The sequence below is a fragment of the Phalacrocorax aristotelis genome, chromosome 6 (genome assembly GCF_949628215.1).
Source record: "Phalacrocorax aristotelis chromosome 6, bGulAri2.1, whole genome shotgun sequence".
Taxonomy (NCBI): domain Eukaryota; kingdom Metazoa; phylum Chordata; class Aves; order Suliformes; family Phalacrocoracidae; genus Phalacrocorax; species Phalacrocorax aristotelis.
The window spans coordinates 14,676,163-14,788,807 of NC_134281.1; the positions used below are offsets into that span (position 1 = coordinate 14,676,163).

Sequence of the window (112,645 nt, forward strand, 5' to 3'; positions counted from 1 at the left end):
TTTTCCCCTTCAGAGCGAGTTATCTCCCAGTCAGGTACGAAACAGATGCAAGAACCCAGCCAGGACAGCTTTTGGCTGCTCACAGGACATCTTTAAAAGCTGAACGACAAGCTGTAGAGCAGATGTTCACCTTTGGCAGCAACTACAGCCATGCTGTGGTGTATCGTTTTGCTTTTTCAGCTCTGGCCAAAAAGGATGCACGTTTCCTCCACACTGTGTTATGTAGACGAGACTGAACCTGAAAGTGGTGATATTTTCTAATACACACCAGCAAACTTTCTCCAGTAGGAAACCAAGTGCTTTACTGGCAGTTCTTCAGTGCCCTGAACACCACCACTCTGAATGACTAACACACTGAATCCCAGAAGTGAGACAGTAGTTACCATTACTTTATGGTTCAGGCATCATTTACAAAAGGCTTTTAGAGGAGTGAAAAAACAGATTTCTGGAGAAAGCTAGAAGAGGACAAAAGGGCTGCCTGTGCTTTGCCTAGTACACCCCAGCAGGCTGCAAGCACCAATTTTCACATAGCTTAAAAGAAAAAAAAAAGTAGTGAATAATTTTTGCTAATAAATTACAGTTTGAAATGGAGCAAAGTCAGATTCACAGAGCTGATTTGGCTCAGGATACAACGTCTCTCTTAAATATGCATGCTTGAAGATGAATCACATATGTCTCATAAGGACAGTGTTCCTAATATTTGCTCTCCTGTAACTGTTTAAGGCTCCCATTCTGCAATAAAAGATGATCTCATTATTTATATTAGTAAAGGTAATGGTGCTCAGATGAAATCTAGGAAACCAGCCTCTTCCTTCTTAAAGCTTAGTAACTGTTAACTTTCTTACCAGGTTGGAGAGTGTAAGAACTGGCCAGGGTATAAATAGAAACATAGACAAAAAAGGTGCAGAAGTGACCCAAAACATACACTTAAATCATATTTCTTCTGTTCTTAGAAAATTGGCTAAGTTAAAAGTGATGTAGTTCTCATTGCTCTCACCCTGTCCGTATTAGGGAGATTAAACTTCCGCACAGGAGAGCTGCAACTGAAAAATATTGCCATTATACTAAGCACAAATAGCTTTTTCTTGAACACCGAGCATGCACATGGCTTCCCCTCTCCCCCCCAGCTTACATTTTATGAGATTTTGGACAGTCAGAGAAAACTCTCCTTCCATATGTTGAGGATGTTAAGATTTCAACCTCCTTGCAGCAGGAAAATTAAGTCATCTTCTTTGTAATGCCACAGCACTGAGCACACACACAGCACTCAAACAGTAATGCATGAACTGATCTCTGCCACTGCTGAAAACTGCAGGGATCCCGTAGCAGGTCTTGTTCCTGTCATGTCTGCAGATGCTCTGTTAAGGACTCCAGGGACATAGAGCAATTACTAGGGTTTGTTTCTGCTTTCCAGGAGCAGTTCTGTTTAGGAGAGAATAGAAAGGGATTATTTTTACCTTATAGTTTGGACTTACAGGGTGTGAACTGAATTTTTCTTCCCACAGAGATATATCCTCGTAACAACTAAGTATTACAGTGCCTTGCAATGAGGGTTTCCTTCTGAGCAGTGTACACAATCCCAAGGGCTAAGGAGGGTGAAAAGCAGGGCCCAATTAGCGGCGCAGCCTGGGGCTGCATAGCCAAAAGGACTGCTGCCTTTAGGCCACACACTGAGGGTTGCCTAAAGTTCTTTTCTTTTGTTTTGGGGGCTTTGCTGGTTTGTGGGTTTGTTTTTTTTTGCTTTGAGCCTGCTATACTTGACATCTGCTTCTGGCAAGATTAACAAACTCTCTCATTGTATTTAACATTAAACATAGATTAAAACAGTACTGTGAACTGCATTGTCTGAATCTGTGGGATTGTAGGAAGTATCTATGAAGCATTTTCCACTTGCATGTGTATAGCAAACAAAACATTTAAGTGAAGATAATTTTTTCCATATATATATTACGTATATTATTATATACAAGAGAGAATTAGACAAAACAAAGCTAGAACAAAGATTCTTTGAAGTTTCACAAGAATCTTTGTCTTAGCCATAGGGATGGCTTAAGCAAAGCTCCATAGATGAGGCAATGAATGAGGTGACAGATGCGTCAAAGGCATCTCACTTGTACTACATGGTTTAGCGCCAAAGCAATACTAAGACCAGGCAGAGGATGTGCTGACACCACCATAATTTTTCCTACAGCAGGAAAGGTCCACAGATCTTACCTTCTCCTGATGTAGTCAGGCACAGGTCCACCCTTCATTGTGCCCTACCATAAGTTCTGGCACTTTGACCAGTACAGCTGCTGTTACCAAGGGCTGTGCTCACACCTGCAATGGCTCTGTGCCATCATGGCAGCATGCACATTTGTAGTCTGCAAGGTGATCTCCACCAAATCTCACCCCACAACATTTTCTGCAGCAGTGATTACTGAGACAGAAGTCTTTGCTTCCTGGAGACCTCAGCAACTAGAATGGTGTCTCTAAACCCCCCTGGACGTAACTGGCAGCTACTTTCTTTATTGTTCACCTGCTTAATGCTGCAAGCAAAGCTCCACGTCATCTCCATGTTGTTGCAAAAAGCAGAAGTCATCTGCACTTGGGGAGAGGGAAGCCTGCAGCCCCAGCTCTCACGCAACAGTGGAAGGTGCTGGCCTTGCACAGGCAAGAGGAAGCCTCAGGTCACAGCAGACCCTCAGGTCAATGCCAGGAAAGGGAAAAGAATGGAGCAGGCTTCCCAAGGGTTCAGGCATCAGGCAGGAAGGCAGATATTGTCTGTGAGGCCCCTCGCTTGCACAGTGCATTAAACAGCACCTTCCACCTTGCTGCATCCAAAGCCATGCGGGGCCAGCTCCTCCCTGCACAGGGCAGCTGGTGGCTAGAAGCTATCTACCACCATGCTGGCTGAGGGTAGGAGGCAGCAGGGCAGCAGACAGGAACAGAGAAGATGTGGATGCTCTCTCAAGGCCTGAAAAGTACTTTTCTCCTCTGAGGTAAAACCCAGGAACACCCCCATCCTTCCCAGATCTCCTCACTTTGCCCTTCCCTTCCTGATGTGCCCCTGCCCCATGCCTCTCCTTTGCATTGTGTGGGAACTTTACCCAAACTACACTGTTTTCCCCTCATTTCCTTCCTCTCAAGACACCTGGAACTTCCTTCTGCAGGCCCCTGCCACCCCTTATGGTGACACGGGCCAGGCCACACTTCCCAGGGCAGCAGCTTATTGTCTATGAAACCAAAACAATCACACACAGAGCACAAGGCTGCTGGGGTGACACATTCAGAGGCAACAAAACTACAGATACAAGGGCTTTTACATACCGAAAATGAAAAGTAACTTATTTCAGCAAAAATGACCAGACATATTTGAGCAAAAACAGAAGCAGCAACTACCAGCAAGGACTCCCTCCAGATGCTGTTAAGGGAGGTATTTTCCATCATGAAACCTGTGATGAAATGTATTTGAAATTTGTGTTTTGACATCTCAAGCTGTTAGTAGAAACTCCTTGCTTACGAGAGTCAGTTTTGCATGCAATAAGCAATGCAGCACAGAAACAAAAGAAAAAAAAAATCCTTTCCGGCTTTAATGCCAGTTTAAAAGTTATTGGGAAGCAGCCAATATATTTGGGGAAGTTTTTTAAACTCCCTCTCCCAAACTAAGAGATGCCTCAGCAGAGATCTGCACACACAGTAATGACACACATCTCAACTCCAACTTCACCCTTCCAACATGCTGAATTTTAAAAGCTTGAAATAGTTTTACCTGAACCTATCTTGTTAATACTGTATTGAGAAACACAGCTTCAACCACTAAGACAGACTGTACAGATGAGTTTTATGCAGCGTTCTGCTACACCAACTTGTTTCTGCTATGGTGTTCACTTGATTCAAGAAGCCATGCAAACACACAGCTTACCTGCCTCACTGAATGTGTACTGGTAAACTAGAAGTTGCATAAACACACTTAATGTAAATGCTGGCCTCCAGCTGGAAGCCAGCCCCACAAGACTGTAGTGTACTGAGACACAAGAGAAAAGCACTTTTAACTGATAGGTAAGCGTTCACAATGTGATCACATGGGTACTGCTAACTACTGGGGTTCAGTTCTCCCACTTTGGAAACTTGTATATGCTGGAGCAGGTGTAATCACATTTAATGAAATCAACCCTAGATTCCACTTCTCCAAACCCACATCACAGCAAATCACCTCAGCTTGCGTGACTGCAGAGAAAACCACAGTTATAAGCTATATGCAAACAAGGCCATTATGTCTGCCTGAGTCTGTAGACGGCTGCCACTCAGTGATGGGGCAGCAACAGCTACAACCAGTGGAAAGTGGTCCACTTAACTCCAAGACCTCTATAAATGTAGCACTGAGCTTGAGCTGCTTTTGAATAGGTAAGCCACCTGCATACAAGATTTGGATAGCCACAGATCTCTGAAGGATTGGCTTTCCCTTTTTAAATGTCAATGGTCCTCTCTTTACCTCTTTCCAGCTTCATTAGTCAGAACCAGGAAGGGTGAAGTGGTGGTGGCCCTAATCAGCGTTTACAGGATGTGACTTCACCCTGAGTCATCATCCTCTTTCACCTCAATTGGAGATTGCTTCTCACACCTGGATCACCAGACACCTACGGCTCATCAAGACAGACTGCTTTCCAAGCTTGCTCTTCAGAGGCTGCAGGAAGTAACCTTCACATCAAAATTATAACTTTATATTTTCACAGTATTTTTACAACCAAAAGGGCTAAAGACCTCCAAGATGTGCTCAAAATCTAAAGAAAAATATAGCAGTTTTCTGATGAAGTCTCTGAAGCAGCAGGATCTAGCTGAAGCCCTACTTACAGTCCAAGAAATTAAAAAGTTAACACATACAGCTGCAGAATATTACTAAATACCCAATTATTGTTCTTTATTTTAGAATAAAATAACTTACCATGTTTTAATAATCTCCAGTGAAATGTATTTAATGGGAATTGGAAACCATTTACATTAAATGAACCAAATGAGCACTATTGTTACATGAGTCCGTGTGCATATGAGTAGAACTGAGGTGCCTCAGCTGAGGAAGATCTCTGCCAGTACAGTCGTCACATCTTCCATCTTGATATATATTACATTAAAGGCTTCACTGATGAATTTCCTTACCCTTCTAAGGGCAATCAGTAGCAAAGATGCCCAGCACACCCACATAGCAAGCAGATGCAACATCCTACACATCTGACAACACAATTCTGTTCTCAAAGAAATATCCCAGAAGCACTTGTTCTGCTGGAATTATTCCAGTATTTGCTTCTTAATTACTGGGGGAAGCATCAGGTTGGGGCAAATAATTTTTTTACCACTGTCTCTAGATTTGAAGTGAGAAACACCATGTAAGTCCACAGATTTTTTTTTTTTTTTTTTTTTCTATTTGTCTGCCAAGTCTCCTCCTGAACTGGGGCATGGATGTGCAAAGGAACAAGGAACACCCTTGCTCACTGTGTAAGCAGTCTTCCACATAAAGTAATAAGGGAGATAGTTAATAATTTGTTATTGGCTGGGACATAATTAAGGAATGTATAAACATGATACTACCTAGCAGGTGCACCATGGCAGCAACTTCAAGTTTACTGTTTAAACAGGTGGATGAGAGCCCTTTAAATCTTAAAGTATTGGAAACCGAGGAAGAGTTACAATTCAGAGCAGTCTGCAGAGGAATGACCTACAATTGCTGCAACATGTAGCACAGAGACGCCAACACCTGGCCAAACCAGGTTTTAACTGCAAGTGCAATTAAAAAATCACTGTGAAGCTGCTGCAGGCTACATTTTCACTTACATGCCATTACAATAATTAAGAAGTGGAAAAAACTGGGCAGTAAGCATCTATTACAATGCCCAGCTATGGTTGGATTACAGTCAAGTTCTGCAACAGAAGAACAGACAATCAACTGTGACTGCTACACAAACAACAGAAAAACCAAACACCTTTATTATCACACCTAGCTAGCCTAATATATTGATATTGAATCTTTAAGAATGAGCAAACCTTTTTGCTCACCACTTTTACCTATAGCATTACTCAGAAATAAACTAATTCAGTGTCTGCCTCCTTGGTCTAAGAAAAAGCACTCTGTGCCAGTATTTGGGAGACAGGAATTCAAGATGAAGTTACTGGTAGATGTCAGGTGTGAGCTCTGCTACCAACAGCATCCCATGAAGAGCAGCTAGACAGACATATTTAACACTTTTTTAAAGCTTTTCCTCCCTCCCCCTCCTTCCAAAAACCCCAAACATCTAATGCATCTGGTAGAATGTTTTAATGTTAACTTTGATTTTAACTTTTTGAACAGAGAAACAGAAGACAGACAAGTTACCTAGGTTCTGACACCAGGACTTACAGCCTGGAGCAGAACCACGCTTACTTAAACTACACCCTGGGGCAGATCCAAACCACAGAGCAAACAGGGAGGAGACTTCCCTTCCTCAAACTGCTCAACCTTGCTGAAAACTATGTGACTCGGTAAACTTCCTTCTTGTGAGTCAGCACTGAAGCAGAGCTCCAGAACTGCATCCAATCTACAATGCAGGTTAAAGACTGCATGATTGGTGGTTTTCTTAAAGGATGATCTGTGAATGACACCCTGAGGGTGTCTGGTCACTAGAAAACCTGTAACCCTTGCACAAACCGAGATAACACTCCTACCCTGTGTTCCAGCCCTCTCTCCCTGGGTTTGCATGCATGCAGACCTCTTGTAGTGTTGCTTTACCACATCACACGGAGGAGAAAAGGTGATGTGGCTGTGAACCCCATTTGTATAAAGTGAACAATTTTAAAATACGGTTTAATTTATTTCATTAACTAGTAACTTGTCTTCTATTGCAGTAGAACAGAGTGCAGCAGGTTATTCTGATATTGTGGAGTGCTGGAGTTTAGACTTAGCCTGAATGAAAGACTATGTACAGTACAAATCAGCTTTCTGTTGTGTTGTAAATTTATTCTCATAAATTTAACCATTTATTCATCCCAAAAGATATATTGCATATTTGGAACAGTTTAAAATAAGAGCCACTATATTATTCAAGACAAGTAGTTTTGTCACATCAAAACTGATGACACAGCCAATAAAAATATTTTCTGGAGCAAGAACTCCTTACAAGAAATATAAATAGAATATACACTTCATAAACGATCCAGCGCAAAAAGATTAAAACAGTAAATCCATTCCATACCGAAGGCAGTACCTTATCACTTATACTATATGTGTGTGGTGTTTCTAAAAAAAAAAAAAAAAAAAAAAAAAAAAAATCTTTTTCCTAACAGAGGGTACTGAAACAAATACTAGCTAGCTTTTAGATAAATTTTATTCCAATAGAACAGAATGAATTGATCACTTAACCCTTTTCTCTCAAGTTACCGATTAACATGAACAGGTAGGAAAAAGTTGCTTTTAGTTTAACCCAAGCTTTGGATTTGTTCATCAGATATGATGCAGAGACAATGTGCTTGGAAGCACATGCCCATTTTCAACAGATCACCTGACATAATGTCCTGTTTTCAGCTGCGATGAAGTTAATTTTCTTCCTAGTAGCTGGTACAGTGCTGTGTTTTGGATTTAGTATGAGAATAATGTTGATAACACACTGATGTGTAGTTGTTACTGAGTAGTACTGATCAAGGCGGCTGGAGAAGCTGGGAGGGGGCCCAGGCCAAAGGGATATTCCATACCATATGGCATCATGCTGAGCATATAAACTAGGGAAAGCTGGCTGGGGGGCTGCTGCTCAGGGACTGGTTGGGCATCGGTTAGTAGGTGGTGAGCAACTGCATCGTGCTTTACTGGCTTTGTATATTCTTTTATCATTATTATTACTACTCTTTTACTTTATTTCAATTATTAAACTGTTCTTATCTCAACCCACGAGTTTTCTCACTTTTATTCTCCTGACTGTCTCCCCCATCCCACCAGGGCAGAGTGAGCAAGCAGCTGTGTGGTGCTCAGTCACCAGCTGGGGTTAAACCACGACACACAATAAAAGAATTACATCTCCATACTAACAGCTCCATTCCCATAGTTGAAAATTATTTAATTAAGAATCTCAATTACATCTCCATTCTCAGGGTTGCCAAATGCAAGTAATCACATTCTATCTTACCGCATGCAAGCGGAATCTCAGAACAGCAATTTATGCACACGCACACACACCCTCAGTGTGCTAGAAGTGTTACATTTCCAGCACTGGGAATAATGCTGACCCAAACTGAGTAGACTGACAAATTTATAGTCACATGAATAATTTAGAATTAGAAATGCCTTATAGAGGGAAGTGGCAGTAACAGGCAACATGATGGGGCTGAGGGAAGAGAGTAAAATGTATGATCTTGGGAAAAGGACTGGTTTTACTTCACCTTAAGATCTAAGCAAATCACAGAGTAATCTACAGGAAGCAATCAATAGAGAATTCAAGAATGTAGAATAATTCATGCCTGTCAAAGCATTTTAAAATAAAATGTCACTTTCATAAGTTTTAAAAAAATGCGAATAAGTATTGGTGCTATTAAACCAAGACTTCTGTAAATCATTTGACATTCCAATAAGTGATCACTACACTACTATTACTGTAACTAATAATCCAGATTAAAAACCATCTGACAGATTGCAAAAGCTAAGTGAAGGAATTATTCTATAAATGTTTTCCTTACTGTCCTGCAGGGACCTGGCTTTGGCTCACTACCATTCAACAGTTAATGATCAAAAAAATCTAGAAAACCTTCAGCAGTCACCCTGTTGAAACCCGAAGGTGGAAAAAAAAACCCCACTGATGAAGTGCTGGAGAGTAATGGGAACAGGTTGCTGCCTTGGACTGCTCGCCTACAGCGCTTTCACCAAACAATATTGCAAAGTCAGATACCATGGGGCTGGGGTGATGCAAGGAATGCACAGGTTTGATTCGCAAGATTAAAATCCAAATGCTAGAAGTCAGTGAATCCCCAAAAGGGTTCTGGTAGACAGCCAAATAAGAATAGCAGAGCAGGATATAAATCTTATTATCTATTTGTATGATGTTAGTAAGGTCATTACTGTAAGGCATGTTCTGTTCTGGCATCTACTCTTCAAAAAAGAACACTCAGAAAATTAGAAGTAGTTTAAAAAGCTGACAAAAAAATCCTAGAGGGATGAAGAAAAAAATTAAGAAATTCAATCCATTCATATAAAGTAAGATTGGAAGGTATTTTGATCATGGTACATCAAATCCCTGGATCAGGACAACGTTGGCAGAAGAACATCCTCCAAGAGAGATATCTTGAAATCCAATGGTTGGGAGCCAAAGCGAGATGAACTCAAACACAGGCTGGGTTTTGGGGTTTTTGAGAGGACAGCAGTTGCTCAAGTAACTTATCTACAGAGGTGACTGATTCTACATCTGAAGTTCTTAAAGCAAGACTTCTTTTTTTTCTAAACTACATGCTTATTTTCTTGATGCTATGCTTCTGATGTTGAAATCAGTCAGTGAAGGTTTATGACTGTGATATCCAGAAATGTGATCAGATATAAGTTCCCTCTACCTTTACCAAAAAATAGAATTGTGGGCCTCTGATGGCCCTTACCACTGAAACCTTTGTTTCAATTGTTAATTTGCCTTCTACTTCTGGGGAGCCTTTAGTCCAATACTGGTAGCACCTGCTGTCTTTAAAGCAGTAGCAGGTGCAACCCTCTCTTCAAGCAGAAGAACCTGGCTCTGCAGGCAAACCTTTGCTCACTATTTTGAAGAAATTGGCACAAACTAAAAACACAGGTAGGCAGGAAGAACTGGGAGACCATACTGCAGTCCAATTCCCCACCAGAGGAGAGAGAAAGGAATTCTGTGTCTAGAACTACACGCGAAGAGGGACTGGAATGAGCAAATCAGCTCGATCTGAGGAGTTCAATGCAGCTGTTTGCTGGAAGTAATCAACCTTCAGATAGAGATATACACTTGAAGACAGAGGGAAAGAATATGGCTTCTAATCCTTTCATATGGCCAACTGCTATATTAATGGAGACCCAAAATCTGGAGTCAGTTGCTAATGAAATACTAATGATGGATGAAAAGCCAGAGGGGAAAAAAAAAGGCGCCTAGTGGAAAGCAGCCAGCCCCAGTTGCAGAGCTAGTGCAAACTACAGTGGCTTCCCAAAAGCTGTTGTGGTGACTCAGTGTTTCAAAGCACTTAGATGCTGCTGGTGGAATGAATCTTGGCAGTGGATTTATCATGGAGAAGATTCCAGCTGAAGAAATGGTTCTTGTAAGTGGCAGAACCCTACAGATTAAGGCAGGAGACATTACGTAAAGCACACTGAAAATCTGAACAGGTAACATACTTCAGAAGACTTGATTAGAAAATTAACTTAGGAACATACCCCAAAAATACACGCACAGATGATTACCTTTGCTTCAGCCATCAGTCATTTGAGACTGAATCTCACTAAGACTGTTCTATAACAAAAATTTGCAATATATTGTGCTGGCTCACAATTTTCCATTTAGCACCAAAAAAATCCAGAGATTCCACAAGAAGGATCAGGCTATGACTCTGGAAAAATGCATTTAATTGAGCTACAAGGAACAAGAAAAATACACTGTACTTTTTATATATTGTATATTTATATTGTTAAATAAAAGGCCTGCTGTTGTAGTCCCCAGGTAGGCAGAGTTCTTCTAAAATTTTTTTTTAAAAAAGGTGTCTCAGTCAGGACACCAGGACAAAACTGAAAAAGTGTTCAGATATTTTATTAGATCTTCCAAATTGAACTAGCAACTGATAAAACAGCTCTGAGACCAATTTTTCTAACATGAGGAACCTTTTTAAAACCTTAAACTTCAGTGCAAGCTCAGAACACTTATTTTACAAGTAGACTTGGAGCATCTTACACATTTGTGAAAAGCTGCTCTTGTTACAGTAACTCCAAGGCTTAGCTAATCAAGCCTCACAACTAAAAAGAATCTAAATATGAATGTAAAAGAGCACACACATTTACTATACACAAAAGCAACAAAACCAGGGAGGTTTGTGCGTAGCGTGGTTGCAAAATAACTCCGCTTGCTGCTTCAGTATCAAAGCACTGAAGAACAGCAACTTCCCAATTATTCAATCCTTCTCCAGGGATTCTCACAACAAAAGTGTGAACTGTGCATTTTAGCTCATTCTTGATCATTTTGAACATGCAAATGTCAAGAACTCCTGGGAAAGGTGCTGTATTAGGGAACCACAGGTATACTTGTAAGCACAAACCCCCATGCAATGTGTACTATGCACCTGTGTATACAATATAAATATGCACACATGCACATAACTGAACTAGAAATCTTTCTCCTTTAATACAGCCATGTCAGGTCTCAAATTTCAGCTCTCTGATCCTCTAAAGCTTTCTGAAAACACAACACTTGTCTTTAATACAAGAACAAACTTATATCACAGGCAGCGTTGCTCAGTATGGGGAACCCGCTTGCAGCATGGGCCTGCCCCAAGGTTGGTCTCAGGGAACTCGGCACCTTCCCTGCTGCCAGCCAGGAGGGCCCACTGCTCCACCAGGCTCCACTCCACCTCCTCGCACCATGTCTACGTGCTACCGGTAGGGAGGAGGGAACAGAATCAACTGGAGAAGAAAGAGTAGCTGAAAGTGGGACAAATAAGGAGTTCAAGATGCTACAGAAGAGAGGAGGCAGCATCAGGCTGCCTTCCCCTAGAAGGGCTTTCCACTGTTGCCCCACTGTCTGCAGCCACAGCTCCTCCAACCTCAACCCCTGCCACAGGCACAGTACACCCTTCAGCTGTGAACACTTTTCCTCCTCGCTGTGGCAATAATGCTCCCAAGCCTTTCATTGCTCTCCCCTCCCCCCTTTCTGAAAACCATAGCCAGGAGAGAGATCAGCTAGACCAAAAACTTAAACCAGTGTAAATGTGAAACACAAGGTAAAAAAAGTCTTTTGCTATTACTGGACATGCTGCAGACATTGTGCCTAGTAACTGTGACAATATCTAGCACAAAAGAAACTTAGCATGAATCTTTTGTTTTTAAATGACATTCAACTCAAACATGCATAGGGAGAGTAAAGTTATTTTATTAAATCATGCACATCACGTGTGTTAGTGCAAATAGTTTAATCTGTACTCCAGAAATTCTGTTGTATTTTTATATCTTTACAAAATAGATTTAAAACAATTATTTACTTTAAAAAAATGTAATTCTGAAGTTAAGCATTTCAGAACAATATTTGCAATAACCTATATACAAGAGGTACTAAGTACCACTGGCATACGAGTGTTCTGTGGTTGGGTGGCTTCCTGCAACTGAAAAGGATGAAATGAATGAACTAAAAGACAATATTTATTTTCTACAAGTCACTTGTGGACTATTTTTTCCAACTAATAATCCTCCTATTACAAATCCCATGTAATTTATGAGAGAAACTTTAATTAAAGGACAATGACCCTTAAAACCTCACAAAGTAAATTATATGCTAGATTTCTATTTAAATATTTAAACTGTCGATTGCCGTAACATTTTTAAAGCCAATTAAATTGCTGAGATTATCTCCCTATTTTGAAGTTTCCTTTAGCAGAGCCATTTTACTTTACCATTCTTTAGCATATTAAGTCTTGAATAAACTTTTTTGACAGAACTGTTGAGCTGAACAAGACAACTAGAGTCTACATTTAATTCAGCACTAACTACAGTGATTCCCACCAGAAGTGAGCAAACAGCATTAGTTATAGTAGTTAGATAAGGAAAATAAACTTTGCAATGGGGACCACTGCATCATACTTACAGCCGCCATGTGATGAAGATGCACAAAATTTTACTACCAAATTTAAATCATCTTGACCTGACAATACATCATTAGGTATATGATTCCAATTTTGTAGTATTTTATGTATCTTAGATTTTTTCAGCTAATCACAGACGTAATGTAGCAGTTCTCTTAATAAAGTTACATCAACAAAAGCTTATCTAAAGAGCTTCTCCAGCTCAAGTCAGAATCAAATGACTGAAAAAATAAATTGATACATGTGGTATGTGAGGAAGTATTCATACTTTTAAAGAACGCATCTCTTTAAATATATGAAATTTAATAAATTACATTCAAACTAAAGTTAACGTAAGTTGAATCACTGCACTATGTCCGTCAAATGACCGAGTACTTGCTCCCAGAAATACCTTAGTTCACTCAAGAACACACACATGCTTGCACTCGCACACGCACACACTGAAACTCTAGGCTGGTCTTCACCACCAATATCTCTATCTCTTTAAGGCTGGACATCAATTGTTTATTCCCAAAAATCATTAATAAAACAATCCTTATTAAAGAAAATATGCTTCCTTCAAAAGGCGTGTAAGAGAAGTTTTCTTAAGTCTTGCTCCCAACAGCTCAGTGACCAACAGCAAGTAAAATGGTATACTAGTTTTTTTAAAAAAGAAAAAAAAAACCCCACCATACTGAAAGGCACTGAGCACACTGCATCTGTTTTCCGAGTATCTGCAAGGCTATTTGGCTTGGGTGTCCAAATCAGAAATGGGTTTTTCCTTTTAAATCTGGCAATTAGATTCTAAAGTAAGTGTCCACAACGCTAGCCATTATGAATAACTTGGTACCAAGAAGCCTACTTTAGGCCACCATTATAGTATTCAGAATCCCAACATACTAATTTAAAACTTGCATGAAATTGTAAGCAAAAATATTGCTCACAGTATGATGAATCACAATTTTATTCCCTCTTTATAGACAGATACATTTTATACAGTTTAAAGCAAATGACCCTACTGCTGTTCTCACGCAGAGCTGTGCTGTATTAAGAGGTAAAAAGGAAGAGAATTAATCTGTTTTCCCTCAGTATATGAATGTTGCCAGCTTCTAAAGGGAGGACGGTGTATGGATTCAACAACAGTTCTCATGGAGAAGCTCTGGTTAGGCCTGGGTACAGCACGACGGCTGTTACAGCAACCAAAGCTGCCATCACAGGCATCCAAGGCCATTGTCTCTGTGTGGAGAGAAAAAAAAAATAAATATCATATTTGTTCTAATTCATACTAATCAGTTTACCCCGTGGTTCCTGAAAGTCCTGAGTACCTGTTGATAGGCATCACTAAAATGTTACCCATGAGCCCTACTGCAGGCTAGTCCTGACTTCGAGCATCACAGTAAGCCGTGTTTCTCTAAGCAAAGGGAACTCCGTAACTCTTGAGGACTGAGGATCACCTGGAGAACTTTTGGAAGTTCTGTATTTCCAGCTTCATTACTGTACGCATCTCAAATAAATCTGTTATTAAACATGCGAGGGCTTAAGATGTTTAAAACATTATTTGTGCCAATATTTGCTAGACACAGGTTTATGCAGTACTGACACCCTTAACTTAAGCTTTTGAATGTTTAAATCCAGTTCTATGAAGTTAGTTTGTAGCAGATCCTAACAACATCATTTCAAATGGATTGTCACAACATTTCATGACAACAGCAGCATTTTAAGAGGAGGACACACTGAGAGACATTAGAGAAAATGCAAGCTGAGAGTTCAGAATACAAACCAACCACCTATTTCTCATCTTGTCTTTTTTCTCCATCTTCTTCATAGCAATAGTGAGAAAAAATTAAGTGTTTACAGCCAGAGAGGAATTTCTTAGTCCATAAATAGGAACCAAAGTTGTTGATTTTTATTATTATTTAGAGGCAAACGCTTCATTTTTTCACAGTTAATTAAGCAATTAAGTTTTCTTACAGGCCCTAGCATCGCAGCATCGTGCAAAAGGTAGCCCATTTACTAAAGACAAACTGAGACTGAGTTAGAAGAGGCACATTCAGAACCAGTTAGAACAAAATTCATGGTTAGATTTAACGAAATCACACAGATGTTAAGTGATTAGTTGATTGCTCAGCTCATCAGTACCAACAGAATGGCATATTAAATGAAGGGTTTGCTTCAGGTAAAGAAATACCTGTGAGCATTTCACCATGCACTATTTTATACAGAAATGGCACAAACAGGTGAGAGGGACAAACATACATTGACTGAACAGTAGTGCTTGTACCTTTCGCTACCACAATGGGCCGTAACACCAATACAGGAAAGCCAGGATTAGGCCGATGAATATGGCTGGGACGGGTTGTAATATGGAAGGCTAAAGAAGGGAAGGGATATTAAAAATCACTTTGTGCTATAAATCAAATCAGGTAAAGATGATTTAGAGAGGGGAAAATAAGTCAGTGAGTTTTGTTTTAATTGAAATGTATTAAAGACATCTGACACAATACAGCATTATCTAACCTGGTATACAAAGGTAGTACACCATTCTACTCAAATGAACAGGGATGTTTAAAAATAAAGGGAAGTAAGCAGAAAAATGTCCTAAGAAACCTCTTGTCACAGCTTGGAATTTAATACTTAAAAACAATACAAATCTTAAACTGATTTGCCTGTATCTTATTTATAGCTGGTTTTAGTTTTTCTAAGTGATATGAAATCCCATCTGGATTTCTTAAGACAGAAAGACTCACACCAGATATTGAATTTTTCAGCTACTTCTTCATTCCTTTCAAGTTAGCCTTTCCCATTTTCCATCACCAGCCTCCAAGAAAAACAGTTTTTTTTCTCCATTAGTGAATCAGTTACAACTATGTTCACAGGCAAACCTAGTAGTTCAGACATTTCTGTGAGACTGTAACATGACTGGACAATCAACACTAAGTTACTATAAAGCAGGGAAGTACATCTCTATTAGAGATACCTCAAAGGTCAGCATCTCTGGCAGGTCATCAGCCTTATGACCAAGTGCAATTCTGAAAATCAAATGCTGCAGCTCGGCCAAAGTACCAGCTGGCAAGACTGTAGGGTTTGTTTAGCTTATGGCCTTGTTACAACCATCTACATATTTTCTCAGCTACATTCAGTCAACTGTAAACTACTTTACTTCACATTCTGGATGGACAGCCTCTATCCTTCATACGATAAAATAAAAGAAAAAAGGGCCCAATTTCTTTTTATGCTGTCCTTGGAAGTCATTGCTTTCTCTGCATCCTAGTCTATATATTCGTGCGCACACACAAACACACAGAGGTTAAGTTCAAACCATGCTAAATAATTTCTTAAGAACATTTTTGTGCTGAAGCCACCTTGATTTTGTTGAGTCGAATAACCAAATAATAAATCCATGTTTGAAGACTTTCCAAAACATTGTGATTCATAAATAAAATCTCATTCTGTTATGTATTTGTAGAAGTCACTTAATCATAGAACTTCCAATATGGTTCAAACCAGGAATTTTAGAAGGTATTCTGGTCTCTGCCATTCAATACAATTTTTTTTAATCAAGGCAAATATTTAATAGACAAATTATGTGTAACTATTACAATAATTTTCATGCAGGATTATTGTGTCATTGGTGCCACAAATCAGAGTGCCACCTTCCCACAGAAAGCATGTTGGTAGAAATAATCACAGCAGTGTTCAAAAAAAGTGCAAAAGTTTAAGTCAACCAGAGCAGCTGATGTTCTCAAACCATTCACATAAACAAATCTGTCATATCAAGCACATCAGGAGATAATCAGTGACTACAAGCATGCAAGCACAAGTAGTATACCACACTGCTAAGTGTTTCAGAACACGCCTTTTTTTTTTTTTAAGTAAAAGTATAAAAAATTAATATTTAAATGATATCCCAAATGGAGTACAGAAGCCTTGTCTTTTCTAACATTTGTTAGTTCACTGAACAATTCTATGGACTTATTTTTATTATTGTATTTTTTAAGTTATACAGATTCATGGCATCTTGGCAAAGGAAACAAATGATAAATATCCACCACATTAAATCCAATTGCCTCCAAACGATTAAATCTTCCCCCTCACAAACTTATCAATCTATAACAAATTTCCTCATTGTTCAGGAGCATTTAACTAGGTGTTTCGATAAAAATGTGCACTTTGTATTAGAATATGAAGATATGCAAACTCAGATACAGATGGGCTGCAAAAAGGAACAAATCCCACAGTGGCAAGTCACTTTCTGTGGAACACTCCTTGGAAATGAGGTAGCAGATAATGATTCCAGCATAAGGGGAAAATGGTACATGAAAAATTTGACCTTGAAACTCAGACCAGTGTCCATGATGCTTCAAATAATCCACAAGATAAGTTTTACATCACTGACTGTGAGTAATGCTTGCTTGAACAGCAAGCTTGTTCTGCAAGTCCTTATATGGTTGGATGCTCTTCATCCTACCCTGACCTCCAGATTTCAACTGTCATAACTAACTCCTCTGGAAGCAGATTTTGGCAACTGCTGCGGTTCCTGATTTCATTTAAATACTCAACTCAAATTCTTCTTAAAATTTCCCTTACCTTGCAAGCTTTTCCACTCTCATCAGGTCCTCCAATTCCCTTCACAGTATTTCTTCCCTCTACTATCCCCCTTTTTCCACTGATCATTTTAATCCTGAGATTAATGTTTTTAACAGAGCAGAAAATCTCACATTCACAATTGTTTATTCAGTGTGATCTCTTCTACTAGAATGGGAGTTTTTTCAGTTGTTTGTTTCTGACTTCTGCCTACTTTAGTTACTCAATATTATCTGAGCACTGCAGAAGAATTCTAAACAGGAAGCAGGTTCCAAGAGAATTATAACATCATATTCCTGAAAATATGGCTGAAAAAAAAGAAGTGAGAGGGCTTTGAATTCCTTACATCTTTTACAGCTCTACTGCATTAGAGGTTTACATTCAGTAATTGGCTATGGCAAGAGCACGAACACAAACTTTGGGCATCTAGCAGCCAGCTGACTTTAGAGGATGTTACCTGTAAAACTTTCTTCATAGTCAGAGAAAGAGTTTTCTAAAAGGCTATTACAGAGCATCCATTATCCTCCTGTTTTGTACTGTCCACTACAGGAGTTGTTCAGCCTGCGCTGATCTTAGAGGCAGTACAGGAAGACAATAAGCCATCCATCCCAGGGTAGTAAGGTATCTAAAGTAAGGCTATGATCACCTTATAACATGTCTGCCACATGCTTAACATTTGGAGGATTTCAGAAGTCTTAGTATGAAAAAAAGGTGTCCCTAGCTGTAAACTCGAATCTAATAATACAACCTCTCAAATTAATTGCAACAGAAAATAATATTTTCATTAGTGAATAGAAAGGACAGTTCAACTGCACTGTTTAAAGCATGAGCTGATCAAGGATAACCACTGTTAAGAAGCATAAGCAAGAGTAAGGAGGGAACATCCACTGTAATAAACACTATTAAAATAAAAGCATCTTGTAAAAGATTGCTTAATTCATTTGGATCCAGCTTTCTCAGCTTTTACCCATGTATCATTCCCTGAAATTAAGAAGTTTTGCTTAGTTCTGGTTCACTAGTATTTAAGCCAGATGTTTTGAAGGGAGCAGATATGTAAGGCCACATTTAGAACTGTTACACAACAGTAAATTTAACTTGCATGCATAATTGTAACAGTATAATGACCTGCAAATTTGCACAGGTTGTACCAGAACGGAATTTTGCATATAATGTGTTACACAGCCATTTTTTTTAAGTCTGTCCTTTTCTATTCGACACTTACATACTCCCTCAATCAACAGAATTGCCAGTGTCATAACCCTGCTTCCCCACATATTGTGTACAGACTTACGTTGTTTCCTTTTTCTTGTAGCAGCTTCAGATTTTCTTTACATTGTTTGAGCTCTTCTGTGAGTGACTGATTTTCTTGTTCAGCCATCTCATACTTCGCCTTCAGCTCTGAGAGCACAGTCTGTGTTCTTTCATACTAAAGACAAAGAGAAAATAGTCTGTGGATCCCTGGACACCCAACACATGCTTACATTTGCTTAGTGTACAGCTTCCTTTCCTGTCATAGGCCTAGAGCAACTCGCCTTGGATTAGTACACTCTCTTTTCATAAAAACAGGGTAGAAAAATCTTAGTTTAGATTTTCTGTTTTTCTACATGAAGATTTTGTTCCTGACTTTAAAAGGCTAGGATTACTGAAAAAAAAAAAAAAGGGAATATAAAGTAAATGCTATTAATCTCTCCTACCAAAGAGAGATTAATTAATCTCTCCTACAAAAGAATTACTTATTATCACATTGGGAAGGACTGTAAAAACTGTGAAGACAAAACAAGATACAAGGGAGCAAGGAGTCCTTTATGTTTAAATAGTGGTCTTATATCTAGGCTGTATCTTAAACGCCTACACCAAATAGGTGCAAAAATCAACATTCTGTATGAAGTAAAACAAACGCTCTTCCCACACTGCAAACTCAAACATAAGAGTAAGACAGACATTAAAATATTATACCTTATTAGATCATGCCTTAATACTTGGTGTGGGTCAACTACAAACAATACTGGGTGAATATGTCTCATGTTCCTACAAATGGGCAGCTTCTTTTTCAAACTCACATTCATGTTTTTCTATAGATTACAAGTTTCTTAGTAGTCCTCATGACAGGAATTAGTAAGAACAGAACCAATGACTTTCAGTACTGGCATTTACCACAAATTTAGAAGATTAGGCAACATTACAAATACATGTGATCACAGAAACGCAGACTAACAAGACTGGGTTATTCAAATTCTGAAAATGGTAAGGAATGTGACATGGATGAATTAATGACAAAGCAAGGCAAAGGACTGAAAAGAAACTAAAGGCAGTGACTGGGGGAAACTTCACTCAAAATGCTCATAAGAGAAAGTAAGTAATTATTGGAGCCTATGGCCTTCTTCCAGACATAATCTTTAGAGGCTAGGCAGACAAAATATACGTTTAAAATGCTAGCTTCTCCTTATGCACTTGCTATGCACTGCATCTTCAGCAGCCTAGTGATCCAGTAAGATGAAAGGAGATCTTTGTAAAGAATATGTAGGCCTACTGTCAAATAAAAGACTTTAAATCTAACTAGGAAGATCATACTGACTAAAAAGAATTAATTTTGATCCATAACAGCTAATGAAACTCTATAGCACGATGTTCAGGAAGACTCTGCATAAGGGTTTGCCTGTCTGAACAGCTTAGAAGTAAATTCACTTAGGTAATGCACAAAAGAAAACTTTAGGAAGTTCCCAAAACATACACAAGTAATTTTAGCTGAAATATTCCTTTTTAGATTTAACCTCCAGTTTATATATTGTTAGCTACCATAAAAGTATGAAAAATTTTAATTACTAGAAATCTTATATTTTTCCTTTTCTTTTAGATTAAAGTCAAAGTCACTGGGCATTATATTCTCTCAAAACAGAAATAATGTTTCATGTTACCTCTTTCTGAACATCTTTTGCTTGACTCTCAGCTTCACTGAGTTGGCTTTTTAGACTAGCTGCATCCCGTTGATGTTTTTCTCTCAAAGATCCCATCTGATTTTCAAGTTCCTTTCGAGACATTTCAAGAACACTTATATCGCTGGTTAGGGCTAAACTCTGCTTCTGAGAGCTGAAAAACAAAATCCAATGGATTCCTCATGTATTTTAAATTTAAACAAACAAGAGATCTTGTTTAAAGCACTTTTCATCCTCTAAAACTTCAAACTATTTTTATTTAATATGGAAATAACAGCTTAGAGCAACCACAGAAGTGCAGATCATCATTGTCTGCCTATACAAAGTACTGACAAAAGGCTGGCCATATTCTTGCTTTTAAATATATGTGCACAGATTAGTGTGCATAATTAATCATAATATAGAATTTAAATAATTTATCATTCATAATTTTTAGTTTCTTACTTTACTTTTTATTATTCACTAAGTATTTATTATATACTCCAAAGCATTTTGAAACAAATTTGTAATGAGAAGTCTGTCAAAGGTTGTTAGAAAAGTATTTCACTTATTTGCACACACACTTCTTTGCTTACTCCAGTTGCGTAAGCTAACAGCTAGTATATTCAAGTATTCAGTACAAATGTGTAATAGTCCTAGAAAGCTCTAAATTAAGCCATAACAACCTTCAGTGTAATAACCAAGTATTGTTAATTTGTGCCTGTGCAAGACAAAGAAAAATAAGGGAGATATCTTGCATATCTCCATTATGCAAACCATGTATTTGCTTGTGTGACCTTCCATATGAAAAAAAATGAGTGGAAATCAGGGCATGATGGAACAAAAAAGAAAGGTTGGGTTCCTGTAAAATAACACATTACTTCTAGAAATGTTTTGCTGTGGGAAATATCCATTGTTTTAATAAGATCTTACAAGAGTCAGGAAGCCAGGAGACAGAAAAGGTATCTAAGCATGATGGTAAAAAACTTCAGTTCTATGATAGAAAAAGTTGCTGTCCCATATTTACTTCGTGAATTAAACTCTAATATCCAAAACTGAAAAAACAGCGTAATAATAGCAGATGAAGCCATAACAGGGGAAGTTATCTCTAGGCAGAATATTCAGATAGCCATTAGCAATGTCATATGCTCAAACAGCAAAAGAAATACAGTAAAATACAAATCCTCCTGCACTCTAAAATCCCTCACAAAACGTATTACGGCACTTGCAATAAAAAGATTTGTATTTTTCTGTTAAGCAAAATTGGTATAGAAAACTGTTTCTGCCCATCAATTACTATTTATAATGTAACAGGCTTACATGAGACAGCCATGCTATCTGAGAATAATTTTCCAACCCTGAACACTGAGAAAATTTTAGGTTAGGAAATCTATGCGGTTTATTATCTTTTAAATAGAAGGATAACTTCTAAGACTAAATAATTCTACAATGCACACTTCCAAATCCTTATTAAAAGCAGAAAAATATGTCAGGTTACCTTATGATTATATAACATGACTGATGAGTAAATCAGAAGCGTTTGCAAAATAGAAAAAATAGCTTAGTATAACAATTGGGCATGGAAGTGTGCTCTGCCCAATACTATGATATAAATAAAATTTCAACACATTTATTGAAACGCAATCAGGCATTTAGTACCACTTTGGGGAAGAAAAGACAAGAACAAAAAAAACCTCTTCAGCTCTATGATATCCTCATAGGCAAATCCATTGTCCCCTTACCTAGAAAGCTCCTTCTCTTGTCGCTGAAGTTCAGATGTAAGCAAAGTATTTTCTTTCCTTAGTGTAACACATTCAGCCTCCAGAGTACTCCACTCTGCCTTCAACTTTTCAAGTTCACCTGCAATGAACAGAATTTAATTGAGTAAAATTATTTCACGACTGCTTCAAGTATCATCAGCTAAGATGGAGGAAAAGCTGATATCAGTCATAAATATCTTATTTGATTATAATCATGTCACATGAATTCTCTCACAAGCACCTATAAAACATTTCCGTATCTTCTACTGTTATGAGGTTTGTGAGCCATTAAACAAGCTAGTGTTTTTTTTTTATGCGAGCTTTTTCTAAGGCACAAAGGAGTAGAAAACAGTCTGTTTATGGCTCTACTCTAGTGTTTTAGGAACAGTAGCAGAAAAATGTATTTGAAGAAAATAATTACCCAGACTTGAAAAGAGCAACCAGAATCACTAGATACCATGCCTCTGCTACAAGAACAGAACGTTTAAAGCATTAAGTAAAGGGTGAAAGTGACACCTTTAAAATAAATCAGTCGCTAGTAAAAGAGATAAAAATTGATGTTACACACGTCTTAATAATACAATGATAGACTGGAGTCTGAACTCAAAAAAGGCTTCTCTGGCAACTTCACAAAGATTAAATGATTCAGAATTTAAAGCATATTTTACATATGCCAGTTTCTCTTTGCCATGTACAAAGTTTCAGTATGAGCTTTCAAACCCTACTAGCAGATTCTCCAAGACCTGAAGCTGTAAGCCTGGAGTAGTGGCTCTCAACCAGTCCTCATAAGATGTGGGTGCATTACAGGTAAAGTAAAATGCAAATGAATGAGCCTAAAAGAAGCCCTATGCTGGCTCAGCACAATATATTTGTATAACTCTACATCAAGCATCCAGAATAAAGCTTTAATTTAAAATTTATTTTAACATTTTTATGTTAAAAATGAGATGTATCAACAGTTTTTTTAAGCCGTAAGATACAGTTACTCGTCTTGAGTGAAGCTTTGCTAGAAAAATTAGAAGGTCAGAAGCCACTCATTTACAGGCTTAAATTATACTGAAGTTAGATAAGTCCTTTTGGAAATTGGTGGCACTATCAATCCCTCAAACAGTACAAGTTTCCCATCTTTTCTAATTGGAATTATACTTGGTCTACTTTTCATATCAAAGGGTACCTAAGCTAGTGTAGGCATAATAGACAATTACTATTTAATGAAGTATACAAAACACCTTTTGTAACACTACAAGCCCTGATATACATATATAAATACACACATGTGTATATATAGGCATAGTAAATGACTACAGAGAGACAGTCAAATACTGATTTGAATAACTGACATTCATCAGATTGAGGATGCTACTGTTAGCACTGGTCTGTGACATCCTTTTAAACAAATACCTTTTAAGCGAGTAGCCTCTTCCTTCTGCTGATCCTCACACTGCTGACATCTGAGCTGGAAACTGGCTTGTAGCCTGACAATTTCTTTTTCATAATCTGAGGCATCTTTCCGCCACCGTTCAAGTTCCGCTCGCACTCTTTGCAGCTCGTCTTGCAATGCAGAAATATCTGTATCTCGTTTTGATGCTGCCTTTTCTGCTACTTGTTGAAGGGACAGAATCTCATTTTGAGCACTGACTAGTTCATTTCGAGTGCTTGAAATTTCATTCTCCTTTTCCTCACGAAGATTCTCAATATCTTCTTGTAACCTTCGCAACTGAGCTGGAAAGCATACATTAATGTTAATATTTTTAAAAACTGTATTTACAGAAAATCTAAAAATCTTAACTTGCTTTCTCAACTTGTTGATATTTAATATAACTAAACAATCCTAATGCAACTGAAAAAGATATTAATCTTGCCAAATGCTGTACCCTTAAACAGACATGTATGTATACACAGACATGTATTACAGAGAGTCAAAAGAAACAAGAATTATGGTTGGACAAAGCCTTCTTAGACAGGGTTGTGTTGTGTGTGTGATACTAAAGTTACTCTTCAAAATCTGAAGCAAAGATTTAGATCCAACTTCACTGTAAGCAAAACAAGTATTATAGAACAAGGATATTGTAGAGTTCAGAGACAAGAGGAAAAGCAAGAAAACTTCTGTGACAAGCCAAACAGTTGCAAAGCTACATTGGAAATGCTTGCCTGTTCAGCAGTTAACTTTTGATGTCTATAAATACTTGAGGCACTAAGTCTAATTTCTACTCCAGTTTCAACATGTAGTAAAGGAAATAAAAATTACTTTACTTCTTTGCAACAAGCATTGTTCAAAGCACAGGATTAATTTTGAATTGAAAGGGACAGCTGCACCAAATATACTGAACTGTAAGAAGTCCTTCAGTGTTTACAGTTTACTGTAAACATGCAGCAGTCATATACACACTAGGTTATTTTACATTTCTGCATGAAGCAAATCTTACAAATTATTCCCATTCAAAACTGTTTCATTACTAAAAACATCTTTTCTCTGAGCACAACTATTTTTCATAAACACACATGCAAACAGAATGCAGTGCAGAGTTTAAAAAAAAAAAAGTACAGTACAGAGGAAGGGAAGTATGAAAGAACAAAATTATAGTTAAAACCCTGACCAATGGAAGCAAAGGGTTTAATTTGCTCAGTGTTCTTGTTTTGCTTTTTAAAAACACATAGAGGATCATGTATTTAATTGATTTTTAACATGGGAAAAAGCAATTATTAAATGAAGAATTGCTCTGAGAAGAAAAGTGCAAAGTTCTTAACATCACTTGCAAACCTAATACATGATACTGTAGAGGGTCAGTATTACATGTTTAAAGTTATATGTTTCAGACGCAACAGGCAAAAAAGAACAGTGGAAAGCATGGGGAAGATAACCAAGGCTGAGTAACTTTCACAGATTTCTTATATTTATTTTTGTTCTCTCAATCCATTATAGAAAATGACATGGAGGATGAGTGTGATTTGTGCCATAAACTGATATAGCGTAAAAACTACTCAAGAGAAACTTACACTTTCATGACAACTATATTTGATGTTTTTCAGCAGCTGCACATACCATAATACTGGAAGAATTCATATACAGGTACAACCTAGAAACTTTGCTGTTAGTTGATGTACAGTGTAGAAAAAAAAGCAACTTTTTCCCCCTCCTCTGAACAGGCTCCAGCAAGACATTTAGCTCATTAGATAAACTAAAGAGCCTACAAATTACCCAATTCCACACACTGGAAGAAAAAGATGGTATGGGAAAAAACATGACAGTTAATATATATTGTAGTGCATAAGAGCTATTATAGACAACAGTAAGTTAGATTTCACAGCAATTCTGTGTAAGATGAAACAGTCTATCTGTTCCATTACACAGACATTTGCAGCACAATGGATTTTTAAATATAGGTGAGCAATATGAGGCTTACTACCACCTCATTTGTTTTGAAATAGTTCCTACAGGGTTATACTAAGAGAAAAACAAAGCAGTAGATGAGAACAACCCAACAGTAATACAACACATGACACATTAACACGTGCCTTTCCACGTATCCTTACGTTAGAAGCCTTGAACCTACCAAACCAATACGCTAGGAAAACACTTCTCTAAAACATGAAGAATTACAACTTGATAACACAGCATGTGCCCATTAAAGAGAAAAGGAGTGATTTTTTCCAACCATATCTTCCTGATACTATTTTTTTTATCAAGCCATGCCAAATTCCAGCCTCTCAGTAACGGCAGTATTTCAGGTAAATTTGTTTTTTTTTCTTCTCTCTGCATTGTTGAGGAATAACTCTCCCTTTAAATGTTCAGGTGTGAGAATAAGCATGCTATGACTGATAATCCAAACACGTACTATTGTTTCTAAAGTTTGCTGGAGCTGTAGAAATAACTTACACAGAAAAATTAATACCAAGAATACTGGAATGGTTTCTGAACCACTGGATATAATCTGAAAGGGCAATTAGAAAGAAAACTTCCATTACATCTCTTATTTATGTAATCCATTACCTCATCTAAACTGAACGCTTCACTACTATTTTTTTTTTTTTTTTAAAGTAACGGCAAGTTACTTTGATTTCCTTGCTTTACCTATCTGTTCATCTAAAGAACTTCACACATAGAGACAGGGTTTCAGTTGTTTCTGTGGCTTCTCTTCTCTATGACAAACATATAAAGCTGTATAGCACTGGCTGGCATAAAACATTCATTCCATGAAAATACATGAAACGTTACTGCATGAAGCTGCCAGGGTTTTTTTCTCCACTACATTTTGTAGAGGCTCCAAGAGGTAATCCTGACAACTTTTCCCAAGATGTGAGTGTGTCACACCCTAAAAGTTCAGGGAGCAGCAAGCATACAATGAACATCAGAACGTTTTGAACTACCACAGAGAGAGAAGAGGAGGAAACATAAGCAAGACCTCACTTGAGAAGGGTTCAGGAGACAAAAAGTACTGAATTGACAAGAGGCATCTTGCAGTTAAGTTTGGCTCTGTCAATTTTCTACTCTGAATTTTTTTTTTTTTGGGGGGGTGGGGGGGTGGGGGGGGAGGAGTTATTGTTTATGCCTAGAAGTCTCTATCAAATCCTAACTTTCAACTTTCGCTACAGTACTTTTACTTGGATAATTTTCATTAGTAGCAGGACAAGATTAAAAATTAAATTGCTCCTCTTGTTCTGAAAATAAGCATTGTGTAATTCCTCTTACAGGCACAATGGCAGAAAACAAATATTCTTCACTGACATTCATATTAAACAGTGCTATTATATAAGCTTCTCAGTGTAACTGGTATATGACAAGTACCACATTCCACAACAAACTACTGCCCATAAAGTAATTTGCTAAAACTGTTCTGGCTTCCTAAGAAAGTGAGGATTGTCACTCCATCTGCCTGTCTGCTCATCTGCCTTCCAAACATTTTTAGGTCCAATCCAAATTATATGCTGACAAAGATACCAAGGTATGAAGCTCTTACAAGTTTCATAACAACCAATGGCTGAGTAGAGGTTCCAACTAATGCTTGCTCTAAGGAAGAGTCATAACATAACCCTTATTGATTTTAAGGCTAGACAGCCTCTTGACCAATATGCTCACTCACATGCACAGGCAGACATGATAATGTGGTACAGAATATATGAGACAGAAGTAATGTAAATCATGGGATTCCATTCTTCTATAATTATTTTGGGTCATACTGGTTTTTAAAAACACCAGTGTCTCTGTGGCAGAAATTTTACTGCATGCTCTGAGGTTGGATGCAGATCTGAAATGATTAAAAATTTATTTAAGAAGATTCTACCAATGAAGTGAAGAGACTGAGTAGGACAAAAAAGACCAAACCTTCTGAGTGCTCTGAAGATAAAACAGTTCACAGTAGAAAAGGCTGAATCATTCAAAGCTGAGAAAAAGACTAAAGACAGAGGAAGTGGAAGAGGCATCTATTACAGATTAAGTCTTTTGTATTTTCTAAGTTATGATGATAACCAAGGAACTGACAAAAACCATTTCACAATAAAATCCAAAGATACAGTGAAATACATAAGATTTAAAACATATACTCAATTAACATTTTCCTTTACTAGCACCTATGATGCCACAGAAACAGCCAAAGCTATGATTTTCTCTAAAAGAGTTGGGTGGACAAAACCCAAAGATTCCTACCTTGCAGAACATTTATTTGCTTGTTAGATTCTTCAACTTGCACTCGATATGCTTTTCTTTCTTCTTCTAACAGCGCTATAAATAAAAGTGAAAATGTGCCCAAAGTTTTGTTAGTAAGAAGTATTTCAGCTGCAATGAATTTTAGTTACAATTTCACCTTAACTAAAAAGACTGAAACAATCATATTATTTCCGTAAGTTATCAAAGCTAGTAACTATGTAAGTAGTTTAATAAAAAGTCAATATTAAGACATCATTCCATTATTGTGGTAGTATTACAATTAATTTGAAATTAATATAATCTGTTGCCTGACCAAAAACTCCACATGTGCTAAATGCAAATTGGTATGGGAGGGAAAAAAGCTGTAAATATACCCCATAAAGAACACAGAACAATATACAATTAAACTGGACTAGACTATTTCCTATCAAAAACAACCCACAGGTTGCTAAGGATAACAATACAGCTACGTATCTGAGAGTTCTCTGTTTAGATCATCCTACCACTAAATACATTAAATTATGTGCATTATCTGAATGAAACACAGATTAATCAATACCTGTAGATGAATATATTTTATAAGGATGAAATATATGGAGTTCTAGTATGTATTTAACACTATGAAAATATATTAATCTATCCTGAACCAAAAAGTCAGTCAATCTGACTGCGCTCAATCTGACCGTGTATACAGTTTCGAAAAAAAGCAGAAGTTTCTGACATTTGGTGCAGAAGATGTGAATGCTATGAAAGAAATTTATCTAACAGACAGTCAGGAAAACTGGACCCCCTTTTAAGACTACCTGATAAATACAATTTTAATGGATACCCTATAACCAAGTTGATCTGCGTCTCACCTTGAAGTTCAAAGCATTTTTGTTTACTTGTCCTAGCTAGCTCTTGGGCTTCAATCAGCTCCTTGTGCAGTTGCTGAATTTCTTGCTTAGTCTCAGTCTCTGATTGTGCACCCTGCAATTCATCTGATAAAAGAACATTTTCTTTAAACCATAAATTTGTACAACAGCTTAATTTGCACTGCCATGTGATGACTGGCAACTTTTTATTCAAATCGTCTCAAGTTAAATTAAACTCAAAATTGGATTAGGTAAATATTAGCAAAAATATTAATATACTTTTAAAAGAAGGAAAACATACGCAAACTTCAAAACATTCATTGTACATGACATGCAGTATAAAACAAAAAATCAAACAAGAATGAGAGAGTTTTTAAAAACACTGAATAGATCAGTAAGGAATCCTGAATTGACAAAAATGAAGGAACAACAAGCGTAAGACAATCCTTGGCCGTGTTTACAACCTGTCTAGTTTTAAAAAGGAAGGTACTCTAGCCCTCTCTCCTAGCATGCACTTATCAGCAACAATCCTATGTCCCCCACCTCCCAAGCCCACCCTCCACAGTCCTGCTCCTAACAGCACGTACCAGCCCTCACAGGCAGCATACCAGCACACCCAGCCTTGTATCGAGGCTGGTTAGTGCCAGTCAGCGGCAAGAGATTATGCAAAGAGTTGCTATTAAGTGGTTTGCTAACGCCAATCAGCTTGCTACCATGCAAGGCGTGGCTTCCCCCTCTCCCTCTGTGGGCCATAACTACATGGAAAGGAAAAATTTAGGGAAATTTTCTAAAACAAAATTAAGAAAATTAAGAAAAGTCCACCCTCCTTATTTCATTCAGTGGCCTAGTGAATACTAAGCTGAATTTTGCCCTTAAGATTTTTCACTATGCCTTAAAATACTGGGGTATCTTTAGCACAATTATATATTTGTGCATGTTATTTAAACTCTAAATAAAAACAAGTTCTGTATTAGCTAAAATGCATATTAAATGCCTCTTGTGCTTATAAGAGATGACTTGCAGTTGCAAATTAAATACTTTTAAAGATGAAGTTTTGGGGGAATTTAAAAAGAGGAAAAATAAGTATTTGTAACTATTAGGAGTCTCCTCTAATGGGCACACACTAGAAACTAGATGCAGTAACAAAGAGGAAGACAACGCTCTAGCCTGCAGGTATCTGCAATGCTACAAACCAGATCCAGGAAGCTCTCATTCACTAAATTTTCCTTAAGTAGTATCTGTGCAGAAACAGATCTTTCAATAGGCACAAACAGTACTAACAACCTATATAGGTAGAGGGCTGAAACTTTGTATAAAGCCAGTCTGGTGAGAAAGGTAAAGGAGGGAAACCAGTGAAAAAAGTCCAGCTATTAATCATGGGAGAGGGAGAAGAAAAGGGTAGAAGTGTTACACAGCTAACTGGTTAGTAAACACCTACCACTATAGACCAGATGGATCTAAGATAAAGGCACACTGCTTACAATAAAAACCCCAAAAGATAAATTGCTTTGGCTGTCTGGACCTTTCCCTAATAAGAAAAAAATAAATACAAACTATAATTTAGCTTGTCATCATACTGTTGACATCCATATTTGACTGCACAGGTCACCAATAAAGTAATGATAAAATTTTTTTTTGCCCTTTTCTTCATTAAAATAATTGCTTATCAAATCATGCTAACGTACTCATACTGTATCCCTCTAAGAAAAGAGGTTATGTTTTCCGTGTTCTCACAGTAATGAATTGGTAGGATTATGTAGAGCTGAGGGCACACATGTGCTTCTAGACTTTTTCAGAACAAAATGATGAGAGGAGAAAGAACAAAGAGAACTACATATTTCATCCAAATACTTTGTTTTATAGTTTATTAGAGTTCCCAATCCAAGTTTTCTCTTTACTGAGTGTGATTTGTTCTTAGCTTCTCATGGATAAAGACTTGGGGCAATTAGACTTTCAACCCTCCTTAATGAGACTGTTCAGAAGAAATGGGTGGGGAAGTTGATAAATTATGCACAAATCATGCCTGATAAAGCAGCAGTGTCCCAAATCCAACAACAGACATCCTAAATGAACTTTCTCGTGGACAGTATGTTCCAATCAATGAAAGCACACATTGTAAAAGATAATACTGCTTCAAAGAAGATGAGGAACAACTTATGGGACAACATAATCAGTTTAGCAAAGGCACAATCAAGGTAAAAACTCTTTCCCACTCAAATGACACAGGGGGATTTCCACATGCTTCTAAATCAAAAGCCAAGAAATATAAGCATGAGAAAATAACAGTTGTACCCTGAAACTGAAAATTCCTTTAATGTCTTTTAGTTCAATGCAAACAATTTTTGTGCTAACTCTAGTTTTGAAAAAAAATTCCTTAGTTAGTAGGAGTGCTCTATTTATAAATAATAAAACTAATAAATGTCATCAGGCTTAGAATTAGTTCCTTCAAGAGCAAACTCACATCACAAAAACCTGGTTTGAGAACGAATGTAAAAGGCTGCAATTAAAAAATTATTTGAGCAATTTGCAGAAATAGTCATCATTGGACTAACTGTTCTCAGTGAAGTCTGAGGAATTCTATCATCACTTACAACAACGTGCAAAAAAAAAGGTCTAATACAACAGTTTGAAAACCCTCATTCATTTATTCTAGCTCATGGAAAATTCTAATCTGTGATCAGATCATTTGCTATGTTATAACAAAGGTTCTTAACACCACTTTGTTTCACACACGCACTCTTAAGTTTTCCTTAACATCAACTATACTTAAAAGTGTAGGCTTAAAATTATTTAAAAAAAATAATAATTAGCGCGATCTGTAAAAATCATTCCCAAAGCACATGAAAAATTTTTCTCTTTTAGTCTAGCTGAAAACAATGAGTCTAACCCATGTGTCAGTTTTGGGGGAAAACTACCATTTCAAAATCAAAGAAAGTGATGGTGTGTGAAAAAATATTTTGCAATTTTAGTATCTACAAAATAAAATTTCAGTAAAACCAAAACAAAGCTCAGATTCAATTAATATTTACAAACATGAAGATATTTAACAGACCTCTGCTTATATGTTTGCCTTTTACACTTTTGTTTTGATAACAGAGATGATACAGAACCACACATAGGCTGTGGTCTTAACTGATCCCTTATCTGTGTGTGCCAGGCCTGTGTAAGCAACTTTGTGAGCAGGCTGGTATTTCTACAAGTCTTACAGTAGTTCACTTTCAGAATTTTAAAGAATTTCTCAGGTTATTCAGACAAGTATTTTCAGAGTACTCAGGGGAAGTCACAAAACCAATTAAAACCCTGAGTTTGCTTCAGCTTCATAAGATCCACGTAAAGTAAACTGTATCGTATATTTGAAATAAAGTATTTGGCTATTGCAACATAAAACAATGGTTCCCAAACTTTCTGAATCAACAGACCATTGCTGATTTTCAAAATTTCTTACGTAAATCACCACTATTCAGCAAAACCTCAACTGAAACACTTTTTATTAAGATTCAATAGGTCAGATTTGTAGTGAGTATGAAAATGTAAGTTGTTAAGAAAAAGATAATTAAACTTCCAATGACATTTATTGCTTCTTTCCAGCTGTTTAACATTTAGCTGTTTTTAACCTTGCAATAAGTAATCTAACCTTGCAATAAGTAATCACAAACAGCCTGTCTAAATAGAAGCATCCAGGGAACTGTTATTAAAGGCTAATAAAGTAATTTATCTTGGGGGGGTAAGGGGAAAGGCAGTTGTAATCTGTGACAGCTTTTCCCCTTCCCTTCTTTGCCAGATTCTGCCTTGTAGAGAGTTGAAACAAATCCTGAATACACTCAGAATTTATTGATGGAAAATACACTTGGAGGAAACTAATTAGAAGTCTCATAATTTTTCTTGTTCCATTAATTTTTTTTTTTGTAAATTTGAACAGTTAAACAAAAAGGAACACTGCCTTTTCCAGCAGCCATTTCTACTTTCCAAACAGCTGCTGATCAGAAACGTTCTCACTGTTCCTTAATTATGTGGCTGCATAACAAATCCACTTGAAAGTCTTTCTGTGGCAAGTAAGATCCTTTTTAGGGCAAAGTCAGGCATATGAAATAGCTCTCTGACAAAACCTCAAACAAAACTGCGGGTTTACAGGCTCTTCATGAAAATTACGAGGGCCAATGATTCATTGTACAGATATTTTTTAATGGTTTCATGAGAGCAAACTAGGAATGCCCATAAATAGCCTCAGAGAAAAAGTTATTCCAATTATTTTAGTTATTTAAAATATGTAACTCAATAGCAAAGCAGTCTGTGCAAATAGGTATTTTTCTACTTATCTACTTCGAAGTTCAGTAATGGTTATGGTTTACGTCTTCAGCTGGATAAAGACAGATGGAGCGATGAGAACATCCACATTAACAAAAGACTGCTTCCATGTTACCACAGAAAACTTCATTTTAGTCCTTTACAAATTCAGTTAACCCTCCCTGCTAGTTTAATATACCCTGGACAGAGAAAATATAACTATACCTGACCCTTGCTGTGACATGAGACTGTTCTAATGTAGGAAGCAGCATGCTCACAGCAGTCTTATCTTGGTCTTTGGCTGTTAAATGAACCTTTCTGACAGAATTTCAGAACACTTCACTTGCATATGAGGAGAATTAGGTAATCTGGTTTTTCAGCCTGACGGGTCCATGGAGTACTTTTAATGTGTCTGCAGAAGACTACTAAGAAATCCAGCCAATTATGAGTAGTCTTCACTTGGCTACATGGGAGCATTCACTCTCACTGATTTTATTTTTTTTTTTGAGAATCCAAAAGGTAGAAAAAAAAATATCACTAAATCAGTAGACCTACCATGATTGCTTGTGTTTTTAGGAAGTGTATAGGTGTTTAAAGTATTTACGCAATTAATTTGATTTAGTAATATACTGTACAAGAAAAGTTATATGCATAGAAGTCAAGTCTGCAGCATAAGACATTTTTCCCCATAGGACAAGCTGTCATATTTGGAGCTGTTGCCTATTCTGAGACTCATTAAAAATTCAATTTATGTGGCTGAAAAGTTAGCCAAGACAAAAGTGTGTCTTAAAACTATAAGAATTAGAATTAAAATGATTTTGATGTGAGCTGGCTGAATTCAGTTTCTCTACTGATCTGTTTACATACAAAGGGTTGTTCCGGCTGTGAATTCTGTGCATGCAACACTACTCACAGGAAACAAACTCCTTAGTGTGTATCTAGACTTAAAGTTCTGATACTTAATGAACATCATAGTTTTAATCCATTTTTCCCCAAAATAAAACCTGCTGCCTACCCCAAATGTATTACCAAAACTAAGAGTATCATAATTGCTATAAACAATGTTACCAGATTCTACCTTCTAACATAGGAAGACACTGAATATACTTGCTATTAATCGCACACATTAGAGCAAAACCCAAATGGAACATGGTCAGTATCTCAAACACTCCTTTTTCAACTGCTTTGCTGAACTGATATCCACTGGAAAAATATCAAGCTCAATTTTACTTTTGCTGTTTGGAAATATACATAATACATGCAATTTTTGGAAGTCCTTCTATCATAAAATTGGAGAAGTGCAAACAATTACAGAAGAAGGCTCTTTTACAGGTCTCCTAAATTTCATTATAGTTTCTTGTCTTTTTGAACCATTAAGAACTGTGACATTCTTTCTACTTGTGATCCCAACATAAGCATCACTTTACAGATCTTATCAAATGTCTAATTGTACATAAAGCATAAAGCTTTCAGTATACTAAATGTAACAACTAATTAATATCCCACAACATTTTTCAGTTCATGAATACGTGCATTTTAGCTTGCTAATTAATTTTTAAGTACAGTCTATCAGTGCAAAGAGCAGTAAAATGATTATTTTTATAGCTATGAAGGTCAAAGCTACGGCTCAACAATCATTCTAAATACAGGTACAACAGGAGATTCAAATCTTGAGTGTGTTAACCAAAAAAATATTTTAGATATTCTTTTTAACCCATCAGGTACAAACTGACAGAAGCATTTCTGACAGTGATGGAAATTCTACAAGTAAAATTTATTAATGCTTAAAATATGTCCATGATGGAACAATCCCTCCTCCCTACATGTATTAGCCCTGACTTAAGTATATGCTGAATCTATTTCTCAATTCTACTTGAAAATATAACGTGTAAATTCCAAGAACAATGTTGATGAGTACAGAAACTAGCTTTAAGCACAAATTATTTCTATACTAACACTCAGAAGTATGCTTTTATATCACATCACCCAAAGGAATAATTACTGACATATAAATGCAACTCTTCTGTACTTCCATGGTTAAAACATCTCAATTTCAGCACTCTATTTCAATGCACATTTGATAAAAAAGGTAGACAAAAAGATACATATACACAGATTATGCATCTGAAGTTACAAACATAAATTTGTTTACCTTTTAGAAGAGCTACTTTAGCAATAGGTTCATTTAGATCTTGGTCATCCATTTGGGCATCTAAAAAAACCAAAAAAAAAAAACCCAAACCCCTCACTTTTCAGAGAGCAGGTAGACTGCAGACAGTTTTCATATACACATTCTTTAAGCAAAGAGAAGCTTTTATGTTTTTCTCACTTTACAACAGTTAATTATGAAGTCACAAAATAGACAATACTGCTCTAAGCTTGTGTCTGGCTCTGCATTATACACACGTTCTCTGCTCTTTTAGAAATTAATTAAATCACTTTAATCATGAGCAAACTGATTAGATGTTACAGAAACCTCAGTTAAATGCTCACCTGTAGTGTCGTCGCTGCTTTTTTCCTTGCTTGGACTAAGTGTGTCTGACAAATCGGTGTCTTTGACTCTTGCTTGATTCTCTGTAAGAGGCAAGGAAAATCACCTTCAATCAGTAAATGCTTTGTTCAGACTCTTTCTATTGCTAAATATCAACAGAAAACAACACAGTTGAAGAAACACAAAAACCTGGTGGTTACTTATTTCTTTGTAGGTCTGGGTTAAAATAGATTCAGCATCGCTGAAGTCATTAATCTAGTCTAGCATCTAATAGGGGATGCAACTGTCTCATGCACAGCTCGAAATTTTGTTAAAGCTGTATTTTCTGCCAGCTGGAACTGTCTGCAAAAGCTGATTCAACCAGGGAACAAATAAGAAAAGAAAACTAGAACAATGCAGATACTGTAACAAGTCAGAAAAAAACTGCTGTTAAGAATAAAACTGTATTTTGGACAAATAAAATAACAACAAGTCTTGTATATACTGTACTGTTAAAAAAAGCACAGTATGAACCAGTAAGAAGTCACAGCAATATAAATTAATACACTAATTTGTAGAAAAATTTTCAGTTCAAATGGTATTAAGAGAAGGTAGCCTATGTCCTTTCCACCAAAAAAATACCTTCATGAAATATCTATTCATACACAACTCGCCACATTATTACATGCAGCTTAGTGAAGCCACAGTTATTTGTTCCACTTGTTTTTTTTTTTCACCAGTTCTAGACTTTTAGTGGAGACCAGACATTTTCAAAAGGTGAGGGGACTTAATTACACTAGTACACCATTTTCCTACACAGAAATATCCCTGACTTGGAGTCTAAATACTTTATGAGGCTGTATTTTTTCTTTTTTAAATAACCATTCCAGTTTAGCTCTGACGGGTCTGTTAAACAAAGGCACACCATCTCTGGTGTAAACAAATCTATTAAGTTGGTCAGCAAGGAACCATGTCACCAATATGCAGGTGAGGTTATACATAATGAAATGTTCCTTGGCTGACTATGCGGAGCCTTGGTTTGACAGCGTCACTGCCCACCCACAGATTAATAGAGGTTTCCTCTCAGTCTCAAGTTCCAGGTAGAGAGAGATATATATAAAAAGGCATCATTACAACATTCCCAGTATACAGACGTTACTTCTACTATACATGCAGGAAAACACAGTAGATATAAATAATTTCTTCACATATAGATACTGTAGATGCTACAAAAAAAATATCAGGACATGGCAAAAAAGATGTACAGTAATAAATAAATCAAGTGTGTTATACTAGTATTAGATGGTTAGTAGATGAAAGTATGTAAAAACCAAAGGAGTAATGAGAAAGCTTGTGTGGATTGTTTTTTCAAATAACAAGAGAACAAACCGAGCTAAACACCCCCAAAATGAAAGGAGTGGAAGCTGAAGCCAACCTGTACACTTACACTGGGAAATTAGCAAGATGACAAAACACAGACAGGTTAATAAAAAAAAGAAAAATTGTTTTCTTCATCTAACATGAGAAGCTTTCTATTCCACTGTGCCAGAATAACATCCACTTGTACATGAAACAGAAGGAGGAAAGTACAAAGCAGCTGATCAAGAGCCAGATTCTTCCTATCTTAATGTAACTGAAATCACTGGTGAGGGAGAAGGAGAAAGCACCAGTACACTTAAAACACATTACAGGTTCAGACATGGCAGCTCTTCCAAACATATTTCATATGACTTCAGCAGGCTTCAAAGCTCATAATGAGACTGGAGTAGCTAAAAACTTGAGGTTTGGGAGTGGTTCTTTGCTAAAACAAAAGAAGTACTTCCCTAGTTTTAGGAATAATTTTTTAAACACATTTCTAAAGATGTTACGATACAAAGCATTTTACATGTACCACACATAATCAAGCTCACAAGACTGCCATTAAAACTGTAATAATTACTAAACCAAGTAATACATTTTCTTAATATGTTAAAAAAAGTATATCCTAAAAGCCTCACCCATGTTGTTTATATTAGTGGCCAATCCAGAAGCCCTAAGTTGAGTAATATCTGTATCCAACTAACTTTACCATATCTGGTCACACATGGAATCACAGCTTTCCTGCTCTGTGCGAAACACGAGGAACAGTGCAAGTTCCAACCGCTGAATTAATTCTCTCTCCCCTCCACCTCCCTCCCATACTCGCCTCCCACCCACCCTTGGGTACACCAGCTTTTTCCTCCCCCTATCCTCCTCTCCCTGAAACAGGGAACAAGATTAAGCACCAGAGGAAAGATGCATCAGTTTCTACATCTGAAACAGCAGAAGTCATAATGAGAAATGGTTTAGAAAGCTGCTTCCTATTCTGGAACCAGAATCACAAGTACAAAACTCTTTCCTGTACTACATTATTTCACAGCAGTTGTTCCTATTTCCCATAATAAAATTGAGCTGAATAAATATAGACAAAATGATGAAGTATATTAAAATGTGTTGACATCATACTTACTTGATGAGTTAGAATATATTAACAAACACTAAAAATAGCTCACTGCTTTGCAAGATAACTGGCATGCAAGTGTTACGTTACAGTTATTGTATGCATTCTTTTGCCAAATATGGCATGTTGTCTATAGCTTACTCATGTACAGAAACAAATTAAAGGTGCAATTTAATTCCAATTTTATACATTACGGTAAGAGAAGATAAATTGAAAAGTCTCTAACATACCAGAACTTTCAATAAGCTAATGTTTATTCAATACAATAACACTTTGCAGAAGGACAAAGGGTAAAGAAATTAGTTTGTATGTCTAGACATTAATAAAAAACTACAAAAGTGGAGGCAGCCTACAAGTCCAAACAGCCTTACATTATTAGACACACAAGAAACATTGATCTACACACTTTCCACCAGTCCTGATTTTGGCACTGCAAAGATAAGGATGACTGTTCCTTGACAACATAAATCTTTTCTAATTAGATCCTTGTATTTCACTTGATTTATACAGAAGAGAAAAGAACTAGAGATGCTCATTTATATTTTACTTGGAAAAGGCACATTTAGGAGGTTAATAGTTATTTTAAAGTTATGAGGGTGTAAGTTAGAAAAAAGTCAAATGAAAATAACACTTTTATTTAAAACTTAAAGTGAGACCAAACATTATTTCTATTTAGTCCTATATTAAAACCCAAAACTTGTTTGAAATTTATGCAGGCACTAAATATTTAAATTAATTTTTAAAAAAATGGCTTTTTTTTTAAATGTACCTTCAGGGAAGAACTCAGTCAAAACTGAGACTAGCATTTTGATGCACTCAATCTTCAAAAATAATTTCCTTTAAATCTTTTTACCCTGCAATAGTATTTGCAGCACAGTTCAGTAAGCAATATACTTCCCCTTAACTAATTTTTTTTCTGAAGTGAGTATTCAACAAAATTCAAACTGCTGGTTTAAGACAGAACATGCACTGAAGTGACATAAAAGACATGCTTCAGAAACAGTTAAATAATCCAGAATTCTAACCTTTCAAAAGCTTTGTTTCTTCCACTTTGGTTAGATGTCCTTCATCTATGATCTTGTCTGCCAAACAAAATAAGTGTTACTTTCCAAGCTCAAATTAAGCAAGCTTTCCCCTGCACACATCTACGTAGACTACATTCCATGACCAAATTAAATGCTGATAATATTACTTCCTACTCAGGCTTGAACAAAAACTTTATTCTGGCACAGAAAAATGAAACAGAGCACACAAGCCTACTGGAACTCTGTGATAATTATTTCTTCTGCAATTTATTAGCTTACATTATTAATGCTTCAGTTCACTAATGAGAATTTAGGAAGATAAATTTTTATGAACTTTTTAAAAAAAATCTGAGAGCAATAAATAATTAATACATTTCTCAAGTTACAGTTATCAAAAAAGGAATTATAAGAGTTGGTTGCCTGAAATAGATATCTACCAGACACATCTAGAAATATGCCTCAGTAAAACAGCAATTGGGAAGCCACCTCCATATCACAACTGCTTTAATAGTGCCTATGAAGGGTACACAGAAATAGCCTGTTTCAGCTTAAAACTTTCAGAGAGCTGCACAAAATTCCAAAAAATTGTGCATGCATCACATTCAGGTTCACAAAAATTGAGTTTACATATAGCATTGACAGAAAGGTCTATTCATGTATGTCAGGTGCATAAAAACCTAAAACATGGAATCTGAGACTAGATTGCTGACTTCATTCTAACTCCTGCTAGGACATGAAGGCAAACAGTAAGACTATGGGGAAAAACAGGTTTGGATTAATCAAAGACACTAAAAGAACCATTGAACCACTAATTAATTTATTTTTCTGAAGATATTTCATTATTTCAAATTCCTTAGCAACTGGCTAGCGATGCCAACATGCAAAATTATCAAGGGTCACATATCTTAGAGATCACATAATCAATTTCTATGCAGTAGATCTTGCAATTTAGACAACACTGAAAGATGTTAACACCTGCTGAAACACCAGGCTTGAAGCTGCCTCTGCCTCTACTCTGCGCTGTCCCTGCCAGATCACTGCCCATCAGGCAGGGAACCCAGTTGGCTGGCTACCCCACGTGCTGTTAACAGGGCACTGAGACCCAGAGAAGACTGGACGAACAGCACATACAGGAGAGTTCAGATTAAGGATGCTGGATGACAGTAAATTATTTCCAAATTTTTAATTTTAAAAAACCCAGCGAGCTTTAGTCAGCATTTCCAGCTTCAAGTAGGTCTGAAGATTAAGAAGCCTTTGGACCCCTCCAAAGGCATGTTGCTGTAACTATGACAGTCTAAGGACAGAGGCAGGACATTTGTATGGAGATCTCTTCTTCTACTCTCCACAGTAGATAAGCTTTCAGACAAAAACCCCTGAGGTCTGAAGAAGGGTTTGCATGACCAAAAGCTTGACCTGTCCTCTTCCCTCCCCCAGAGCCAGATAAACCAGTCTGAAAGAGATATTCCCTCCACCTACTTCTATCTACAAATATTGTCCTGCATTCCTATAATACTTTATGAATACTGCTTCAGAAATACAGTGGACAGTACACTGGATTTTCAGGATTGGCTTCAGGTCATGAGCAACTGCAGGAGATCATTCATCATCCACGTTTAGAACAGTCTCGAGTTCGTCAGAGCTGGAGGGAGTCACTGTGCCTAGACTAAGGAAGGCACTGCAGGGGGAATCAAGTTACTGCAGCCACAAGTGAAGTGTTACCGAGTGATATAATGGGCACTCTTCCAAGTAAAAACAAGTAATTTAAAAAAATCTAAACAAAAGTCTTCATATGTGATTATTCCACAACTCAGCTGAGGCTGGAAGAGGGGTGAGGAGGAAGGCAGCAAGATAGCAGCTGAGGAATTCTGCCCCTATGTCTGAAAAAATTAGCTGAATGCAAAAACCCGTATGCTCAAAGTAGGTATGAAACGCTTCACCTGAAGGGGTAACCTCTCATCTGTGCTAGACTGTTAGCTTAAAATAGGCTTCTAAAATCAGTTTACAGAAGAAAACTTAGCATTTTGAATTCACGGATCTTGGCGTTTTCACAATTCAGTAACTGTTGAAGGCAGAATACTTATATTATGAAACAAAGAAACTAGTTGTCTTGACCCAGTGTTCCAAACTGAATCCTTTGCAGCAGCTCTTTACATTTAAGAATCCTCAATTCCTATGACTAAAGAAATCTGCAGACTTAATTTCTTTTTCATTTTCCATAGTGGCTTACTGTTTTCTGATGTCCATTATGAATGTCAACATTTGTACAGAAGTTTTCTTTCTGGTGCTATTTCTCCAGCAAAGAACTTCAGCAGTGCCACACAGGTCCCCTTGCCCAGTGTGACCCAAAGCTGGTACAGCCAGTTGTTTTCACTTGATGGCTGACATCTCTAACATACAAAACAAGTAAGCATTCTCTGTGTTTTAAGAATGTTAGCATTTATATATTTCAAAGCCAACAAAAAATAGTTTATTTCAGCATGCCTGTGTATATTTAGATAATAAAAAGAAAATTGGATGTTGATATTATTGAACTACATAGAATCTTATTCTGCACTGTTACCACCCTAGTCACTAAAAACGGTAGAATCCAGTCAGAAAGTAAAAGCAGAGGTACCTGTATCTTTAACACTTCCTTTTTTCAGATCTCTGCATCTTTTCATATTACTATTCCAGAAAACTTCATAAACATCATAACAATCCACGTTTTCCCTGAATCAAGATGTGCATTTTTGGCTACCAAAATATAAATTAGGGTGAAGATCCTAACTTTAATTTCTGGTACAAATAATTTTTATCTTTCATGCTATCCAGTCACTACTTTACAGAAAGCAAAGAGCTACTGATATATATAAACAATATTTTTTACTGAAACAATCTGCTTCAAAGTTAAGCTTTCAGTTCGTCTTTAAGATGGTCTATGTTTCTTTCTGTTGATGAATGCAGTTCAAAGGCAGCTTTCCTTTAGGTTTTCAGGCATTTCTTATCTTTTCAATTTAAGAACTCCCTTTTAGATTTAGGTTGCTTATCATTATGTGTAACATAATAGTTAAGCTCTGTTAACATTACAACAATTACTTAAGTATCACACCTGCAATACATTTTATGTTTTTGTGTCAAAGTAGTCTTTGAAGGAGGCCAGTTTTGAAGACCAATGAAAGGAAGCCTGGCCCTCAACACACAAATTTTAAGTTACCTGAAAAAAGTCATATGAATCATGTTTAAATTTACTTGCCACCTGCAGGTCATAAATTCATGGAAAAGTTGAGAATAGCCATTCAATCCATCCAAACACTACTCCATTTTAGATAATTTTTTTTTTAAAAAAGGCAAAAAAATTACTTGCATTTAAAAATAATAAATGCAAAAATCACAAAATGAGGAAAAAATAAGACACAAATAAAGAAGAGTTAGATTGGAGAGAAAGGTAGGAAGCTAGCAGGGCATCCAATATCTCTTTCGTCTATACACCATCACCATTTTTGGTAATAACTCATATCATGTACTAATCAAAAAGAAGCACCATGACTTTCACTATGCCACTGTTTTTCAACAGTGGCAACTGTAAAAAAAAAAAAAATTATGAAATGAGCAACAAGTGAACTGAATGTAATGATCAGAAAGTAACAGACTTCCCAGATCATTCAAAGCAAGATTTCATAACATTCTACAGGTGCTGCAGACCAGGACAGGTTACTGGATGATATCGTGAGCTGTGTTTCTGCTTGAAAAATAAAAATAAATAAAAAGTATCTTTAAAAACCCAACATAAGCCAGCTTTTACAAACAATGCTACCCAAGTTAAGCAGTTGCAATGCCACTTGAATAAAATTTTAGTGTCCTGTTGTTTCTCCTCACCAAAAAAATTCTAGCTTTAGTACCTTGAGAGGTCTTGATTGCTCTTCACTGACAAGCACTTTCAATTACCTTACACCTCTGTAGCAACTGTTTGTAAAGAAAACCAGACTTTGATCATCTTGTTTTCCTTCTTGTGCTATCTTACATACTCTGCTTCCTTGACTCAAGCTGTTTTCCCTCATTTCTCTGCTTGTGCTTTCCCAGTTAAGTGCTTCTTCCCCAGAACTATGGAGATTGTGCACTTTCCCCGCTGTACCAGCACAAGACAGAACCCCTCTTCTGGACAAACTGTATGGTTGTCTCAATTCTCCTTTCTTCTTAGATTGCTCTTGTGATTTGTAGACCCTATAGTTTTACTTCCTATACTTCTACTAGAAAACAGCAAATCCTACATGATGCAACTTCAATTAGTGACTCCTATTTCTGGGATTTTTATCATATTATTAATTTTTAAATAATAAGCCTGCTCCTTTCCCAATACATAAACCTCTGGGCAAAACCCCATAGTATCATATGATGAACTATACATTCTTTGTCAATACTGACAATCTTTATGATACTGCTCTACACTTAAGTATTTGCTGCATGTCTTAAAACTCCAGTTCCTGGCGATCTCTGAAACTCTAATTTTAATCCCCACTAGTTCCCAACCCTCACCACCGCAGAGAGCAAAGAACAGGAGGCCTGAAGGGCAGCACTTAGGTACAAAATGAAAATAATATATCCTGCAGTTTGCAGTTTAACCTCATGATTTTGTGGGGCCTGACTAAACATGTTTGAATTTGGGAAAGGCAAACTTTCAGTCCAGAAAGAAATATATGAGCTGCTGACTTGGAATAATTTTTGTTCTTGATTAGATAGCAAAGATTTCTAATGGCACAAAAAATGCAGAATACTGAACTCTTTGAACTTGTATTAATTCTTTTGAAAATGAGGCAATCGAGGCCTTACAGTGTCTTTAATCTAGCTTTCAATCTCTCAAGAAAGGGGGGGCAGAAGTAAGTTGATCTTTATTTTACACTCTTATTACTACTTCAATTGTAAGTTAGAACCTTTTACTAGATCCTGATCGTCACTTTTGCTTCTCAATAGTAACAAGACTGGTCACATTTAGTTTGCAGAGGTGATACTAATACAAGTGTTGCTAAAATAGGTTAAGCAAACATCCAAACAATGAAAACAGGCAACCAATTTGTATTTGAACATCAGTGTGCTCTTCATTTTCACTCTACACAAAATATATTTTTAGTCAAACATTTAACTTCAATTCATTTTTATGTATTGAATATAGAAGATTCATACAAGTTCTTTGCAAAATTTAGAATTATTTTAAACGTCTGCCTGGCAGAAGACAGCTACCAGTCATTCACTTTTAAAAATATTTTTCAAATAAATAAAGTTTAAATTTTCTTAGACAAACATTGGCAGTACCCTGTCATGCAGTTTATAGCGCTGCAATCCATATTGCAATGAGTAAAGTCAAACAAGTCTGTTACACTTCCTTATTTAATTTAAAAGGGAAAAGAGTCATCCAATGGGCATAACGTCAGAAAGATACTGTCTTTTTTCTGCTTATAAATACTTCTCTCTGCTCAACTTTAGGTATATAATTCCTGTAAATTCTTAAGTCAAAAAAATAATTCTTTATGTTACGAAGTTTTCTTTGAAGTTTAATAACACTTTTCTCTCTTCATCCTAATGATATTTTTCTCTCAGTGGACAAAAAGTATTAACATCTTAAGTTTTTCTTCAATTATAGATATGGTTTGTTTTATTACCCATTTTCAAAAGCCATTTGCTTTGAAAAACATGTTTATCATTCCAGAATAACATATCTTTCTGAAGATTGGTACTGCACATTTATGTTCTATTTTTCTTAAAAGAATCTCTTAGATTTCCACATACAAATTAAGGTATTGTTTTCCTTTTTGTCCTTTGTAACAACTAATTGGAAGAACACGTAAGACAATTATCTCTGTCCTACTGCTGCTTGTGATGTTTGCTTAAATTGACAGGGTTAGGCTTTCAACTTCTTAATTTGTAACAGGTGAAAAATTATACTCAGTTTTAAACAGCATGTGGTGGCAACATTACCACCCTTTTATTGGTCAGAGGACAATAATGGATTAACTGCTAAGAAGAGACAATGTGATCATTCCTTTGCCAGAGCAAAGATACCCTCTCACTATTACAGGCATCTGCTTAATATCTAAGCTTCTATGCTTAGAAAATTTCTGCTACTACTAAAATACTAAACAGTAGTGATAAATTCTGGTTTTTATCCACCTTTCTGGGTTTTTGTGGTTTTTTTAAAGCAAATGTGATGAACACTCTTGTACTCACTCTGACATTCTATGAACTGATGAATAAAAGTGCAGTCCCCTCCACTCTTTGAAAGAAAGTGCTCTAGTAAAGAAAAAAACACTTAAGTTTACATCTTCTTATAATTTTCAAATTGATGCAACAAAAAATTTGAAAGGTATATTAACAAAATTTGTGATTCTGTATTTACAGTGAACTTTTGAAATCTGAGTTAATATGCAAACAGACAAGACGTAATTGAAATTATGTCTGAGTGATATTAGAAAATAGATTACTCTTTTGAACTAATCAGAAGACAGACATACTTTAACTGGATCTTCAAAGGGTACTTTTAAATACTAAAATTTAATTGCAGTTCTTAAGCATAATAAAGAGCCCCATACCTCAATAGAAGCTATTTAAAAAAAACCCAAACCTTTATTTAACAAAATTTAGTAAAAACCGATTGTTAAAAGTGCAAACGTTCTGCATTTGGCATTTGCTGTATTGCTCTTTCAGGTTAGGTGGTGACAAATGAATTCCACTAAATTTCCATTGACAACTTCATATTTTTGGCAAAAGTACTAACACACATAAGTGATTTAAATCACAATAAATTTAGAATACATAAAATGATACACTACTGAAACATGCAACTCCACAAGAATTGCTGCCTCTAGTTCCCCCCAGGCGTTACCTCATAATCAGACATGGGTAATTGCAAATACTAAATCCAAGCACTGAAGAAATAAGAAACATGTATTTAACCTATATTTTTCAGCATTTTATTAGCTTTTAAAGGGCATTTTGAAAGTTTTTCTTTAGTCTTCATGTTTTGTCTTCATATCTAATGTCCTCTTGAAATGAAAAAGATAAGTATGGCTGAACATCTCCCTTTACTTTTTAAACAAAGTTTCATGGCACAGAAACAATTTTTGAAAGGATAGTTCTACAGTAGAGATCCTAAAGCTGGGCTCAATTCCCAGGTTTACCCAAGTCCTCCTATGTGACGTTGTTCAGCTGCCAACTCTATCAGAATCTTGCACCTCTTCAAGTAAAAAGGTGTTAACAGTTTCTTTCTAAATAACTGCAAAAATCCTTTGACCTTAAGAATTTAGAAATCTGAAAAGGCTGCTTTTTAGTACACAAACCAGCAAAATGTGAACAATTTTATTAGAATGTAACAATCATTAGCTTCTGATATCAGAAGCTTAGCTATTAAGATCCAGTATGTAATACTAAGCTTTACTATATTTCAAAGTTACTCTAAAAAGTAAACTTTTTTCTAACCCACAAGACAGGGCTTCTAAAGACAGCACCATGGCTATGCCATTTCTTTTCCATATTTAAACTTTTGGGTTTTTTAGCCTTTTTACACAATCCTCGAAGTGACTGTATACAAATTTCTCATATCTTTCTTAATATATGGCTCACAAAACTTAAATATGAAAGCAAGGTGTGGTGCAACTCACTGAGAACCAGTCATTGAAATAACTCAGTTACACACAACCTTTATCAGTGCCTTGATGCATAAACAAGTTACTCTGTTCTGCACCAGAATTTCCATATGTGCAAGGAGAGAAAATGAATGCCTAACCATCATAATCTTAATATGTTTTGTTATAAAAAGCCTCTAAAGAGGCTATAACGTGAATTGTATACAAACAGAGTAAACTTTTTTTAAATTCCCTTACAGGCCATTTAGCACACAAAAAACCCTAATATCTGACTTCTGCCTTCAACTGTAAAGTCTTTTCTTTATGCAAAGTATCTACAACCTCTTTCACTGCCAAAGTTGCTGAATCTACATTATAAACCCTAAATTCTTAGCTCTCCTAAAATAATGCAAGACTACTCAGAAAAAAAAACCAAAACAAAAAAGAAAACAAACCCACCCAGTAATTGCCTCCTGCTGCTTTCAAGAGAACAAAATCCAAAATCTGGCAGAGAAAATTACTGCCCATCTGCCATTATACTACGGCTACATAAAGGACAGGAAGATACAGAAAGGTACAGACTGTCATGAAGAGAACACAGACCAGCAAGCTGTAAAATGCCACAGAAATGTGGATGGACCAAGTATAGCAGAGATACAGAAGAATGTGGTACAACAGACAGAATAATGAAAGGCTATGCTAAAATATAGAATAGCAAAATAGCATGGTAGATGCATGACAGAAAGAGGTGATAGACTGTATAAACAGACAGAAAGACAACTTGAATGAGCAGTTATATGTTGTCTATAGTCATAAAGAAAAAGAAATTGGCAGACAGCTTCCTAAAACTCCCAGGTTTAAGCACAAGTTCTACTGTTATTCATAGGATGGAGGAATCTATATTTTCATGCATCCATCCAGATGACATTTTGAGTCTTATGCAATCCAAAGTTAGTCAAAAATGGCTTGCTTCAACTTCGACAGAAAAGTGAGTATCAGTGATAAAATGATATTTGTTATATAATAATGAATGCAATTTTGAAATAATATTTCAGACAATTTTTAAACTGAGACATAGCAGTAGGACATTGCTAGCAAAGATTTTAGAAGAAACAAAAAACATGGTTGTTAAAAGATAAAATCATATTTAGGGATATGTTATCAATTATTTCTCTATAAAACAATACGTATTTGCACTCGAAACTTGAAAGCTTTTACTAAATGTTTCAATTTAGCTCTATGCTACTTTTGTTCACAGCATTGCATATTTTTTCTAATAACCTCCAACAACCTAACTTTGAATGTCTCTTTATGGTTTACATGATCAGAAGAACCACAATCCCTATATAGTACCTCGGTTTTGCTTTCTAAAGAAGTTAGCTATTTTCTGGGGTGGCAGATTTAAAAAAAATTCAAAGCAAATTTATTTCTTACCCATACTTTCAAGCATTAAGAATATTACCAACCTAAAATTATGCATCAGCAAGATGATCAATCTATCTAAAAACAAAGTATGGCAGTCCAAAACACTGGGGACAGACATTAAATCTCCTGCTAGCTATGATGAACACTGAGACTAGCAAAGTGCCTAAAATGCTGAGACATTAAGTGATAACTAGTACTTAAAGGGAGGTTTTTGTACAGTTCTTGTCAGCATTGAATAGATCTCTCCTTCTGCTCCAAATAAGAAACAGTTGTGAGGTTGTGCCGCTTATTTTACTATTAGTCTCCCTAGTTAAGAAGCTCTTAATTTATAATTAAAAAAAAGGTAAAAAGCTAAGAATTAGAGCATACAGAGTTTTAAAACTTTGTTTAAAAAATTTGTACAGTAATCCTTAAACACTCTGAATATTAGTTAAAGCCACAAGTTCTCTATACAAGTGCCCCATCCTTCCTAATACCACCACCATTCCTCAGAGCTTTTGCTATCCAGCAAGACACAGCAAGTGCTGAAGAAAGCTACATCAAGGGAAAATTTTAAATTAATGTAAGAGGACAAATATATCTTAGCCAATGGAACAATTTAGTAAATTTAGAATCATAACTGGAATAATCTTGGCTATATGTGATATTGGGCATATCCTTATCAGACAATTTTATTCAAAAAACTTCAAGTGTATGTTAAGATAGTTGAAATACTTAGCATTAACTAATTGGTCTTTAAAACAACCCAGTTAGTTTACTCCATATTCGTTCCTGTTTTACGTAAATACACTGCTGAATTTTAAAAAGTTAGTTTTCATTATTTATACATTTTATATACTCACATTTTTCATATGTTAGTTAGGAAATAAAATGTTTTGCTGACTTTACTTACCATACCCAATTTACTAGAAAAATTATATATGTCTGTGTTGCAAGGGAAAATAAAATCAAGAGGGAAAAAAAAAAATCAATGAATTTTCCAGTTTCTTGTGTCATAAGCTTCACATCATTCAGCAGACACCTACTGATCCCAGTGAGAGCCCATCAAAAATAAGGGGAGGGGGGAAGACGACAACTTCCAAGTTGGCTCATTACGTATTACAGAACTTTCTAAAACCTACCTAGACTGAAAGCCTAAGCAAAAAAATTCCCGGTAAGAGGAGTGGACAAATTAAATTTCATTTTTTAAAAGAATATTATTCAAAGTAAAACTTTAGAGAACATTTTCAATTTCTTCAACTTCAAACATCAACCATAAGACAAGAGGTAGCCTTAAGATACACTACCTTTCTCTGTGCTCCCATTAATTTTAGGTATGAAGTCGTCAACTTGTATGCCTAGGATTAAGAAAGGGTATTATTTCTGGAACCAAATAAGATGTTTTGGGTTTTGTTTCTTTATAAATACAGCATTGTGAAATGCATCTGGCTTTTTATACTACCTCTTCCTTCTAATTACCTAATCTAATCTAACAAAAGAGGCAAAATTTAATGTGTTTTCCTGTACTACAGATCATGTTCCTGTTTGTTCAAACGTGTAAGAGATGACTACCATCCAAAGAATTACTTCCTATTACATACATATACTTGAAAAATCCTTTTTTACATATGTATGTAAAAACCTTCAAAACATTGGAGCCGAGGGGGCACAAACAGAGCTCTAAATTGAGCAATGACCCAGCAGCCTGAACACTCACAACAGCAGTGCCCTCTACTGGCATTCTGTAGTGGCCACATATCTTTCAAAGTTAACAAGTGATAACGAAGAAGAATGTACCACTGGGACAAGTGTAAAACATGATTCTTTTGCCAGACCCCTAGACTACAAGATTATTACAGAAAAAAGTAATTGAACAGAAAATCTGGAAAACAGCTTGAAACAAGAAACTGATGACACCTACCTAAGCTGTTGTGTTCTTTAAGAGTTTTCTCTTGAAGATGTTCTAACCGTACTGTAAACAGAAGTCCAAGAAAAAGATATTTCACAGATTAAAAGAAAAACAAATTATCAAAGTTTCTACCCCACTAGTGACTAACCTTGCAAAGCAGTTAGCCGCTCATTGGTGAAGTCATTATCAGCCTGCAAAGCTTCTATTTTTGCTTGAAGCTCTTGCTCTCTCTCTTCCATTTCATCTATTTTATGCTGCAATTCTTTTTTCTCAGCCAGTCCTTTCTGTTGGATTTCTTCTTGTCTTCCTTCTGCTACCTGCTCAAAAAAAGATTTTTAAAATTTCCCAAACAAATAAAAAATTAACATGTAAAGGAATAGATTTCCTTGATTTTTGTATAACTAAATGTACATAAGTAACTTTCTTTGCTAGTCACAAAGAAAATGGAAACAATGTAAAATTTTTCTACTGTTATTTTCCTACAAATTTCACTTCAAGTACAATAACAGAGAGAAAGAATCTCAGAGTATCTTAATTAACTTTTTGTCTCAGGAACCTAAATTTTACAGGAACAGTACCAGGGCCCAAGAACTACAAAATGCCCAAAGTCTCCCAGCATCTCAAATCAATCAAAACCCAAGTGTCCTTCTGAACTGAATGCACATTGCACAGACCAATCTGATTGAAAGCCACATCTTTTTCCTTGCTGGATGTCATGATAAGAAGTTTCAAAGACTCTCCTCCCTCAAAGCTAGGTAATAAGTTTCAATCTTGATCATTCTGTGTATACTCATCATCATCAGTGATCAACTCATAATTGGGAAACCAATTGCCCTAAGGCCACCAATTTAACATTTTAATTTCGAAAGAAAAAACCTTCTGTCTGAGGTGCTGAACCATGACTTGAAGAACCTACGTTCAAATTCCAGAATTTATCCAAGACAAATGCAACAATTGTCTCAGGTTTACAAAGAGAATGCTACTACCTTCCTCCTCTGCATCTTCTACTTATCTAGATTGAAGACTCTTTGGGAACAGGCTTTATTCTACAGTGATTATTTTGTTCTACACAATAAAGGACCTCTAAATAATAATATACTTAGACGTTTGGTTTAATAACAAACCTGATGGCATACTCCTTCCCCCTGGAAGCTGAGCCATATTAGTACTATGTGGTAGGCTGGTTATGTTTGTCACTGCACGAAGAGGCAACATAAAATATAACTTTGTTTCTAATTCAGTTTTTATTCCCATTAACTCTTGGATGTTTAGGTTGAAAATTATTTCTCTATATAAAAGCAGCTGAATATCAAGCTTTATACCATACATAATTTTCTAATAAAATATACTGCAGCTCCAAAAATACGGTAACTTTCAAAGTGAACCATTCTAGCAATTTATTTAACTGATGACACTTTCAGGTACACGTAAACCAAAAGAATATGTAAAAGTGATATGCATCTTTCCTTCATTTACCTGTTGTTTAAAAATGTTCTTAATCTTTATTTGATTGCTGCATTAGAAATCAAATTGTATTTATTTGTTCCATGCATTATAGCATCATCATGTCCGATGAAGTTCTGTCATTACCTTTAGCTTGTCAGAAAGATCTTTAATTTCATTTACAGCTCCATTGTACTTATTAGCCAATTCTCTTAATTCTTCCTGAGTCCGCTCATTCATTTCTTTCAGGTGAGTACATTCATCTTCTGTATTACTTAAACTACGCTGTAAGATAAAATCATTATGCAATAAATTAAAAAAAAGACACTAATAATCTACCAAACACTGAAGTTGATCTATTTTTTCCCAGCAGCATATGTAACTAATCGTATTTAACTGTTTTATTCCTAATCATTAAGGCTAAACAGATCGAGTCCAGGCAAAAACACTATCTATACAAAGCTTTGTAATTTTCTACTTAAAGAACAGATCATGCAAAAATATATTAGCTTCATGCATATAGAAAAAAAACCTCAAACCAAAAAACCCACAGTAGATTGTACAATTAGTTGTGATTGATAGGAATAAAGACCTGAAACCATCCTCTGAAACCTCATTCTCTTCTGGTTTATGATAAACTGTGAAAGTTTTATAATATTTTGTGATTCAATGTAATCAATAGATTTCATTATATCTTTTATCCAGCAAAAGATGATTTAAAACATTATATAAGCCAAATGGCTCCCAGGAAGTGTTCTACATCTTTTTCTGAACTCCATAATGTGGAAAGACATCTAAAACAAGATCCCCTTACTCAAGAGCCAGCTGGATCTTCAGGAGGCAAGGAACGCTCCAGAAGTTTACATCAGCTGGTGACAGCAGCACAGCTAAAACATGTATAGAATTTCTTCCTCCTAGCTCAAGATTTGTTTCTTCATTCATACTTTTTTTTTTTTTTTGGTAACAAGCTCTGACTTAGTTCTTCACCACCAAAACACCTTTAAAGAAAAGTGCATTCGAAACTACATTATATAATAATTATGGAAGGGCAACTTTCAACCAGGAGCCAAAAATCCTTCTGTGTGGAGAAAAAGTACATGGCAGGAAGCACCCAATCAAATCTTACTGAAGTTATATTAATATTTCTCCCCCAAGAGTCAAAGTAAAGAGAAAAAAGTGTAATAAATAAGTCAGAAGATTAATCTCTCAGTATAGGATTGCAAAGGAGAAGAAAGCTAGAAGTAAACATAAAACTCCAACCATTAACAAACCTGTCAATATAAAAAGGAGTATTTAACTGAAATCTCCTAAGGTTATTTCTTATGGCACTATATGTATCTCATTCTCTAAAACCATGAAGAGGGTGGACACTTTGAGCACTTAAGTCTTATAATATTTCTTGACCTAAGGGAAGATAGCAAATGATAATAAAGAGAAAATAAAGGAAAATATAGCAATGAGAGAAGTTTTAAGGGCAGAAATCTTATTTGAACAAAGTGCCCAACACTTTGTAATCTTAAAAGGTCAAATGTAATTTGTATGAGTGCTTAAGCTTACGTTTCTATAAATTTTACAGTTTAAACAATATCTATCAGCATTTTTTCTAGGGCATGTATGTCATTTTACCCTCACTTATTTCCCATGCATACTAACTTCTCTAAAACAGCTTCATGAATTTTGAAATCTGGCAGAAAAAGGAGGAGGAGTTTAAAGAACAGTTTCTCTAGCTGTTTAACAATCTAAGTATTGTCCAATAGAAGTAAATGCTACTACTTAATACACTGCATGTGCCACAATACAACAAATACTTGGATATTACAGGCAACAAATCAGGGATCTAAGTAGCAGCAGTTGTAACTATTTCAGCATTTCTAGAAGACTAGGCATGAAACTTCAATACCTCCACTTCAGACAGTTTTCTGACCACTTCAATTTTCTCCTGAAGGACCCGCCTCAGGGACTCTTTGGCTGTTGTCTCATAGTTGTGTTTGTCTTCTTGTAATGCTATAAGCTCTTTTCGTATACTGTCTTCTGTTTGATTCTGTATGTATAAGGTAATTCAGATACAAAGATAGAATATAAATTAGTATTTTGCTGATTAAACAGATTACATTGTGATAAAACCTGTTCTACTGCAAAATGTTTTGCAGTTTCTGGAAATGGGAAAAATGTTATGGATGGATCAGTGACGAAAAACTCTTGACACAACTTGGTGTAAACCAGTTTTTTTTTTTCAAGTGTATGCATGGCAGCACACATTCAAGGATCAGCTTTGATTATAGGAAAACTCTGGGGTATTTTTGGACAGTGCTATAACATTGTCAAGCCTTGGAGACTTACAGTTTGACAAATGAGAAACCTATGAGGTCCCACCTGAAAGACCTCAAACAGGACCTGCAAAAAAAGTTCTAATAATGTAGGTAGTTGAGAGGAAACAACAATAAAATAAAAATTTAAGGCAGGCATAGGTGGCCTAAACAATAATCAAGGCAGGGCGTACTTGTTTCTCTGACTCTGAGTATCAGACAGCACATTGATAAAATGCCTTTTTTCAAATCCCTATTTAGAAAGAAACATCCATAGGAAACAGGACAGAATGGTTGCTTCTCACCAACAACGGAAATCCCTTTTCTGCATTTCACTACATACATGTTTCTATGTATATACAAACCAAATCCGTTTAGGCTAAAAAATGCTGAAAAATAGCCATTCATCTAGATTTGAAGTGATTCCATGAAACAGAGAACATATCTACAGTTTTCCTGCAATTCAGATTATCAAAATTGTACAGGTTCATTTCAGAAAGTTTCTGTTCCAACTACTTTCATACAACTAGCTAATTTCAAAACACTTCAAAAGAGCTATCTTTCAGCATTCCTGGTAATCAAATTTAAGTTAACTACTTACCTTTGAACATGCCTGTAATTGATTTCCCATAACTTCTAATCTTGATAGCAGCCTATCTTCATCTATTAAAGCCTAGCAGAAAAAGAAGTTATCACCTCAGTATTTATATGTGCTTTATGTAGATCAAGTAGAATTCTGCTTTAAAGACTTTAATTTTGTTGGAGTACTTACTACTAATAGTTATTTCAAACAGGTACATAATCACTAAATCTATTAAACATTATCTTTTGCACTATAAAGTTTTTATTCTTTCTGACGCTTTTTTCCCCACACTGTTTGTAAATTAAAAGTAAAATGTATATGCCACTGCATACTTCAGTCCATAAAAGAAAAGGATGCCTGCAGATACCTGCCAACTAGTATCTGAAGCCTCCTGTGTGACAGCAAGTAGTCGCTGAAGGGTTGCCAGCTTCTGTTCCAACATTTGTTCCCGATGTAAGGCTTCCTATGAAGAGAACAAAGCACCAGTCAGTTCAGGTAGAACAACTCAGAAAAACAGAAACAATAGAAGACATACCAAAATGCAAGAAAAAAAGGGAAGTGTGCATAGCAAATGTCACATATTAACTATAATAGACCTATTCTATTTTACCCATCCACACATTTATTTGGATATTTTAATTGAAAAATGTTATCCTATAACCTCAGGTTCCTGGAAAACCTTCATTTTTCATGCATATATTGCACATGCTGAGTGTGCATCATGGCAAGTTATTATTTCCAAGACTTAAAAACACTTTTGTAAAAAAATTTTTTTTTTTTTAAATTTTGTCAATAATTAGAGTAACAAAACTGTTAACACCAAAAGGCAGCTTGGCAGCTCCCGTGCCATGAGCTGTTCATCCTCAAATCAGGTCACAAAGGAAAATGGCAAGCAAGAACTACTATTTTTGTTTGATTTTTGTTTTATGACAGCAAGGTAGGAGAGCATCTTTGTTAACAATTCCAGGATACAAAAAGTGAACAGATTGGTTAGCAAGTATGTATTTAGCCTCCCAAGAAAGAGCATCTGCCTGGGCTGCTTCCTGCTATGTCAGCAAATACATCTAAAGTTAGTATTTGTCTCAAAAGCCTCATCATTGATGTGAACAAAAGATCTGCCATTACCACACAAAACCAGGCAAAATAAATCAGTAGAATGCTACATAAATTAAACCTAGATAGAATTTACCAGTAAGAATATTTTCATATCTTTTCCCGAAAGCTGTTTTTATGATCCTTTCTAAAGAGTTTATTTATATGTATTAGCACACATTTTAATATATTGCCATTTTGCAGTCTAATCCTTTTGTGACATGACATCTTAGGAAAAACACACCTATTAAAACTGACACAGAAGCAGGCACAGAAAAGCTGGTGACACCAATGAGGAAGAAGAGCTGCAAGCACTGTCCCCTCCTTTCTACTTTCCAATAGACACAGGGACAGAAATGTTCACACTAAGAAATTACATTCACAGAAACAAACTAGTTCTTGACACATGAAATGACCTCTTGTTTTGCCTTTCTTTTGTTCTGCCAAAACTTCTATACACATACATGGTACATCCATAGCAACAGATGATGTCAAAAATATTGTGAGCGAAAGAAAATTGGGGACAGCGAGGTAGGAGAGGAGAAAGGCCAGGAAAAGCCAGTATATAGCATTCAGGGAGCCTTCTATATAACAGGGAGGGGTTTTTTTGACCTGGACAGGCTGGATCAATGGGCCGAGGCCAACTGTATGAGGTTTAACAAGGCCAAGTGCTGGGTCTTGCACTTGGGTCACAACAACCCCATGCAACTCTACAGGCTTGGGGAGGAGTGGCTGGAAAGCTGCGCAGCAGAGAAGGACCTGGGGGTGTTGACTGACAGCTGGCTGACCATGAGCTGGCAGTGTGCCCAAGTGGCCGAGAAGGCCAACAGCATCCTGGCTTGTATCAGGAATAGTGTGGTCAGCAGGAGCAGGGAAGCGATCGTACGCCTGTACTCAGCACTGGTGAAGTCGCACCTGGAGTACTGTGTTCAGTTTTGGGCCTCTCAGTGCAAGGAGGACTTGGAGGTGCTGGAGCACGTCCAGAGAGGGGCAACGAAGCTGGTGAAGGGTCTGGAGAGCAAGTCTTATGAGGAGAGGTTGAGGGAACTGGGGTTGTTTAGTCTGGAGAAGAGGAGGCTGAGGGGAGACCTTATTGCTCTCTGCAACTACCTGAAAGGAGGTTGTAGCGAGGCGGGTGTTGGTCTCTTCCCCCAAGTTACTAGCAATAGAACAAGAAGAAAAGGCTTCAAGCAGCATCAGGGGAGGTTTAGATTGGATGTTAGGAAAAATTTCTTCACTGAAAGAGTGGTAAGGCATTGGAACAGGCTGCCCAGGGAGGTGGTAGAGTCCCCATCCCTGGAGGTATTTGAAAGACGTGTAGATGTGGCACTTCAGGGCATGGTTTAGGAAGCATGGTAGCATTGGGTAAACGACTGGACTTGATGATCCTAGAGGTCTTTTCCAATCTTAATGATTCTAATGATTCTATGTTTCTTTTGTAAAAGTCATAGTTTATACTGCTCATGCAAAACCTCACAAGTTTACATAGAACTATACTATGTCCAATTGCAACATGTTTTACGTTACTTCACTACAGAAAAGGTAGTTAAATGTTTATGTTCCAGTTCACAAAATGCAAGCAAAACAAAGACATACAGAGCGTAAGATTTGCATTTTGAAAAAAAAACAAAATTAAATATTTAACCAAACCAAATACTGTCAAGAGAAAACCTACCTGTAGATACTGTGAAAGCTGAAACAATTCCTGAGAATACATACTGGGAGTGTTAGCAGCAACCTGAAAATTAAGGGAATTTAAGAATCAAAATTGGTTTGGATTTTTCAATAAACTCAAATAATGCAAAATTCATCATTTAAATCTAGTCATGAAGGTAAACTTAAGATTTTCTAATAATGGCATTTTTCAATCATTTATTGTTCTGCTATTATTTATTCTTTGTTTTATCACAGAACTTCCCAACTCTGAACTGAGGCCACACCGGGCTAATGTCTTTACAAGTTCTTAAACCATCAACAGGTCAAAGAGTTTAAGGCTTTTGTTTCAGCTAAGATTAAACTGACAAAAAAGAAACAAAGTGTGCAAAGGTGAAGCCATTCAACCCAAAGACAAACAAAAATCTATATTCCTGAATCGAAAATAAAGTCTCTCATATTTCAATTTAATGTCATCAGATTGAGGAATACCTGTATTATCTTTAATCATAATTGAAACTATTATGGACTTGGGGAAAGTGGGGCTTGTTTTGTGGGTGTTTTTGAGGGCAAACTTCATTATTTACTAATTCTTGTAGGCTTTTGCTACACTGACATAATTTTGAAACTGTTTTTCACACAGTTTTACCTTCAGCCCCTCCTCAGAATTTCTGCCCTCTCCCTGGATTCAAGTTACATATGGTGTTTTGAAACCTCAACTTAAACACAGCATCTATGAACTCTTCAAGCTGCTGACTTCACAAGTAAGTTTTCTTAGTTTCTCAAAATTTTGTTTTTCACATTTAACACTGATTCAAACCTATTTAAGTTAATTCTTCTTTTTGGAGGCCAGAAAGATCACCAATTCCTGATCACATGTCTCACAAGTATATCTATTATCAGCTTTTCTACAAGTCCCCCACATTAACAAACTTGAGTTTAAAAATTACACTAGACATTACTGACTCCATGACTCTCCAGTGAGCAACTCTGGCTATACAAGGGTAGCAGAGAGGTCTGGTCTCAATCTTTCTTTGGAACGCGCCAGAGCACTTTCCAGCCCGTGCAGTACAGCTTCTCCTCCATAAAAAAAAACCAAGATACAAGTACAACAGACCTCATCCAAACACCAAATCATGAGCTATTCTTGGGTCCCACAGAACAGACAAAGTATCAAATTATGCAATACCCAAGACCTGTTAGTGAGTCAACCTGTACCTGGAAATTTAACCATCTTAACAGCAATGTTTTTTTTTTCCTAAGCCATATTTCAGATGGCATACTGTAAGAAGTCAAACTACCTGAAAATATACACTGTGATACTGCATTACCTTCTTTTCCTTAAATGTTACTTGAAATACTAAACTAGGTAAAAACAGGCAGTGGAAAACATATCTAAACATAACTGGATTTCACAATTTCTTCATCTTTATAAAAAGTCAGAAACAGCATGTGTCTGAATAAGGCAGAAAACAGCAAATACTGAATTACCTTGTCAACAGGACTTGGTAATGGAGCATGGATAACACTGAAAAAAAAAAAGATCGGAAATTTAACAAAGTGCAGAATACCAGTTCAAAAATCTAGACAATCCCTAGTACTGCCCATTTAATCAAGATGTTTTGTATTTTTAAGTTTATTCTTCAGATAAAAATGAAGAATATACAAACGTGCATAACTGGTTATAACTATACTGAGCGATGTTTTCAAAGTTACAGAACTATTTTCAAATTATAAATCCAAGGTCTGTTCTAAAGACTCTCTTTACCAACCTTTATTTCAGTACTTACATAATATTTGATTTTTTAAAAAAAAACTGATTTATTAAGATTTAAACCAATTTACATGCACAAAACAATAGATATGAAAAGACAGTGGATATACTACTACTCTCATTTACAAATTCAACAAACTGTGTAGAATAGTATTTGGTTACTTATATAATTTGGTACATTTTCACTACAGCAAATGTTATACTTGTATATTTTCATCAGAACTAAAAATTTAACACCATACATTTCTACTATTTCTTATTAGGACATGCAAAATTTCCCATAATAATTTATTTTGATTTTTCTTCCCAGAAGCAAAGGCACCCTAAAGCTTCATGCAAATATTTCTGGATACTAATGATAAAAGAATATTTAAATTAAACAATAAAAAACCACATACAATTGCTGAGGATGAAAGGTGATTAAAATTATGTCATTTGTAATTGGCACCGAGTTACTGCCAACAAAATGTTTACATTTTTTGTTTCCACCACTCTGAGATTTTCTCCAAAATGTGCATGTATACACAGAAACCCCTCTCAATATTCATTTGAGTTTCCAAACATTATTCCATCCAACATATTTTATGATTTTGTTTTCTCCCATGCCAGGCAAAGCTTCCTTTCATTGCAACACCAAATAACTGCACCACAAGGACACATTACTTCATTACTTATCTGAAGAATATAAACAGTGTTATGTGCACATGGTACAGACAGAGACACCATTAACCTCACTTTAGTAGAGTCTATGAGCATTTAAAGGAGCAAAAATAATAATCCCAAATAAAAAAGTGGGAAGGAGAATGCTCATTTCCTCTCTTTTGTCCTATATTCTTCTGTTTATAATACCCATTCCAGCAGACTAAACCACAGCCAGTCCGAAAAGCCCAACTTGATAAGAACTTTTTCATTCTTTCATAGCTGTCTTAATTTCTAAAAGCAACAAGCAAATGAGACTTTTTTTTCATGTCTGCAAAAGAACCACACTCAGTTATTTTCTTTGCACGATTACAGGAAAAGAAACTGTGCTGATTTGAAACAATGTCCATCAAATCCTCATTATACAGTAGTTTAATTTTCCTACACATGAATAGATACTTATTCTTACTCTGATCGCAATCGAGCTTCCATTCCATCTGGAAGAAACAGTTTGATTGTGGAGACTATACATCCATGGGTAACTGAAAAGAAACAAATACTAAGTCATCATGATTCATTACTATTTAATTATAAGTTCAATGGTTAATGTTATAGTAACCAAGTGAACTTTCTTAAGAAACTCTGAGGCAGGCAAACAAGAAGAAGCATGAATGCCTTCAAGAACCAGTGCCTGGGTCTGCCTTCTTGGACCTCCTCTGGAGACAGGAAACTTTAACATTAGAAACTTGAAGAGGTTATGCTGTACGCTTAGTCCTGGCTGTGAAGCAGTTACAGCTCCAATTCTTCCACTTGCAGCAATGGCTACAAGATGTCTTTGCTGCAGCAAGTTTAAAAGTTAACTGTATGTTTTGATCACAAAATGAGGAAAAAGGAATGCATCTTACCGGTGCCGGGTAATGGGAATACAGAAATATAAATAAAATAAGGAGCTATCTTTTTGACAGGATTCCTATGAGCATATCCAGGGATTTAAAAAGTAACATTATCCAATCTGTGGTGCCAGACACTCACTTCAACATCTGGAACTTGCCCAGTGATTGTTATTTACAAACACAAAGATCAAAAAGGGAACACAGAGGAAGAATATAAGAACCACAGACAAGTACATCCTCTTGAACACTATGAGCAGCATCATTCAAGACAATACATCTTTATTTTGGTATGCTTGGAGTACAGATCTAACGCACAGCCCTAGACAAGTGGCCTCTCATTTCAGAAGGAGAAAGCTTGCTTCTCCAGGACTAAATTTAAGATTCTTTTAACGCCTAAGGAACAAGAGAAGCAAATGCAATACTTGATTCTCACATCAAGTTCAACATCGCTTCACAATGTTCCCCAAAAGTGTTACTGATACCATTTTCAATGACATTGCAAACAGTCAGATTATGTCTGGGGTTTTCAACTGGTTTGTTTGTGGGTTTGGGGTTTTTTTTTGTTTGTTTGTTGGTTTGGGTTTTTGGGGTGTTTTTGGTTGGGGTCCACCCCCTACCCCCCATATGGTTCTATGATTTGGGAAGTAAAAATTCTCTCCAGTTACATGGAAAGATACACAGATGTTCTTCCCAAAAATACTACTGCAAGCTAGATACAAATAAGTATATGGTCATTTATCATCTACCACTATACCTAAAGCACCCACCAACATACAAAGATGAATAGCTGCTCTACTTTCACAGCTATTAATATCAGCAAAACAGCTAAACTGGCTTTGAAAAAAAAAGGGCAATGGGTGTTTTAGGACAACGGCAGTACTCCAGGGAAACAAGACAGCTCTTTGAGGAAGCTGCCTCAATAGAATCTAAAATTACAGGAGAAATGAACCAACTAAACAGATTTGTTCTTAACCTTTATTCAGTGCTAAAAGCTAATGCTTTGGAGAAGTAGCCTCTTGGCTATAGCACCTCGGCTCTTTTAAAGCTGACCTGGTAAAGTAATAAATTTACATGCCAGGGAAGAACAGTCAGTCTCAAAACAGATTAATCCATGGGTATTGGGGCTTTTTTGGCTTCAGACTTAAACCCCCAGAATTCACAAATCTGTTCTTGCAAAAACATAAAAAAAATACATCAGTAATATTAGCTGTAGCATGTAATACTCACACAGCTTTCATAATGAAGAATCTTTCCTTTAAGGCATAAAGAAGAAATTAGTGATTTCAAGAAAAAAGAATTAGAGTATCTGAAGTTAAAGGCCAACAGACAGCTTTACCTTTGGGTCACATCAGGTGGGTCTACTGTGAGATTATATAATTCTAAAGTTCTTCTGTCAACACTCAGACTGAAAAAGTTCTCCTAAAAGCTGCAGGAGCTTTATTTGCATAACAAATTAAGAGATAAAGAGGATTTAGCAGAGGGTCTCAAACAGACAGTGACTATGAAATGGTACCGAGCATTTTGATAGGCTTATAAAATAATAAAGAAAACCCCTGCATTCTGTCCTTTAGCTATCAGTTCATGATAATTGAAAGAACAATGAGAAATCCTAAGGGAAAGGTAAAGCAACATGTAACACATTATTATAACGATGACCAGACAAGACAGTAGTAATTGTTTAAATTCTAGCCTGTATTATTTCTTTTGGGGAATTTATAAAAAAGGCAGTAAAGCAACCTCTGGTTGCCAAACGGGTTTGAGAAAAGTCGCACCCAAACTCAGGGACGTGCCCCCCTCCCCGGGCCCCGGCGACACGGCGTGCACTCACCTCCCGGGCGGCTGAGGGGCCGCGGAGCGGGGCCGGGGCCCGGACCCCCCGCCGCGGGCCCGGAGCGACGCTGCGGCGCCAGGGCGCGGCGCCAGGGGGCGCCCCAGGCCGGCGGCCGCCCAGCTCCCTCATCCGCCGCTCTCCACAGATGAAGAGGGGAAAAAACAAACAAACAAACAAAAAAAACCACCAAAAACCCTATTCCTCCTCCATTTGCTCTGCGAAACTCCAGTCACACACCTGCTGCATCATTCGGGAACATCTGTCACACGCCTCACCACGCAACTCCAGCAAACTACCGAGAGTTGCCCTGAGCCCTGATAAGGGGTTTATGCTGCAAAGGAGCATAAAAACAGGAATAAGGAAATAATTGTCTCAAAATTTTTGCTTCACAGAGACAAAATTTGCAAATGATGCTCTCATTTTTATTTTCACTTGTTAACGTGGTAACAGCAGCCATGGCAATAATCAAAAAAGCACTAAGAAACTGCCTCTTTTACTCTGCTCTGATCACTCCATGTATTTGACAAGCAGCATGCACTGGGTTTCCTCATCTGCACAGGCTTTTTCAAACACCTCATGAGAGAAAAGATGTATTAAAGAGTCCAAACCTGACTAGAGAAAAAGTGCATAAACTGTATTTGAACTAAATCATCTGCTATTTGATCCTACTTGAAAGCCTGCTGCTCCTTTCCATGCAGGGAAGTCACCACCACTTCACTCCTGGAATGCTCTGGCACTGACTGGGAAATTTAGAAAGTGCTAAAAGAAGATAAACCGCACTAATGCAGAGAAAAGCACAGTAAGATGATTAATAGATAAATACTGTATTAAGAAGAGGGAAATGAGCAGGCCTGTGCACCTGTTATTAATATAACAAGTGGACAAATAAGGAAGCAGGAGGATTGGAAACATTTCTCTCAGGCCTGTTAATGATTTCAGTTCAGCTGCAGAAAGCAGAGGAACTGATGCTCATGTAAGATATCCCAAAAGAAAACACATACTGAATGTGCCATTATTTTAATGAAACAAATCAAGATCATATTTGCAAGGAAGTGACTTACTAAAACACAGCCTGAACAATAAAATAAAATGTATTCTAGCAATATTTTAAAAACTCAGAATTTACATAAGCAAATAAAAATCTACCTACTCTGTCATTACCTTATAATTACACACAGCAAAATGCTGAAATGTCTTGTGAAAGTAAGGCATTATGTAAATACCAGAATGCCAAATGGTTGTAAAGGGAATCACTAACTGAACAACTACTTTCATGTCTGTTTCATTACTACATTAGGTTATCAGTAACATCTAAGATTACTGAAATGAACTGGTGAAAAAAAATATTTTTATATGCATGCCAGTTGCATTCATGGGTAAACACTAACTGTGATGCAGCTGATTCATGCCCCAGCATGATGATACAATCTTCATTCATTGCTTTGGAGAGCATGAGCTGGGAGGAAAGCAATTGTATGCTCTTCCTCATTAGCTAGATCAACACATTCATGAGTAACATGAGTACAGTTCCTATATTCAAAGCTAGAGAAGAGGAAAAGGAAGGCTGCACAACCTGATCACTCATTACACAAATGCCAGGTCACTGGGATCGTGTTTTGTAAAACTAACATAAAACCATTGGGAAGAACTACTACTGGCAAGAATTTGCTTATGATGAACTTTCCACAAACTTTCACATAAACTAATTGCTGATAAAAACAAGTGAACTCCAATTTTTTTTCCAACTACATCTTAAAACAACAACTTGTTTAGGTCTAAATACACATGAAAATTCAGCTTCTTTTAGAGAGGACAGCATCTCATCAAATGAATAGTTCCAGGTTCATTAGATGCAAAGTATTCCTTTGATTTATTCCATGTATAATGCTAGTGTTCATAAATATTTGCAATCACTTCACATGAAATAACGTTTTAAGTGACTCCCAGACAATTCCAACTAGACATCCAGGAGTTATATCTTTGCAATATAATTTTTGAAAAAAGTGAAACAATATATTGTGACCCTGACCACCACAAATCACTCAAAAATACTACAGCTTCAGAAGATCTCCACCACAAAATACTTCACCACCTCCACTGCTTAACAATGTTTTCTTTAAAGAGATATTCGTTAACCTTCCTCGAATACTTCAGACTTTGAGAACTATAAGCTACCTGGCTCAAGAATGGATAGAATTTGAGAGTAACAGATGAAGCAGGCTTCATATTTTTTTTGTTCACTGAATGCGCTTTAAAAATTCTACTGTTGGTACTATGGGTTGGCTTGCTGGGTTTTATTTTTGGGTTGTGGGGGTGGTGTGTGTTTTTTGGGGGGTTTGGGGGTTTTTTTTTGTTTGTTTGGGGTTTTTTGTGTGTGTGCAGGTTTGTGTTTTGTTTTTTTTTTAAGAACTTCACCATCAGCATTTAACTTTAATATTTTTCTTTCATTTAATTCTTTTTCTAATATACCCCTCTTTAAGGATATAAGCTCTATGAAGTTCTTGTTCAGAAAAGTAGTCCAGTGGAAGAGCTGTGGATGACAGATCTGCCATTTTATTGCCAAATCCCTCCGTTAACAGATTAGGATTCTTCAGAACAGAAAGCAGACCGACCCATTAGGTAACTTCAAAAAATCTTGACAACATTGATTACAATCTAGTCATTCACATACAGACCAGTCTTCAGAAAGAAAAGGAAATGGCTCCTGAAACACTGTACATAAATGCAAAAGAAAGATACGGAGGCTGCATTTTTATTGATTAACACAGATACATAGCCATTACCATAATACAGGATCTCTGAGCGTACATACTGGGAAGAGGACACCAAGAAAGATAAACCAAACAAAAACCCCATCACCTCATTTTCAGCTAGTTTTTCTATCCTCATTTTAAAGTACCTGCAGAAACCAAATCAATAGCAGTCACAGAAATAAAAGGTAGGTATCTTGACAAGAATAAAAGTAACCTGTTTCAAACCTATACCCAGTACTTTATCAAGAAATGCAGTTTCATATTTCTGCTGCATTATTAGCTGAAACTTCAGGGTTCACAGGCTTGACAGAAAGGTAGTTACAAAAATAAAATTAAAAAAAAAAAAACAACCACCAAAAAAACACCCAAAAAAACCCACACAGCACTAAGCACACATGCCCATGCTGCACTTCTTAAATTGCTGTAAGTCAATTTAAGTGAGACAATAGCTAAACATGTGGTCCCAGCTGGGCCTCCTTTTCTGGGTCTGCATTTCCACTACACACACTAGCACCCATACAGCCACAGAAGAAGGTGGACTGTGGAAGCAACCCAGTTAAAATCTAGTTGGCGGGTGGGGGGTGTGTAGAGTCAGTGGTTTCAGATCATTTTCTTGACCGATTTGACTGCATGGTCAAAAGACACACTGCCAGCATAAAGGACGGAAGAGGTAACAAAAAAAAAACAACCCACCCAAACTATTTTCTTACAACCGGAATACTGTTTACTCTTGAAGATTAGATCGTAATAAGATGTTCTAAATAAATATACTTGGGGAAAGAAAAAAAGAAAAAGATCCATACCCTTACCTTTCCGCGTGTTCTCCGTCACATCTACACCAAACTGGATGATGTCACCTGACATAATTTCACATGGTGGGCTTTCCTCAGATCCTCTGCTCAGTCTCTGACTATTAATAAAGGTACCATTACTACTTTTAGTGTCTTGAAGATAGAACTGTAAAAACAAACAAAAAGAATACTAAAGTACCTGGAAAAAACCAAAATAAGTATGATGAAACATAAGCTCCAGTAAAATTTTATTTGCTATGAAATATAGCTTGACCTCCCAAAGTAGAGGACAAATGTATCAAACTCAAAACATCCTCCTCAGTATGCAATACCTTCACATTATCAGGAAATATTTGTAATTGACTTTTAGTTGTTTAACATATGATTGAATTCTAGCGCATAGACTATGCAAATAATTGTTACAAAGTGTACTTAACCTACTGCCTGCTAGAAAGGATCAGAAGTTGTTAGCAACAACACTTTTTGCCACACACATGTAAGAATTTATATTTACACTGGTCAACACACAAAAATTCTAACTGCTCATACATTTAAGGTACCAGTGTTCCATAACACAAATGTGCTGTAAGGAAGACTAACACTGAGGGCACAAGGGAAACCTTTGGCAGAAGACAGAATTCCTGAATCTTAATATAAGACCATGGTGAAACTAAGGAAAGAAAATTAGGATACTTTTACCTCTCAGCGATACTAATTCACAGCATTCAGTTAATCTCAAGATCGTTGCATTACCAAGTACCTTTGTAAACATTCATTTGTGGAGTTAATTAAATTTTAATAGCATCTTATTGAATCAGAAACTGCTTATGACAGAAGACTTCTAGTCAGAACTTCTGCATCTGAGAAGAGGTTACAGGTGAGTCACCAGGCAGAAGACTAGAGTCACTGGCTGAGACCTGATCAGCAGACAGCATGAAAGGGGACTGGAATGTTATTAACCAGCCAGTGTAACTACTGAAATGAGTCACTTTCGGTAGTTCAAAATGACAGTAGTTATTACAGGAACCTGACGGGATGGCAGAAATTCCTGCCTTCCTGTACTCATAAGGCATCTATATCATCAAGTCCCAAAGCAAACGTAAGCCTCGAGGAGATAAGTTGCCTTCAGAGAAATTAATGTATTCCCATGTTCTTCCTACAAAAGCAATTGATGATTTTTTTTCAGGATTACGTACAAACTTTTCCATGCTTTTATTTGCCTCTATTATCACACTCAAAAAAAGTTCTATATAGCTCAAAGCAATAGGGTCGAGGGAAAAGGTGGGTTTAAAACGGAGTAAGACACCAGCACTAGGGCTCTTCAGATCGCATACCGGAAATTGACACCAAGCGTCTGTATCTTACATGTTTGACCTGGGTACCACAAAGCAGTGCCCCTAACCTGAGAGCTCTAATGCGACTGGGTCCAGAAGATGCAACTCAACACAGTAATCGGGGGGAATGCCAGCACAGAAAGGCTAAGCTAGGTGTACATAATGACAGAATGAAAAGCAGCACATGGAAGATTTTTCTCCAAGAGATATGCCTTTCGCCTTAAACTGAAGACAAAGAAAATAATAATCAGTCATATGATCACAAAGATAAAGGGTAAGCAGAAAATTATGGATAGATCAAAAAATTATGGCTGCATTCACTGCATTAACAATCAGACCCACCCTACTCTAAATAATAGTCTATATATTATGAAATACTACATATTACTACATAATAATATAACATGATATAACTTTTATAAATTATAATTCCAAAAGCCCATCAAATTAAGTAGCTTGTTAATTTACTAATCTGAAAGTACTGAACCCTCTCATGGTTCAGTGCATTAAAAATAATTACTTTTTAACTTCCTGTTAGTTTTCAGTTAGCCTTCTGCTCCATTTGAAAATCCTTCTGTTACGAAAAAGTGAGTCACAAGCAAGGAGAAACAAACATCCTTGTGCTTATTTGATTTTCCCCACCCTTTTATTTCCTATGCATAATATCTGCCTTTTATCCCTCCAACTTTCTGATTAATCACTGCCCCTTGTAAAGACACTTCTGCATAATCTGCAGATGGGGCACAGATGAGACAGCACAGGGAAATACAAGAGAGGGACCACAGGGAAGGAAGCACAACAGAGCATCACCAATATAAAACTTACAAAATACCAGTAGACTCTCAAAATTCAAACTGTGAAGAAAAAACGTAAACAAATAGCCACAGAAAATACACATTAAAGTTAATATTAAATTGACGTCCATTTAACTGTATGCTACTGAATTTAATTATGTGAATTTTAGAAAAGTGATGCTCTTGAAGTCTTTATAAACAGGATTAAAATGCTCTCCTCTTCCTGCATCTAGTAAAGAACTAAGTAAAACCAGCAACATGTTAATAAGCTGATGTCTAAGCAGAAATGCACTGACTTTAAGAATTAGCAAAAAGGATTCAGTCATCTTTAATGTAGCAGCTGATCAGCAACCCACAGCACTGGTCCATTTCACATGGCAAATTCAAACGTTTCCGTACTGATTTTCACTAGTTCAAATTATATTAAAGGTCTACCCCATCATCACTGTTGTATCATTACTAAAAGTTATCTTTAGAAAACAAAATCAAGCACAAGCCTTGAAAGAAACACGTGTATATGACAACCAGTATTTATGGTAGTATGCTGGTATTTAATATGCTCTTAATTATGCAGTATCCTTGGTGGGTTCTCCAGTTCCTAAAACAATGCCTTTTACACAGCAGCTATGTAACACAGTGCCTTCTGTGAAACCAGCACCATTTGTTCTTCTGCTTTCCAGTGCAACCAACAAACTTCAGCAGCAGTACCAGCTTAAAGAGTAACTATAAATCTTTCCCTTCCCCGATGCCCATTGCTGAGTTGCACCATCACCTCTTTAGCTGTACGGGCTCAAGCATTTGTTTAGTCACTGCAAACCAGTTTTGAGAGCTGATGCAAGTTACATGAGGTGCTGCTTAAGCCAGTACTGCCAGAAAAAAGGGCAGCATATACTGACCTAATTACACTTGCTTTTATAATTCACACTTCCTTTCAGATCAAACTGAAGGCCCAGCCCTTTTGTGCATCCTATTAACAACTAGTCCAATCTGGAGCAGGGAGGATAGTCCATGAACATTCACCTCAGTTTTTGAGGACTGTAAAAGAATTATCGTGTCCTTAATTTAGATCATAACTATATATATGAATGGTTTGAGTGGTGGTTTTTCCTCTTTCTTAAAATACAAGGTAACACATGACTATTTAAGAAACTTACACTCCAGTGTCATAACACCTTCTCAGGTAGAAAAAGAAATCTCAGCCCACATTTCCTCCTTAGTAATTTATGTTCTCATGATAGTTCACATCCTCTCTCATTCATACCCCATTAATAAACTCAGTTAACTGCAGACATCCTTCTATGCTGCTTCCACAAAATTTATGAAGACTTTATTCTAAAGTCAAACTTGCAGTACATCAGTACACTCACTCTTCTCCAGTACAGCCCATCCTCTTTAGAAACTGCATTAAGGAAGTTCCAATAAATTACAAATTTTTGTTTCCATGTTATATAAGGAATTGATTTTACAAATTTAGGATTTATTATCTTTCAAGTTAATATTCAGTTTTGAAAACTGAACAAAAGAACCTCCTCCTATAGTGTATAAAAAAATCTCATTCCATTTAAGTTCCATTGATTTCTAGGTCAACAACTCAGATTATGAGTACCACAGCTTGCTGAATCAGTCTCCATTTTACTTTGATACAGCTATATAGCACTACAATTTTTCCCCCCTGAAAAATTCATAATATTTCCTGATTAATGAAATAGAAAGAATATTCCATAGAGATCCCATATTATAATACATTAAACTTATGCACATAACATATGAATCCTAGCTGATATTAGGAAGTTACAAAATTGCTATGCTCCAGAAGGGCAGATTTTACCTTTACCTATAAAAAACAGATAGACTGTTTCTTCAAAGAAATAAAACCAAACAATAACAAAAAACCCATTCTGCTTAATGATTACTACTCCAACATCTTCCAAGCGGTAAGCAGAAGGTAACTCCTTACTTAGCCTGACAAGTGAGCAAGTCATGAAGTGCTTTGTTTCCCCAGCCATATGCAATTCTGGTATAGGACGAGACACTTCTGAAGGATCTCAGAGAAGACAACAGATGGGCTCAGAGATGCACAGAAAATCTTGAAAAGAAAGCAGCACACTTTTTCATTGATTTAATTACCTGGATTTAATTCCAGTGCAACACAAGGGTAGAAGAAACAACTGGTGAGCTTTTGGTTTAATGTCTTACTACAAGACACTAACTACTAGCACTACCTTTTTCATCTTGACAATATACAGCGTCTCTCAATACACAGCATTATTTCACTGAGGCTCAAGCTAGAAATTTAACATGAAGTTCCAGAATTAGCCTAAAATGTAGCCAAACACATCATCAAAAATGGACTTTTAACTAACTTGCTAGTTCAACATTTTAGCTTTCTGAGAACAAAATTAAAATCTCAAAATAACAGCAGTGTATAAATATCAATCACACACTCAAAAGCCAAAGACAGAGATCTTTCCTTTGCTTAATTGTTCACTACAAGGTGAAGATGAAGAATAAGTGTTCCACATACAGGATGACCAAAAAAACTCCAAATGTTTAAAGACTAAGTCCTCTATTAATGAGTTCTTGATTGTTTTGGAAAAACTCTTATGGCTTAACTATGTACCCCAAGTACAATACAAAGAACAAAAGAACCTCAAGTCGCTTCTAGGGTAGAACTGTACCAGTACTGCAGTACGGCAGTAAATCAAGAATGGCGATCAAGACAGACTCACATAACATTTGCTATCACTATGTATAGCCATCCTTTTCCATTTTAAGAGCACATTACTGCTACTCCACCTAACCCAGATAGCATGATTGTCCTGAACGGCAGTTTCTGAGAATTACAGTGAGGAGAACTACTGGAGAACTGAGACAGTTTGTCTGCAGACACGTGAGATTTACTCCATGAAGAGGAACAAATTCTACATCTAAAAATGCAGACATAGAACACAGCATAGATCTAAACATATTTCAACCGTATTCATTAGCTGAATTAAGTAAATAATAAGCACCAAAATGTAGGCCACTGCCTCTTTTACAGAAAGTAAATCATTAATATATTTTATTTATTAAATATATTTTCATTGCCTAGACAACTAATGTAGAAAGAGAATCCCAATTTCAGGACCACATAGTTTACCATTCTCTTCCTCATGTCTTATTTTCTGTGTGAAAGAAGCACACACAACTCCCTTGCACTTCTGAGCACTGTTATACAGGCTTTGAGGCATTAGTTTAAACCAGAAAGATTTAAATTTTCAAATTCTGAACTATAGCCGCTAAGGAGATGACAACTTCATTTTTGCCCTGTTTACTACCACAAAGGGGCAGCAAGGCTGTCAGCTAGAGCTGTTAAGCCATAAAATGCTGCAGTTAAGATGACATTCTTCCCCTACTCATGCTACAAACTAAATGATCAATCATTAAACAATGCTGGCATTACAAATGCACCCCAAGTACTAAAGCTCATACTCAAATGCAGCAAGTAAATGGGGATCTAAAAATTGGAATATTTGCCCCAGAGTAATACTTCAGTACAAAATTGTACTGAGCAGTACAACTATGTTTGTTTACTTGTTTCACCCTGAGTATTCTACTAGAAGACGAAGTACGCTGGCTTTGCACAATCTGAATTATGCACAAAGATTTTAGAACAATGCATAATGGGGTCAAACCAATATGGCCAACATTTATCACAGTGCAGCCAGAAAGCTTTTACAATTGAAAGATCATTTTATCTTCCTTGAAGTGTTAAAACTGACTACTTTCATTTTGGAAGCAGTGTTTCTGCTAGCAGAGTACACGATGCAAACAACACTAAATTCCAGGTCACTCCTTTGGCTGTATGATAGAGAAGTTCAAATGCTAAATTATCTCCAGATCCAATTGACTGAGTTCCTCATTCTGGTCTGCTTAGACACATCCTAAATTCCTTTCCTCTCTCACTTGCCTAACTCCACCCATCTATCAAGGAAGTAGAACTATTTGTCTCCATAAGCAAGCATAATTCACAGGGTGGGGCACATCAAGCAAAATTGCTTTTCTATTTAGTCTTATATCTCTTAAACACATGGATCTAATAGCTCTTTGCTTGCTAAACACCAGCTCCTTCAACTTAGAAACAAAACTAGTGCATTAACTTCTGAGTTCTTAGCAAATCTCCATTTTAAAATGAGTCTAGCTCTTTGCAGCAGGCACAGGCTGTGAAACTAAGTGACCAGCTGTGAAGGGATTTTCCCCATCAGATTGAACAAACTGAAGGAGTGGCAGACAGCTATTCAGTGACCGTAAGTACAGAAGGTCCCCAGAAAGAACCACAACTTGCTAGCAGCTTTCACTTAACTTCTTTAGAAAATAAACACAATCACTCTTTCTATGCAGTAAATACAAAAAAGGGAAAAGTTAATCTTCGTTGACATAGAACTGGACAAAAAATATTCACCCTAAACTTTGAACTGAAAGTGTAAGCCTAATCTAAATCCAGCTACCCTGACGAGAAAGGTTAAAATCCTCAGCTACCCCCAGGAATTCAGTGCTATCCTTCCAAACCTGCCAGTAGCTCCAAGGGCTAGGAGGGACAGGACAGCACTTCTGCTGACCAAGTTGTTCCATGTCTGCTTACTCCTTGAAGTTCTGGTGACTGTACTGCCAGGACAACCCTGCTCATACTTGTAATCAAGCAAAATAAACTGTGCCAGTAAAAGCAGTTTTGTGCCAGCATAACCGAGTCTGGGTATGAACAGAGTTCAGCCTTTTCCGGATGCATCTGAAGTGCTGTGAAGTATTAAATCCTCTGCTGCTTGCCGTGTTCCAATCATTCAAGTGCTCTGAAGTTCACTACAGGCCCTGTCATTCAGCTTAACTTTTGTCTGAGCTGACTCAGGAGACTTTGCCTGAGAACAACACAGGGGCTGTGACTGGGGAAGGGAAGACGAGCTGGATTTATAGGGGAGCAGGAGGAACAACCACCCTAGGTAGAGGGTCAAACACCAAGAGGCACTAACAGCTTGAACTGTGCACAAAACAACCTTGAGTTACTCTAGTGTGTTCCTCGGTAGCAAAATGTCACCTTCCTCAACAAAACACAGCAAACATTTCCAGGTGTGTTGTACCTGCAAACATTTCAGCACAGACCTTCCTTTTGATATACTACATTGCAATGCTTATTTTAACTGGCAAGTTCTACAGATACTTACACATACCAATTTTAAATTATGGCACATTAAAAGCATTACAGAGGTAATACCATCTCCCACCTGTTGTACCCATTAGGCAAAAGCATTTACTTTCTAAACCACTATTCAAGCCCCACATTTGCTAGTAGTTTTAACTCAACTTACTGGTCTGAAGGTGAAAAGGACTTCAAGGTTCCTATTAGCTCTGGAACTAGGCTCAGGACTCAAGGTTACTATTAGTCAATAGCTGTATACTATTGTTTAATATTTGGAGTTATCCATATAATCTACTTTACATTAGCAAAACCCAGAAACAGGATGTCAGACATTTACTTTAAAAGGATTAAGTCTGTATTAGGAAGTGGTCATTATTTACAGAAAGGCTACTAAAGACTAAACAATACTTTTTAATTATTCAGTTTTAGAACAAGCTATGCAGAGCTTAAAAGCATTCTATTTAAATCCTTTGGGCTATGTATTATCAAACAAAATTCGAGCTGCACTGTTGCATTTTTCAAAGTAATTCACATTAAAATGAGATTGTCAGAAGATGGTTAAAAGTTTAAGTTCAGGACCTCAAACTATACCCCAATCCAAGTTCTCTAGTTATAACAAAAGCAAAACCCCATGATCGCAATTCAAAGCTTGTGGATATATAAAAAAGAATGATGATGATGATCTCTACTACATTTCTCCAAAAGTTTGCTGTAATTAGGCATTGTTGCCCTCAACTTCAAACCATAGTCCCATACATCTTTCACAATCACTATACCATTCAAGACAGGTCAACTCACATGTGGTAATGGATGAAAGAAATGAGGCAGCTGAACCCAACACCATCCTAGTTATCTGCTCCTTACCCATCACAGAAAGCAGCAAAGATGGCTCAATGGCAGGGACAGCTGAACAACTCAGCGTGGTTCCACAATTCCTACCGTTTTCATTTTGCTTAATTTGGTCGGTATATAACAATGACCTGGACTAAAAGTGAGCATACTTCAGAAGCTGGTTCCTAAGCCATATACTCAACACCTCCCACAACTGCAGCAGCATTCAAGATGAGAACAGCAGAGAGCAGGCTGTATTTATGATGTCAACCATCTGATTTCTGTCAGTTGCTATCAGAATCTCAAGACCTTAAAAGTACATTTCACAACTAGAATTTGGGGTTCTCTGTATTAGGAGATAGCTGTCTGAAGCTGGAGTAAACTAAGAAAACCATGATGGCTGCATCATCTTTGCTTTCATAAAGTAAGTAAACAAATTGCATTACAATTTCTGGAACCCCCCAACATCCCAATGATCAGTACAGAACTGTAAGAACATCACTAACCCACTTTCAGATTTCTTTTATTTACTTTAGCTCTAAATTGAGCTATCAACCCTCCAAACAAACACCTAGAACAACAAAACCTCTGGAAAAAAATACAGTAGTGTTAAGGTGATGCTAATCTATACGGAAAAAATTCTTTCATATGAGTTGGTCATCATCGGATACCAACGTTAAAGTAACAGCTTAGACAGAAAACAGTACTTTTGCTCTATGATTGCGCACTCATCCAAAACTTTGCATAAAAGGTGCCCAAGTCCTGTCTTTTTTTTGTTTGGGTTTTGTTGTTTTTTTTTTTGACTAAAAAACCCTGGAACCAACCAACAACAATAGAAACATTAACTGAAAGGATGGTTCCCCTTGCTAACCTATTCATTCTCACCTTCCTCTGGAAGAACTGGTGGCATTCAAGTAACCTCACAAACTATTTTCTAAAAACAACAATCTGTAACCTAACTTGACAGCTGTGAAGTTAACTCCTCCCAATAATCACATTCCATAATTGCAAAATGCAGTAAAACGCCCAGTCATCAATCCAGAAATGCATTCACTGTCAAAAGGAGCAGGATGACAAGATACTCCCCAAAAACCCCAAGATAAAATGCTTTACCACAAAATGTGACAATACCATACAAAAATAGATCTCTCTCCACATCAGTGTCACTAGTTTTGATGCAAAAGGCTATTTTTAAAAAGAAGAGATCTAGAAGAAGAGTTCTAATTAACAAGTAAATTGGTTTATATATAGCCGACTGACTTGCTACAGTAAGACATCTGTCACTGTAGTTACTAATTATTACTCTCTAGAATACCTCTTTTACTTAACTTTTGTCCTCCCAGTTCACAAGAATTCCTGAAAATCAGCCTTCTGCTACAAATGCTGGATGGTTTCAGGACTGCTAGAAAAATTTTATATTTATTCTCTTCACAGCTGAATCGAAGCATGTCCCTTCACATATGCCATGCTTTAAAACTTCCTTTTGTAAGTAAATCACAAAACAGATCAAGGACATTAACGGCCTCAGAAAAGGAGATGCAACTCCATTCAGAATAGCAACAAAGCAGAAAAGTTTCCTACAAAAAAAATTCTCCAAATCAGTACTAATTATATACGATTTTCTTGAGGAAAACAAGAACTTATGAGAATTTTCATGTAGGCCAAAAATTCAAAAGTAAAATTTTTATTCTACGTGAAATTCTCATCCTGAAGATGCTGAGAGATTTTTAAGGTATATTGCTGCCTTAACTGCTAAGCTAAAATACAGTAACAATAAAGTACAAAGGAAAGATTCCTGAAAAATGATTACTCACACATGGTCCCAAAATGCTCAAACTGACTCATTAGAATACAAAAGCAATATAATGAAGAGACTTATTTTGTATTACTCTGTCATAGATGACAATATCTTACACAACATACAGAGACTTAGAAAAAATTTCCTGCTCCATATTAAAAACCTGACAAGTGTAATGGACTCAAAACCAGTAAAAACTAGATAAAAATCAGGTTTCTAGAAGGATATTGTACTTGTTGCAAAGAAGTTGTTCTGCCATATTTCATTAAGGAAGCTCAGTCTCTTGTTACACAAGACATTTATACAGCTATGTATCACATATCACTGTGATACCAGTGATTACTTTGCGTAATTTACATCAACTTCTATCACCACATCAAACATTTACCCTGGGGAAAACATACGGACAAGGTGACTTTCTGAGGTTTCTCTTAATGTTACTGTGTTCTCTATATTAATAAATTATGGAAACATACTGCAACTTAATATGGCTTTAAAATTAAGACATGAAATAAAACACTTCAATAGGCCATTACTCAGAAATCCAGGCTTCTTCAGGATAATCACTTAAGATAATAATTTCTAACCATAAAATATTGCTGAAATACTCATCAGTCCCAATGCCCTTACATGAATACTTTCCTCCAAAACTAGACTGAAAGCTACATCCTATTGCTTACCGTAATAAATTCAATGAGAGTTTGGCAACATGACATACTCAAACTTTGCAATAACAAAAGTAAATGTTATCTTGAAGTGTACAAAGTTCCAAAGACTGTATTTGTAAGATGCGTGTATCCAGATAAAAAGGATTATGAGCTCTATAAAGAGCAGGTTCCTATATATAACTCTAATTTGTCTTCAGCTGTATGTTCCTAAAGGTTGGCAATTTATCATTGCAATTCACTCTTACCTTCAAGTGGCAAAAGCACCTGTATTAAAATTCTGCACTAGGCAAAAATGCTAAGACTATTCAAGTAACTAAGATTTTTATTCTTAAATTCAAAAGAAGTGGTTTAAATTGACGTTACATTCTTTGACTAACTTCATAAAGTGCAAGATCAAAATAAACTGGGGTCTTGTCTCCGACTACAGCAAAGAAAAGTATAACATAAAAAGGGAGATTTGTCATGTTTGGACATAGCTTTGCCTTAATTAAGACTAGAGGTAAGGCATGAATCTCTCCTGGTCTCTAAATTTTAAGATACTTGCTGTTTAAAACCTTGCATAAAAAAAATAAAACCAAAGATATAAAAAACCTACCAAAATAAACACTGAATTGTCTTAGTGGGAAATCATTGGAGTATAGGCAGAATTGACAGAAAAAGTAGAAGATAAATGAAAAGCAACTGTTGAGAAAAAAATGTTTAGGGAAGAAAAAAAGGAAACCTTGACATACTATCAGGACCTGGCACAGTAAATACTTAGAATAAAAAAATCCAACACACTCATTATCCAGTTTGCTTCCTCAAAAATCTTGAATTAACGAGACAATTGATTAGCAAAAGATTAACTGGAATTGAAATTTCCTTAAGAAATTTGCATTACTGAACTTCTAGCAACAAAAAATTGCATTTTCATCTGCAAGCAAATGAAGCCAAGATTACCAGATACTCCACCGGGTGAAGAGGCAAAAGAGATGATCTACTTATACAAAAGCAAAAAGTATGAGGCAGCTCATTAGTGTATCAGGAAACTCCAATTCTCAACCATAATCCCAGACATTTCAAGGCAGGTGCAGTACTGCAAAAGCTGCTTAACAATCTTGCTACACACTGCTAAGGTTCTCCAGTTAGTTAATCATTACCTCAAAGCTCCTCTACTCCTTGCAAAGAAGAATCTCTTCTCACGTGTTCACTTTTCAACTGTATCGAGAATAAAGGGAAAAGCTGTTGAAGCTATTTCAACCTTTCCTCATTCCTACTCTTTCTACAGAAGGTACTGTGTTTACCTACTGTCATTAATTCCATAGCACTGCTGTTTTATGACAGAGAAAACTCCCAGTGATCACACATTCCGATAAAAAAACCCAACACATTGGATTTCACAAACATCTCCAAATGCACAGTGGTTTGGTGTTGTCACAATAACACTACATAAAAATTCTAAAAATATCCTGGAAAATTTATGAAGAAGTTGTCTCCTTTCCTTTTAGCAAGGGACATATTCCATGTGAAAGGACTCTTCTGATGAGACTACAGTATTTTCTTCTTCTAAAACAAACATCTGCAGCAGGCCTAGTTAGTTCATTTCTCCTTCGCACAAAGCAAAGATTTCTTGCTTTCTGACATCTGCTCTTGAATCATTTATTAACAGATGACAGGTGTCACAAGGAAAATAATGTTCAGCATGTTTCTGAACTACAGTTAAAATGACCATACTGAGGATAAGCTTAATGTTATGGTGATATAAATTTCAATGCAGCCAATAAAGGTGCAGAAGTACAAGTCCTAACTCAAAAAAACTACCTAAGTACAAATGACACTATACTAATTTTAATTATGTCAAACTAGCTATTTTTGTAACAGGTCCAAACCACAAATACAACCAAAAATACAGCATAGCGAGAGTTCACTGCACACTTCCTCATACTGAAAACAAGGCGTCACCAGAGCAATATGCTCATCCATGTTTTTCTGAAGACTTCCCTGCATCAAGCAAGGACGAAAACTTTAAGAAATTACTAAATTCACTTAATTTTCATTCTGTGTTTTGAACTTCAGCATTCCATACAGAGTGCAAACGCAATTAACTGGAAACCAAACACCATCAGAGAAGGGTGCGGTTCTGAAGACGGAAAATTCATTTTCCAGCACAGAGAAGAAATTTGACAATTGGGAGTTTAATACTGGTAGTCAAGGCACTGCCAAGTCATACCTCCAACAAAGTGAGAGCGAAAATAGTCTGGGAGGAGGCTGTATTTATTTGCAACTCATTCTTAGGTCCAGACTTTCAAAGCAAGCAGTAATTGAATGCTGGTATTCATGAACAAAGGCGGCCTATCCTGGTGTTCCTTTGAGATCAACAACTTTACAACAAAAATCATTAATTTCTTTTAAGCTTAAGGAAAGAAGTACCTACAGCATGCATCCACATACTGATATGGGTCTGCCAGCAACATGAGAAATTGTATGAGCTGATTTTTTGATAGGCAATCTTAGAGAATATTAGTCAGCCATTTCTTTAGCTGTGTCCTACTGTCTTCAGAAGAAGGGGCAGGTGCTGCAGCCTTCTCACTGGTTTGGAACATCAGAACGACCCCAGCAGACACAGAGGAATGGGCAGAGCATAGATAAGATGTTCAAGGATATGGTAATTACAATTTCAAACACTCATGACTCATACCGGTCTTAGTCGAGGGCAAAAATCACATACCTTGTGAAACCCATGGTACCTTGGGTTTACAGATTAAAAGGTTTGCTAACATGGCAAAACTTGCCAAGGTAATTATTCCAGCACAGCTTTCCACACAGACGAAAGTATTTCAATGTCTTTTTTCTAGCTGTTTTCCATCATCTCCACAAAGTCATCAGGGACATTACACTGATAACACTGTGCCCATGAATTTTATTCTTCAGATAAGCTAAAAAAGCCCACCCCCCCACCCCCCCCAAAAAAACCCCAAAGACTCACAGAAAACTCTCAAACCTGAATGCCTTGTAAAATACCTTTATCAATATAAAAAGTACTTAGAACACATGACAACTGCCCATGACCAATCTGCCAGTGGGCACAAGGAGCAGGGTCAAGGAAATTGCTAAGTACTCCTGGCAATCTCACAGCCTTTCAGCTGTAAAGCCCAAGAGAGTAGTCATCCACAACCCTCAGAAATACATTACCAAGTCTTAAAATGTTTTGGACTAAATGTGCCAGATTTGCCTCTAAAACATAGAAAACATTTTTCAAAGTACAAAAAGAACGTCTTTCTAGCACCAGCGGTTCTAGATTGTCAGACCAAGAAGAAATATCCTCCATCATAAATCCTATAAAGTAAGACTGATGTTTTAATCCTTTACAGCGATCAAGTCATTTTCTAAATGGCCAGTCCTTCCAAGTATGAAAACCATAGACAGCTTCGGCCACCTGTATGCTCACTTCAGGTCACACTGGCCAATTGACAAAACACAGTATAACATTTTTTCTTACCAAGATGATATGCATTTTTAATGGCTAGGAACGCACAGTGATATCTTCCACAGTTAACCTCCTAAAAGCAGCGATATTAAGTTGCAGATACTATGTACATTGAATCACTTCTATCATTCCACACACACCCTTCACCCTTTTTTTTTTTTTTTTTTTTTAAACAAACAGTTAGGATAAGCTTGATGGTTTTTTATTCCAAATTTATTTAATTAAAAAAAGGGACCGGGGATTGAGTTGGGTTGACGGTTGGACTTGATGATCCTAGAGGTCTTTTCCAACCTTAATGATTCTATGAGAGGGAGAGAGAGAGTGGGGAAGATGACAAAAGTACAGATAGTTTCAATCCTGAAAAGCATATGCAAATTTACAGAAAGTCCCTCTGACTACCAAGCTTTTGCATGCAGCTACCAATTCAGGGAGCTTGATCCACTCAATGCAGAAAGCTGGTATAATGTTTGCTATGAATTAAGGGTCATTAAGTGATTTTTCTCATTAACCCAATTGTGATGCTTTAAACTAGACAAAAAAGGGGCAGTTGTAGAGAAAATATGAAGGAAAAGGAAAAAATCCTTCTGCCTCCCAAGAATCACAAAAGAGCAAATTAACGTAGGTGGCTTGAAGGACTTGAATACTTTTTTTAAACATCCACTCACCTGAAAGTTTAATCCAAAGCCTCACCAAAAGGTTACAAGTGCCACTATATTCTTCCCATGTGGTAGCCAAAGGCACATCCCCAAACATTGCAACCAGCACACCCATAAGGCACTAACGATAATCTTGTATGATTAGAAAAAAATTAAATTAGACAATAAATCAATCAAGATTTTTTTATTTCCATCATAATAATTATGGGTTGTATTTCCTGCTACCAAAGTATATAATAGCATATATATAAATATATATATAATAGCGTAATAGCATATTATGTTTTCTCTGTACAATCCTGGTGTTATTCAGTTGCCATGGAAGTTGCATGCTGTTCCACAGACCAATCAACACATTGCTACTGTGAAAAAAAATACAACACACCTAACCATGTGCAGACAAGAATAATTGAATCCCTTCCCTAACCATGAAGATAACTTTCCTTTTTACTATTTAAATCTGAGTTGCAACCACTAGAGGGCAACATAATTATACACACTCTCACCCAGATTTTGTAAAGCAAATCAATAAAAAGTATGCATCAGAAACTAAAGTTGAAGACTGTTTATATTATGAAGGTGGGGAGGGGGTTTATACTGAAATTTCCATGAATTATAGCACGTATACTGTGTGTTGTCTAAATTATTAATCCCATCTTTACAGTCTAGAGCCTCAAACACAAGCTATTTTTAAGGTACAACATCCAAATTAACAATTCTCCTACTTCTCAGATTTTAAAATTAGATTTCTCAAATTCAATGTTCCTGCTACTGAAGTTATGCAAGTTACTGAAATTCTACCCAGAATAAGCAAGCGTGTGTAAAAATCAGAATGCTGTCAGAGCCTTTTCACATTAAAGATAGAAATTTAACTTCCTAATCAGTGGTAGAAATTGGACATATGAATCATAGAACAGAATCACAGAATGGTGTGGGTTGGAAGGGACCTTGAAGATCACCTAATTCCAAACCCCCTGCCACAGGGAGGGACACCTTCCACTAGACCAGGTTGCTCAAAGCCCCATCCAACTTGACCTTGAGCACTTCCAGAGATGGGGCATCCACAACTTCTCTGGGCAACCTGTTCCAGTGCCTCGCCACCCTCACAGTTAAGAATTTCTTCCTTATATCTAATCTAAATCCATCCTCTTTCAGTTTAAAGCCATTACCCCTTGTGCTATTGCTACATGCCCTTGTAAAAAGTTCCTCTCCAGCTTTCCTGTAGGCCCCCTTCAGGTACTGGAAGTCTGCTATAAGGTCTCTCCAGAGCCTTCTCTTCTCCAGGCTGATCAACCCCAACTCTCTCAGCCTGTCTTCAGAGGACAGGTGCCCAGCCTTCTGATCACCTTTGTGGCTCTCCTCTGGACTTGCTCAAACAAGTCCATGCCCTTCTTAATTTGGGGGCCCCAGAGCTGGATGCAATACTCCAGGTGAGTAGAGGGGGAGAATCACCTCCCTTGACCTGCTGGCCAAGCTTCTTTTGATGCAGCCCAAGATATGGTTGGCCTTCTGGGCTGCAAGCACACATTGCCAGGTCATGTTGAGCTTCTCAGTCAACACCCCAAGTCCTTCTCCTCAGGGCTGCTCTCAATCCATTCTCCACCTAGCCTGTGTTTGTGCTTGCAGTTGCCCTGACCCATGTGCAGGACCTTGCACTTGGCCCTGTTGAACTCCAGGAGGTTTGCAGGGGCCCACCTCTCAAGCCTGTCAGGGTCCCTCTGGATGGCATCCCTTCCCTCCAGCTTGGTCACTACACCACACAGCTTGGTGCTGTCAGAAAACTTGCTGAGGGTGCACTCAATCCCACTGTCCCTGTCACCAGCAAAGATGTTTAACAGTGCCAGTCCCCAGGGAGACCCCTGAGTAACGCCATTCATTACTGGGCCCCACTTGGACATCAAGCCTTTGACTGCAACTCTCTGAATGCAACCATCCACCCAATTCCTTATCCACCAAGTGGTCCACTGGCAAATCCACATCTCTCCAATTTAGAGACAAGGATGTCATGCGGGACAGTGTCAAATGCTTTGTACAAGTCCAGGTAGATGAAATTACTTGCTCTTCCCTTATCCACCAACACTGTAACCCTGTTGTAGAAGGCCAAAGTTGTCAGGCATGATTTGCCCTTAGTGAAGCCATGTTGGCTGTCACCAATCATCTCTTCATTTTCTATGTGCCTCAGCAAAGTTTCCAGGAAGATCTGCTCCATGACCTTGCCAGGCACAGAGGCGAAACTGACTGGCTTGTAGTTTCCTGGGTCTTCTTTTATTCCCTTTCTAAAAATGGGGGTCACGTTTCCCCTTTTCCAGTTAGTGGAAACTTCACCAGACTGCCACAACTTCTCAAATATGAGGGATAGTGGCTTAGCATCTTCATCCACCAGCTCCCTCAGGACCTGCAGATGTAGCTCATCAGGTCCCATGGATTGTGCACCTTCAGGTTCCTTAGATGGTCTCGAACCTGATCTTCTCCTACAGTGCGTGATTCTCCCAGTCCCTGCCTTTGCATTCTGCAACTTGGGTGGTATGACTTGAGCACTTGCCAGTGAAGACTGAAGCAAAAAAGTCATTGAGTACCTCAGCATTCTCCATAGGCCAGATAACCAGGTTCCCCCATTTCCTTCCAGAGAGGGCCCACATTTTCCTTACTCTTTCTTTATCACCAACATACCTATAGAAGCTTTCCTCATTGCCCTTAGCATCCCTGGCCAGATTTAATTCTATGAGGGCTTTAGCTTTCCTAACCTGATCCCTGGCTGCTCAGACAATTTCCCTGTATCCTTCCCAGGCTACTTGCCCTTGCTTCCACACTCTGCAGGCATCCTTTCTGTGTTTACATTTGTCCAGGAGCTCCTTGTTCATCCATGCAGGCCTCCTGGCGTTTTTCCCTGACTTCCTCTTTGTTGGGATGCATTGCTTCTGAGTTCGCAGGAGGTGATGCTTGAATATTAACCAGCTTTCTTGGCCCACCCTTCTCTCCAGGGCTTTATCCCATGGTACTCTACCTAGCAGATCCCTGAAGAGGCCAAAGTCTGCTCTCCTGAAGTCCAGGGTAGCGAGCTTGCCTGTGCACCCTCCTCAGTACCCCAAAGATCTTGAACTCCACTGTTTATGGTCACTGCAGCCAAGGTTGCCCTTGAGCTTCACATTCCCCACAAGCCCTGTTGGTGGGAAGAAGGTCCAGAATAGAACCTCTCCTCATTGGCTCCTCTGTCACTTGGAGAAGGAAGTTATCATCAACACATTCTAGGAACCTCTTGGATTGCTTATGTCCTGCTGTGTTATCCCTCCAACAGGTATCAGTGTGGGTGAAGTCCCCCATGAGGGCGAGGGCTTATGAACATGAGGCTGCTCCTATATGTCTATAGAAGGCCTCATCCGCTCAGTCTTCCAGATCAGGTGGCCTGGAGCAAACCCCCACTATAATGTCACCTGTCCCTGCCCTGCCTTTAATCACGACCCATAAGCTCTTGGACAGCTCTTCATCCACCCCCAGGCGGAGCTCCCTGCACTCCAGCTGGTCACCAACATAGGGGTTGACACCCCCTCCTTGTCTCCCCTGCCTGTCCTTCCTAAAGAGCCTGTATCCTTCCATTCCAGCACTCCAGTCATAGGACCCATCCCACCACATCTCTGCATGATGCCAATAAGATCACAGCCCTATAGGCAAGCACATGTCTAACTCTTCTTGTTTATTCCCCATGCTATGGGCATTTGCATAGACGCATTTAAGTTGAACCCACAATGAAGCTGACTTCCTGGCTGGAGTGGCTGGAATTCCTTTTGCTGCTCTTCAGGTGCTCTCTGGCTGACCTGTGATCCTCCCCCAGGCTCTGGGCATCTATTGCTGGCACTGGGATCGAACTGGTAGGAGTGGGATGGGTTGAGATTCCCCTCCCTCAGCAACTTTAGTTTAAAGCCCTCTTCACCAGCTTGGCAAGCCTATGACCAACAATGCTCTTCCCCTTCTCTGACAGATGGACCCCATCAGCCCACACTGATGATGCTAAAGAACTGGAATTAACATGCAGATTTTTAACATGACTAATCCACAGTTCAAAAATATTGCTCTTCTGAGAACAGTTAGGCTTTTTCTGTACAAAGGTAGCACTTTTTTGAAATGTATTCTTGTCATTTAACATATTAAGTTCTGCTACAATTCATAATCTAGGCTCTTAGAAGAACAAAAGAGAAGGTCCAGAAACTAAAGCAAACCAGAAGAATGAGTCATTTACTAAAAGAACAAGAACAAAAACAATTGGCAGAAGGATACGCACTGGTAACTCAAAGCAACATTTAAAGAATTATTTCAAAATCTACAGTCCCTACAGAACAGAGAAGAAAGGTCAGCAAGCTTGGCTTCTCCAGTGATTAAAAATTATAATGACATTTAATAAGAGTGGCAACGCATCAGTACATCAAATCAGTCCCATCTATACTGGCCCATCCACGCTATGAGAAACAAAATCTGTACTGTACATCACCAAAACAGATGAACCCTCAAATTAAGTTCACGTAAAATTCAAACTGCACTCCCAGTACAAACACAGCCTTCCCACAAAAATCATGTTTGCTGTTAAGTAATAAGCTTTGACATACCAAGAGGTTTGTCATCCAAGCTTGAATTTAAAATGGCTGTAGACAAGACTATATTTTGATTAAAAAAAAAATCAGTGAGACTTTCATGCTACCTATAATTAGTCTAGTATTAGTCTGAAGTTTTAATAAACTTTAATTACAATTAGATGCTACCCATAGCTTGTTTCAAAGGAAAATAGGCTGGGCCACTGGGAATTGGCAGCATTAAGAGCAACATAGTTAAACACGAAATCAAGAGAAACGTGTGTTCCCCCACGGCTTTTCTTCTAGAATTTTTCAGAAAAATAGTTATCTGCATCCAAGTAGTATAATGAGGTCCTATGGAAACACCAGGCATATCAAACTCTAAAGATTATGCAGGTTGACAGGAAGTTTCATTGGATTATTACAGCTTTGCATTATTTCAACCCTGTCATAAAAAAAAAACCACAAGCAGGTTTGTGACACTTTTGCAAGAACAATTTTAAAGAAGTGTTTACCACTCGAAACCAGGAAAAAACACTTCAAAGTCTGCCCAGCCAGTCTTAATACAATTAAGATGTTATCGTTATAATAAAAACAGAATACTAAATTTATATAGAGATCAATAACAGCTCTCCTGGTTGCTTATACAGATCCATATGAATATCCACTGAAGCTATATAATTCAGCAGATACAGGTAACAAGTAAAGGGTAAGACCCTCTTACATGAAAGCAGCTTTTCACACTGCTCCTGTTGGTAGGTAGGAATTAGTTTGTCTACCACGGACTTCAAAAGGAGGAAGCAAATCCGTGTCCCACCTGATCTTAAAATTACCTCCTTCTTCTGTTGCCACCTGACAGTAGCTCCTAGGGGCTGAAGAAGCAGCTGTATTTTAAATATTCTTAAATGAAAGACTGTGGCGATTCCTGGAAAGTAACATGCATACAACCTCAGTTTTTACATATCCCGTGGCTTTACTGCATAGCACATTCCTCAACAGCACTCAGTATCTCCCATCTAAGTTTTCAGGGAAGTGTCAGGAGTCAGCTCTATGTATTCATACATAAGAAGCTCTACATATTCTATGTATTCATTCAGAGAGAAGACTGTATTCTCAGTCTTCTCTATGTATTTCAACTATTCTTCATCCTAAAAAGCTTGTTCCTTTGCACCAGATCTATGCTGTGGAGCAGTAACATTTCACAGCACACCCAACTGCAGGGAAGACATTCTGCGCAGTGCACACAGCTGTTCCACTCTCCCAAAAATCTAAGAGTTGCACTGCAGTACATCTCCAGCTTCCTCCCTGTTTATATGCTCTGGTTGCTTTTGGAAAAGAAAAAACCTTGATACATGAAGGAATTGAGCATAGACTGGTCCCCTCCCACCATGCAACTGCAATACATGCAAAGCACACAAGCAACGAGAAGCACACCACAGAATATCCTGTACTGTAGTTTCAATCTTCAACAGAAGGTACCTTAAAAACAGAGGGGTGCTTCATTCCCAGACACAATACAAATAAATTATTTAGTTTTTAATACGTTCTCATTGGACAGAAAAAATGTATTTTTACTGGATTTGTTTATCCCATGGCTTGCTTTTCTGTCTCTTAAAATTAGGCACAAGTCACAGAAAATACACGTTCTGTTAACCAAGGTCCTACCCTTACCTTGTTAAACTGCACTTTTAACACTTACTTCAAACCTGGACAACCTGAGCATCTTACCTACCTGCACAAAGTGCATGGCCTGACAACTTCCAGACTCAACAGCTGAATGCCTCTAGACTTCCAATACCATCCACTCAACCAGCACCAATGAGAAGTAATTCAAAGCATGATACACTATCATCAACCACCACCCAACAGCATTTGCCTTCTCTGTTTCTCAACAGTTTTATAACCTCAGAGTTTCTTAATAGGCGTATCAGGAACGTTGATGTTTTCTTCACTTCCCTTTGAAAGGTTTAGCTTGAAAATTTAACTACTAGATACAGTAAATTGGTAAACAAAAAAAATGTATAAACCACATCAAGAGTTCAGAGTAGCAAAGTAGAGGAGAAAAATCCCAAGACAACTCACACAGATATTATTTTGAAAGAAAAATGGTAGGCATTTCAAACCAAATGAACTTCACCCTTTATTCCCAACTGTTCTACCAATACCTAAATTGTTTTGTATAAAACAATTTACAAAAAAAATATTTATAATTTTAGAAAGTCCCTCTGGATTTTATCAGTCATTCATATATACAATAACCAGTGTGCAAGTTATTAATCCAGTTTTCACTTATTACTTTAAGAGAAGACTATAATCATTTACGCACAGCAAGTCACTCAACAGTAATATTCTATGATAAGTTATAGTAGAAGTATTCTTGCACTGGGCCTTATGATATTATGATAGAATGCAACACATTTACTCCTTTGCTAGTTAGACAATAGTCAATATAAAACTTCACTCAAGAACAACTATCACCTTTTAGTCTTTCATTCCCATCTTTCTAAAGGCTTACCAACTGTGCATGATTTACATTTTGCTCTGCAACCCAGAAAGAAGTGTGCCCATAGTGAGTCAATCAGCTGGAACCTCAATACCACTTAAACTGCAACAGATTACTGCTTATCTTCTCTCAGATTTATGTACAGCTATAATTTCAACTGAAAATTCAATGCGTATTAGAAGAATTCAGTCCCTAAACTATCCCAAGGGAAAAAAAAGGAAAAAATATACCACCTCCCCAAAACCCCCAAACAAACAAACGAAAAATACCACAAAGAGAAACCCACAAACTTGATTCAACCAAATAATGAATTTAATGAAGAGCTTCTAAGACTGTTCATTTTGGAAAACAAAATTTCCTTCCAAGCAATACTTAATCCTCCTTATATGTTAAGAGTCACTCTGCAAATACATAACTATAAAAGCAAATAAAGACTTTGCACTTAAATGACCACATTTTTACTACTCACACTTCACCTGAATTTTTTTCATTGACTTCAGATACTGTATTACAGAGAAGTTCAAATTGTTAGCTGACAAAAATCATCATTTACTGTGACAGGCTCTCAGAAAAAAAAATTATAATTGATTTTTAAGAAAACTACTAGAACTTTTACATTCTGCAGTAACTACAGTGTCAGCTCAAGGATACAAACATTCATCTCTACTTGGTATTGACTACAATACAAACTGAATTACTAGATTTTTTTCATGAAGTAACACATTCAAAACTATATTAAGTATGAAATAAACTATTGTAGCTCTGACAGAACCATGGAAATGAACATAAGTGTTCCATGCTGCTATTTAAAACATAAACCAAAGCCACTGAAGCAAACTCTAACAACCAGTGCCCTCATTAGCAAGTCAAGAGATCAAACTCTTTTCACTAAAATCTTTCATGGTAGATAACCTATCTTCAACTGTATTAGTAGTTCAATGAAAAAAATCTGTCTGATCAAGAAATATTTATTTTACTGTAGAAGCAGCTCATTATAACCACCATTTCTGCACTGCTCATAATGACGGCTCTTTTTAACATGTTAAGAATAATTTGCTAAGACTTAAGAAATCAAGCTGAGAAAAACATGCTTTTTTAAAAATGAAACATTCAAATAGGAGACTTAACTCTGAAAATTTTCAAGGAAAAGCTTTGTTACCTTAAATGATAATTTTAACCTTTGTGGGTTTTTTTGACAGCACAGAACTCTGCTCTTCAAGCACCTATGCTTAATGGTACAAGTAAATTTAAAAAGGAGAAGTGGTAATGCATGTTTCCTGTTGGGTTTTCTCTTTTTTTTTTTTTTTTTTTGTTTAAAGAAACCCAACTTGCAATCTAAAGTGTGTAATCATGACTTCAATTGTTCTTCAGTTTCAGTATTCCCTTTTGCATCACTTCACTCACTTGCAACATCAATCATCTTGTCTCTATCCCATCCTCGTAGAATTTCCAATGCAATCAAAGTCCATGCTATCTTCACTGCTCAGTGATCTTTTCACCTGATTGTTTATCCCTAATACTGAAAAGGGATTTGTGCCTCACTGCTGATATGAAGATCACCTCTACAGTTCTCCAACTTGACACTACAGATCTGCTTCCTGCCCCCATTGTACATAAGCACCTGCAGGTCACTTTTCGATATGGCTAGCAGGCTCAAATCAGAGAAAGTGACCTCAAGATCTGGTTGCTTGTGTTTAGAAGGAAAGAGACACAGAAAGTTTCTTCCAGCCTTTTATCTTGCCCCTCCTTCCCCTAATTTTCCTCTCTCCAGTTCCTAAAAATCACTTATGTCTGGCTTCACCATCACCATGCGACACTTACCTTGAACCCACTTGGAGAAAAGAGAAGAATTAAAGGCACAGCTGAGATTGGATGCTACCACAGATTGTTGGGCATCTGTCTTTGTGACTTTGCAGAAAGGGACAGGAGTAAGAGGAAAGTGGCAGCTAGAATAACAATGACTTTGAGGAAGACAACCTGTCAGAGGAAGACTCCAATGGTGAAGCAGTGCTCAAAAAGAGACAGAGTAGATAAGGTAGCTCTTTTTGAAAGCTTGGAATTCTTTTCCCTTCAACGAGTGGAAAGCAGACCAACAGTATAGAGCATAGTCAAGGGATCTGAAAGTCTACGATCTAGCTGTTTTAAGAGTGGTCCAAGTGCAAGAGTCAGCATGCAGAGGATAGAACGGATGAAGGCCCAGTTATGCAGAAGGGCTTATCTGACATTTGAGGACTGGTTTGGTAAAATTCTGTGCACACACAATCTTTTGTGCCACAGATTTGTTCTAATTTCTTCAGTTTTGTCATATACCTTGCTAACGATCAGTATTTTGCAGAACATCTTATTTTTTACCTTCTCAATAGAAAAAACAAAGGGAAACAATTCCACAACCTGAAGTACCGTATTTTCTAATGGTCATATATACACATTACAAATAAAAGGAGGTTACTCCTCAAAAATCCACAAAAACACACAACACAAAGAGGGACACTCCCTGCTAATGCAGGCTTTAGGTGTCAAGAGGATCAGATAAATGAAACAAGGAACACTCTACTCTGATGTTGTAGTTCATAGTGGTTTTTTGCTGCCTACTCCGTTTCACTCTTCCTGTTAACTTACTAGGTCACTGCTCCAGTGCTGGCAAGAGCATCTTTGCTCTCTAGAGGCATTAGAACATCAGAAACATTGCTGTCAATATGCGTTAATCACCCACATTTTCAGAAATGGGTAGGTTCAGTGACCTTGCATTTGTCTAAAATATTTTCACTGGACAATGCAGAACAAGTTGACAAGATTTTCTTTCATGTTATTAGCTTCAGTTGTTTTGTCAAGGGAACTAGAAAGCACCAATGAACACAGAAATCAACATTGCAAAAGTACCTTTTGAGCTGGAATAAAATCCTGTAAATGAGTAGAATTGGAAACTAGCAAGCATAATTCCTCTGAATTGCAGCACTGAGTTTTGCAGAAAGTAACAAAGACTCCATATTCTACCAGTTTTCATAACGCAATTTCTCATTAGCATTGTGGGAAGATGCAAGACATACAAGCTTCCTGCTATGGGACATTTTAAACACTTTTACCCAAGCGTAATATGAACATGTCTGAATAAAACTGTTAATGTTTTAATTTATAAAGAGCAGTCATCCACGCCTATTTTCCAGAATTTGAAGCTGCAATACTTGACAAAAACAAACCACACAAGTATTTAAAGTAGAATGTTTTCAGAACTTGTGAGTTTGGCTTAACACACTATTAGCATGTTAAACAAATATGTTAATTAATAGAATTCAGACATTTAAATGATAATACCCCTTACTAGCCTCAAGTGTTAGACAGGTATCTCAGTGCTTTACACTTTAAACGAGCTGCACTTTAAGTGACTTCACCACTTCTGATTATATAAAATAAATATACAAACCATTCCTCCCACCATAATTCTTCTTCATGCAGGGTCATACAGTTCTTTCTAAAGGCTTGTTTATCAAAGCAGATAAACTTTCTTCTCTCTCTTTTAAGATGCCAGCAAACAAAGCTCATACTTCAAAGGCTACAGTAAGAAAGTAAGCCCTAGTACAGCTAATACTCTTTCAGTTGCTCATAAATACAACACACCAGGAAAATAAGGAGCTCATCTCCACTAACCTATGTCCACATGGCATCTGTGTAAACTAAAAACAAAACAAAACTCAAAACAACAAAAATCATCACCCAAAACAAAACACACCACCAAACAAACAAAAAAAAACCCCACCAACCAACCATCCAACCTTGCTAAACAGTCAAAAAGGCCCTCAGACCTACTCGTGGACAGAACTAAGGGAATCCACAGTCCTGGCCAGCTGTGTGAGCAAATGTAGTGCATCTGATACCTACCTGATTTTGTGGTAATTTATTACTGGTGTTCTTTTTTTCCCATTGAAATGGGACATTTCATCAAGTATTATAAAAAGCACAAACAGTATGAAACTCTACTGCAGTTTTGTTAACAACTCGTTTAGTATTTGAATGAGTGGAATGAAGATAAAGACCATGAAAGGAATAACAATGGGGAAAAAGAACCCTGCAAGATCAGTAGCAGGTTGGTCCCCTCAATCCACTGCAGCATCTCTAGCTTTGTGGAAAAGAAACCATAATAAAGGTCAAAAATCGTAACAGCAAAGACTGAATTGGCCCATTTTTCATATTTGACTCAGTACGCTCACTGAAATCCTTTTACGTCCCAGCTATTGCACAGCTACTGGTCATATTAAAACCGCAAAAAGCTGGCCCTTCCTGTGTTCCAAAATATTTGTTTGGCTTGTGTGTTCTTTTCACCATGTTATTCATTAGTTCAGACTTCAACCAGAACTTCCCAAAAGTTGCATCTTCTCCTCAGATTGAAAAGACTATTCCTAGAAAGCAGATTTGCCTTTTTTTTCCTTTTGGCTTGTTACTCACATTTCCACTCTCTCACCCATTAAATATAACCAGTTTTAAAATAAAAATGCAAGTTGGCTGTGTCTGTAAATGCGATACTTAAATTCTAAGATGAAAAACATTTTCTCACCTTATATAATCACAGATTGTTATTCTAAAGTAGATCCTGCCGTAGAAGCTTGTTACTCTAATACAATACGCCTCTAAAACAGCATTTACTGTTTTGTTAGTAAATGCTAATAGTACAGCCCCCAGACAGGTTGTGCTGTGATATTACTAATTCTAACCAACAGCTTGGGACTCAGATACGTAATACCTACCTGTGTATGCACCCTTAGCTTTCAGCTACAGACTAAACCAAAGTACTTCGTGCTCGCCATGGACATCAACATTCACACACAGGCAGCTACTGCTGTGCCAAGTCACTGAATCTTTATCAACTCTAAGAATGCTCAGTTCCAGCACTGTCCAGGAACAGAAATTTCAAATGAAAAAATTCAACAGATTTTTTTTTTTTTGTCAGAAAATATTCAGATGGAAATGCCTCAATTCTGGAAGGTCAGTTGTTCCATTTCCTTTTCTTCTTTTTAGTATGCCATCAAGCAGATGTTCATGACACGATTTCTTAGGTTGTATTCAAGCTTAAGAAAAGGCAAAAGAGATTCAGATCACCAAATCTTTACTCTATAATGTAACTAAAATTCTATAATGTAACTTGTAGTTTTAGCACTAATGGAGAAGTTCACAGTTGCATCGTGCCTTGGCAAACAGCTTTAATCCTGATAGCATCAACAAAATATCCTTATTACTGACAAAATGACCTCATTAAACATCATCAGGCAAGAGCTCCCTCTTGGATGCAGATAATGGACCTCTCAATTTTAGATCACTAAAATATTATACAAATTACCAATTTTAAGCACTGCAAACACTTAAACACTATCATGTAGCACAATTAGGACTTGGTCCACAACTACAACTGTCCCACGAAAAAGAATACTTGGGACACCTCAGCATGAGTGCAGCAGCCAAATAAAATTATTACCTTTTCAAAATGTCCGCAAGTATAAAAAAGCACTTATTAGTTCTTAAATCATTCTATTGCCTGAAAAGTTTTGCTGTGTGTAGGAGAGAAGTTCCCATTCAGCTTTGCTCACCTGTATAAAAACTGTCTAAAGCAATATCTAAAGCAAAACTGGGTAACATACCTTCTAGACTTGAGGCAGGACACCAGCAAGCAGATCCAGTTACTGAAGTAGTGTTACAAGATTACAGGTACCCTAACGTTAGACTCAAAACTACACCTTTGTAAAAGGTTTTTACTACAAAGCAATTAGTTTTGTAAACATTTTGGAAATACAAAACTGCAATTAAAGGAAGATGTGTACAGCAAGTTTAAACTATAAAACACAAAGACAATACACCAGTTACAGATCTCAAAAGAAAGGCTAGTCATCAAGATCCTTTAATATTTATAAAATTTACATCATCCACTAAATTCACGCAGTAACACCTACCCTGGGAAGGTGCAGCATAAAGCTATGTGGGAAAAGGAAGAAGAAAACTCAACACATTTTCATTTGATCAGCCAGGGGAGACCAAAAAACCCCACCTGTCTGCATATCTGCATACAAAATTTTTCAACTGCAGGCACATTTACCCCAGGCTGTGAAGCAGGCAAAATCCCCTAACAGGATGACCTAAAGAGCCCACAGGAATGCAATCTGTATGTCCCAGAGTGGCTCAAAGCAAGCACGACAGCTGTGTTGGTGCAGTGGTTTGCCAAACTAACCCTTCCCAAGCCCATTTCTGGAACATGGGGTCAGACCAAGTCAACTGGCAGCTAAAATGTAGATCTGCATTAAATTTATCAGGAGGCAATATTCTGCAGCAGGATGTATGTATAACCTGTACTGATTTCAGTAGGTGAGGTAGCATATGCACACAGATTCCAAAACAAATTTTGGAAGTTGTCCATTTGTGTCAATGCAATGCATTTGTTCAAGTACAAAAACCACTAAAACCATTTTTCCTTCTGTTTACACGGAAGTTAAAAGCTACCAGAACCCAGCATATATACTTTTAACTTTCTAATTAACAGTCAGATTCGTAAATTTAACTAAAAATCAGGATGACACCACAGGTAAAGAGCATTCAAATAGACTTAGATATCCACGCACCTTTCTACATTATAGATAACATATTATTAATATAATAGCAGTCTATTAGTTCTTCCTTAATTACACAGGAAGGCCTCTGTTTGTAAACCAAATCATTGGCTTATAGTCACAGACAATATTTATGTACCTACCAAAATCCGTGCTTAAACACCACAACCAGTAGCTTTTCCTAATGTCAACTAGTTACACAGATTGAACAAATATGCCCTTTCTGTGACAATTTGTACTCCTGGCTTAGTCCTACAACTGCTGGAATAGGCAGTCTAGGAAAAGTTCTTACAGAGGAAGATTGAAAAAACTAATTAATTTCCCCTTTGAGTTCTTAAAAAGGAAGTAGTGGTTGAGAGCTATAAGTGAAAGTGTTGTATTATTTCCACCCTTATGGAATTAGGGGTGGAACTAGGAACATTTTTCATGTGTTTCATTTAGTGCTTCTTTTCCTCCAAGTAAATTTTAAGATAATTTCTACCTGACACATTTTGGTGAGAATTCTAAGTTACACTATAAAAGAAGTACTCCAAGTATTTCATAATAATAAATTCATATATATACACACACAGAGACATGCTGAAAGTTCAGAGCATAACTGAAGACAATAGCAACACAAGCTAGCCTGCCTAACAAAGATGCCTGACCCTAGACTCAGAAGCTTATTTTGGTAGGGATTAATTTTGTACCCAAAATCCTAGCCCAAGTCTGCAAACAACCTAAACTAATTACACCTGCTGTGGAGCAGAGGATAGGACTGGATGACCTCCAGAGGTCCATACCAACCTAACTTATACTCTGACAGTACATCCATGCCATAGAATTCAGCTGTCCCTGTTCACAGTACTGTAACTTCCCTTAAAGTAAATACCACCATAACTATACATAATGACTTACAGTTCTGGAATCCATAGAAACAAAAGAAACTTAATCAAACTTACACTGTCTCTTAATAATATGTGATTATATTGACTCCACATAGCCTTAAAAATCCTCTGGCATTCAGCAGGAAGAGTCACTGTAGTGATAGTAAGAAAACAACTAGGAGTTGCAATTACCTACCAAGATCAAAGACCTGAAAAAATAGTTTGGCTGCAGACGGATTCTTTCACAGCCACAAAGCTTTTTTAAGGAACAAAATTAAAAATGTGAAGAATTACAAATAATTCATTATGCCTCCCAAAAGCGCTCAGATTCTTCAAGCACCTGGAAACACTAAGTGTAAAAAACAGCAACACTAGAATAAAATCTTAAGTAATAATACCACCAAAACTGATTTGTGACGCTGTTGCCCATAACTCCATTCAACTATTATAGCTAACACCAAAAAAGAGAAGAATGACAGTTAATTGTGCCAGGAATTACTGGGTAATGTCGTCAGATATTTAAAAAGCAAGCAGGTAGGCAGGCTAAAAGCCTAGCTTTGCAAAACCAAGAGATCTGTCTTCTATCCTATACAGTTAAGTATTACACTTCAAGAAAAGTAATTACAAAATAGAAAGCAAAGCAAAGTCATCAAAATCTGCTGGGGGGAGGGGTGTTAAAAAAGCAAAAAATCCTCTTACAGAACATTAATAATACTGCATCAAAGACACCAAAGTTTTAGAAAAAAAACCACCTATGTTTAATCTTGCTTAACATGCAGAAAAGGATCAACTCTGAAAAAGCACCAGTTCAGAGCAATAACTGCCATATCAGATAAGACTAATGGCATATGCAAATAGCAGCAGATAGTACCAAATGACTTCCAAATAACCTGCTGTAAAAATATCTATCTGGTCCATACCAGAGCTTTTCTTCTTTTATTTGAAACATAAGCATTTCCATTCCTTCCTTTAAAAAGGTTATTACTCAATACACAGTTACAAGCATCCATAACTCCTATATATTAAGCTCTTGAATTAATTTTATTTTTATGGAAAAACTACTACAACTGTCATTATGAGAATTTACAGCATTAATAACTTGTTCTTAGTTCTATTTTTAATAGTCTCTCAATACAAGAACAAAAGGTCACTTGCCTATTCTTATATAGCTTCTACATCTATCTCAGACCTTGCATGTTTCCTATATTGAAGTCTTTCTGTCAATATTTTCAACACATTTGAAATGCCATATGAAAACCAAAACTGAACAAGATGTTCCAGCTGGGGACAAACTTTAACAGTAGCACAATACCATCAATATTTTTGTATTTAGTTACAAGTTCTCATTATTTTACACCATTAAAACATTTGTGATTGAGCCCATCTCATCATCAATTCTTCAGTCTTTTCAATGGTTACTGTTATCTTATAACCTAAAAATATCTAAAATATCTAAAAATACCTAAGAATAGGACATATTTTCCTCTACTAGGTACCACAGTTCAACCATCAATACTGAAATGTTCCTTAGCTTTGCGAATTATAAATTCCTTAACTATCCTGGACTAATCCTAGTACTTTTTATATTTACCTTTTATATGTTTACAAATTAGAGTCAAACTGCTGCTAGCATTTTCTGCGTTTTTCCATTCAACTACAGTATTACTACAGGATTTGGACTATTATAAGCGTTCTGGAAGTTCATAATTTATACTTTCTCAAGACTGAAATAAACTCTAAGAGATTGCTCAATCACATACATGTGTGTCTGGTACAACATAACACAAAAATTGTATCCGATTAAGTGTCTGGCTCCAGCACAATTATTTTCCTTCTCAAAAAGGAAACTGTTCTGGGTCTCTGGCAGAGAGACATGTCTTCTTGCAGGGGCTTAACATGGTACAGTCCAATCCATCTCTCTGCCTGAGGTTCCCACTCCTAAAGCAGGCTGAAAATACACTTTTCTATACTCAACCAAACCATGACAATACTGCAAGCCTTCTTCCACCAATTTTGCTACAAGCAGAAACATTTCTGGAAAGAAAGATCGTTTGGGAAATGTTAAATCATTGTCACAGCAATATTTAACTGAACTTGGAGTTCTTAGATAATCCAAACCCTCAGCAAGAGAGCAACATTAACAGGAAGCAATTACTGATGTGACTCAAAAGAAAACCCAGAGAAAACAAACAAGAGCCTGTAAAATCACTAGCTTTAGGGATGGAGACAGAATTCTTCCTTCCCTTTCACTTGCCAGGTTCCACAAACAATAATAATTTTCGCTTTATATTAGCTATTAAAAAAATTACAAAAACCAAAACACAACAGATTAGTTGAGTATTTGTCTACACATTTTTCAGTTTTAGCTAGATCAGATTCAAATGAACACAACCAAAGTAGCACACTGACAGTCAGGCACTACTAACCCACATGGCCCTTTACAGCACACACAAATTAAGTTACTTTAATTAGATAACAAAACAACCAAAACTGTTCATATTCCGTAAGAAAAATGAGAGAGCAAAGCCAAAACAAAAATATTTATCCGTTGTAATGTCAATTCACCTGCAAATGATCAATGGATGGCTGCAACTAACACGAAAGAAAGTTAAAGAAAAAGTCAAAAAGAATCTTATATGATGAAGGTGTATTAGGGAAGCAAGGCTTTCAATTTATAAGCATGGGACCAGGAGCAAACCCAGACCATCCTATTAGAGACCTAAGGAAAACATATTTACTAGCCTTCATTACTGCTAAGTAACCTGATTCATTTCAGGTTTGTAAAAATGCATTGCAAATACAAAAGGGATTTTTGTTTGTTTTTAAAACCTAATCAATGTGTTGGTGTTCCTGGCTCTGGATAGATGCATCATGACTGCAGTGGATCAGCTCCAAGAATTACAGTATTAGCTCTGCAGCAGTGGCTCTAGATGGTATCTCTGCAGGGAAATCCTTGTCAGCAGTAACTTACCTCTACTATAAATGGCCGCTAGCACTCCTACACTGGGTTATAAAAGAAGGACAGTGGTGAAGTTTGCCGAAACCAAGAACTCCCTACCCCATACTACTCTTACGATCCTATCAGCATAAAATTAGATAGTTCATTTAGGGTGAAAAGCACTTACATCAAAATATTAACAGGTGTATGTAAGGGCTGGCTGACATCACCCTCTTACCAAAAGCATCTAAGCACTGAAATTTCACCTTAATGTATTATAGCAGATCCCAGGTCAGTCTCCCAGGGCACTTGGAATAGACATTCGATGTTTGGAAGAGGAAGTGTCTCCCCTACAGACATTGCAGACTGTAAGCATACAGCAACATCAAAAGTACTGGAAAAATAAAACATTTGTTCAAGCTCTCAGAGACAACAATCGTAACAGAAAGCTGAAAAGATGGAATAGGGGAAAACTAAGTAACAGACAAGGTGTCTAATGAAAAAAATGCTACTGATACATGAGAAGTTAAACAACCGTTACACAGATCAGCACCAAGTAGCCCAGAGTATCATACAGGAATCTCTATAGGAAGCAGCAGAAAAAAAATCTCCTATTAAAATCCTGCAATCCCAAATACCATTTTTCATATCCCACTGAATTTTTTAAGACAGATTTACTAAAATACTTCTGAACAAACAGGATGTCCAGAAAAGATGTCCTATACTTCTTGAATCTTGCCAAGTTCTTGATCTTCACAGAACATTCTATTAAACGTTAAGTGAACAAAATACTTCCTTTTCACAAATTCTTTCTCTTTCTTTCATGGTCAATATACTTTTATCCCTAGTACAATACAGCAAGAAAAGAGAGCATCTAATCTTTCAAATCCTGTTTATCGATATATTTCTTGCACTGCTGGTCCAAGTTTAGATGCAGTATCCTAGACGCAGTCCAACAAGCTGCAAGGGGTTCTTCTTTTCCAAGCGCAGGACTTAACATTTGTCCTTGTTCAGGCTCCTGAGGTCCATGTCTGCCTGTTCATTCAGGACGGACAGTCCCTCTGGATGGCAGCCCTGCCCTTGAGTGTATCAACTCGTTCTGCACCATAACAACACTCCCAGATTTGGTGTCGTCTTCAAACTTGGCTAGAGTGTACTTCACCATACCCTTCAGGTCACCAATAAAAATGTTAAACGTGACAGGCCATTATATAGACTCCTGCAGTATTCTGCTTGTTACCAGCACCCCGGTAGAAAACCACCTATTAACCACTACCACTGAGCTTGATCCTCAAACCAGTTTTATTTTAATCATCTAGTTCTTTGTACATCCAGACTGTACTGCCCTAATTTAGGCAGACCATCATGGGAAACAGTCAAAAGCCCTGTGAAGGCAAGATAAATAGCATGTGCTGCTCTCCCTTGCCCGCAAATCTAGTCATTTTATCATACAAGGCAATCAGACTCTTCAGACATGATTTATCCCTGCTAAATCCATCCTGACCATTACCAAATCATCATCTTCATGTGCCCAGAAAAAATGTTCCAAAACTTGTTCCATGATTTTCCCAGGGACTCAGACAAAGCTAGCCAGTCTGTAACTCCCTGGCTGTATCTTTGGGGTGGTTGTTCTGGGTTGCTGGGGTTTCTTGGGGGGCAAGCAGAGGGCAGGGTTTGCTTAGTTTTTTTAAAGAGTGTGCTCCCTGCAGGAAGTGTTCTGTAACATTTTTATCTCGCATATTTTAAGCCTAGAAGCCATAAAGCACAGCCTTAATAAATTTCATTTGCTATCCTGTGGACTATTTGGCTTTTGATTTACTAGTTAGCATTTCTACAACCAAGATACTATGAATGTGCTTAATTCAATTTAATGCATTAAATTAAAACACTAGTATTAGCTACCACCCTGACACAGACACTTTTGCCTACGCATTTTTTTTTTCAGCTATTAAAAATGACCAGTTATTTAGAGTTCTTTTGGTCTAAGAAAATACCTCTCTCAGTTTCTCAGCGCCTTTGGTAAACTGGGGCAACAGATTTCTCTATAAAGGTACTTACAATAGCCACTCACAACAATCTATAACACTGAAAAATTCCAGTTTTTGGAAGCTGGGATATCTGTCAGAAACTTCAGGTTTCTACTAAAAGCTTCCACCACATCTGCCAGAAGCATTTCAGCCAGAGAGAAGTCACATGCAAATTCTCAAGGGTTTTTAACTTGCTTATTTTTAAAAACAAGAACACAACACAAAAAAAAAAAACCACTAAGTTTGAGACTATTTCAATTAAGCAGTTTTTACAGTTTCTGCCCCTATGCAGTGATAGAAGCTTAACAAACATATTTAAATTTTCTGAACTATAGCCCACTTTTTCTTTTGCTTTGATTCATACTTTTTGGAACACTCCATGCTCAGCACAACATCCACTTCCTATATATCCAGTGACTCACTTTTTCAGACACCTCAAAAAGATTCATTAACTTGTAATTATTAAAAAAAAAAACCCAACAAATTCTAAGCACAAGCTTCTAACATTACTGCGGTATGAAAAATCCACAAGGAGATATTACACTGATTCTACAAACACAAGTGAAACACAGCATTGCACTGGTTGTCTATAAAATTACTACTAAGCACAGAAAAAGTCTGAGTACAGATATTATTACCACCACCACCTCCTTCCGCCTCTATCTTACACATTCTTAAGCTTACATGTTATGTTAAAAATATTTTCAAAAGCAAATCCAACTTTAAATATCTGCTTTTAATTGCTATTTACTGGTGATCTCGAAGACCCATACTACTTTTATCGTTAATAATGCTGGTGTTACATAGACATTATCTCCTGGAGTCACGTAACTTTTTCGATGCATAATTAAAGTGCCTTTATACAAACTAAACACATCTTTCAACTGCAAGTAACATGTCATCTTCAATGTGGTCTATTTATGCGACACTTCAGCTGAAGCTTACCTCCACCTCAGAAAAAAATTGTATGCTAGTTTCCTTACCACTGCTTACTGATGTTCCCTGTCTTCGGTTTCTACCCATCTTTACAGATTATGCTGATACAATTGTTTACAGACTACATAGTAAACAGGATCACTCATATGATTCACTAACACAAACCAAGCAAAACTCCAAATGCTCAAGAAAAAAAAAAAAAAATTAGAGCATAACTGAAAGGCAGCTCAAGAGGCAGCACAGAGACTGAACTAAGTAACTGGGAATGCCAGAAACTGGTATTGCCGAAGTCCACAACTTACGAAACTGCAGACCCAGATCATTCACTAAATAGTTTGACTTATCTGAAGGTTTCTCTCTGTTACTAAATTAACATTTCAAGATCTTACCTTTCATAAAACCCAGAACTGATAAAAATCCTCTATATAAGCTTCTAAGAAACGTTTACAAATAATGTGGCAAAAAAAAAAACACACAAGTTTAAATATAAGTAATTGAAGGATAATGACATATTCCTAAATGAGATGTACTTATTAGAAGTTCTGTAAGTAATTATAATAAACATTCCTGCATGCAAATGTTCTGGCATAGGTTTACATTTTTGTTTGTACTTTGAAAACACCACAGAACTCTTTAAAGTAGTTTTTGCAATTCAAGATTAAGACCGTATTTACTGACATCTTCTACCTGCCTTTTTACAACAGCATTTTATATCTATTATCTCTAACAATGCATTTTTCCATCTCCTCCAATTGTATCACAATTTACCATTCAGATACTCAACCAGATGAAAACACAGACCATACTGCCAAGAAACAAACACAGAATCCAAAATTCTCCATACCGCTGTATCAATGCTTTAAACCTTTTACAGTACCACAACTTCTAACACGCAAAATGTACAGTAATGTATTCCTATGCATTGTCTTAAACCCCCTCTTCAGTTGATCACTATGGCTACTGATCCAGACACCCATCTGGGCAATTTCCATCAAGACCCCCATCAAATCCTCACATGACGGTATGTCAAGAACTATCACATACCACCCACTTATTTACTACTACCAGGTTGCTATTTTAAATCAGCTAGATAAAAATGAATAAGCATATAATTTTTTGACCTGTATTAGAAAAGACAAAGGTAACTGAAATTTAAAAACAAACAAAAAATGCACAGCTGTCTTTTAAGCTCGTCTATTAGTTAGCAGTCTTGCCCAACACTCAATGCTTTGTCAAATTAACCACCTTTAATATGGCTAGACTATTTGTAACCATGAAAGAGCACATGGGGGTCTTAATCTTTATAAATCATGAAAAATGTTGATAAAAAGCTATCTGCATAATACTATTTATAACAGTACAATGATTTGGAACATTTTACTTTGTTCAGTCAAACAAGAAATATTAAAAACTAAGCTTGAACTGAAAATATTTCATGCACTGAAGTTTTCTAAAGTGTCCAAGAATGCACATCACATATACAACAGAGCCAAAACAACATGCTTAATGAAACACTAATGCAGATAGCAGTTAGCACAATTACGTGCAGGTATCTTGAAAGCCATGCCATAACCAAGCCTTAAGAAATTAAATGCTTGTCTTGTCCTATCATGCCCAGGTGTTGCATAACATAGGATAGTTAACAATGGAAGGTTTAAGAATTTTGACTGCATTGTACTGTTCCTCATGCTGTGTCATACTACTAAAAAATACTGCATTTATTACAAACCATATTATTCTTAAAATCAAAAGCTACACTAACTGCATTTCACGGAAGGACATGCTGCAAAACTAAAAACCAGAGCTGATTTAGAGCATATGAAGTTCTAGAGCATAACATTAATATATTTGGAAAAAAAAATACAGTGCTGAGCAACTGAAATCTGAACTTTTTTCACTTCTTGATGGATATTTAAAATTAACTTGACACTCATTAAGTAAAATAATTTTACTTGTCCCAGTTCAATCCCTAGTGGACAAAACATGCACTACATAACCCCTAAATTTCACTTAACAAGGTAGTTACCCTTTTGAGAGGAACAGTTAAGACAACACAGAATATATTTCAAAGCCATTTTCACCATCAATGATAAAATATCTTGTATGCCATTTTTTACACTCCTGCTGCCAGTAAGAAACCTTCTATCAGACCCAAACAACAAAACACTATAAAATTTCAAAAGGGCAAGTAGGAGAAGTACCAAACAAACCCGGTACTTTTTTTCAAACACATTTTTGACACTCTTCACAACGAGGTTTATTTACATACTCAGCTAAAGTAGTAGTTTTTCAGCATTTGAAAAAACACTATTACATCATTATATTCATACAAGCCTGTGCTTTCAGATTTGTATTACTCACCTCAAAATCAGCCACTTCTAGCAATGAATACATATGCAAATTTTCCAGTACTTATCACCATTTTCAACTGTTAGTTTTATGTACTTTTAATAACATTTAAAGTTTCTGCTCCGTAAGAAATTATCAACTTACCTGAAAGGTAATAATTTTAACTATAACACAAGTCTTACTCCTTCCACATGAAACTGTATTTATTACAGCAAAACCAAAGTGACCTGCAATCGACAGGCACTTGCTAAAACAAAACGAGGAGTTCATTATTTTTAAATAAAGAAAACATCTTACCTTGCCTGTCTTGTGATCAAACCAGACAAGAGCATGGTTCCTGGACAGCACCTTACAGTCGAAAGTTGCATTATTCTGAGCTGGCCGGCAGCGAGCCACTGAGCGGCCGATCTTGACGGGCTCGTCCAGGTAGACATGACGCTCCTGAAACGGATGAGAGTTCGGGCGGCAAGTGAAGATGGCCAAGGCTGAAGGCATCGAGGACAGATTGGGGTTGCCACACCAACCAGAGATGAAGAGAGCCTCTTCTGATGCAGGCTGTCCTCCACAATTTTTAACCCAAACCTCCACAGCAACTTTATATTAAAGCAGGACAAACATTATCACATGAGAGGCCTAACAACTCATTGTTTCAGTGTGTAAACCAATTCTGGCAATAATCCAGTGAAAAAGCCCCATTATGTCTTTTAATAATAACAGCAGTGGCTCAAAAAAAGTCGAAAATGTACAACTTTCAATCCATCCTCCTCTGGAAGAACAGGAACAAGCATCTGATTCCTTCAAAGAGAAGCAAAGGCTCCTTGAAAGAAGGATAGAGTATCTTAAATCCAAGTAGATGAGTCATACAAGTACTTTTGTTTGTAACCTCAACTGCCTTCTTTCCCCCCCCCTTCCGCAAACAACACTGACCAAAATTCTGACCAATGCAACATGGAAGCAAGGAAAGGTTTAGGGAAGGGGGATGAGGGAAAACGATTAGCGTCCTCTCTCAAAGCACAAAGATCAGGAGTTGGAAGATGAATATGAAGCCCTCACTCCACAACAGGGATCTAGTCACTTGACACGGCAATCCGCATTTCACCATCTTCATGTACTAAACTAAAGCAGAATAGGTGGTCCTCGATTTAGGATGGGGTACGAGAGCTACACTGTTTTCCTCCCCTACACCAGATAAAGCTGAACCGGTCTACAGTTTCAGGCTGCCACTCAGATAAGGAACTTGATAAGGCATGGAGAGGTCTTCAAACTCTCCTTCTCTCGGGGACAGAATAACGCGTGGGAAGGGTCCTTCGGGGACGGCCTAGGAGGTACACTGACAGGTTGCTCCCCGGCGGTGCCCGCGGCGGCTCTGGCTGGCAGCGGCGGCCGAGCGTCCCTCGGCGGCGGGTCTGTCCGCGGGCGGCGGGTCCGCGGGCGGTGGGCGGGAGCCGGCGGAGAGGGAGGCGAGCAGGGGTTGCCCCAGGAAGCCTCCGCCAAAGCCCCCGGCGCGGGGAGCGGCGGGCCGGGGGTGGCGGGGAGGCGGCGTCCCCTCCGCTCCGCTCAGCCCCTCCGCAGGTGGCTGTGCATGAGGAAGGTCCGCTCCTCAGCCTCCCCGCGCTCTCCGCCCGCCCAGTGCCGCTCCGCGGGCCCTGCGGCGGCGGGAGAGGCCTGGCGGCCGGGCCCGGACGCCTCCCTGGCTCAGTAGCTCTGCCTCTTAGGCAGCCGCCGACCGCGGAAACTTTCCTCCGACCTGCAGAGCCGAAAACAAACCGGGTCAGACGCACCCCTCGCCCGGCGCGGCCCCACGCCTCCCCCCGGCCTAGCGCCGCCCGGCCCCCGGGGAGACACGGGGCGCACCAGGACTCCGCTCCCTCCCTTACCTTCAGCGCAGCGGCCGCCATAGTGACTTGAAACCTACCCGGTGTGGCAGCCGCGGCGCTGCCGGGGCGGGGCGGGGCGGGGCGGGGTCGGGGGAGGGGGAGGGGGGGCGGGGGGGGGGAGGAGTCGTCCTCAGCGGGGCCTGACCAAAGGGAAGGCGCGGCAGCCGCCTCCAGGCTCCGTGCGGGCGGCTGCGCAGGCGCGGCGGAGGCCTCTGCGCCGGCGCGCGGCGTCCGCTGAAGCTGCGGCAGCGGCAGCAGGCGAAGCCCCGCCTCCTTGGCGCTACCGCTACCTTCCGGGTGCGCGGGGGAGAGGGGCTAGGGTGGGGGGGTTGTGAGGGCTGCGAGAGGTTGTTGGCTGAACCTTGAGGGGCGGTAGGGTCCGGGCGGTAATGCGGGGGCCCGACGGCCTCCTGTGAAGCGGGAAAAGGGGTGAAGGGTTGCTGCGAATGGGTACAGCTAGGACGTGTTAGCGGGTGGGAGCGGGGGCAGGGGCAGGTTTCTGAGGTGAGCGAGCCAGCTAGCCAGCGCCCGGGACCGGGTGCCTTCTCTTTCCACTGCCCTGTTCTCCTCAGCTCTACCCTGGGCGGGGAGGGAGGGAAGGAGCGAGGGGGGCTCGTGCGGGAGCCCTGAGGAGTAGCGGGATCACGTGATACCAGTGGAGCTCTCATGAGAGAAGGCAGGAGTTCCCCCGACATCCTTCTGCCTCCCCCGTGCTCTTCTTGCCGTTTTATGATCCAAGGTTGAGATTTTTGGAAGGCGCAGTGTCATTTGCCATGTCTTGGGGAGGGAGAAATAGTGTTTCGCCGTCTCCAGTTGCAGATTGGCAGCTGGAGCGGGGAGAACCCTTCGGGTGGTAAGCGCAGGCACAGGGCAGGGCAGAGGTGGGTCACTGGCGCAGCGTTGTCCCTCAGTAGGTCTTGAAGCATCATCCAAGGTCATATTTAGCCCCGTTTTCTAGAAGCCAAGGAAGGGTTGTTCCTTTTTCAAGGTCATGCGGTGGACTACTGCAGAACAGGTCTCTCTGGTCCAAATTCATTTTGAAGTCTGTCATTCCCTATAAAGCAAACAAGCGGAGATTGTTTGATATTGAGATAGATGTTGAAGTTGTGCCAGCACTATAATTACCCCGTGACAAGGTGTTAGGATTAGGGATGTGGGAGGGCTGTCTTATGCCAGAAAGGCCAGGCAGCTGAGAAGTGGCAGGCAGTTTTGCCAGCTATATATGACGGAAATAAGCAACAACTGAGGTGAGGCAGTGCAGTGTATGAGGGAAAGCATGATTTCTGTGCTGTTACTTATAGCAGAGTAAAATCTGAGTTGTCTTCATTTTTTTCCTTTCTTTTTGACTGCACTGTGATTTCTGGGGAGTGTGATTCATTACAGCCTAGTTTTCTTCTGTTTTCTTCCAACGATCCAATGAGAAAAAGACAGCAAAACCAGCCTGTAAAGTCTGTGTTTGAAGCAAAGAAATGAATTCTGAGATGAGAGACAAGTCTGATTTTTGAAGACAAAAAAGAAAGACGAAGAGGTGGAAGCTTTAGGACTGGATGTCCATAATTCTCAGTCCTCCTGACAGGAGAAAAACAAATTACCTGGCACTCCTCTTCATGGCTTTCATCAGCTTGTTTATGAGATTATACTACTGTGATAAATATATTCCTATTTTACTCATTTTTGGAAATGGAAATTCAGTATGAATATTGCTTATAGCACACAAGGTGGTGTAAGCAATTAAAAGGGGGAAGGAAAGGGGTATAAAAAGAGGATGGAAAAAAAAGAGGAATAAATTTAAGTCTGTGAAGAGTTAGATTTAAGAGAAAAAGTTCCAAAAGTAGAAATAATGGATAACACTTTGGAATTGCAAAGGCATAAAAAGTGGGACAAAGGGTACTGCAGGTATTGGAATTAAAAGAATATTTATGAGAGCATTTTCTGTATTTTGCTTTGTATGTTTAATGGAAAAAGGATTCTGAAAGTAAAATTAAACATGAAGAACAACAATTTCCATCTATAGGGCCTAAAAGAATCAAGTAAAAAAGATAAGCTGAGCAGTGGGGTGTTTTTCTGATGTTCTTTGTAAGCATTTATAATTTTTAGATACTGCTATTGAGATTCAGCTAAATTTCATACTGTATTGTTTATATTGTATCTTTCTCAAGTCTTCCTGCAACCAGCAGAGCAAACTAACACCCTAAGTATCTGTGTCCTTTAAGCTGTAAGCCACAATGTTGTGGTGTCCTGAACCCTTCTCCGTCTGCTGGAGAAATCCCGTTTTGGTAGTCCCATGGGGGAAGCAATGCTACATGCCAGATGCCTTTCTGATACTTTTTGCCAAGTGGCTTGTGTAACGAGAGTTCTACCTACTTTTCAGTGATGGCATTAATTTGAGCCTTCCTTTTCTGCATGAGTGCCAGCTTTCAGATAAGTTGGATGGGTTTAGTTATCTTTCAGATTTTTTTTTACTCCTTTTTCAAATTGCCTAATGAGTTCAAAAGTTGTTGGGGCAGACTCATTGACTAAGTTAAAAATACAGTAAGTGGTTGCATCCTGAAATGAGGATACAATTATTGTATGGGTATTTTCTGAGGTATTTGATGCTTGCCAGAAGGTGTCCATCTTAGAGCTGTGGAAAGCAACAGGTGGATGAAAAGAGTTCAGTATAAAATGCTCAGCTGCTGTACTGCGCTCAGCAGAAGTAAGGAGGATGTGTATGCTCATGCTTCATTTCTGTGAACCTCTGCCACACAACCGAAAGAAGCAGTGAGCTTTGGCAGCCATGTTAGGTAAGGGCAGTAAGATGCCAGTTAGGTAGCCATCCTTCTTCCGGGCAGGAAGTCCATAAAGGTTTTATGATAGCCATCATAGCTGAGGGCAGAAAGAGCCTGCCATCTTGGATACGGGAAATGGAAGGGAGGTGACTGTCACATTTGTCCCCTGAAGAGCTGGTGTCTGCTTCAGAATGATTAAGTGCAGCAGAGTTAGAGTTTATGTGTACGCTTGCTAAACATCTGGATTTTGGTTTGAGTGTGTCAGTGCAGGAGAGACTCTGTGGTCTTAATGACTTATTTTTCATCAAGATCTTTTGCTGAAGGAAGCCTGTTGTGAATTCTAAGTTAACTGACTTGAGAAGTAAAACACTGAGCATCATTACAGGCAACTCAGGGCCAGACTTCTGACTATTGTGCAATAATGATCTAAAAGGCCACCAAAATACTAATATACATCAGTTTACAGTTGTCAGTGGGGAGGTGTTGTGAACCAGTTGCTTAGGAGAAGATCCTGACTCGAGAGATTGTTACATTTGGAATGAATAAGGTGTACTGTATAGCAAAAGTTCAGTTACTAGTATAAAAATTAAGAGGCAAACTGACAATGAAAACAGAATAAACAGGTTAGGAGAAAATTGGAGGTGCAGAGTTTTCTACAGAGTTCTTGTCCCTGAAACTCATTAATCAGCAGTTTACTAAAATCAATTTCTCATTGGTTTTCAGTAATAAAACAAATTCTATGTATAATTGCAGTCTTTTAAGCCATACCAAATTTGAAAATATGACAGTCTATAAAGGCATTTACCGCTATGTAGAGCAATATGGAAACATATAGCAAAGTTTGAACCATTATTTACATCCTAATGGCATATATTTTGGAAAACAAACTTGTCTGAGAAGTAGCTTCTGAGACATTCAGAATCAAGCTGGACTGTCAAAAAGTAAGGAATGGTTTCAGCGCAACAGGTTCTTTTTCCTGGAGCTATAGATGTGTCCATTTGAATGTTAACACTACAAAAATGTAGTTCACATGAATCACTTTGTGTCCACTAGAGGAATGGGGGAGGACCAGCTGTCACACTAACTGGCTCAGACCAATATTTGCTGACCTATAGTTGCTTTTGAGATGCAGTGACTGAAAATGTAATCACTTTTTTCTTAAGTAGGAAGAATGGTCTCACAAAGTAAATTAAACAAGGAGTGGCAGGATTATTGTGACATTGTGGTGATTCTACAATTTGTTGAAATATTCTGGTTACAGTTCTTGACAAAATACACAATATTATGTGCATACGTGATTGCGCTTATGGCTGGACAGTCACACGTGTAAATGGTGTAGTTGCAGGGTATGTCAAGACAGCAATAATCCAATTTTAAACTTTTGATAATTTTTTGTTTTAGGAGCTGCTGAATATGTATATGTCCTACAAATGTGTTATCTAGCAGTGTGTTTCTGTCCGTGCTGGTGTATCATGAGAGGTAAATGGAGCAAGATTATGTCCTCAGAATGATGATCATTACCAGAAAACAACAGGTGTTTGCTAATAGGTTATTTGCTGGTTTCATGCACGCATTGAAAAAGAGCCAAATTATCCAAGAATAATAGAGATCATAGATAACACAAAGCCTGTAATACATCTAAGAGCTGATTTACACTTCAGTTTTAACTATGAACTTCACTACGCAGTGTTCAACCACTGTACGTAAACCAGTCAGTAAAAGAATTTGCACAGGTGTAGGCACTTGTCTCTGTGTCTGACCACCACGTCCCTCTGCTCTTAGTGGCAGTGTTCACACAAAATCCTTTTTATAAGCTCCCCAAGCTCCTCAAAACTGATTAGGACTTTACTTCTCACTATTGTTGGAAAATTTAATTCAAAACCTTATTTTTCCAGTGATTAGAAAATTTATGCTAATTATCAGTTTGGATTTATTCAAGGGTGGTTACACTTTTTTTTTTTTTATGGTAGCACTGTGATTGTTACTTAGTTTCACATTATTTTCTGTTCTCAATCTTTTAACTCACTGGCTCATTATATAAAGAGGAATTGCATTATCTTTCAGCATTAATTTTGAAAGAATAGGCAACTCAGCTGTTGTAATCCTCTCTTGTCAAATTGATTCTCCATTTATCTTGTTTTTGTTCAGACCCTTCCCTGCTCCTCTTTCTAGTTTACATGAAACTTACTAAAAGATACTTGTACCCAGTATAAAAATTAGTATCTTGCTAACATAACATTATATTAATGTAATATTCGTAGTAAGCATATGTAGAATATACTAATTAATTTGTTATGTATTAAATATATGCATGTCATATTTACAGTTATATAAAAATACATTATTTGTAAATATACTCTCTATATCCTATCTATTTATATACAGTATACATTGTATAGTGTGTTGATAATACATGTATACAGCATATATAAATAAGAATAACATGACATGCATACTATTAATACAGTATTATGCTAACATGTAACTAATCTTGCATATGTTGTTTCTTAATTTCTAATGAAATTAGGTAAGTTGGTATATCTAGCATCCTCACTGCTTTATTGTTTTAGTAGAATATAATCATCATGTAACCAGCTCTTAATTGCTTTTCTTTTAATATGAGGTTGACTTTTTGAAATGTTTGATGTTTTCTGTGGCTGTCTGAAAAATAAGGAAAAGCATTTTAAAAATAAGTATGACATTTCTGTTGTTTGTTTTAAATAAATGTATTTATTAGACCAGATCTAATTTTCAGATACAAATAAAGGATTGCTTTAAATTGAAATCTGAAGTTGGGGGGGTAGAAGGTGAGCAGATGATGTTTATCCAGTTCTTTGGTGTTACCCAGTGGGTATGAACAGCCTGCGCAGCCACTTCCTGCTGAAGCTGATGTGCACTGGCCAGCTGGCAGCCAACACAGCGTTTGCTGCTACCTGATAGAAAGCATCCCGCTGAGAGAAGTGGGCTAAAGCAGTAGAGGTAGCAGCTGTAGGAGAAAGATAGAGGGTGGAAGAAAGCAAGATAGGCTCAAATGCCAAACAGTTCTGCCTCTTCTGAATCCAGCTGTCCCATGGAGGCCTATACTCATTTTTATTCCAGCAACTGACATCACAGGGGATGCTTTTTCTAGAAAATACTCTCGTCCAAACCCTACCGAATATTTATATGAACAGATTGCTGTCTTCCTGCAAAATGAGACAGAGCTCATAGAGATTTGTAGGGGCAAATTTCATATGCAGAGCCCTACTATTCATGAGACTGTACTGCAATTTGCAGCAAAGCATTCTCAGTTAATAGATTGCCACCTTTGAAGTATGTATTTTGTCTTGCACTGATACGCTTCCTGAAGGAGAAAGTCTCAGTTGTTACAATACTTAAAATACATGTAGAAATATTTTTATTCTTTTTCTTAAACTACTGACATTCTTTCTCAACTGAGGAATATCATCACATTTTACAAAAACTAAAAGGCATCTGAAGCAGCTGGGTGAAAATCTTCCTGAACAATATTCCCCTGGTGATTAGGAACATCTCCAGTAGGTGCAAATCCTGTCTTTTTCAGTGACTTCTTGCTCAAATGTAGTGTTACTGTTCTCTAAACTTTCTCCTTCCAAAAGATTAATTCCACCTGATGCTTAGTAGAAATAAGTTATTGTTTAACAAAAAGAGCAGAGTATCAGTCTAAGTACTTTATTCTTATTTTACTTGTATATATTTATACTTTTTAGTCCCATGAAAACTTACAAATAGAGGCCAGCAAAAACTGGAAGGGAATGCACGATAATAGCTAGAATTCTGTTCTGTCTGTGGTAGCAAGAAAGTAAACAAGGGAAAGTATAAAAATACAAACAAGTGAAGGCTTGTAAGAAGCTGTGAGATGATACCTTTTCTTAAACCAAGTGATTAAGGCTTTTGGCCAGGCCCCATTTCAGCTCTTAAATGGCAACAGCAAATGAAATACCACTGCAGAATCATTGCTCTGAGTTTAACGTGATGAAGCTAAGTCTTTGTCATGTCTTGTTTTGGATGGTAATCTCTTATAGACCTCAGGAGTTAACTATTAGAAAAGTTCCTGAGTCTTACATGGCATCATGGTAAAATACCTGAAGCAACTAGAGACAGCAGGAGCCTTCCTGCACAGTCGCTCCCACTGTGCGCCACGTAGCCCTGTTCGTATCTTAGTTTATATCTAAAATTTACTTTGCTGCTAGTGGTGTACGATAACCGAAGGCTGCTGTATCTTAAGTAATTACAATGATAATTTAGTGTATTATAATTTTGTGAGAGTTACGTATTTGTTCCTCCTTTGTTTAGGAAATTACTATAATGATCAAAGCATCCTTTAATTTCTAACAGTTTGGGTTTGATAGATAAATAAATGTTGTTAATGGGTCTTAAGGAAACAGTGCATCTAAAGACCCATAAGTGTTCTATTAAGTATGTATAGATGTGGGGTCTTGGTTTTAATATTTGCAACTTTTACTGGGGAAGAAATGGCATGTAGTAATTCAGGAAACCAGCCTGTCTGCATCTACTATGGTTGAAGCTGCTCTGGTAGCAGTCACCCAGAAGTCCAGCATGAATAACTAAATAATAAGAATTACAGGTTAGGAGGAGAGTGGTGGTAATTTTTTTGTTTTGTGTAGTAAAGCTGTTCAGCACTTTCAACTCCACCAAATGCTTCCTACCAGAGTATAAATGGGGCATGGACTGTGCTAACAGAATACACGAAAGCTCTTACATTGTTAAAGGAAGAGCTGGGCTTTTGGCAAAGATGCTAAAATGGGTTTTAAGAGATTAGTATGCTATTGCTTATGTTATTCCAATTTTCTGGCAGCCTAGGGTGAAGTCGCCCAGCTGCCAGCCTGTGGGGTGTTTCCCTGACTCCCGGCTGATGCTCAGTGTCGCGTGGGACACGGGGTAGGACGTGCCTGTTAATTACTTAGCGACAACCGTGGCCAGATGCTGTTCCCTGACACCCAAACGGGAAAACGGTGATTATTTGCCTACGGCGTGTTGCCCGCAGAAGTCCCGTCCTGTCCCGTCCCCCCCCGCGCTCCGTCTCAAGGCCCCCGATAAGGGAG

At 37.5% G+C, this 112,645-nt stretch overlaps 1 protein-coding gene across 50 annotated transcripts; it reads right to left on the reverse strand.

Annotated features, from left to right (window-relative positions):
• Positions 1-12,051: 12,051 nt before the first annotated feature.
• SLMAP (sarcolemma associated protein) lies at positions 12,052-104,356 on the reverse strand. 50 transcript variants are annotated; one of them, XM_075096082.1, is made up of 24 exons: positions 103,214-104,273; positions 65,450-65,597; positions 59,633-59,705; positions 58,242-58,278; positions 56,773-56,835; positions 54,373-54,468; positions 54,024-54,095; positions 53,017-53,157; positions 51,264-51,401; positions 49,822-49,990; positions 49,686-49,736; positions 49,072-49,122; positions 44,967-45,029; positions 38,769-38,825; positions 35,288-35,368; positions 34,947-35,006; positions 28,514-28,636; positions 27,657-27,731; positions 23,414-23,734; positions 21,995-22,112; positions 20,256-20,427; positions 18,632-18,766; positions 15,038-15,127; positions 12,052-13,992 (listed from the first exon to the last, which is right to left on the reverse strand). In XM_075096082.1, exons 1-23 carry the CDS (start codon positions 103,409-103,411, stop codon positions 15,044-15,046), a joined length of 2,526 nt encoding a protein of 841 aa, XP_074952183.1. In that variant the 5' UTR covers positions 103,412-104,273; the 3' UTR covers positions 12,052-13,992; positions 15,038-15,043. The 50 variants fall into 50 exon arrangements, with proteins under 50 accessions (XP_074952183.1, XP_074952181.1, XP_074952193.1 ...); XM_075096080.1 differs by having other exon boundaries at positions 65,444-65,597; positions 103,214-104,207; XM_075096092.1 differs by lacking the exon at positions 49,686-49,736.
• Positions 104,357-112,645: the final 8,289 nt, after the last annotated feature.

Coding starts and splice junctions, on each gene's coding strand:
- SLMAP (XM_075096079.1), bottom strand. CDS start 103,411: ATGCCTTCAGCCTTGGCCATCTTCACTTGCCGCCCGAACTCTCATCCG. Junction 23,735..27,656: donor GCAAATAAATGTTCTGCAAG/GTAGGAATCTTT, acceptor TATGCTTTCCAG/CTCAGTTGCGAAGGTTACAA. Junction 18,767..20,255: donor CAAAAGATGTTCAGAAAGAG/GTAACATGAAAC, acceptor CTTTGTCTTTAG/TATGAAAGAACACAGACTGT.